This window comes from Equus przewalskii, chromosome 14 (assembly GCF_037783145.1).
Source record: "Equus przewalskii isolate Varuska chromosome 14, EquPr2, whole genome shotgun sequence".
Taxonomy (NCBI): Eukaryota; Metazoa; Chordata; class Mammalia; order Perissodactyla; family Equidae; genus Equus; species Equus przewalskii.
The window spans coordinates 69,505,366-69,639,896 of record NC_091844.1 but is presented as its reverse complement, the minus strand read 5'-3'; the positions used below and the strand labels follow the sequence as shown (position 1 = coordinate 69,639,896).

The 134,531-nt window shown below is 40.6% G+C and overlaps 1 protein-coding gene and 1 long non-coding RNA gene across 2 annotated transcripts; one reads left to right on the top strand and one right to left on the bottom strand.

Moving 5' to 3' along the window:
* Positions 1–3,643: 3,643 nt before the first annotated feature.
* Positions 3,644–5,578, bottom strand: LOC139075638 (uncharacterized). The gene is made up of 2 exons (XR_011526246.1): positions 4,838–5,578; positions 3,644–4,408 (listed from the first exon to the last, which is right to left on the bottom strand). It is a non-coding gene; the product is annotated as an uncharacterized lncRNA (long non-coding RNA).
* A 38,906-nt stretch (positions 5,579–44,484) lies between these two features.
* RAB10 (RAB10, member RAS oncogene family) lies at positions 44,485–118,954 on the top strand. Its single transcript, XM_008513056.2, has 6 exons — positions 44,485–45,346; positions 93,873–93,933; positions 107,576–107,714; positions 112,518–112,607; positions 113,250–113,351; positions 116,447–118,954. The coding sequence occupies exons 1-6, from the start codon at positions 45,220–45,222 to the stop codon at positions 116,528–116,530; spliced, it is 603 nt and encodes a 200-aa protein (XP_008511278.1). The 5' UTR covers positions 44,485–45,219; the 3' UTR covers positions 116,531–118,954.
* The last annotated feature ends 15,577 nt before the right edge of the window (positions 118,955–134,531 follow it).

Sequence of the window (134,531 nt, the reverse complement as noted above, 5' to 3'; positions counted from 1 at the left end):
CCTTGCCCCAGCCTTAGTTTTCTCATCTGTTTAAAAAAAAATTGGAGAGAGGAGGAGAAATAATACCCACTTCAAGGAGTAGTTGTGAGACTCAAGTGAAACAATGACTCATGAAGTATTGTACCAATGAGAAGACTTATTTTTAAGCGAGCCCTTAATAATGCGCACAGCCTGGCTTGGATGGCCTGATGGCTGCTGCTTCCTTGAGTATTCTGGATAGGCCAGGTCTGTGCGAAGTTGGGGGCCAGCTTGCTTTAACTGTGCTGAGTTAGTTCTCTGTTTGCAAAAGTAGTTAGATAATGCATTACTAAAGCCCACCCTAGAGAGAACATCTCTGACACTCTGGTCACCATAGTAATGGGTGCTTGAGTTTTTCAGGAATTGAGAGTCTACTCCTTGTCCACTTCACGCCGGTTGAGACCACCAACTCATCAACTGGGCCTGCATGGATAGATAACTGATAGGAGACCCTTTGAGGTCAAGGAGCTGAAAACTCCACCCTCAGATCATGACAATGCTGCCATTTTGTGAACATGTGTCCTGTGAAGAGCCATGAAGCTTGACTACGCTTGCGCGGATTATCAATTACCTTACTTCTCCTTACCCTCAATCATCTATTCCCACACTGCAGACCACCCCGCCCCTTTATCTCATGAATATCCCTAATCCCCATTTTCCAGGTGGCAGATTTGAGATTTGTACTCCCATCTCCTCACTTGGCTGCCTTGTTAACAAACCTTTTCTCTACTGCAAACTTGTCGTCTGGGTGATTGGCGTAATCGTACAGCGGGCAAAATGAACCTCGTTTGGTAACATGTATTTGATGTTCCTCTTTGGGGTCTTATATTTTTTCTTTAGGATACAAATTAAGTGTAATTTCTCAAGTCCAAGGACCAAGCCAGTGTCCTATCCATGTTCCGCTCTACAGAGGGGAGTGGAATCTGTGGGCTGAGCCCCAGTTGTCCTTACTCTCCGTATGAGGGCCAGATCAAGGAGGTGCTATTATCTGAAACCTCAAGGCCCTTCTTCATAGGGGCACCAGAAGAATCTTTCCACAAAACATTTTCAATCATGTTTTTCTCTAGAGGGCCCAATCCTGCAGTTCTTCAGCTCTGCAGAACCTACCTCCTCCCCGCTTCCCCATCTTCAAGTCCCCAGGACCTGAACGCCAGCTCAACTGGAAGTTTGAGGCTTAGCTGGTGGCTTACCCCCTTCTAGAGTTACCTGGCCTTCCTCAGCCCCCTCTTTGATCAAGCTCAACTACTTGTGAGTAACTTGGCTTTTGGACTAATTACTGGGTCAGGTTTTGGTTTTGTGGACTAGCCTCTCTTGGCTCTGGCAACCTGACTTCTGGATGGAACATTTGGCTCTGGAACTATTTTCTTGCTGCACTTGGCTTTGGTTTTTGGAATACCCTTTTTCTGCTTTGGCTAACCCTCCTGACACTACAGCGCCAGATGAAAGGGATCCCAACCATGTTCTCCTCACCCGATGTCACTACCTGGTAAGGCACTTGCCCAGATCCTCCTGTATGTGAGGGAGACTGGAATCCCATTGCTTACAAGATGTGTGACCCTGAATAAGTTATGCAAACTTCTCTGAATGGCTATTTTCTCATTGGGAGAAGTGAGGATAGGAATGCTTACCTTACTCACAGGGTTTAGATAAGGATTAAGTGAGATAATATATGTAAAAACTCCCAGAGCATAGAAGCCATTCAAGAAATAGTAGCTTTCCTTCCTTTTGTCCTTTGCATTCAAGGTTGTTCATATTCTGTCTCCCTCTGCAGCATTGTCTTCAGCCATTTTTCTTCCCCTCGCAATCTTATACACTCAAGCCCCTGGATATTCTGGTTTGTTTAAGATTCTCCAAACACACTAGTTTTTTGTGTCTCTCTGCCTTTGCTCATGCTGCTCCTGTGCCTGAAAAGTCCTCCTAACTTTGTCTGTCCCTGTCTACACAGCCTCACTTTCTATTCATTCCACCTCTCAATCTTATATGGCTTCTACTCCTACTGCTCAGTAGAGATTTCTCTGACCAAGGACATCAGTGAACTCCATGGTCAATTCTAGTAGGCCCTTTTCAGCAGGAGCACTTGACATAATCCATTTCTCCCTTCTTTATCCAACTCTCACTGCCCATGGTTTCCATGACTCTGCAGTTTTCTGGTTTTCCTCCTCCAGCTCCTGGGAGCTCTGCTTGCTCATTTTCAGTCTCCTTAACTGGTGGATCTCACTCAACCCCAACATTAAATGTTGGAGTTCACTAAGGCTCGGTCCTAAGCCTTCTTTTTCTTCCAACGCCAACCTCTAATAATGATCACGACAATTTATGGCTTCAATTATTGTCTAAATTTGTATCTTCAGTCCAGACTTCTCCTCTGAGCTCTAAATCTATATATCCAATTCTCTAATGGACAGCGCCATTTGGATGGCTCCCATGCACCTGAAATTCACTTGTTTACCCTGGACTCATCATCCTCCCCACCAAACATGGTCCTCCAAAAATGGCCCCAACTCTGTACACAGCTCTTTCCCCACCCTCAATATATCTATTCAAATACTCAACTTCCTAAATATTTCTCAGATCTATCAACTTCTTCTCCACTCCCATGGCCAATATCATGACCCAAGCCGTCATCTTCTCTGGCCTGGCCTTTCACGATAGCCACCAATCTGGTTTCCATAGGTCTGCTCTTGCCTCCAGCCACCCATTCTCTACAAAGTAATCTTTTAAAACTCGTCTGATCATGTCACCCCATGCTTAAAACCTTTCAATGTTTCTCACTGCTCTTATGGTAAATTATAAATCATTAACATAGCCCCCAAGGCCCTATACAATCTGGTACCTGCCCATATCTCTTGTCACATCTCATGCCACTCTCCACCTTGCTCCCTGGGCTCTAGTGACGATGGCTTTCTTCCGCTGCCTTCCAGCTTCCTACCACAGGACCCTTACACATTCTGTTTCTGCTGCATAGAACATTTTTGCTCACCACCTTTACCTAGATACCTGCTCTCATCCTTCAGCTCTCAGCTTAAATGCCATTTCCTAAAGGTACGTTTCTTGACTTACCCACCTACTTTATGTCCCTTCGTGATATGTTCTCATTGTTCCCTGTACTTTCCTTCATAGAACTTAGCATCATTGTAATTAAATAATTATTTGTCTACGTCTCCTGTTGTTCTGTGAAGACATAACATGTCTGTTTTGTTCATTTTTGTATCCACAGTGAGTAGTCCAGTTCCTGACACATTGTATGTGCTCAATAAATATTTTTATAAATAAGTGAAAGCCCTGTATGAATATCACCTTTTCTGGAAAGCCTTCTTTGCCTCCTCTGATTCTATCTTCTAATTAATCTTTCCTTTCCTCGTGATTCTATAGCTCACTGTTTAACTAGTCTTAGAGTACCCATCATGGTCTGACTTATACTGTGGATAACTGAGTCAGTCTCCCTCCCTCCCTACCATAATGTGTGCCCCTCTGAAGATGGGAGCTGTGATTTTTATCTTTGTGTCTCCTTCCCCTGTGCCTAGAACGGGACTCTATACACTCAAGTCATCAAAATGGGTTGCCTCAGCAAATTAATGAATGTTCCAAGACCTTCAAGGCAAGAAAATGGAGAGGCAAGACAAAGAAATGACAGTAATAAACCCTTACATTTGTAGAATGATTTACAGTTAATACAGTATTATCACATATATTACTCACTTGATCCGCACATCAACCCCAAGAAAGGGGAAAATATTAATATCCCCATATTGTAAGGAGGACTCCAAGCTTCAGGCTGATTAAGTGACTAGAGAGGGAAACCCAGCCATTAAATGGCATAGTCTGTCTTCAGACGCCAAACCTGCAACCCTGGTGGTCTTTCCCCTCTGCCGGGGAGAGCTTGCCATGGAAATGGCAGAACAGTTGCTTTGCAGTCCTGATTTGAATGACAGTCTCATAAGGGGCCAGGGCCATCCACTGTTGGCTTGGTGAGAGGAAGAAGCTCCCTTTGCTGCATTTTCTTCAACAATGAAAGTTCTGCTCTCCCAGGGGATTCCCATACCAGCATCTTCTTCCAGTATGGTCCCAGTAACAGTCAGGTTGAGATTATACCAAGAAGACACAGTTAGCTCTTTAGTCATCCCCGAGCCGGCAAATTTTCCAAAGCAGGTAATTCAGGATTTGAGTTTACACTGCAAAACCAGGTTCTGCCAGCAGAGGGAGTCATGATCGTGTGACAGAATCACTGGATGAGGTCCAAGCTTCTGGGCTGTCAGTGGCTGTGAGATTAACCCAAAAGACCTCCAATTGTGTCCAAGTAGAGATTACTAATAGCTCCTCTTTTCTCAATAGCTTATTTTCTCCTTTCTCTGCTGTAATTTCTGGCGAATGGGATTTGAGTCAACTCCCCAACCTCTCCCCAAAAAGAAAAGAAAAATATGAAAATTTTTAAAAATCTGAATATTAAAAAGGCACCATCCTTAGTAGCTACCCTTCATTGAGCACCTAATAGGTGGGTTACAGATGTTTTCTCGAACCTTCACATTAACCCAGGTAGTAAATGGCACTACTGGGACTTGAGCCTAATTTCTCCAACGCCAAAGCCAACGCTCTTTCTACAACCCTGTGCTGGCCCCGGCCCCCCCTCCCCCCCGGACTAACTCCACCTTCTTTCAACACCCATTTCAACTCCTGCCTCCTCAGTAAAGGCTTTCCTACCCCTCCCACCCTCCCCTTCCACCCCTTCCCCGTCCCCCGCGACCCTCCCTTTCTCCCCCCGCCCCCCCCCACGCCCCGCCCCCTCCACCCTGGCCTTGGGAGGGGGGTCTCTTCCTTTCCTTACCTCCTGTGGCCATTTGTACTATGTGCAATTAGCATCTGCTTTTTTTTATGGTCTTATCCATCCATCTAAGAAAATATTCTGTCTCCTCAACTGGATTTCTTCTTTTGCTATACTTACGTTTCTCATTATTTAAAAAAAAAAAGTAATCTAAGACTGTTTTGACCATACTATCTATAGAATTGCGTATCCTAACTTTTTTTTAATATTACACACATTGTTGACTCTTCTTCCTCTTGCTCTACATGCAATCCATCAACAAATCCTCTCCAGGTTCAAGCTACAAAATCTGTCAATCCCGACTCCAAAACACTGTGCGCCATGACCACGGCCACCCTAGTCCGTGCCACCTACATTGCTTGCCTGGACACTGCGGTAGCATTTTAACAGGAATCCCTGCTTCCACCCTGACTCTCCTCCTCTCCCCCCTCCACAGAACAGCCAGAGTCTGCCTTCTAAACTGTAAATCAAATCATACCACTTCCTGCTCTCAACCTTCCAACGGCCTCTCGTCACTCAGAATAAAATCCAAAGTCCCTTGCCAGGCGCGTAGGCCTTCCGTGATCCGGACCTGGTCACTCCTCCCGTTTCATGTCTTCATACTCTCCCCTTCCCTCACTCTGATCCAACAACACTGGCCTCCTTGTTCTCCGTCCTGCCAAGCGCATTCCGGTCATAGGGCCTGTGGCTGGCTCCTTCCTCTGCTGCGGGCTTTCTCCCACGGCCGCACATGGCTTCTCTGCCTCACTTCATTCAGCTGTGTTTTCAAATGTCATCTCCTCAGAGGAGCCTTTTTGGCCACGCTTCCTAAAATATCTCTTCCTCACTCTCTAACTCTTACTATCCTCACTCAGCTTTCTTTTTCTTCAGAGCTCTTACCACAATATGTCATTCTAGATGTTTCTATATCTGTTTAGGGATTATCTTCCCATGAGAATGTGAGCCCCATGATAGAATTTTGTTCTGTATCCCAGTGCCTAGAAATATGCCTGGTTCATAAGAATCGACTAGAAAATATTTGTTTAGTGAAGAAATGACTGAATGAAGTTATTAATAGAATTCACAGTCATCTCTTTTTAAAATTATTTTACTGGGGTCATATTTACTTACAACACTGTGTAAATCTCAGGTGTACATCGCTATATTTCAGTTCCTATATAGGCTGCATTGTGTTCATCACCAACAGTCCAGTTTTTATCCGTCACCATATATATGTGCCCCTTTACTCCTTTCACCATCCCCCACCCCCTCTCCTCTGGTAACCGCTAACCTGTTCTCCCTATCTTTGTGTTTGTTTGTTTATCTTCCACATATGAGTAAAATCATATGATCTCTATCTCTGTTTAACTTATTTCACTTAGCACAATACCCACAAGATCCATGCATGTTGTCGCAGGTGGCACGATTATGACTTTTTTATGGCTGGGTAGTATTCCATTGTATGTATATAGACCACATCTTCTTTATCCATTCGTCCATTGAAGGGCACTTGGGTTGCTTCCACATCTTGGCTACACAATAATCATTTTGAATGGCTGCTTAACTTAGTGTAAATTATTTTTTATTGTGAAATATTAGAAATATGAAATTACTATTTTATAGGTTAAAAATGGTTGAATGTTGACAATTTCACATAGTTCGGCTGAACAAAATACACACTCAGAAAGTTGCATTACATAAATATACCGCTTAAAGAATTGTTATAAAACAACATCTCTCTACCGACCACTCAGGCCAAAAATAGGACATTGCCGGCCTCCCAGAAATCCCCTGCAGGACCTTTCTCAGTCACAATTCCCTCCTTCCTCTCTAAGGTAACCACCCTCCTGGCTTTTATGATAATCCCTTGCTGGCTTCTCTTTGTTCTTTTACCACCTAAAGAATACAGTTTTGTTTTGCTCATTTTTGAGCTTTATATGAACTCATACAGTATGTATTCTTTTGTATCTGTTTTTTTCTCATTTCTTTTATTTGAGAGATTCACCCATGTTGCTGTGGCCGTTGTGTGTCGTCTTACTGCTACATAATGTTTCTTTGTATGACTGTAACACCTCTCGATGGACACGTGGGTTGTTTCCAGATTGGGGTTATTACAAGTGATGCTGCTGTGAGCCTCCTTGTTCATCTCTCCTATGCACATTGAACACATCTCTGTTGCATATATACCTGGGAGTGAAATTACTGGGTCATGGGGAATGCATACTCTCAATTTCAGTTGACCTCAAACTGTTTTCCAAAGTGGATGTAACAATTTGCACCACTAGCAGTGTAGGAGATTTCCAGTGGCTTTACACCAGAAACACAGTTAATACTGGCATTCTTAGTTTTAGATATTAAGTATCACGTTTTGGTTTTAATTTGATTTCCCTGATGATGAATAAAGTTGAGCACCTTTTCATATGCTTATAGACATTTCAATGTCTTCTTTTGTGAATTGCCCATTCAAGTTGCTTGCTCATTTTTCTATCGAGCTGCCTGTCTTTTTCTTATTGCTTTATAGAATTATTTTATACTTTGGCTTTGAGCCTTTTGTTGCTTATACACATTGCAAGCATCTTCTCTGCATGGTGCCTTTTTTATAACCAAGATTCCTTATTTTATTTTATTTTATTTTTTTGGTGAGGAAGATTGGTCCTGAGCAAACATCTGTTCCGATCTTCCTCTATTTTGTTTGTGGGATGCTGCCACAGCATAGCTTGATGAGCAGTGTGTAGGGATCTGAACCCACAATCCCTGGGCCACCGAAGTAGAGTGCTGCAAACTTAACCACTATGCCACCGGGCCAAGCCCAAGATTCCTTAATTTTAATGTAGACATATTATCAATTTTGTTTTTTGATTGGCACTTTGTTTTTTTTTTTCTGGGGAAGATTCACCCTGAGCTAACATCTATTTCCAATCTTCCTCTTTTTTTCCCCCTCCCCAAAGCCCCAGTACATAGTTGTATGTTCTAGTTGTAAGTCCTAGTTCTTCTATGTGAGCTGCCAGCACAGCATAGCTACTGACGGACGAGCGGTGTGGTTCTGTGCCCAGGAACAGGGCCCAGGCGGAGCACACAGAACTTAACTGTTAGGCCATCAGTGCAGGCTCCGATTGAAAGTTTTTTTTTTCCTCCCCAAATCCCCCGAGTACATAGTTGTATATTCTTAGTTGTGGGTCCTTCTAGTTGTGTCATGTGGGATGCAGCCTCAGCATGGCTTGATGAGCGGTGCCATGTCCGTGGCCAGGATTCGAACCGGCAAAACCCTGGGCTGCTGAAGCTGAGTGCACGAACATAACCACTCGGCCACAGGGCCAGCCCTCTGATTGACACTTGTTGTGTTTTGCTTAAAAATTCTTCCTCTACCCCAAAGTCACAAAAATATTCTATACTATTTTCTAAAAGCTGTGTTGTTTTGAATGGCTGCTTGACTTTATACAGTGATTTATTTCAGATCGTTCTCCTTATTGTTGCACATTTAGGCTATCTCTGATTTTTTTTTTTTAACTGTTATAAATGTTGTGGGACCAACTCCCATCACTGTTTCCAGTCTCATTCAGCCCCTCTGGGACTCAGGAAAAGGAAGTGGAGGGTGAGGTAGGGTGGGAGGTATTGCCAACCTGGCCCGCTAACGTTCCAGCCTTGCTCTCTTTCTTGGATTCCAGACTGGTTCTCCCACTCCCCGCCCGGCCTTCCCTCTGGAATGCTCGCCATCATCAGGACTGGAGGGGAGGCTTCTACGCTGGTGTAAAGTCAAGACACTTGGGTTGAGGCCAAACTCCGGCCACCCGGGCATTTGACCTTGACAGGAAAAACGCCTGAATCTCTCTGCCTCATCTGGCTGTCTGCAGATGAAGGCCAAGTCCAGCAGCTCCAGACTGCCCGTCTGGTGCCCTTTCCCCTGACTCACACCACGGATCGACAGTCAGACCGAGGTCCTGGCTTTGCATCCTGGAATGTTGCAGGGGCGGTTTCCTGGTGTGATTCACCAACAGCAAGAATGTTTCAGGCTGACATGGAGACCGACTTGGGGGCGGGGGGCGCGGGTGTCCTCAGCCAGAAAGCTTTCTCAGAGCTTCCCAGTCCCCAGAGATCTCTGCCTTTCTGAGTACACGATGTCTCTTGTCCTGGAGGGTCATGGTGTCCCCCCTTGAGAGGGCTCCCGCCATCCTCTTTGCTGTTATTCTCCAGCTGTGAGCAGCTGCAGGCCTGGGAGCATGCATGTATTTTTCTCTGCCTCTCCCTAACTCAGTGGTTGGACACGGGTAACACTCTCTAGTTGTGAGTGTAAACTATCAGATGGTGTTTGTGGAGGACTTAGGCATTAGCACACTTGTGTTTAGAATCATACCTGGAGGAAGGATTCCAGAATGGTCCAAAATGCACACCTCTGGCCTGACTGTTGGCTGACCACTGTCACAGAGGAGTGACAAAGGAACCTGGGCAAACTCTCACGGGCCTGGGGGGAGTAGATTTTCAAAACCCAAGCTGGTCTCACTGGCAGAGGCTCAAGTGTCGTCTGAAATCGCCCCACCCAAAGGCCATGCTAACATCGATGAGGAAATTAATCCCCTAAGAAGATCCTGTCTGTGCCCTCTGAAGGTTTTGAATCTAAAGAGGACGACAGCTGATCCGTGCTGGGAGCAGAGTGGCTCCAGGAGCTGGGGGCAGGCCTGAGCTGGAGTCGGGAAACCTGAGCTCAGGCCTGGCTCGGTCACAATGCGCCCCGTGACACTGGGCCACCTGGGGACTTCCCCTCTCTGAGCCTGTGCCCTTACACGCCCAGCAAGGTGCAGCGCTGCCCAGCCACTGCACAGAGATGGTGTCAGAGCAAATGACGCAATATATATATAAGCACTTTTTGAAAAGCTTCAAGTGTTATAATGACATGAAGAGCCATTAGAAAGAAAAGCCCTGCAGGATGAAAGGGGAAGGCCACTGACACTTCTCAAGGTAATTTACTCAGTAGTAGGAACAATCCCTTCTTTGTTGAATACTTGATAATTCACAAAGGGTTTCTAGGTTCATTATCTCACCTGGGTTTCACAATAACCCAGCCGTGCAGGCAGGCCAAGGATTATTCTCCTTGAGCACTAAACAGGTGAAGAAAAGGAGGCTTAGAGACCATGATTTTCCCATGGTCCTATAGTCACAGACCTAGGACTAAAACCCCCTTTTGTAGCTCTCTATGCTCCTTACGAGGGCTCCATTATGATGCTGCCTCTGTTTCAGTTGCTGCAACCCCATGGGGCAATTTCCCACGAGACCTGTGTGAACACCTCCTGGCAGGCCCCAGAACACCCATATGGCTGGAAGGGGTGGGGAGGGAGGGGGAGAAGAGGGGAGAAGGGGTGCGGTTATCTAACAAGCAATGGGAAGTTATTAAAAGCAGAGAAATATTATGATCAGGGCTTTGCTTTTTTAAAAAAATGCTTTCCTTCTCTACCTCCTCCTTCCTTTCCTACTTCCTCTTTTCTCCCTCCCCTCTCTTCTTTCTCCTTCTCCTCTTTATCCTTCACTTACTTTGTATAATTCTCTAGGAAGAGAAAGAAAGGAAAATTCTGGGACCTTCCATCACCAGAACCCTTGGACGTTCAGCCAGCTGGAGCCCTGATGGGCTGGCTCCTTGCATTTATAGGATGCCAGCGTCCTGCCCAGAACTCAGGGGTCTTGCCCAAGACTCCCCTCTCCACGGGGGAAGTGGGGGCAGTTCTAGAAGCTTCATCCTCCAGGAGAAAGGCCAGGATTCAGTAAAGGAGTACAATGTAGCAGGCATGTGTCACGGACTTCTTGCCTCCCAGAAGGGCTAGAATCAGGCCCCTGAAACCCTCCCCAGCCCTCTGGGAAGGGTCTTGCCTCAAGAACTGCCTGAAGTGGCCCCGAACCTAAGACCCTGGCAGTGGGTGCTTCTCCACTGGGTGCTCGCCATTCAGAATTACACACTCCCCAGGCCACTTGCAAAAGGCCAGGGGACAGATGAGTACCTCCTGGGCTGCCCCCTCCAGGCTCTCTGCCTCCTCTCGCTCCCCAGCTTCCTTGGGCTACTGACCTAACTTCCTCCCATTTATCTGTGTCCCAAGTCAGAGGCTTCCGGGAAGATGTAAACAGACAAAGTGAGTGCATTTGCTTGCCTGTGTGTGTGTGTGTGTGTGCGTGCGTGTGCACGCATGCATGAGTGTGTGGTGTCCTGGGAGGAAGACAGTACACTGTCTTTATAGAGAGCCTCTGCCTAATTGATCTTGCTCAATATCATATCCCCAGCACTGGGCAAGTAGTTGGCACCTAATGAATATTCTTTGAATAAATGATGAATGAACAATGAATGAATGAAACAAGATGAGAACTGAAGAGCATCTGTTGCCTGGATATGGTAACAGGGAGGTCCTTGGAGACCTTGCTAGGACATTTCTAAGGCTTGCCAGCAGGGCAGCCCGGTGCCGAGGGTGGAGGAGTGCGGAGGAGGTGAGAAAGGGGGCTTTGGCAGCTTTGAAGGAGTCTGGAGGGAAGGAAAGGAGGCCACAGAGGAGCAGGAGCAGGTGGGGATGGAGAGCCTGTTTGGGTTGAGAGGAAGAGTCCTGGAGAGAATGCCACTCACTACCAGGCTTCTCACACCCTCCTCGTGGGCACTGCCTGGTCTCACATCTTGACCTTGCTGCTTCCACTTCCCAGACTAAAATCTGTCTCTCTTTTCTCTTGCTTCCCTGGAACCCAGATCTTACACCTTACCCACACCAGGACCTGTTTGTCACCCAGTTGGTTGCTTCCAGTCATTTTTGACAGCCTTTCCAGCTGGTGCCCCTGCCCAGCTGCTTTAATAATGGCCTTTCTGCAGGGTCCCCAGGGCACCCCAGCTTCTGCCAGGTGTGCCCGCTCCTCTGAGAAAGCAGAAGAACCTGGTCTGCAGACACAGAGAAGAGCAGAGGAAAGACCACATGCACCCCAGAGATACGGAGGGAGGAGCCCCCTTTCTGACTTTCCAGTTCCCAACCTGAGCATGCTCGAGGAGGGTTCTGCTCCTTCCAACCAAATGATACTACAGACCTACGGCTTGGACATTCCCACCTGAGCAAATTCAAAATGTAACCTCATCCCCTCCCCCCCAACTAGGTCCTTCACTTTCAACTACCCTGTCTCTGTCATCACTACCACTATTTGGGATTACATTTTACTCACGTCCTCATTCATGCATGAAGTGCCTCTTAGCCCTGTTCCCCCTGTTCCACTCCAAACCTTCCTTACCCGAAGCCTCCATCTCAGCACCAGCTTCCTTCCTGTGTCTCTGATTCCAGGGTCTCTCTTCATCCCATTCTGTAGGCCACTGCCACCACATTTATTTTCTTTTTCATTTTAAAAAATTATGCATTCTATCACGTATTTATTCAGAAGAACTTACAAAACCTATATGCACAATTTAGAGTGAATGTGTATGGATCATAACCATCCCCCACGTTAAGAAACAGAACACTGCCTGGATCATTATTTTCTTTAAATGCCTCTTTTAAATTGTCCAAGAACCTTCTGAGGCTCCCTATTCCTTGTCTAGCTTCCCCAGCATGTCTTTTAGTTGGGTCCCATAGGCTGGCCCCACTGTGCTTAATAACCCTCTCCCACACCACCCTCACTCTAATCATTACCCTTCATCTAAGAGCACAGGATCGGAAACATAAAACCCGTATTCTAGCCCCTCTCTGTCATTCATTAGCTGTATGAATTTAAATATATTGTCTAAGTTTTCTGAATTAGTCAGGACTCTTGTAGTAGCAAGTAAGAGAAACCAAATTCAAACTGGTGTAAATCAAGAAGGAGATATAGTGGCTCACCTTTCTGAAAAATCCTTGGATAAGTCTGGCTTAAGGCGCAGCTGGATCTAAGGACCCAAACAACGTCACCAGAAAATGGTTTCTGGACTCTGCTTTCTTCTGTGTTGGCTTTATTCTTTTTCCCAGTTGTTCCGGCGAAGGTTCTGGATGTGAGTCTCATTGGCCTGCTTGGGTCCCATGCCCATCCCTGAACTCCTGTGGCCCGTGGTGGGCCAGGTCTGGGTAGACCCACCCTGGATTCAGGGGTGGAGTCAGAACCCTAGTTGATCTGAGAGTGAAGAGCAATGCTTTCCCAAGGAAAACCAGGATCCTACTTGCAGAAGATGAGAGAGAGGGATGCTGAGCAAATAAAATCAACAGACACTCTCTACTTCTCGCTTTCCTTGTGAGTGGGAATTTCCATTCTGCCAAATGCTCAAGACTGCTGGGAAGATCAAAAAAAGCTCGGGATTATGAAGGTTCTTTGAGATCTTTAAAACTCAATAGAAATGGGAGTGATTTTGAAGGTGATGATTTCTTTGCGTTTTCCCCACACTGTTCTCCTGACCAGAAAGCCCCTTGTTTGTTTAACCAAAGCCTCCTCTTCCTTCAGCCCCCCACCACGTGACAACTGGACCTTCTCCAGCGCCTGGAGCCGCTTGGGTGCCTGTGGACCCCCTCAGCCCACATAGTTTAGCATTTGATTAGATATGGTCTTTCATCATCTTGTTTATTTGGTTTTTAGGAATATTACAGTATATTTGATAGTTCACACAGGGATCATCAACACTCATGGATGAACTGGAAACAATTTTGAGGCCCAGGATAGCTCCTCCTCTCCTCCTGGGACCCATAACACTCTCAGTGTTGCCCAGCTGGTGTCTGCTCAGGGAGTTCATGCTAATTTCAATTTTGGCTTAAAATAGAAACAAAAAATCATATCAGTTGTCCTGTTCCTTAGGAGTTTCACAGCCTTGTTCTCCTCTCCCTGGTTACTTAGTAGCCTCCTTGAGGGGGGAACCTGTATCTCTTGTTCTCTACTCCTCATAAGGCCCAAACCACAGTGAACACACTTTAAGTGTGCTGTATGTCCTGTTGACTGATTTAAAAGTTACCCTTGTGAAAAAGCAGAAAAATAAGCCAAAACCCTAAGTTGGAAAGGTTTCTACTCATAACATAATTAACTTAGTCCCAGGGCCCGCAAATGTCCAGTTGACATCTGGTCTCATGATATATGCTCCAGTCTCAGCATCCTGGTGCAATGACGGGTTGCGCCTTTCCCAAGTCCTTGTCCTGGCTCCTGCCTCCTCTTTGGGGAGGTGCCATCTTACTACTTACTTCTCCAGAACTGCTCCCTTTGTAGACAGAGCCAAGAGAGTCTCGCTCTGCCATTCTCTGGAACCCTTCCATCAGTTCCGTTTTCTACTTTAAGGAATACGCTTTTATCCAAGTACCTGGAAGGAAGGCAGAGCTTGGACATGAACCTCACATTGCAGAAGACACCCTGCCCTCTCTGACAGACCGTGGATCATTCCTTCTGGCCCAACCTCAACAAAGAAACAAAGAGTGTCAACCCAGGGAGTCTCTTTCAGAGGGACACCCACCACTGTGGCAGGCCATGGGGAAGATACGTGGGGATCCTGGGATTTTCCTTTCGCTTTCTTGTGCCGTCAGAAACCACCCCTGGTGACTCAGTAACATGAACATAAGGGTTAGGAAGTTGGGGCAGAGATCCCATCCCAGGTTTATCCAGTTTTCCCTGGGAGTGTGCTGAGGCTACAGGCAAGTGAGGAAGCCCAAGATAGAGGAAGGACGGGGTGTTGGTTCCTCAACTTGTTGAGACCAGAGTGGTGTAGCAAGACAAGCTGGAGCGTGCTCAGCATTTCTCCTTCCTGGCTTGGGTTTCCCCTCAGCCCCAGTTCGGTGGCAGCCCTGTTGGCTCAGAGGGCTGAGGGATTCAAGAGGAGGAAGCTTCTACAATCCTTCATCTAGTAGGGGTGGGGGTGGGGTGGAGCTTTAAAGTAAGCCTCTGACAAAATCTGAGTCAGTTGTATTGCTCCACTCTGGATCCAGCTTCTCCTGCTTCTCTGCCCTACTCGCCCTGCCCTCCAGTTGTACCAAATTTCTTGTTATCCCTGACCGTCATGGGACCGGCCGACAGGCTCGGCTGCTGTGTACAGCTTTGTGGGTTCTGCCCTGCACAGTTCCTGGAGGTGCCATTCCCATAGACAAAGGAATGAATAGCAACTCGAAGAATCATGCATACTTGTACCAGGCAGCCCTGAGCCAGGTCCTTTTATGACTTCCTTTCCATGCATTGCTTCCTCTGCCGAGAACGCCCTTGTTTGCCTTCCCTCCCACTATATCTTCACCTGGTGAATCATCTAACACTTAGCTTTCAAATTCTGTTCAAATAATATTGAACAACACATATGTGACAACTGAATGCTTTTGGAAATGCTCAAAGCCATTGGGGAGAAATACTTTACGCACAGGAGTCTAAAACTGGCACACTTACGTCATTCCACATGGTAGTTTTATTATGCCTGTGGGGTGTTCTGAAAGGCAGTGTAAGTAAAATCCATCAGAATGGCTAAAATGAAAAAGACATAATAGCAAGTGTTGGTGAGACTATGGAGCAACTGGAACTCTCATACAATGCTAGTAGCAATGTAAATTGGGACAAGTACTTTGGAAAACTATTTGGTTTTATGTAGTAAAGTAGAAGAGATGCCCAGCCTATGACTCAGGAGTTCTACTCCTAGAAATACAAACATACGTAAACAAAAAAATGTGCAAACATGATCATAGCAGCACTATTCTTCATAGCCCCAAACCAGAGGTAACTCAAATGCCTATCAACAGTAGAATAGATGAATAATGTGGTATATTCATAAAATGGAATGTTACACAGCAAAGGAAATGAATTACTTATTGCTTCACCTAAAAACACGGATGAATCTGACAGACATAATGTCGAATGAAAGAAAGCAGACATAAAAGAGTACGTTCTATATGATTTCATTTATACAAAGTTCAAAAACTGGCGCTGTGGTGCTAGAAACTAGAATTGTGGTTACCCTGGGGGGCAGGCAATGATTGGAAAGGGACATGAAGTATCTGGGATGATAGTGATGTTCTATTTATTAATATGGGAGATTACACAGGTGTGTTTACTTTGTGAAAGTTTATTGAGCTGTACATTTAGGATTTGCACACTTTTATGTGTGTATGCTATGCTTCAATAAAAAAGATTACTTAGGGGGCTGGCCCCGTGGTTGAGTGGTTAGGTTTGTGCGCTCCACTTCGGCAGCCCAGGGTTTCGCTAGTTCGGATCCAGGGCACAGACATGGCACCGCTCATCAAGCCATGCTGAGGCAGCGTCCCACATGCCACAACTAGAAGGACCCACAATTAAAAATCTACAACTATGTACCAGGGGCTTTGGGGAGAAAAAGGAAAAAAAAAGATTACTTAGAAGAATAAAAGCCATGTCTACTTTTGGCCATGATGAAGTAACAGGATCTAGATTTATCATGTGACTTAATCAATTACAAAATTGAACAAAAGATATGAAATGATGGTTTTAAGACATTGGACAACCAGAAGCTCAGGACAGTGATCCCTGAGAGAAGGGAAACACATGAGATGAGTCCAACAAGTGTCCCAGATCACTGTGTGGAGAGTTTCCAGACTGCAGCACAGAGAGAGAGAACTCTTGGAGATCTGCAGAGGAGTCACCTTGAATTTTTGCCTGGGCACCGATCACTACATGTGTGTGCAGAAGTGACCGACACTGGGGAAAGAAGCACTGTAAAGGAGGAGGAGATGGAGCAGTCAGCAGAGCTTACACAGGCTGGGAAGAGTCAGTGTTCTCACTAGCCAGAGTAGAAAGATCTCCCAACACCCTGGGCAGACAGCCCTCAGAAGGAATTTGCCTCAATAGCCAGGCCAAATGAGCCAGTCTGAGTTGTTCTGGACCCACCTCACAAAGCTTAAAAGCAAGTCTTGAAAGAATCAAACTGTTCCCAAGTAGTTTAATTGCATCCCATACTAAAATCTCCAAATATTTCAAAAATAAAAAAAACCTCTAGTACTCAACAACATAAAATTCAAAATATCTGGCTTGCAATAAACAAATTACCTATCATTCAAAGAAGCAGAAGAAAATCAATCAATAGAAAGAGATCCAGAAATTATACAGCTAAGAGTAGATAAGGACATTAAAGCAGCTGTCATAAATATATTCCGTATGTTCAAGAAGGTAGAGGAGAGCATGAACATCATGAGGAGTGAAATAGAAGATATAAAAGAGACCCAAATAAAAATTCCAGAGATGAAAAATCCATTGGGATTAATGGGATTAATAGCAGATCAGATATTAAATAAGAAAAGATTATTAACTATGAAAACATAGCAATAGAAATAATCCAAAATAAAATACGGATAGAAAAAGAGACTGATTTAAAAAAATGAACAGAGCATCAGTGAGTTGATGCAGCATTAAGCAGTCTTAGATACACATAACTAGAGTCCTAGAAAGAGAGGGTAGAGTGAAGAAGACAAAAAAAAATTTGAAGAAATAATGTTTGAAAAATTTCCAAACTTGAGGAAAACTATAAACCCACAAATCAAAGAAACTCAACAAACCTGAAGCAGAGAAAACATGAAGAAAACCACATGAAGGCACATCATTGCTAAAAAGCAATGATAAGGAGAAAATGCTAAAAGTAGCCAGAGGGAAAAACCCGATTACATGCAGAGGAACAAAGATAAGGATGGTGACAGACATCTTGTTGGACACATTGCAAACCAGAAGACAGCAGAGAGACACCTTCAAAGTACTGAAAGAAACAATTGCCAACCAAGAACAAAACTATTTTTCAAAAGTGAAGGTGAAACAGACTTTTTCAGAAATACAAAAGCTGAGATGGCTTCTGAGTGTGATAGATTAAGACTCTACCACCTGAATCTTCCTTGCAGAAAACAATGATAAAACCTGGGCTTAATACAAAAAGGAGGAACCTAAAGATACTGGGAAAAGTACAGAATCAGACAGAGTCTCTACCTATCTCTCCAACCCATCCCAGTGACTCAAGAATGCAGCAGATGCAAAGCAGCCCAGCCAAAGGCAAACTGAAGTGAGCTGGAGCTGGTGCCCTGCAGGCAGTGGAGAGTGAACAGAAACAGACAGACTGAGCTATACAAAGAAGCTCTCGTCTTTGAGACTTGTAGCCCAGGGCTAAGTACATCCCATGTTGCACACAAAGGATGCATGGAGTAATGAGGAAAAACACACAGTCCTTATGGCCTGGGAAACCAGAAAAAAGAAGCCAGGAAAACAGTGAAGACTGAAGAGAGTGGAACCTCAGAAAGAAAAGAATTAGAGAGGAGATCTCCACACTCTGTCTACCCATATCTCTGACTGATGCTTGAATGATACACATGTGGAATAGACTCAAGGGACTTCATTTAAATACAATTCATATGAACAGAGAATGAAGATGCTGCACCTGTTACCAAACTAGGCTTGTTTTGCCCATCACATGGTATGCCAATCACTGAGACTATGAGTTTGCAGCAGAGAAAGGGTTTATTCACAAGGCAGCCAAGCGAGAAGACAGGAGAACAAGTCTCAAATCTGCCTCTCCAAAAATGGGGATTAGGGATCTTTATGGGATAAAGGAGCAGTGTGGCCTGAAGTGTGGGGATAGATGATTGAAGGTAAGGAGAAGTGAGGTAATCAAGGATCTGTGCAAGTATAGTCCAGCATCATGGCTCTTCATGGGATGCATGTTCACAGAATGGTGGCGTTAGCATGATCTAAGTGTGGAGTTTTCGGCCTCCTGATGTCAAAGGGTCACCTATCGGGCATTTTCACAGTTGCTGAGTTGATGAGCATCTTAACCCACCTGAACTGGACGAGGAGTCAACTCTCAGCTCCTGAAAAACAACTTAAGCCCCTGTTACCACAGTGACCCAAATGCAGAGATGTTATCTATACAGTGGGCTTCAGTAATGCATTATCTAACTACTTTTGCAAACAGACAACTGAATATAGTTACAGCAAGCTGGCCCCTAGTTTCACGCCAGAGACAGGATTTGCCATTCCAGCCTAGTCAAGAAAATTACCCACTAAAACAAAGAAAATAATACTCATTGGTAAAAAATAGCTATAGTAGTCAGGGTTCTTCAGAGAAACAGAACCGACTCTGCGTGTGGTGTGAGGGGGAGAGCAAGTGAGAGAGATTTATTTTAAGGAATTGGTTCATGTAAGTGTGGAGGCTTGGGAAGTCCAGAGTCTGCAGGGTAGGCTGGCAGGCTGGAGATCCAGGGAAGAATTGCATTTTGAGTCTCAAGGCAGTGTGCTGGCAGAATTCCTTTTTGCTCAGAGGAGTCAGTCTTTGTTCTATTAAGGCCTTCAATTGATTGGGTAAAGCCCACCCTTACAATGGAGAGTAATCTGCTTTACTCAAAGTGCACCAATTTAAATGTTAACCATATCCAGAAAATACCTTCACAGAAACATCTAGAATAATGCTTGGGCAAATATCTAGACACTGTGACCCAGCCAAGCTGACACATAAAAGTCACCATCACAATAACAGTATCCAGAATCTCCACAAATTAACATTCACAACACTCATAAAATGAACTATCCACAATTACCTGCAAATGAAAGACCAAGAAAATAAAACATATTCTCAAGATAAAGACCAATCAAGTACAACCTAGAGATGAACCAGATGTTGGAAATAACAGACGAGGATTTTAAAGCAGCTATTATAACTATCTTCAATAAAGTAAAACAAGTTTGTTTTCAATGCATGCACAATTTCAGCAGAGAAACTGGAAGTCTCATCAGAGAAATAGAAACAATAAGAAAGAACCAAGTAGAAACCCTAGAGCTGTATATAAATCTTATTTAACTTACAGTGGGGTTACATCCCAATAAGCCTATTGTGAGTTGAAAATACAGTAAGTTGAAAATGCATTTAATACACCTACCTATCAAACACCATAGCTTAGCCTAGCCTACCTTAAACATGCTCAGATCACTTATGTTAGCCTACAGTTGAGCAAAATCATCTAACACAAAGCCTATTTTATAATAAAGTGTTGAATATCCCATGTAATTTATTGAATACTATACTGAAAGTGAAAAGCAGAATGGTTGTAAGTGTATTGGTGGTTCACTCTCATGATTGCATGGCTGACTGGGAGCTGAGGCTCTCTGCCACTCCCTAGAATCATGAGACAGTATCATATCACATATGACTATCCAGAAAAACATCAACATTCAAAATTCAAAGTAGGTTTCTGCTGAATATGTATCGCTTTTGCACCATCATAAAGTCGAAAAATCGTAAGTTGAGACATTGTAAGTCAGGAATTGTTTGTAATACAATTTCTGAAATAAAAAATTCCCTGGAGGGACTTAGCAGCTGGACAGACATGAGAGAAGAGTCAGTGAACTTGAAGATAGATCAATCAAAATTATCCAAGGTGAATAACAAAGAGAAAAATACTGAAAAAAAAGAGTCACAGGGATCTCTTAGATGATCTCTCCTGGCCAAAGGTATATGTAGTTGGAACCAGAAGTAAAAGAAAGAGAGAACGGGAAAGAAAAATATTAGAAGAAATAATGGTAAAAAATTTCCCAATTTTGGGGGCTGACCCTATGGCCGAGTGTTTGAGTTTGCGCACTCTGCCTTGGGGCCCAGGGTTTCACCGGTTCAGGTCCTGGGTGTGGACATGGCACCACTCATCAAATCACACTGAGGTGGCGTCCCACATGCCACAACTGGAAGGACCCACAACTAAAAACACACAACTATGTACTGGGGGGCTTTGGGGAGAAAAAGGGAAAAATAAAATCTTTAAAAAAAAATTTCCCAGTTTTTACAGAAAACAGAAATATATAGATAAAATGACAAACACTGAGCAAAATAAGCACAAAGAAGCCCATGCCAGGGTACATCATAGTCAAACTATTGAAAACCAAAGAAAAAAGTAAGACTTGAGAGCAACAGGAGAAAAATGACAATGATCTGCTTAAAGGCTGACTTCTTATCAGAAACCATGAAGGCTAAAAGAAAGTGAGACAATATCATTAAAATGTTGAAAGAAAAAACTGTCAACCAGAATTTTATATCCAGTGAAAATATCACTCAAGAATGGAGGACAAATAAAGACATTTTCTGGAAAAAAAGGAAACTGAAAGACTTTGTTGCCAACATACCCTCCATGCATGTAATGCTAAAGGAAATTCTTCAGATCAAAGAGAAATGATCTCAGATGGAAAATTGGATTGGTGGAAAAGGAAAAGAACTTCAAAAATGGAAGATACCTGAGTAAATGCAAAAACCCCATTTTTTAAAGTCTTTTTCTCCTTAATTTCTTTATAAACCATATATAACTAAAAGTAAAATTATAGCATTATCTTCTGGGGTTTATTATATGTGTGGATATATTGAATATAATAACTATTACATGAGGAATGAAGGGTTATAGACCTATAAGTTTGTAAGACTTCCATGTTTTATGTGAGGTAGTAAATTATTAAGTAGTAAATCATTAAACTGTGAAAAGTTAAAAATATATGTTTTAGTTACTAGGGCAACTTTATAACAAAATGCTAAAGTAAATAGCTAAAAAGCAAACAGGAAAACTAAAATGGAATTCTAAAATATATTAAAACCATCTTTTTAAGAATGGAAGAAAAGAACAGAGAAATAAAAAACAAAAGAGACTGTTAGAAAACAAAAAATAAAATAGAAATGTTAGGCTCAAATCCAGCTATATTGATGATTACATTGAAAGTTAGCGCACTAGATACTCCAATTAAAAGGCAAAGATTGTCAGAATGGGTAAAAACAAAACAGAAAAGTAGTCTTCCCTATGCTGCCTATAAAAACCACACTTTAAATGTAAAAGTAAAGATAAATTGAAAGTAAATTAATGGGAAAAGATATTCCGTGCAAAGAGTCAGCATACAAGACTAAATTGGCTATATTAATATCAGACGAAATAGATTTCAAAACAAAACATATTACAAGAGATAAAGAGGCACACTTCAAAATTGCAGAAGGGACAATTCAACAGAAAGATACAACAATCATACATTGTAGGTGCCAAATAACAGAGCTTCAAAATACTTGAAGAGAAATTGACAAACTTAAAGGGTGAAATACACAATTCCATAATCATAGTTGGAAGTTTAAACTCTCCCTTCTTGATAATTGATAAAACAGCTGGATGATAAAAATAGGAAGCTTGAATAGTTCTATATTTGGTAAAACTGTCTTTATTTGTAGACAACACTGCCATGTTTGAAAAAAACACTTAAGAATCTATCAAAAAGAACTTTCTAGAATTAATAAATGAATTAAGCCAGTTTACATGGTACACAGTCAATATACAAAAAATCAGTGGTATTTCTACAAACCAACAACAAACAGCTAGAAAATAAAAATTTTAAAAATCAACTGCATTCATAAAAGCACTAAAAAAAACAGGAGTAAATTTTGCAAAAAGTTATGCAAGCTCTGTACATTGAAAACAACATTGCAGAGTGAAATTAAAGAACAGATAGATAAATAGAGAATATCATGTTACAGTTTGGAAGACTCGATATTGTTGTGATAGCTACCCTCCTCAGGTCTTTAGATTTAATGCAGTCCCAATCAAAATCTAAATAGTCCCTTTGAAGACGTTGACAAGCTGGTTTTAAACTAATATGGAAAGGCAAAGGACTTAGAATAGCTAAACTATTTTGAAAAAGACAAACAAAGCTGGAGGACTTACGCGATCTGACTTCAAGATTGACTGTAAAGCTTCAGTAATTAGAGTGTGGTACTGCCATAGGATAGACATATAGATCAGAGGTCAGCAAACTTTGTCTTTAAAGGGCCTGATAGTAAATTTTAGGTTTTGCAGGCCATATGGTCTCTGTCACAACTACTGACAAATAAAAATGGCAAGCAATAGGATATATTGGAGAATATGAGGAAGACATTTGGTGTAAACCTAATTCGGCCTGACGTTGTCTTTCCGAAAGGGCCTGACCGAGGCCGTTGAGCATGCACTGTATACCTGCTTTAGATATTCCCTATGGCAAGAACAAAGGCCCTTGAGATAAAGGTGCAACTTCCCTCCCTCTCCCAACGTTGGCATTTCCTTAAGGATTAAGCATCTTTCCTTAGGCTAGGAACTGATTGCTGCGCTCACCTGTGACCACCCAGCTCAAGACAATAGACTTGCCTCCTGCTGTGTCCATCAAGCGCTGTGCCGACAGGACAATCTTGTGACTATTGTGGGAGGGACATTTCAATCATATGTGAAACACCCTGTTTGGGGGTATATAACCGCTCTGTACACCCCACTTCTTCAGTGCCCTTTCTTCCTTTGGGAAGAAAGGCCCAGGGCCATGGTCCTCAGATTTCAGCTCAGAATAAACTCTCCCAAATTTTCATTTATAGATTGGTTATGGATTATTTTCATCGACACTACTCGACTCTGCCATTGTAGCATGAAAGCAGCCATAGACGACAGACAAACGGATGACCATGGCTGTGTTATAATAAAACTTTATTTGCAAAAACAAGGGTAGGGAGTACTCGTTGACCCTGATATAGATCAAAAGAATGGAACAGAGAGACCAGAAATAGACTCTCACTCATAAGATCAATTGATTTGTGACAAAAGTGCTAATGTAATTCAGTTACGTTGAGAGGATAATCTTTTTAACATATGGTGCTGTAATGACAGGATATCTGTTTGGAAACAAAAGAACCTTGATACATACCTCACACCACACACAAAACTTAACTCAAAATGATCATGGACCTAAAACTATTAAACTTCTGGAAGACTATATAGGAGAAAAATTTTGTAATATTTGATTAGGCAAAGAGCATGACACCAGAATCACAAATTATAAAATAAAAATTCAATAAATGGACTTCATAGAGATTAAAAATGTTTACCCTTCAAGAGATATGGTTAAGAAAATAAAAAGGCAAACCATGGACTGTGAGAAAATTTTTAAAGCACGTATATTCAACAAAGGGCTTGAATATAGAATATATAAAGAATTCCTAAAACTCAATTATGGGAAAACAAACAGTCCAAAATAAATGGGCAAGAGATTTGAACAGACACTTCCCAAAAGACGTTATAGGAATCACCAACAAGCACATAAAAAGATTCTCACTGTCATTAGTCGTTAGGGAAATGTAAATTAAAACCACAATGAGATACCATGACACACCCACTAGAGATGCAAAAAAAAAAAAAAAACCAGTAACAATACCAAGCGTTGTCAGGAATGTGGAGCAAGTCTCAGTTTTTGCTTCTGGAAATGCAAAAATTGTACAGCCACTTTGGAAAACAGTTTTGGGGTTTCCTATAAAATTAAACACACATTTACCCAAGAGAAAAGGAAAAATGTGTCTTACAGAAATATGTACACAAAGGTTTGTAGGAAGTTTATTCACAATAGCCAAAAACCAGAAACAATCCAAAATGTCCATCAATTGATGAATGGATAAACAATCATGGTACGCCCACTCAACGGAATACTACTTAGCAATTGAAAGGAACAGGCTGCTGATACATTTCCAACGTAAATGAATCTTCAAAGCATTATGCTAAGAGAAAGAAGCCAGACACAGAAGGCTGCATAATGTATGGTTTCTACTCATATGAAATTCTGGAAAAAGTAAAACAGTAGTCAGTTGTTGCTAGGAGCCAGAAGCTGGAGGGAGAGGATTGACTCGTAAGGGCCACGAGGGGACTTTTTGGGTAATAGAAATATTCTACATCTCATTGTTGTGGTAGTTGCCATATCTGTGCACAATTATCAAAACTCGTTGAACTATACACTTAAGTTTTGTAATTTTATCGCAGGTAAACTGCACCTTGATAAAACTGACCAAAAAATTAAAAGAAATAAAAGGCTCACTTTACACATGTAGGTTAATTGCTTGCCTCCTCTCACCTCCAGCATGCATGGGAGTTTGCAATCCCTGACTAGTATTTTATATTCTCAAAGCTCTTTCGTATTCTTTATTTAATGCGTTCTGCTAGCTGAAATTTGGAAACATGAGAATTTGCTTTTCAGAACTTGTCTTCTTGGAACCCAAGAGGGAGCAGAAATTATACAACCTGTCAAGGTGTAAAAAGAGGGGAGGGGAAATGCAGGGCAAGGCCAGGGCTGCCACTAGCTTCTGCAATTAGGAAAAATCTCATTCCTCCAGGGAAAAACATTTTAAGTTAGTATATTTTTGCACCACCTGTACAGTGGCATGTGGTGGCTCAGCCCTGTGGCTTGGCCCAGGCAGGCTTCCAGGGTCCTAGCATGGAGCATTCTTGCCTGGGTGCAGGCATACTCACACCCTCCCTCTCTCACACATAGCCCAGCACGGCTCTGAGCCTGCCACAACTTCACCCTTCCCCCAGCCTCCAAGGTTGAACTGAGTGCGTCAAGTTTAGAGTGGGAGGAGGGGTGGGTGTTAAAAGTTGGGCCTCTGAGGGCTGCAAGTGGTAAGAAAAGAGACGTCACGCACAACCACAGTGCATTCGAGACAAATAAGGCTGGGCACTGGCTGTGTGCTGGTGTGTGCAAGCATTTGCTCTCAAGTGTGTGCATGGCTGTGTCTGTAGTGCAGATTTATAAAGATGGGGACTGTTCTAGACAGGAGGCCTAGAACATCTACAACTGCTTGCCTGTTCTCATTCAGTTTGGTATATTTATGGCCATGAATGTTGCCTCCTTCATTGTGGTGCCTTTGTGCAGTGCGCAATCTGAACCACTGGACCTGGTGGCCCTGGGTAAGAATCCTTAGAACCTCTCCTTCTTCCTGAGGAGAGACCTCTCCTAGTCACTTGAGAAGAAGTAGGAGGTGGGGGTGTCAAATTTCTTTTCTTCCCACACTTTCTCAAATGCCAATTATATCCTAAATGACTCAAGGTGTCCATGCCAACTTTTCCACACAGTACCAGGAGGAGCTGTGGGGGGGAGATGAACATCCTTTATTGGCTGCCTCCATCTCTGGAGCCCAGGTCACTTCATACAACAGGCGGAGCCTCCTCTGGCCCTCACACCTGACCACCCAGAAGCCTCCTTCGTCCCTCTGACACCTTCCATCCCAGAACAGCATGAACATCCATCTCTGGAGTTCACGCCAGTGCCAACAAATGACAGGGGACCTTGGTCTTGCATGCCCCTTCCCGGGACACTCTCTTTTCAATCTTGCAGATGTTGGGCTTCAAAGCAGGAATTGCATTCTTATGTTTTAATATTCAAAGGCTCATTTTTTCCCATTACATCTTGTTCCTTTTTTTATTTTAACTAACAAATGTATGTTGAGTAACTACTAGATGCCAGAGATCCTTTAGTGAACAAAACAAATACATATATTCATGTCTTTATCTATTACAACCGGTGTTTAAAGACAAACCAGATACCTAAAGACAGTTGTCTTAACCAAATACTTTCTCCTCCCTGCCTGCACTGTCAGGTAAACCTTTGCCCTTCAAAACTAAGCTCAAATAGTGGGTCTTAAGTCTAGTCATTGAAACACAACCTCTCAGGGTCCAGGTCAGATGAGGGGGGAAATTTGATGCTGAATCCTCGGAGATGGGGCTTCCTGGTGCGGGTGAGAGGGGGAGGGTTGCAGAACATGGGGTACCGCTGAGCCTGTTGAAGGAATTCAGTAACGCTAGGGATGGAGTCTCACAGTTTGAAATTATCTATTGATTGTTTGCTTTTCTGTTACATGTCACCCCTCATTAAGCATGTACACTCCATGAGGATAAGGATCTTATCTGACTTGTATCACAAGGGCTCGGACCAATGCCTGGCACTCGATAAATATTTGTTGAATTAATGTTGAATGAGTAAACTCACTCTAAACCAAACCCACGAGAGAGGCCAGATGCAGCATTATTCATTCAATCTGTAGAACATAATTGACAATAGGCCTGAAGAACCCCAGTCAGCATATTCTTTACTCTGTGGGAACGTGTACTTCAGAAGCCAAAAGTAGATCCGAGAGGTGCTTGATAAATACAGAGTTGGACTAAAGGGACTTGGAAGATCTTAAGAGACTGTGTCACTGAGCTGTGGCACCCTGGTGAGTCATGCTCTCCCACACCGGGACAGACGTCCCTTGTGAAACAGGATCCTGCCTTGCCCAACGCTGCCGTCTCTTTCCTGTTACTGAGGGAGAAGCATTGACAGTCTGCCCTCACCCAGTCCCCCTCTGAGCGCTCCTTATTAGTCCTAATGCTTCAGTCCTTAGGCTTGACCTCGCATTGCAGTGTCCAGGATTACGCAGTGTCACTTACTGGTTACATTTTCCACTGTGGCTTTACAATGAGATTTTGGCCACAATTTCACATACTCCGCTAAAGAGAAACAATGCTATACCCTCAGATCAAGATCTTCCATTATCTCAGTTGATAATTCACTCTGTCACTGTCCCTCAATTTCCCTATCTTTAGAAAATGAAATAATAACACCTTTTCCGTGTATCCCACAGGGCTGTTAAGCAAAAGAAACTGAAGATGACGAATATGTGTGGCTCAGACATTGTGCTTTGACCCTTATAATTAAAGTTCTATATTAGATTTGCCACTACATGAGCTACATGACATTAAGTAAGTCATTTTGTGAGATGGTGTCTTGTTCTTAATAAGCCTTCAGGAAATATTTATTATTGATATGGCTCTAAGCCCACAGAATGAACTGACACACCTGCCCACTTTCCAAAGGAGCATTGGTTGCTCTTCAGCTAACTATTGTGGTTGAATGTGGTATATAAACTTGAGACCACAGCTGAATGGTTTGGAAAAAAAAGAGGGAACTTCAGAAGTTATGTAGTAGGAGGAATAAAGAGAAGAGACTGGCAAAGGAGAGAGTTTTGGAGGAAGAACAGGCCTAGCTAGGCAAATGGAGGGATCTAATTAAGTTTTCCTTTGGTGTGTGATGTAATCCTCTTCTCCATCCTCCCATGAAGCCTTCAGTAAAATCTCATTAGTCATAAATACCATTGAATTTGAACGTATTGGGGAGATGCAAACAAAGTGTTCAGTCTGGCCTTGACGTGTACACGGAAGGAGAGGAAAAGCCAGTCATCTTCTGGTTATATTATCAATTTAAAAACGAAGAGGAGAATTATGTGACCCTATGGATTCTTCCAGCTCCAATGTTCTGTGATTCTACATATGGAAGAGGCAGAATGTTGCTAGGAAATTCTGATGTAGCAGGTTGGGGTGGGGCTTGGGAATTCCAATAAAAAAATTTTCCCCAGATGACTACGATGCACATCAACATTTGGATACCATTGTGCACACACTCATCATGTTCTATAGTCAAATCTTTAATTACTCACAGAAAAATCGCTCTCCTCCCCAATCTCCAGCATGCAACATTGCTGACAAAGGCAGCTGGGGTGTGCTCAGAGAATGCAAACTCACTTTAACATTGTTCTAAATAAAACATGTTTACAAAAATAATGTTGCATCGATGGGGAAAGAATACAACAAATGGTGCTGGGAAAGCTGGATAGCCACATGCAAAAGAATGAAGGTGGATCTCTCCTTCATACCATGTTAAAAAATATCTAACTCAAGATGGATTATAGACCTAAATGTAGGAGCTAAAACTGTAAAACTCTTAAAAGACAACCTAGGAGTAAATCTTCTTGACCTTGTATTAGGCAATGGTTTCTTACACGTGACACCAAAAGCATAAGTGAGAAAAAAAAAAGATAAATGGGACTCTGCCAAAATTTAAAATTTTTGTGCTTCAGTGGACACCATGAAGAAAGTGAAAAGAAAACCCACAGGATGGGAAAAAATATTTGCAAATCATATATCTGATAACAGACTTGTATCCAGAATATGTAAATTACTCTTACAAATTAAAAACACAGCCAATTCAAAACCAGGCAAAGGATTTGAAGACACATTTCTCCCAAGAAGATATACAAATGGTAACAAGCACATGAAAAGATTCTCAACGTGATTAGTCATTAGGGAAGTGCAAATCAAATCCATAATGAGATACCACTTCCCCCAACACAAGGACAGTTAAAATAAAAAAAGACAGACAATAACATGTGTTGCTGAGGATATGGAGAAACAAGACCCATTATACATTGCTAGTAGGAATTTAAAATGGTGCAGCTACTTTGGAAAATAGTTTGGCAGTTCCTCAAAAAGTTAAACATGAAGTTACCATATGGCTCAGCAATTCCATCCCTAGGTATTACCCAAGAGAATTGAAACATAAGTCTACACAAAAACTTGTACGTGATGTTCATAGCAGCATAAGTCGTAATAACCAAAGGGTAGAAACAAGACAAAGGTACATCAACGAAGAATGTATAAACAAAATAGGGTAAATCCATAGAATGAAATAATATTCATCTGTAAAAGGAATGAAGTATGATTCATGCTAAAACATGAACTTTGAAAACATTATGCTAAGTGAAAGAAGCCAGTCACAAAAGGCCCTGTATTGTATGATTCCGTTTATATGAAATGTCCAGAACAGGCAAATTCATAGAGACAGAAAGGATATTAGTGGTTGCTAGAGATTAAAGGAAGGTGGGGGGATGGGACTGAAGTGATAGCTAATGGATACAATTTCTTTTAGGGGGCAATGAAAATGTTCTAACGTAAGATGCTGGTAATAGTTGCACAATTCTGTGACTATAGTAAAAACCACTGGATTGGATACTTTAATAGGTGAATTTTATGGTGTGTGAATTATATCTCAATAAACTTGTTATAAAAATAATGTTGATGGGGCTAGCCCCATGGCTGAGTGGTTAAGTTTGTGCGCTCCGCTCCGGCGGCCCAGGGTTTCGCAGGTTCAGATCCTGGGTGTGGACATGGTACCGCTCATCAGGCCGTGCTGAGGCGGCATCTGACGTGCCCACGGCTAGAAGGACCCACAACTAAAAATATACAACTATGTACCAGGGGACTTTGGGGAGAAAAAGGAAAAGTAAAATCTTTAAAAAATAATAATAATAATGTGGAATACACAGTATGATCATACAAAAATTCTTATACAAAATAGAACATTTTAGATTACGCATTCCATTGCTCAACCAACACATACGCTGTATTAGTGAGGACTTCTTTTACAAGCGACAGAAATCCAGCACGCTGGCTTAAGAAAAGAATAGAATGCATTGGCTCACATAGCCGAAAATTATAGGGGTTGTTGGCTTTAAGCATAGCTAAATCTAGAGCTCAAATGATGTAATCCAAGAATCCCTTCCTTTCCATCTCTCAGCTCTGCTTTCCTTTGTGTTGGCGTCATTCTCAGGCCGACTCTCCCCAAGTGCTGGCAAGATGGCCACCAGTGTCTTACAGAGTTACAACCTTCCAATTTAGCATAGAAAGAAAATGCCTTTCCCCCCAAAAACCAGGATTAGACTTTGACTGTCATGGCCTGGTCATGTGTGTGGCCAGGGCGTGAGGATGGGGGTCCAGGGTGATGGGCCTGAGGTTACGGTGGGAATCAAATATAGGGCATTATTGTTGATGCTCCATGTTTCAAAATCAGATTATTTAAAACAAGTGACCTTTGGGTGTTTTAGAAGAGGAAGATGGATATCTGGAACCAACATTAATTCACTTAGAACAAATGGATCAAAACTCTTAATTAAAAAAAACAGATTGCAAAAGTAGCAGATCGAGGTAATGCTTGGAATTTTGCCTTCTGATTTTTGCAAGGCACTAGACAGGTCTTTCACGATATCCTTGTAAATGAAGACTGGATAATTGTTTACGTGGAATCATGGCTCACTGATCAGCCATTTCCAAAAAGGTCTGACTAATGGGTCAACCTAGTGGATCTCGGTAGGCCACAGAGATGTGCTCTTAATCCTGACCTGGTTGACTTGTTTATTAACTATTTAGATATAGATACAGAAATCATGCTTATTAGATGGAGGAAGGGCACAGGGCTAAGAGTAATTAATATGTTGAAGGACAGAGGCAAGATCCAAAATAGTCCTCTTTTAATTTTTATTTTGGATAATTTCAAATGTTCATGAATGTAGACATTGTAGTATAGTAAACTCCATGTTCCAATCATCCAGCTTCAACAATTTTCCACTCATGGCCGATCTTGTTTCTCCTAAACCCCCACCAACTTCCTCTCCTTCATTTTATTTTGAAGCAAGTTAGTTTTTAAGAACAAAATTCTATTATCACACCTAAACAGAAACCTCAGTAATTCCTTATCATTATCAAATACCCATTGTTCAAATTTCCAATAGTCTCATAAACATACATTTTTTTAGTTTATTTGTTTAAATCAGGATTCAAACAAAGCTGATACATTGCAATTGGTTGATATACCATTGTCTCTTTTATTCTACAAGTTGCTCCTGTGCCACTCCACTTTTTCCTTGCAATTTATTTGTTAAAGAACCAAAATAATCTTGATAACAAGATGATATTTAATGAAGATAAGTAGATGTAATACTAAAGTCCGATCTTATAAAATCAGCTGTAAAAATACAAAACGTGGGAGACCTACCTACAGTTTGTGAAAAAAGGTCTAGGATTTTCAGTTGGTCACAAACCTAAGAGTCAGCACTATGCCACAGTTGCCAAAGTCCTAATATCTACTTAGGTTGCATTAACCCCAGTGCCTACTGCACGCCGTAAGATGTGGTGGTCCCTCCCACCATCCCAGGTCAGACCATGCTGGGGTATGGTCCTGACTGCGGCTCCCAATCCAATTTTTCAGAGGGACTGAAAACCTGGCATGCTTAGACAGAGCCCTGATCCTGGTAAGACAGCTGTAACACCCCTCCCCTGGCCAGGGAGCGGCGAGGGGAGAAGGGAGTTGGGGAGCTGGCTGTTTATTCGGGTGTGGAGACTCAACACAGTAGGTCCTTAGACAGAGGGTGTGTACAGCAGATGGCACTGGGAGAAGGAGCTCTGGAATATTCACATTCGGGAGTTTTGAAGCTAAAGAAAGGGAAGAAGAAGCTACTGGGTTAGTGAGAGAATACACAGAAATAATCAGGTGTGACTATGTGGTGATAGCCAAGGGGACAAATGACGTTGTGTAGAATCAAGGAGTCAGGATAGTGGTCAGGAGTGGTCTGGGCTGGCAGATGATCAGAAAACGACCGGCCCAGATGGGAATCGTATGAGTGCCCAGGATCAAGACATAAGAGCCGGAGCAGCCCTTGGATTCAGGCTTGAAGCTTTGGTATCAGTCCAATTTGAGCAGCAGCCAACCCCAAGTCGAAGTGAAGGAAACTGTTGAGTGTTGTGCACCTACTGAATGTTATACATACTCCACTTTATCCGACCCTTACAACAAACCTGCAAGCTAGGTATTTTATTCCTACTTTACAGATGACAAAAACTGAGGCTCATGGAGGTTAGTTACTAGCCCAAGGTCATGCGTGCCTAAGTGGCAGGGCCAGGATTCAGAGCCCGCTGGCCTGGAGGCCTGAGGAATGGAGCTGGCATCAAGAAAGCTAACCTTAGTGACTTAGCAATGGGGTCAGTGTCTGTACCCTCCAGTCACAGTGCCAGGCCCAGTGTGCACCAGCCCCTGGGGAATATGTCCTGTCAGCTCTTTCTGTAGCTTCACCTCTAGACCAAGAAAACGGTGTGATGAGAGGACCTATGAGAGCTTCTCCACAGAAACAAAGACCAAGAATTTGGTCTCCATATTGCCCCAGCCCTGGCCTCCCCTGGGCTTGAGACTAGAGGTAGAATCCTCCTCTATAGGAGAGGACGGTGTCTTTATATTTTCTGCTGCTTTTCTCCTAAAGCAGATCCCAGACTCATCCAGAGAAGGAGGAGTTTCCTTGGCAGATGGTAGGAGATGCTGGTGCCCAGCTCATCCTTTCTACCCAGGGACAGATTCCAGAGCCCTGTTCATGTCTCCCACAGCTTGGAGGTGGTCTTTTAGCTCCCTTCAGAGCTAAAGTTTCAGGCATGAGGTTGCTACTCTGGATGACACGTGCAGTGCAAGGGCGGGAAGCCCAGGTGAGAGTAAGGGAGCAAGAAGCCACCCCCTGAGGAGGATGCTGGGACAGGGTAGGGCTGGGGTGGCCCAACCGGTTCAGCCCAGCCAGGAAAGGGCAAGTCAGATCTGGCTCAGCAGGGGGGGATGGGTGGAGGAGTGGTGCTGACTCAGGGCCTGGCAAGTCATGCGACAGAGCAAGGACAGCTGTTGCCGGGGTGTTTTTAGAAAACTTTGGCTGCCAAAGAGTCTCTCACGGGCTGCTTCTGCACCTACTCAGAAGCGGGCAGAGAAAGCAAGGGCATCTTCTCTATAATCAGCTCCAGGAGTGGGGAATTAGTACCCAGTCATACTCTGTTGATCCTTGCTGTAACGTACCTGGGGGAAAACAGGAGTAGAAATTTGTCAAGAGGCCTCTGCATCCCCTTTGAATCCTCTGAAAATCACTAATGTTTTCCTCTTAGTTCCTTTTAGGTACATTGCCAGGAATCCAGTGTAGAGGTTAAGACAGCAGGCCTGAAGTGAAGAGGGCCTGGGGTCAAAACCTAACTTTATCACTTATTAATTGTATGACTTCGATCAAGTTTCTTAACTGGAACCAAAAACGTACTTTTAATTACGGAAATTTTCAAATATATGCAAATTAGACACAATACCATAAAGAATTTTCATATACCTATTATCCAGCTTGAACAATTATCAAACAATGGCCAATCTTGTTTCATTTACATCCCATTCATCCCCTATCTCTCCAGTTATTTTGAAGGAGACCCCAGGCATCATCTCGTTCCATCTCTCTTAACTTCTTTAAACTCATTTCCTCATCTGAAAATGGGGATTATAATAGTCCCTACCTCAATGTGTTAACGTGAGGTCATGTATATAAACGGTCAATAAAATGCAGGAACTCAGTAAATGACAACTTGTATCACTAGATAAAACAGAAAAATAGGAAAATCTCTGCTACTCTCCCATCTCTCTGCCTGTGCCCCTCCTTCCTCCTGGTGACCCCTCCTTCTAGCATCTAAGGAATCTCTCCTCTGTCAGCACCAGGCCCAGTGCTGACATCACGACAGGGTTAGGATGACCGCCCAGCTGTCCAGGCCTCAGGACAGGCTAGGAGCACAGGGTGCCTGAGCCCAACGGAGGGGGCTAGAGGGAGCCAGTGGAGACATGAGAAAGGGGGATCAAATGTCCAGCGGCCTTTGGAGAGAGACTGGCAGACAAGGACCAAGTTTGAGCAGAGGTAGGGCAGGTCCAAGTGGCAAGGTCAACAAAAGATGAGAAAGAGAAAGTGGACATGATGGGAATGTCAGGCAAAGTTGGAGTCACCCTATGAATTCTATCAGAAGTAAGTGTGTTAGTCAGGGAATTTTGTTTGCAAAACAAACTGATTTTGGCAAATAGAAGCAGAAAATAAATTTATTGAAATGCTATTGGGAAACTCTCAGAATTACTACGAAGGCTGGAGAACCAGGCTAAGGAATTGGGGGGCAGAAACAGGCCATACACGCAGTCTATTGAGGCCAGACAATGAGGCCATGGCTGCACCCACTGGGCACCAAAGAAATTCTGCAGCCTGCAACACAACTGTGGCCAGCACTGGACCTGGGATACCATCTGGCTCTGGGGCACAAAGATGCCCTGGAAACCAACCACTGCTACACCCTACTGCCTTCTCACTACATACCCCACTGTGCCTGCTTCTTTATGTCATTGGCCCCTGTGTCAAGGTTTTAGGCTGGTGCTTCAGATTAGGAGAGCCCAGCTTATGTCCCCATAGCATAGACGTGTGTTTGGTGGTGCAGCGTGGGGGCGAGTGCTGGGGAAGGGAGTATAGTGAGAGGAGGGCTCTGCATACTGAAAACTCGCAGTGGAGCGTTTCCTAGTCAAAGGAAGCGGGGTCAGTGCTGGGCAGCCAAAGACCTGACAAACGTCCTTTACACAAGGAAGTGAGTGCGAATATGGGTGAAGGGTGAGGGATGGGCACTGGTATGAACAAGGCAAAGAACCAGCTTCTCCACCAGGCTGTCAGCGACACTAGTGCGCTGAGGCCGGGCAAAAGATAGTGGGAGGCTGGATGCACAAGCTACATGGGCAAGGGCCTGCCTTCCTCTTGGAGGTATTTTGGACAATGGAGATAGCTGTGCTCGCATATTGTCTTGGCAGTGTCCAACTCAATTGGTATCTATCGTGAGGGCTTTGATACCCTGTGTTTCTACCTCTCTCTGGCTCCAGGAAAGAGGTGGGCCAGCCCGCAAATAACTGGGTGCTTAGTCTGAACAGCTGGAACTAGACCAGGCTGGGCAAGGGCTGACAGGTGACAGCTGAGAGCTGAGCACCAAGCGTCGTGAATAAAAAATTCCGTGGAGTCTGAGCTTCCATGATCAAATAAATCTGTCACAAATTAAAAAATTTGCATAACTATTGTTATGTTATGTGGCAATTAGGCATAAAAGCAAACAGCCAGAATCTGTACTCTTTTTACCAAACTAAACATTTCGTTTTTTTTTCTCACTTTGCTATTATTCCAATATCTATAAGGAGTATCAATATCGATTTCTTCTATCTCCACGTACAACTTAATCCCCTCCTCAATTTTGTTTTATTTAACAATTTAGATCTGGCAGGCAGACAACTGAGTTAATCATCTTCCTTCTCAGCACCCTGACCTCTGACATCTTTAGTGCAGGCAAGGTCCCTCCCATTTTATTTCATTTCATATTTTTCCCTTCTTCCCTTCTCTTTGCTATCCCTCTCTACAGGTTTATTCTCTAATGTGTTTGATGTATGTTGCTAAATATGTATGAAAACTCACAAAATAGAGTTTTGCGCATTTTTAATTTACAACAATGGCATTGTACTATAAATCATTTTCTCTTTCCTTTGTTTTGATTCTCTATGTTGCTGAATGTGCAGCTAGTTAGCAGCATAATATTGCTCTCCAGTGTTCTATAGCATGCAGGCTGGGCCATGGGCAGGCCTGCTATAGGCCTAATAGCACAACAGGAATTTCCTTACATGGTACATGGTAGACCCAGAATGCTGACCCAACCCCTCCCCCAGCCTAATCTTATAGAAACTTAGTCCTGACTCCAAACTCATTAGACCCCATTTCTCCCTCTGAATGGCCTGCAGTGATCGCCAGAATTTGAAGATGTTTCTATGAGGAGCTAGGAAGGCATTGTTCTTTGCTTTGCTTGTTTACTAGTTTATTAGTAAACTGAAGTGATAAACAACATCGACTTGGGTCTGAGTTGTCACATTAGCCACTTTCCAAACCCAAGCCAACCCTTTATTATCTGGACTAATGCAATATGCATCCACCACATTTTATTTACTCATTCTCCTAGTAACAGATGCTTAGATCGATCCCGACATCCAGCTTCCACAAGCAAAGCTGTGGTGAACTTATATGAGAATCTCTCTTGGACATACCCAAGAGCGGCATGGTTGGGTCCCAGGCATGCACATCATTTATTAAATATTGTCTGATTGCTTCCCAGAATGGCTGGACCAGATTGTACTTCCATCAGCTATGCATGAGAGGTCTTGTCTCTCCATATCCTCACCAACACTTGGTATTATCCATCTTTCTAATTTTTGCCATCCTTATGGGCAGAAAACTTTATCTTGCTGTTTTAATTTGAATTTCTCTGATTACCAGTAAATTTGAGCCTTTTTTTCATATATTCAGCTTATACTTCTGTGAATTGCCTGTTCCTCCTCTTTGTCTATTTTAATTTGTATAATGTAAGATGTAATTTTTATGATAATTTATCGAATAGCCTTAGTAACCTAAAGAATGGTTACAATGTGAGGTTGATCTGGAAGGTGGTTTATTTTCAATCAGATACTAAATGACTTCAGTCTTAGAGAGTATCCCAACTGACTCTTCCTTCTATAACCTGCTATGGTCTCCTGATCTGGGCATTTCCATAGAGTCATATCCTCAACTTAAGTCCAGTGTTCAATTATGGGTGCCACATATGCAAACCAGAATGGTGGTGCTAATGGTTAACTGAGAGTCATCTTATATGAAGTGTTAGCTTGGAGCAGCTTAGAAGAAAATACCAATGCTATCTTCAAATAGTTGAAGAGCTGTCATGTGAATGTGGGGAAAGGTTTATTCTACGTTGCTCCAGAGGACAGAATTAAAAACAAATGAATGATGTTACAGGGAAGCACGCTTGGACTCAGTATGTGGCACACTCTTCTGTCAGAAATACCCAGCCCTGCCATCAGCCCTCTTGGCATGAGCAAGCTAACTGGCAGTGTTCACACAGACGCTGGACAGGCCATCGGTTGGTTAGGGCATTTCTGTAGGGAGCAGAAAACCAGTTCAGGTGACTTCCAAGATTTCTTCTAATACAGATGCAAGTCAATCTAATTAATATTTATGGATCCTCTGTTGCATGCAAGACACTGGATTAGGTATTATAGGAGACAGAAGAGTGGTTCCTTAGGTGGTTTATATCTCATAGGGGAAAGAGAATCAATATTTAATGAACTGCTTGTCCTCCTGCCAGATTCTTTGCATAGATTATTTTAATCTTCACAAGAGCTTGATTTGGTAGCTACTGATAACCACACTTTCCAGATAAGGAAACTGAAGTTCAGAACAATATGTAATTGTCTACAGATGACCCAGCTAAAATGAGACGAAACAGGGATTCAGGACCAGATCACTGTGACTCCGTTAATATCATGCCGTGAGTCTATGAATTTGTAAGTCATAAAGGTAGCTTCATATTTCTTGGCTTGGCACAGGGTTAAAGCATTCCCCTCTTGTCATTGTCTTTTTAAGTCTGATGGATTTCTCCAGGTCTTGACACTTGAGGATACAGTTTCCTGGAGATATAGTTAAGGTTGAATTTGCTTCTGTTCCCTCGGGTTCCAAGTCTCTCCCCAAGCACTGTGCGAGGGCTCCCCTGGGTTCTGCCTTTAGGAAGTGCCTTTTCTCTCCAGCACTATTCTGTCCTTTTAGGTGCTTCTATGATTTTCTCCCAATCCTCTCATACAAGTCAAGTTGCCATACCCTGTGCTCTCTGCTCCTCTCTCTCTCTCAGTTTATGTGAAGCCTTCTTTGCTCTTCAGAGCTCTGACCCCTGCTGCCGCAAACATCCCAGTTCTTCTGATGGACAAAGTGTGACTTAGAGTCCTGTTTTGCATTGATCCATCAGGGGGTTTACTATGCACAACGTCATGTTAAAAGAGAACCACTATGTTTGTTTATTTCCAGCTGTTCTCCATTTTCTAAGTAACATGAATTGAACTTTAATATATAATGGAATAGCTAATTATTAGAAAATTGATAATCATCCTTTGTCTTGGATGATTCTTTTGTTTTCTTTTAGATATTAGAAAAAAGAGGTTAACTTACCTGTTTACATTTTGGCATGTAAATACGCTGTCCCTCACCTGGCTAGGGTTCCTCCTTGATCCATAATCACTTTTAGAAGAGGCATAAAGTTGCAAAGATGGATTTAGGGAAAATCTTTTCTCTTCTAGGATATCCCCACGGATTAATAGAATGCATTTCACGTCTCAAAATGTGTGATTTGCTTTTTAATTATGTCCCTCTAGATTTGCTTTTTTCAACAAGCCAATAATCCTTAAATGGAAAAGTTTTCTCAGTTATTGTGGTGGTAATAACATTTCTGAACATTAACTAAAGGCCAAACACTGTGTCACATTTAGTCCTCACTCAACTCTATGGTAGTTTCTATGTTGTTCCCGCTTTACAGATGAGGAAACAGGTTTAGAGAGGTTAGGTAACTTACTCAAGGTCTCTTTTTAACAAAGTGACAGATATAGAACCTTAGGTCTAGCCATTTCGAGGCCCCCCCCTTTTTTTTTGAGGAAGATCAGCCCTGAGCTAACATCTGCTGCCAATCCTCCTTTTTTTGCTGAGGAAGACTGGCCCTGAGCTAACATCCGTGCCCATCTTCCTCTACTTTATATGTGGGACACCTACCACAGCATGGCTTGACAAGCAGTGCCATGTCCCCACCTGGGATCCGAACCGGCGAATCCTGGGCCGCCAAAGTGGAACGTGCAAACTCAACCGCTGCGCCACCGGGCCAGCCCCGAGGCCCATCTTTTTAACCACTGTGCTGGACCAATTGTTCCAACACGGGTGAGTCGGGATTCACCTGCTGGAGTGGATGGTATGAAGTTTTTGTGGGGAGGGGACAGTGTGCCGCCTTCTGCCTTTGAATTTCTTTCTTTTGGTCTCATTACTCCTTTTGATGATACCATTAAATCTTTGCAACTCAAGTCAGTTTCAATTCTTGCTTCTCCCAGTTTTAGTCTTTCATTTCTCCTTCTGACCGCTTCTTGTTCTGAGTTCAACTTCCTTTGGTATCGTTTTTCTTCCAGGATGGCTTGTTGCTTTGATCATTTATTGGTATTCTAACTTTACTTGTAAATTTTCTGCTTTCTTTTTCCTTATGGTGCAATTTATTCTTCTTAACTCATAACAATAATAGTAATCACTTATATTTGTATAATGTTTTATGCTATATAAGGTACATTTACTTGCATTATCTTACTTAGTTTTTAATATGATCTTATGAAGTACTATATTCTTTTGATATATGAGGAAAATAGGCTTTCTTAGTGAGGTTAAACGATCACCATTGTCCCAAAGCTAGTCAGAGTAGAGATGATTCTTTTTTTTTTTGGTGAAGAAGATTGGCCCTGAGCTAACATCTGTTGCCAATCTTCCTCTATTTTGTAAGTGGGATGCTGTCACAGCATGGGTTGATGAGCAATGTGTAGGTCTGCACCCAGGATCTGAACCTGCAAACCCCAGGCCACCGAAGTGGAGTGCACGAACTTAACCACTACACCACCAGGCCAGCCCTGAGAGCTAGTTCTTGAGTCCACATTATCTGACTCCTAGTTTAACGTTCATTCTATTATATCACAGTGGCTCTACTAGCCTTAACAGTATTTCTTGTTCACAGAAAGAAACCCTATAACGGAGTTAGGTGAGTTCTTCACACATTTTCTTAAATTAATAAAATATTTCTTCAAAGATATTATCTTCCCATTTACTTCTTTTGAATTTTCAATTTTTTCCCAACACTTTGAAAATTTCTCCAAATTAGTATTGCTTGCCAAAAAAAAAAAAACCAAAAAAACCCTGACTCTCTCTGAGTTTCCTTTGCTTTTTCCTTCAATAAATATGTTTTGACTTTCTGAGATATTCAAGGCAAAGTGATGTACAACAACAGTCACAGCCCTCAAGGGGATTCCAATTTGAGAAAATAAGATACGTACATAAATATTTTTAATCAAATGTAGAAAATGAGTTATAAGAAATTCTAAATTGGGGCTGGCCCTGTGGCCAAGTGGTTAAGTTCATGCTCTCCGCTTTGGCAGCCCAGAGTTTGCCAGTTCGGATCCTGGGTGCAGACCTACACATCACATCAAGCCTTGCTGAGGCAACATCCCACACGCAAGAACTAAAAGGACTTACAACTGGGATATACAACAATGTTTGGGGCTTTGGGGAGAAAAAAAGAAAAGAGATTCTGAATTAAGAGCTACGAGAAGAGGAATATCCACACGGCTACTCACCAAAATGCTGATAGGGGTTATCTCTGGGAGCAGAATTTTTAACAATCAAAATTTTTCGTTTTGCTTCTGTAAGTTCTAAGTTCTAAAAATAAATATGTATTATTTGATAAATAAATAGGGGGAAACAAGTGGTTTTTAAAAATGTTATGGGAATTTAAAGGAGAAACAAGTTCCTTCTGGCAAAAGTGTTGGGGAAGACAGACTATGGTGAGAACACTTAAGCCAAAGTCTGAAGGGAGGTAGGTGGGGTGATGAGAGGGTGCATTTCGCATGGAAAGAAGCACATTAAACTAAGCATGAAATCAAGAAGACGTTACCGAACCAGGTTTTTTTCCTGTTGCCCAGAAAGACAATCACTGAGACAATGAGATTGCAGCAGACAGAGGGTTTGAATCACAAGGCAGCCAAGTCAGGAAGGGGGAGAACGAGTCTCAGATCCACCTCCTGGAAAATGGGGACTCAGGGATCTTTATGGGGTAGGGGCAAGGCGGTCTGAAGTGTGGAGATGATGATTGGAGGTGAAGAGAGGTGAGGCAATTGATGATCTGTGCAGTGTAGTCAAAACTTCACGCCTCTTCATAGGACACGTTCACAAAATGGCCACGTTAGCACAATCTGAGGATGGAGTTTTTAGCGTCTTAACATCAAAAGGTCACTTATTGGGCACCTGCGCAGGCCCAGTTGATGGGTTGGTGGTCTCAACTGTCCTAAACTGCACAAGGGGGTCCTAATTCCTGAAAAGCAGCTCAAACATCCATTACCATGGTGACCCAGGCACCAGGGAGAAGTTATCTAAAGGAACCTAGTGGGAGTCAGATAGTATGTTGCCTGGGCAGTACGGTTAACAATGGATGAGTGAACAACTAAAACCTATACTTAGTAATTGCAGAAAAAACTTTTGTTACTAGCTACCTAATCATCAATGGCTACCTGTTTACTGGTTTCAAAGATACATAGTAACTGTGGGAAAGATGACTAGTTCAGCTGGAGACTAGTCTGTGGAAGCTAGGATAGGAAATAAAGCCCTTTGGCTAGGGCCTGGTGCCCCTTAAGTGCCAACTGAGGAGGCCAGCATTTCAGAACTGAGGTATCCCTGGAGAAGACTGGAACAAACACATCCAATGGGCTGGAGAAGGCTCCTGAGATAGCAGTGAGTCAAGACATGCAGGCAGAGGGGAATATTGGCAGGCTATGGTGATAAGAACAGTTGTAGCCTCTGGGCAATCAGTACTCAGCATCAGGAAGGTCTAACAAAGACCTTCCTCATGGAAGTGCCTGAGGGAGATTGGAGTGTGAACACAGGAATAGGCAGTAGCTAATAGGCAAAGTCCCTGAGACTGGAGGGGTAGGTTTCAGAGCACCGTGATGACATAGCAGTGGGGCAGACATTCAAGGGAAGATTCCATTCTTGAGAAGAACAGAGAGGGCAAGGGGAGGCGGGATTAAAGAGGAAGAAATCAGGTACAAAAACTGGAAGGTATATGCAGGAAAAGGGATAAAAATGATCCTGAGCCCTGCGTCAATATCTTTTTTTTTTTTTTTGCTGCAAAGGATTCGCTCTGAGCTAACATCTGTTGCTAGTCTTGTCTTTTTTTTTTTTTTTTCCTCCCCCAAAGCCCCAGTACATAGCTGTATATTCTAGCTGTAAATCCTTCTAGTTCTATGTGAGCCACCACCACAGCATGGCTACTAACAGATGAGTGGCGTGGTTCCATGCCCAGAACCCGACTGGGCCGCCAAATTTTAACTGCTAGACCATCAGGGCTGGTTCTGAGTCAATATCTTTTGAGGCAGGGATTTTTCATAAGCTGTAGAGGCACAGCCTGAAAGTTGTAGCTGAAGACTGGAACCATGAGCTAGTCAGCTGTGCATTTTCTAGAAAATATAGAAATAATACTTAATTAGTAGTATAAACATAAATATATCTACTTTCTTTCTGGGCTTTGCAAATATTAGAACTAGATTCTTTATAGAGCAATTTTAAAAGCATACTCCCTAAGCTAGTACTAAATTGGCTTTTTCTTCACTAATTTTCAACTTTCATCAAATATTACTTCACAACTCTAGGTTTACCTTTTAGGCCTACATAGACCCCCATTTTATTCTTTTTTTCTAGACTCAGAGATCTTCCCTGACTTGATCACACCAGGCACCTTCAGTGGCAGATATGGCTTGATGCTTAGGCCTCACTCTGGCAAAACCTTTAATTAACTGTAGGGAAGCCCAATATTAAGTAATTGAGCCTCCCAACTCTCACCTTCACGCGATATGATGTCCTGTGGAGATTTTTTCCCTTTTCCCCTGCCCATATGCTCTGCCAATAAGTGTGATGCCTGGGGCAAGTCCCTAACCTCTCTGAGCCTCAGGCATCTGTAAATTATGTGCAGCAGTTGAATTATGATTTAAAAGATACGACAGCTCTAAAATTCTACGATCCAGACCCAATAACAAATAAAATTTCTCAATGAGTGTAATAACTCCTAAAGTTTCAGAACATGGAGTCCATGGAGAAAAGGCTTTAATTGATAAAACCGTTGGAAACAACCAGGATAAAGGATGAAGTTTTTAAAAAAATTTATTTTTCATTTTTAGCTGCCCATTATCCCCAAAATTCATGTAGTGGAATTAATTAGGCTTTCTACATTTAAAAATCATGACATTTCTAAAATGCTTTACAACATTGGGGCTTGAGTTAATCTAACTTTTTGTGTGTGTGTGTGAGCTCAGGACATCTGCTACCTACCTTCCTCTATTTTGCATGTGGGAGGCTGCCACAGCATGGCTTGATGAGCAGTATGCGGGTCTGCACCAGGGATCAGGACCCCTGAACACCTGGCGGCAGAAGCAGAACATGTGAGCTTAAGCACTAGGCCACCTGGCTAGACCCCTGCTCTAACTTATTTTGAAAGAAAAAAATTAAGCTAACACTGAAGATTTTCCTGAGGTGCTCAGTGTTATGCCTCTAAATTGATGACAAACCTGTGAAGCACTGACCATAGCCCATTTTGTGACTTGCATAGCTAGCCTATTTTAGAATTGTTGGTATTATCATAAGACATTCCCAACTGAACAAAGAATGATTCACGGAGCATAAGGTTGAAGAGACAAGAGCAATCACAGAAACAAAGGGAAAAGCGAGATGTATTGGAGGCGACAAGCATCTTCAGTGATGAAGCTTTAGGAGTGGTTGGGAAGGGCGAATGTAAGACAAGTACTTGAAGGATGGAGACTGAAATATGATTACGCTAACTGCCTGAAAGACTAATTTTAATTACATATTAAATACACAAACATTTGGTGGTGACGGTGGGTGTAAAAACGTAGTTTTACTTGTCTCTCGATCCCTGTTTCTTGCTTTCCAGATGTCTCAGGGTTTTCTCCTGTATCTGGTTGAAGCAGCCCACCGGGTTCAACTACTCTGCCATCACATCCTAGGTGTGCTTTGGAGCGATGAAGCACACTGAGAATGACAGGGCAGGACTAAGTACGAATATTTAAACTACAGAAAGGAAGAAGAGGAAGAGGGACGTATAAATGAGACTGATGGGGAGAGAGGGAAGGTAGGTTGTAAGACGTACGAAAAGAAAGTGCAAGGAAGAGAGCCTCAGGTTGGGATTGGCTTCACTATCCTTCAATTTGGACCCCGGTGGTTCCATTTAGGGGACGGGGAGGGGCCCTGCCTCCTCTGTATAGCGCTCTTGGGCTCCCCCGTGTTCCAAAAGGACGGCCAAGGCCTGGAGCGCGGTCTCTGCTTAGAGCACAGCACCGAAGGTTTCACTTCGCGGGGAGGTTCTCCCTGCGCCCAGGTGTTCCTGAGCCCTCCTCTTCTTGCCCTGGAAAGCAGATTACATCATCTCAACCTGAGCAGCGTGGCCAGTTTTCCCATTTCAAACGTCTGCTCTCTTGAACGCCAACTCTTAAGTAAACCGGGATAGAGCCCTAATGTATCCTCTGTCACGACTAGCCACGAGGGAGGGAACTCCAGGATGCATCTCATTTTAGCAAAGAGGCTATTAAATGACTCAGGGCGCGACTTTTTCTCGCTTTAACGCGTTACACAGGAATACACGGCTACCCAAGCCCGTCACTGCGCCAAGACCCTCAGCTAGACACAAACGACATACACGACCAAAAGCATCCGCAGCGCAGGCGGGAAAACGACCCCCAGGAGGGAAAAGGGGTCAAGGGCTACTCCAGCGTGCCGCGCCTGCGCAGTCACTAGGCAGCGCCTCCTCGCGGGGCGTGCTCGTAACGCCGCGCACCCTATCAGGCGGCCACAGGGAGCGCGCCCGCGGCCTCACCCTCTCTCGCCCCGCCCCTCTCTCTTCTCCGCCGGGCCTTAGGCAGAGACTCGGAGACGCAAGAGCTCCGCCCTTCGCCCCCGCGTGCCCCCACACCCTCTGGCGCGCGTGCGCAGAGGCGGGCCGCAGGGGGAGGGCGCGAGGGGAGGGCCGGCGTACGTCCTTGCGTGCGTCTCAGGCAGCGCGCACGCCGGCGTGAGAGGGCACGGGGAAAAGGTGGCTCTGGCCGGGCGGCTCGGCTTCCTGTGGCTATGTAGCTGAGCTCGTCGGCTGTGGGCCCTCCTCCGCTGCCATCGCCGCGTCCTAGCGCGGACTTTCTGCTCAGGAGACAGACTGTCCTCACGCCCACCGCGCTCCCTCCACGGCAGAGCTTGCTCGCTCGCCCGTGGGAGCGTCCCGGCCGAGCAGCCCTGAAGGGGGAGGGGAGGCCATTTTGTCCCGACCGACTCCCCGGAACCGGGCGGAGCGGCTGGGAGAGGCTGCGGAGCTGCGGTCGCCGCCCTCGGAGGCACCGGACGCCGCACCGTCGGGGCTGCCTCGGCGAGGCCGTTCTTAGGTCGCCCGCGCCCTCTCGAGCACCCCTTTTCCCACGCTTTCCCGGTCCTCCGGCCTGAGAACGCCCGAGCGAGGAGTTGGCAGTAGTGAGAGGGACCGATCCCTTGGGGCCGCCGGCGGCGAGAGCCTGGGCCGCTCCTCCCAATGGCGAAGAAGACGTACGACCTGCTTTTCAAGCTGCTCCTGATCGGGGACTCGGGAGTGGGGAAGACCTGCGTCCTTTTTCGCTTTTCGGATGATGCCTTCAATACCACCTTTATTTCCACTATAGGTAAGACCTGTGGGAGGATGGTGGACGGTCTCTGTAGCTGCAAACCGTTTTCTTTCACTCCAGACATCTTGCTTCCCGTAACATACGCCTTTGTTTCAGCGATTGCGATTCCAAGCGACAGACCCAAGTTACTGTTTGAATCGGCATCGAGCTGGCTGGGGCGGGGTCTTCCCATGCTTTCCATCCGGTGTTTCGCTCTCAAGTCTCCCACTCTGCTCTGTGCCTGCTGTTGCAAAATATGCAGCACTAGCAGCGTTCCAGAATCGTGTTTCTTTAAGCGACTAGACTGGCTTTTTCCGTATTTATGTGGCGTTACTAGATGTACGATGTATGTAAGGGATTTGTTTTAGTGGTTGGGATTGAAGCGGTAGTAGTCACTTGGTAAGGGCCTGAATTTATACTTCACGGCAAAGAGAGAATTCCGTGTGGCTCTAAGTTGGAGTAAACTTGAGGATTTGTAAATGGAATAATTAAAGCAAATTAGAGGGGAAAAGTGAGTTGCCCCGCGTTGACTAATCCATTGATGTGTCAAACAATCGGAGGCTCTTCGTGCTTGGAGTGCGACTCTGTGGCCTCTTCACCTCTCGGTGCTTTTCGAGACATCCACAGAAACAGTATTCTAAGAGAGACGATCAGTTTCTGTCCTCAAACCCGAAAGAATGAAGTTCTCCCTTTACGCTGGAATTTACAGGAAAGTGTTCAGCGAGCCACAGCCCTAGGACTTCTAATGTACTTTCACCTTATGTTTCAGAATTACTTAGTGTGGAAGTAAGAGCTAAAGGTTGACCTTTTTAATCCGTTTCCCGTTTAGGAAAAGAAAAGGGAAGGCTCTAGGAAAGTCCCTTTCGATTCTGGTTAGAAAATTTAGTGGCATTAACATGAATTGTGTTAAATGAATTGTATGTGAAACTCATCTTTTCCCCCCACGCAGTATATCTCTTAAAGGACGCTTGGTTGCCTCTGTCACTTGGAGCTCACAGTCAGCATTGGGGCAGTGCAAGGAAACCCATTTGAACCCATTTTAAGTGTAACTAGGTCTATGTTGAGACAGTTTTAAAAAGCAACTGCAGTCTGCTTTGAACTTTGGGAAATTGTCAAAGTTAAATTAATTTTAAAAATTAAAACTGATTTCACATAATCTGTAACATTACTGGAATCATTCATTTGGATTTCTTATGACAGATATTTATCAGCTGCTTAATTGGTTCTCATAAAACAAATTGTACTGAAATTAAATTGGGCAAGTGATCGTTTTAAAGTGAATTTGATTTTACTCCCTTTTTTGGGGAGGAGGGATGTCATGGTAATCATAATCTTTATTTCCTGATGATTGTACTCTTCTCTTGGCTTGTTATGAATTTCATGAAACTTAGAATTTGTTCTCTGCCTGTGGGTTAGCACTTCCTACCACTAAGTTTGCTTTTAATATTCCACTTTTACCTGTAGCTGGGTGGGTCAGGTGGTGAGATAGTTCAGCAAATATTTATTGAGCACCTAATGCTAGGCTTGGTTTTAGGCACCGGGAATAAGTGGTGAAGCCAGTACCCGCCTCGAGGAGCAATCTAGTGAGGACAATCACAGTAGACTGTGGGAAGTGCTACAACAGAGGTAGGCATAGGGAGGAGGGGTGACTAACTTAAATCGTGGGGAGTTTGGGTAGGCTTGCATGGAGATGATGGCTAAATGAAGCCTGAAGGACAAATAGGATTTGGACCAGAGGGATGGGATAGGGTCTTCCTGGGAAAGGGAGCGTAGAGGAGACCTGTAGTAAAATCAAGGATTTAATTCAGGCGGTCAACTTTAATCGTTGAGAAGGGTGGGGATGGAGGGTAGGAAGCAAAGCATTAACTCCAAGTGCTTGTGTTTTTGTAACAGTACCATACCCACCACTAAATGCAATCCTGTAATAGAATGACTTAATCTGCTTACTCCTTGTACTAGGGAAAATTTGTGGTGGTTTTGGATTAAGCCTGCCGGGTTGGAATCCTAGTTCTACAGGTTTCTGGTTGTGGGACTTTGGCAAGTTGCTTAACCTCTGCTTCTGTTTGTTCTTTAAATAGTGTTAATAATAGTATCTACAAGTACGGTGTTTGTGAGGGTTTTGTGGGTGTGTGAGAGTAGAGCGTTGTGCCAGGCACACTGTAGGAGCACAGTGCTTATTAGCCATGTAGAGGTTGTGTGACTTGTGCTGCTGAAGTGCGGCAGAACAAGTTACTGTAGGGATTGAATGCCCTGCAGACAGTGGTCATCCAAATACTTGTTAGTTCTCTGCTAAACAGTTTCACTTTAGACTCTGAAACTTTCATGTGTTGATATAAAAATGTCTGATATGGTTGATATTTTGATATAGAAGATATGCTGAAGAGTGTAAGTTGAGAAATGAATAAATATGTAAATATAAAATTCTCAGTACTGTACAGCTCCAGCACATTGCATATGTCAGCTTTGTGTAGGTTTAGAAGTCTACTGTTGTCTTAAATCTGTGCTGTCCACCAGAAATAAAATGTGAGCCACAGGGATATTTTTTAGTAACCACATTAAAAAAAGTAAAAGAAGTTAATATATTTTAACTCATTTTTATCCAAAATGTTATCATTTTATTATGTAATCAAGATTAAAAAATTGTTGAGATCTTTTCCATTCTTTTTCTCCAGTATGTGTGTGTTATACTTACAGCTCATTTCAATTTAGATTTCAAGTGCTTGATAGTCACATGTGGCTAGTGGCTGTCATATCATATTGGACAGTTCATGTCTAAACAGTCTAAACTAGCCAGTGGGCTAATGTGCAGATATCTAGAAATACTTTGAATGTATACTACTTTTAGGACATTTTAATTTTTGTCACTTGACTGGAGTTGTTTCTGTTTCTGTTTTGTTTTGCTTTTTTCAAATCTAGAGCATTCTCTAGTTATGAATGATAGTGAAATTTGAGATGTCACTTGATTGTTAAAACCTCCTGAGGTTTGAAGAAGTAGTTAGCCTTGCAGATGTTTGGAAGGGCCCAACTGCCAATATAAGGGAGGCCCTCATTATTTCAGGCACAATCATTTTACTTATTGGTTATTGATTCTTGGAAGAATTTTTATAGGGTTATGGTGCTTACTTGTAGTACTCACAAAGACTTCTGTATTTAAATTTTTCTGTATACTTTCAGTCCCCACACATCTATATCCAAAATTATGTATGATATTTATGGTCAGATTTATTGCAGACAGAGTTGCAAAAACGTATTACTGGTATGTTCCACACTCACCAACCTCAAAGTGACTCCAGGGACACAAGAATATAAGCTGGACAAGGGCAGAGATCTTTGTCTTTTTGTTTTGCTGATATATGGTAAGCACCTAGAAGAGTCCATGCATTTAATGGGTGCGTGATAATGAAGGCACACAGGCAGGCTGTACAATCAGGATCCTCTAACATAGAATTGGGACCAGTTTTATTTTAATATTTTCCTTTCTACCTACTTTCTGAGCATTAGATATGTGAAGTGGATTGAGATCAGATTTTACTTAAGAATATTAGCTCTTTGGCTAATATAGTAATTTTAGGATAAAACTGGTCTTGGAAATTCAAAGATTGTTTGAAAAGTATTTGCTAAAGAGAGTTACTGGTTTTGGATGAGCAGATTTCAGTGGTTGATTTGACCATAACCCTCTTGGCAGTATGAGCTCAGGAAAGCATTGCACTTTAGTGTTGTGGTAGTTTCATGGACTTGTCCCAAAGCAGAAACTTTCAGCGGGCTGTTTTACTGAATGCTCCCTTTTGGTGTTGTTAATCCTCCCTCCACCCCTAGACTTCTCATTACTTTTTCCATAGGGATTATTTTTCATTGGGGAATAGAGTCTCTGGGCTCCATGCAAGAAATTGGTAAAGGCTCTTGCTTCTGTGAGAGGTAGAATGTATGCATCCTTTTTGTTGTCTTTCTGAGTGTTTTTGCTGAGCTTTGGAAGAGTATGATGGTTCCATTAACCTGAGTTTAAACTGGTTGATGGGCTGGCCCCGTGGCTGAGTGGTTAAATTCGCGCGCTCTGCTTCAGCGGCCCAGGGTTTCACCAGTTTGAATCCTGTATGTGGACATGGCACCGCTCATCAAGCCATGCTGAGGCGACATCCTACATGCCACAACCAGAAGGACCTACAACTAAAAATGCACGGCTATGTACCGGGGGTCTTTGGGGAGAAAAAGGAAAAAAGTAAAATCTTAAAAAAAAAAAAAAGGAACTGGTTAATTAAGTTGAGCTGAGCCCATTTTATATGGAGAGCCTGCTTTTTAGAGAAATGAGCAAGACTTCTGTCATATTAATTCTGTCTGGACTTTGCCATGATACTGAGGCAGCCAGCGGCTCATGGTGCAGGAATGCCAGAGGTCCTAATGAATTTCTTTCATTTGAACAGATATTTTTAGGATTGGTTAAAAACTTCCCAAATGTTTTCTCAAAGATATACAAATTGCCAATAAGCGCATGAAAACCTGTTCAACATCATTAATCATTAGGGAAATGCAAATAAAAACCCCTATGAGACGTCACTTCACACCCCTTAGGATGACTGACATCAAAAATGAACTTTGCAGTATAATTATCTGTTCAAGTCCCTGCTTTCAATTCTTTTGAATATATACCTAGAAGTGGAATTGCTGGATCGTATGGTAATTGTATTTTTAATTTTTTGGGAAACCACCATGTTGTTTTCCACAGTGACTATTTTACATTCCCACAAGCTCTGCTCCAAGCTTCCAGTTTCTCCACATCCTTCACCAACGCTCATTATTGTCTGTTTAGCAGCATTATTCACAATAGCCAAAAGGTAGAAACAACCCAGATGTCCATCGAGGGAGGAATGGATGCACAAAATGTAGTATATACATACAGTGAAGTATTCAGCCTTAACAAAGAGTGAAATTCTGATACATGCTACAATATGGATGAACCTTGAAAACACTGTGCTAAGTGAAACAAGCCAGACACAAAAGGACAAGTATTGTATGGAATTACTTATGAGGGACCTAGAATAGGCACATTCATAAACAGGGTAGAATAGTGGTTGGAGACTGGGTGATGGGGAGTTAGTGCTTAATCGGTACAGAGTTTCAGTCATTGGGGGATTATTGCTTAATGGGTGCAGAGTTTCACTTTGGGAAGATGAAAAAGTTGTGGAAATGGATAGTGGAGATGGTTGTATAACACTGTGAATATGTTTAATACCACTGAATTGTACACTTTTAAGTGGTTAAAATGCACAAAAAGACAAATACTGTATATTCTACTTATATGAGATGTCTAAAGCTGTCAAGTTCATAGAAACAGAAAGTAGAATGGCGGAGCTAGAATGATAGTCCCCTGGGCACTGGGGGGAGGGGGAAATAGGGAGTTGTTCGGTTCTTTTGTTTTTTTGAGGAAGATTAGTGCTGAGCTCACTGCTGCCACTCCTCCTCTTTTTGCTGAGGAATGCTGGCCCTGAGCTAACATCCATGCCCATCTTCCTCTGCTTTACATGTAGGATGCCTACCATAGCATGGCTTGCTGAGGGGTGCCATGTCCGCACCCGGGATCCGAACTGGTGAACCCCAGGCCCAAAGTAGAACATGCACACTTAACCGCTGCGCCACCAGGCGGCCCCAGGGAGTTGTTTAGTGGGTATAGAGTTTCAGTTTTGTAGGATGAAAAGGTTCTGGAGATATGTTGTCTAACAATATGAATATACTTAACGCTCCTGCACTATCCACTAAAACTGGTAAAGATGATAAGTTTTATGTTACGTGTTTTTTTTACCACAATTCAAAAAATGATTTGGGGGCCGGCCCCATGGCCGAGTGGTCAAGTTCGCCTGCTCCGCTGCAGGCAGCCCAGTGTTTCCTCGGTTCGAATCCTGGGCACGAACATGGCACCACTCAGCAAGCCATGCTGAGGCGGTGGCATCCCACATGCTACAACTAGAAGGACCCACAACTAAAATATACAACTATGTACTGGGGGCTTTGGGGAGAAAAAGGAAAAAAATAAAATCTTAAAAAAATGACTTAAATGATAAATTTTATATTTTACTACAACCTCCCCCCCCCAAAAACCTGCAAATAACCCAAAAACTATCCTACACTTGACCCAGCTCTCTAAAAGAGCATGTAATCACAGATGGCTCCTCATTGTTCCAAGTGATAGCTACTGTTAACCAGTAGTCATTAAGTCAAGAGGATCCTTTATGGTACTCTTCCATGCTTTAGTATCATTGGTCTAGACTTTTAGATATTGAAGACAGGTTTGTCTTTTTGTGTGTATCTATCTAGAACTCCTTGGAATGTTAGAATCATGGAATAAAAATGCAGGAAAGAGCCCTGCAATGAATTTTAATAGTCAGGAAACTGAGACTGGTGAGGTGAAGTAACTTCCAAAAGATTATGTGGCTACTTAGTGAAAGAGTTTTGACTGGAATCCAGATCCAGTCCTGTTTGTGACCATGTTTCTCATTCTGAGAATTTCATTTTGTTTAAAAAACAATTAATGATAAGATAATTCTCCTACTCATCAATTTCAATTTGAAAAGTGGAGTTGCAGGTGTTTTTGTTGTTGTTTTGGACAGGAGTGGGGAAGTAACAAGTCTTAGCACCAGATATCAAGGGGTTTGTTCAGGGTACTTGCCCTTTGTAAACTTAGAGCGTAACAGAGCAGACCTGAGCTGATAATGTTAGGGATATTTATTTTCTTTTCAAGAATTATGGTGTATAATGGTGTACAAGATGTGGCAAAAGAAATAGTGACATTCCAGTTTGGTTTGTAAAAGGGAAAGAATGATAGGAGAAATAGTGGCACTCTCTTTCAACTTTTAATGGTACCAGGTTGCCCAGTCAGTGCTGTGGTAGCAGTGTGATTAACAGAGGAGTAGGGGCTTGTTGAGTGTTGATTTACAAATAAGAGATGTTTATTTAGCACCAAATATAAATTGTCTGATTGCTAACGAGATCTGCCTGGGAAAACTGCTTATGGAGATGCTTCTGTCATAAAGGAAGAGTTTAAAGGAACTACGGAGAGTGTTCAGGTTAATAGAACATTGTCTGAACCCGTAAGACTGATGAAAGTCTAAAAAAGGTCAGGAGTGTGCTTCCTTCAGATAGATGAAGGTTGGGGTTAATGAATAAGTTCTGTAAATTTGAATTATAAGCAAAAGAATTTGAAAAGATGGCTAGAAAAATTCACCTGAAGGGAAGTCTGAAATGAGAAAAAAAGTTTTCTTTGAAGACAGTGCCATATGTTTTGGGTTACAAGCAAAAGTGATTGCTTGATGTTTGTCCTTCTTTCCAGAGATGAAAAATAATATGTTTTTGAGGAAAACAGCAACTGGTGATGGAACACTGTTTCCAGTATGACCCAGAAACAACATCCAAGGTTGTAAAACATAAGAAAATGGAAAAACCGTTATTGTGGAGACCGAAAAAGTACAATGTATCAAAATCAGAACAGAGAACAGTGTTGATTTGTTTCTTTCATATCAATAGCAGTGCTTATGCAGACTTTTTTTAACTGAAATTTTATTAAGGCAATTGTAGATTCACATGCACTTGTAAAAAATAATACAGAGGCATCACTTGTACATTTTGTCCAGTTTCTGTCAATGGTAATTTTGTGAAACTATAGTATAATATCACAATCAGAATATTAACATCTGATGCAGTACACCAGTCTTATTCAAGTTTCCCAAGTTTTACTTGTACAGTCATGCGTTGCCTAATGACGGGGATGTGTTCTGAGAAATGTGCTGTTAGGCGATTTCATCATTGTGCGTAACAGAGTGTACCTCCACAAACCTAGATGATGTAGCCTAGCACACATGTAGGCTGTATGGTATAGCCTGTTGCTCCTAGGCTACAAACCTATACAGAATGTTACTGTGCTGCATACTGTGGGCACTTGTAACACAGTGGTATTTGTGTATCTAAACTTATCTAATCATAGAAAAGGTACAGTAAAAATACAATATGGAAGATAAAAAATTGCTACACCTGTAAGGGGCGCTTACCATAAATGGAGCTTGTAGGACTGAAAGTTGCTCTGGGTGAGTCAGTGAGTGGTGAGTGAATGCGAAGGCCTAGGACATTACTGTCCACTACTGTAGACTTTATGAACACTCTACACTTTGGCTGCACTCAATTGATAAAAAATATTTTTCTTTCTTCAACGGGAAATTAACCTTAGCTAACTGTAACTTTTTACTTTAAAATATCAATAAAAATATAGTAAATACATAAACAATTAACAGTCATTTATCATTATTATCAAGTATTATGTACTATACATAATTGTGTGTGCTATACTTTTATACAACTGACAGCGCAGGTTTGTTTACATCAGGCTCACCACAAACATATGGAGAATGCGTTGTGTTACGATATTACAAGGGTACTAGGCTGATAGGCGTTTTTGGCCCCAGTATAATCTTAGGGGACCATTGTTGTGTGTAGGGTGTGTCTTTGACTGAAACGTCGTTATGTCATGCATGACTGTACGGGCACACCTTGGAGATGTTGCAGGTTTGATTCCAGACCACTGCAATAAAGCAAATATCACAATAAAATGAATCACATGGATTTTTTGGTTTTCCAGTGCATATAAAAGTTATGTTTACACTATACTGTAGTCCATTAAATGTGCAATAGTGTTATGTCTAGAAAACAATGTACATACCTTAATTAAAAAATACTTTATTGCTAAAAAATGCTAACCATCATCTGAGTCTTCAGAGAGTTGTAATCTTTTTGCTGGTGGAAGGTCTTGTAAAAAACACAGTATCTCTGAAGTGCAGTAAAGCAAACTGCAGTAGAACGAGGTATGCCTGTACTTGTGTGTGTCTGTGTGTGTATTAAATTCTCTACAGTTTTGTTACTTTGAACATTCGTGTAGCTACCACCACAGTCAAGATACTGAACTTCCAAGGGATAAGGATCCTCCGTGTGTTTTTTTAACTACACCTCTTTCCTCTGGTCTCTCCCATTTCTCCCCTCCCAAAATTTGTCCTCCATTTATAAAATGTTGTCATTGCACAAATGTTATATAAATGGCATCATATGAGATCTAATCTTTTGGGGTTGGCTTTTATTCACTCAGTATAATTCCCTGGAGGTTCATCCAAGTTGTTGTGTGCATCAGTTCTTTTTTGTTGCTGAGTAGTGTTCCATGGTATGCATTCACCACAGTTTGTTTAACCCTTCACCTGTTGAGGAACATCTGGGCTGATTGCAGTGTTGGGCTGTTATAAATAAAGCTGCTATGAATATCTGTGTATAGGTTTTTGTATGATCGTAAGTTTTTATCTGATATAAATAGTACAATTTACTGTGTCACATGGTAATCACATGTTTAGTTTTATAAGAAATTACCAGTTTTCAGAGTGGCTGTACCATTTTACATTCCCACCAGCAGGAGTGATCCAGTTTCTCTTGCATCCTCACCATCATTGGGTGGTGTTACTATTTTGTATTTTGGCCATTCTGGTAAGTGTGTAGTGGTAATCTCATTGTGGTTTTAATTTGCATTCCTTTGATGGCCAGAGGTGTTGCAAAATCTTTTTACATCCTTATTTGCCATCTGTATATCCTCTGGCAAAATGTCTGTTCATGTCACTTGCCCATTTTCTAATTGGATTGTTTGGGGGTTTTTTTTTACTGTTGAGTTTTGAGAGTTCTTTATACATTTTAGATACTAGTCCTTTGTTGGATATGGGGTTTCCAAATATTTTCTCCCAGTCTACAGCTTGTCTTGTCTTCTTCACATGGCCTTTCACAGAATGAAAATTTTTAATTTTTTTATATCTTTTAATTTTAATTCTTTTAATTGAGGTAACATTGGTTTATAACATGTAAATTTCAGATGCTGTACATCATATTTCAGTTTCTTTGTAGACTGCATCATGTTCACTGCCCGAGCACTAATTACCATTCATCACCATACTCGTGTGCCCTGGCATCCCTTTTGCCCTCCTTCCTCCCCCTTTCCCCTCTGGTAATCAATCACTAGTCTAATCTCTGTCTCTGTGTGTGTGTTTGTTGTAGTTATCTTCTACTTAGGAGTGAGATCATATGGTATTTGATTTTCTCCATCTTAATTATTTCACTTAGCATAATAGCCTCAAAGTCCATCTATGTTGTCACAAATGGCAAGATTTCATCTTTTTAAATTTTTTTTATTGAGGTCATAATAGTTTATAACATTGTGAAGTTTCGATTGTACATTAGTATGTCAGTCACCATGTAAATGTGCCTCTTCACCCCTTCTGCCCACCCCCAACCTCCTTCCCCCTGGTAACCACTAAACTGTTGTCTTTGTGTGTTTGTTTATCTTCCTCATATGAGTGAAATCATATGGTGTTTGTCTTTCTCTGTCTGGCTTATTTCACTTAACATAATATCCTCAAGGTCCATCCACGTTGTTGCAAATGGGACGATTTTGTCTTTTTTTGTGGCTGAGTAGTATTCCATTGTATATATATACCACATCTTTATGTAATCATCAGTTGGTGGGCACTTGGGTTGCTTCCACGTCTTGGCTATTGTAAATAATGCTGCAATGAACATAGGGGTACGTAAGTCTCTTTGTATTGTTGATTTTAAGTTCTTTGGCTAGATACCCACTAACAGGATAGCTGGGTCATATGGTATTTCTATTTTTAAGTTTTTGAGAAATCTCCATACCATTTTCCGTTGTGGCTGCACCAGTTTGCATTCCTACCAGCAGTGTGTGAGGTTCCCTTTTCTCCACAACCTCTCCAACACTTGTTATTTTTTGTCTTGGTGATTATAGCCATTCTAACTGGTGTAAGGTGATATCTCAGTGTAATTTTTTTTTTTTTGAGGAAGATTAGCCCTGAACTAACATCTGTTGCCAGTCCTCCTCTTTTTTGCTGAGGAAGACTGGCCTTGAGCTAACATCTACTTTATATGTGGGACACTTGCCACAGCATGGCTTGATACGTGGTACATAGGTCCACACCCAGGATCTGAACCAGTGAACTCCAGGCCACCGAAGTGGAGTGTGCAAACTTAACTGCTATACCACAGGACCAGCCCCCTAAGTGTAGTTTTGATTTGCATTTCCCTGATGATTAGTGATGTTGAACATCTTTTCATATGCCTATTGGCCATCTGTATATCTTTTTTGAAAAAAATCTCTTTTCATATTCTCTGCCCATTTTTTGATTGGGTCTTTTTGTTGTTCAGTTGTGTGAGTTCATTATATGTGATGGAGATTAACCCCTTGTCAAATACATGATTTGCAAATATTTTTCATCTTTTTTTATAGTTGAGTAGTATTCCATTGTACATATATGCCACATCATCTTTATCCACTTATACCTTCATGGGCTCTTAGGTTGTTTCCAAGTCTTGGCTATTATGAATAATGCTGCAGTGAACACAGAGGTGCATATATCTTCACGTATTTGTGTTTTCATGTTCTTTGGATAAATACCCATCAGTGGAATAGCTGGATCATATGGTCCTTCTCTTCTTAATTTTTTGAGGAATCTCTATACCGTTTTCCATAGTGGCTGCACCAGTTTACATTCCCACAAGCAGTGTATGAGAGTTGCCTTTTCTCCACATCCTCTCCAAAGCTTGTTATTTCTTGTCTTGTTAATTATAGCCATTCTGATGGACATGAGGTGATATCTCATTGTAGTTTTGATTTGCATTTCCCTGATAATTAGGGATATTGAGCATCTTTTCATGTGCCTGTTGGCCATCTGTATATCTTCTTTGGAAAAATATCTGTTCAGATCTTTTGCCCATTTTTTCATTGGGTGGGTTGTTCCTTTGTTGTTGATGTATGAGTTCTTCATATAGTTTGGATATTAACCCCTTATCAGATATATGGTTTGCTAATATCTTCTCTCAATTGTTAGGTTGTCTTTTCATTTTGTTGAAGGTTAAAAAAATTTTTAATTTTGATGGAGTTTAATTTATTAATTTTTTTATGGATCATGCTTTTGGTGTCTAAGAACTCTGTCTAGTCCTAGATCCTGAAGATTTTCTTCTGTTTTTCCCTAAAAGTTGTATAGTTTTACGTTTACATGTGAGCCTATGATGTATTTTGATCCTATTTTTATTTTTATGTTTGGTCTATGGATTGGATATCCAGTTCAAGTACCATTTATTGAATGTGCAGTCTCTTTTTTTTTTAATATCATGTAGTCAGTCAGATGATGTAGATGTTCTGAAGGTTTCAGAGATTCCATTTGACCCTCTAGGAGTGAAAATTAGTGATTTACTCTTTTATAATAATTTATACTGTTTTTAAAGTTAATTTTTATCAGTGATATATACACATATTTGAAATAAAATAATCCTGAAAGATTTATAGTAACAAAAAAAGCAGTCTCTTGTCACATCCCTTCTCCATCCCCAGTCCTGCTCTTCAGAGGCATCCTCTAGCTCTTGTGTTTTATACCTCTGTATTTTCAAATGATACGCTTATACAGCCATCTCTTGAGTCATTGATTTAATATTAGATGAGAATTTTAACCTTTTATAATCTCATCCCACTTAGCTCAATTTTTTGTTAACTTGATATCCAGTGGTTACCTTAATATGCCCAGGTAAATATTTCTTGTCAAGCCAAATAGGCCATTTTGACTATTTCTTTCTTCTGAAGTTAAAAAGTTCTTTATTTGGTTAATTTCCTTTATCCATTGTCACGTCTTCCTGCATCCTCCAACTACTTCTCAAAATGATTTTCTGTACAGTCAAACCATCAGAGAGAGCATTTCCCCCTCCCCCCCCAGATCTTTTCTCCTTCCTGCTTCACTAATGGATTGGTTATTAACTAGGCCTGTTGCAGTTACTGCCTTGGGAATTTCCTTTGCCTCTATCTTGTGTGTAATAGCATAATTGGTTTACTGCTTTGGATCATAGCATCTTCTAGTGGCTTCTTGCAAAAAGGTGCATGGCAAAGGAAATTTTTTGAGGCTTTCCATGCTTTACGATGTCTTAATTCTTGCCTTTCACTCAACTGAATGTTTGACAGGACGTAGGAGTCTAGGGTGAAAACAGTTTTCCTTTAGGATTTTGAAAGCGTTACTCTGTTGTATTCTAGCTTCTGATGTTGCAGGCAAGTCCAATACCATTCTGCTTCTTTATCCATTATTTGTGGCCTAGTTTGTCCCTGGAAGTTTTTAGATCTTTAAATATTTTGAATTCTTGGTAACATTTCACATTGATGTACCCTAGTGGGTAGGCCTTTTTAAATAAATCCATTGTTCTGAGTACTTGGTGGGCCTTTTCAGATCCTTCACTTCTTGACGTTTTTCTTGTGTTTTTTCCCCTTATAACTTTTTCCCTTTATTTTCTGTTTTTAATTGAATGTTGGATTTCCTGGATTGATTGTGTAATTTCCTATTTTTCAGGTTTGTTAATTTGTTCTACTTTCTGGGAGATTTCATCAACTTTATCTTCTAACTTTTCTATTGAAGGTTTTATTTCAAATGGCATACTTTTAAAGATTTTATTTTTTTTCCCTTTTCTCCCCAAAGCCCCCTGGTATATAGTTGTATATTCTTTGTTGTGGGTCCTTCTGGTTGTGGCATGTGGGACGCTGCCTCAGCATGGTTTGATGAGCAGTGCCATGTCCGCGCTCGGGATTTGAACCAACGAAACATTGGGCTGCCTGCAGCGAAGCGCACAAACTTAACCACTCGACCATGGGGCCAGCCCCTCAAATGTTGTATTTTTTAATTTTTAGTTGCTTTGTATTGTTTATTCCTTAAAATTTGTTTTTTAAAGCATTCTGTTCTCGTTTCATGAATACAGTATCTTTTCTTGAAAGATAACTTGTTTGACATTTTCTTCTATTTCTTGGTTGTCTCTTTCCTTCAAGTTTTCTGTGTCTCCCCCCTAACCCCTACCCCAAGCTGTTTTACTCTGTATTTTATTTTAGAGCCTTTCCTCAAATGATTGGTGATTTCTGGGTATACATTCATAATTAAGAATGGGTCATTAAAAAAGGATGTTTGCAAGCTCTGTAAGCCTGGGTGAGGCTTTTTAATCTCCCTGTGTTTAGTCTTGTCCCCACATTCTGTTGAGTCACTTATTCACCTAAATTCAGTGTGTGTCTGTTTCAGGTTTTCCAGAGAATAAACCTTTAGACTCCTACTAAGTCTTGGGGAGTGATAATATCTGCCTATGTGAGATGGAGGCTAGGTCCTGGGGTGTCCTTATATAAGCCTTTAATCAGGCCCTCACTTTCTGCTCGGTACCTGATACCTCCTATTGCTAAACTTTTCCAGGGTTCTGAGACAGGAATTGGCTTGTTCCTCATTGGTATCTTCTTCAGTGGGCTGTGAGGTCATAAGCTTGTCTTCGTCTGTTGTGGTTAGAGTTACGATGTCTATTCATTGAAATTAAGGTGGAATTTATATTTCCTGTTTTCCTTTTTGTTTTGCTGTGTCTTTGGAGAGAAGGAGTTAGAAAGAGCTTTCTCCACTATCTTAACTGGAATTTGAAGTAATTTTTGACTCCAGATGATTTTTGACTCCTTTTTTAACTCATTAACATCCAATAGAGTTAGGGATGAATGATATTTGCTATTCTTTTTGTAAATATCCAGTCCATCCTCAAAATACTGATATTTTTGTTATGTAAGATAGTGAACTAAATGTGGAAAATTACAGTAGTTCCACTACTATTCAGAACAGTGTAATTTAAAGGAAACAGCTTTGATTTAGATGTATAATTCTTGGCTGATTTATTTGTGGGGGGAAAGGAGTATTTTTGTTTTTTGGATGAAGAATGACTATAGTCTTAAATTTCAGTCTTCTGCTTTTGATGTATACTATTTTGTAGGCTACTGAACAACAAATGATTCAGCAAATTCGTAATCTACCAGAGGATTTCAGTGTGTCCCATGTATTAGAGCACTTGGCATTGAATGATAAGGTTTCTCACTCTTGATTTTTGCTGGTTTGAAACCTCCTAGTAAACATTTGTCCTTAGGAAGTGTGAGTATTGAGTTATTCTACTTCTTTATATATTCTTAGTCTTATAAAAAATGCCTTTGCCTTCCTTAAATTAGATATTAATGGATAAAGGTGAATTTAAAAAAAATCCAATAGTGTCTTTTTGCATATTTTTATATGTGGGATATATACTTAGCATAATAAATGGGTGCAAGAGCGCTTTGGAAGGTAAATATATCAAAATAATTTTTCATACGTTAGCTCTTTGCCTAAGTGAATGAGTTCTAAAAACTTTTTTTTTCTTTTGAAAATCTTCAAACCTACAGAAAAGTTAAGGTGCTTATTACAATGAATGCCCTTCTGAGCTTCTGCTAGATTCAATGGCCAATATTTTGCTACATTTGCTTTTTATGTCTTGAGAGTTTATTTTGTGTAAGATGTGGTGTCTGATTCAAAATAAAGATGTGTATTTCAAGGGGAACTTAGTCATTAAAAAAAATAAACTAGAAAGTTTATCTATAAACCCTTGTGTTTGCTGTTTATTAAAAAGAAAAAAATTGGGGCCGGCCCCGTGGCCGAGTAGTTAAGTTCACGTGCTCTGCTTTGGCGGCCCAGGGTTTTCTCTGGGTCGGATCCTGGGTGCGGACATGGCATCGCTCATCAGGCCATGCTGAGGTGGCATCCCACATGTCACAACTAGAAGGACCCACAACTAAAAATATACAACTATGTGCCGGGGGACTATGGGGAGAAAAAGGAAAAATAAAATCTTAGGAAGAAAGAAGTTGAGGTTTGACAATGTGTCAGGTCCCCTGTATGACACCAGGGATACAGCGGTGAGTAATACAGTCTTGGCGCCTGCTCTTGTGGAGTTTCAGCTCTAGTGGGGCATTTTGAAGTGTACCACTGCTTTCTCAGCACCTGAAGTTAGAATCTGATTCTCAATACCTTTGCTGCTCTTCTAAGACATTTCATATTGTGGGAAATACAAGCTTCATGCTTTTTAAGAAATCTTATTTTTCTGTTTTTTCTTATCTTACATAGTTATGGTTGCTATACTTCAAGAAAGATGTAGAATTTTTTTTTTAAGATAGAAAATTTTAACCAACCAGTGAATAACACTACGTTTATCTAGAGACTAGTCTTACATCAATCTCTGAATATAATCTAGACCAAAACAAATCATATATTCACAAATCCCCTAAATTAAAGCCACATACAATACTTGGTGTTTTCTTAGTGCCTTACTGACTTTGATTTTAACCCCATTTTATTAAACCCAAAGCAATTGAGAAGCAGCAGACTTTTGTTGGTATGCAGGTAACATGTTCAGCCACCGGAAATGAGACCAGATAGACATTTAGGGAGGAGACCTGAAAACGAAAATGAAGATTAACGATTATATTACTATACATACAGATAGAGATTTGTGAATTGGTGATTATGATCAATGAGAAGAAATTCTTATGTTTTTAATAGTCTCTGTCAGGGTAGAAAGTTTGATGTATTTTGGAGACATAATAAAAAATGACTAAGTTTTAGTGTATTATGTATAATCAGTTTAACTTTTGTGAAATATTTTTTCCCCAAGATGTTGGATAAATGATTTACTATAAAATAATAAAAATAATTTCTCATATTCAGAAGGATTTTTAAAAATTGGGATACGTTGATGGAAAAGTGAAGCCTGAGGGTGAATATAATCCAAAGAGAAAATTATGAGCCTTGGGAACGTAAATTTAAGACTTATTTACCAATTCTCATGTACTAGAATTGTTGGAGGGTTATCCTTTGAAAAGTGAGTTTTGGGGATAAATAGAAAGATTTTTCCATAGTGAATGATAGATTTAAAGAAGTAATTTCTCTTTTAAATGAAAAGAGGGTCTGCACAGATGTGTGAATGTCCGAACCATAAATAGCATCTTAGTGAAACTGGCTTATACTTAACCTTTAAGATAGACTTTGCGGGGGTCAGCCATGCATTTAACTTAGTATGCCTCCCTCAAGAATAGTGAGCTTTTTGGATCATAAGTCAGACAGAGTTTGGCAGTTTGTGTTTCTCTGTACAATAAAATATTCTAATAAAAATATTAAATAGTAATATATAACACAGATAAATATAAATTATGCAGCATGTGGACTGTTTACTTTGTTGGGCTATTTGTGATTAATGGTTAATGTGTGCTTAAGGGAAAAAAAATAATTTCATTGTCAACCTGATAAACACCAGTGTAACTAATGTTTACACTATAATATGACTTCTCCGCTTTAATTTTTCTTCAATTTCTCTTCTGGAAAATTTTCTTTATTAAGATGTTTTTATATATAGAGGCCACAAATCGCAGGACATTTTTTTTTTAAATACAAGGCATTTTAAACGTTCTTCTTTAGCCCTCAACACACATTTTCTTGAGCTGATTTTGATTTTTTTCTAGATTATGCTTTTTAGCAGGCACTGTTTATTTAGGTCATTGGTGATGAGGCAGTCTAAGTATATGAATGCTCTTACCCTTTTCCCTAGGTTGTGGTCTTCCTGTTTAATGATGATTTCCAACTCCGGTGGTGATTTAGTTAAACACAGTTTGCCCTTTCAACACTTTCTCCAGTCTCGGGTAACATCTCCATCTTTGACGTTCTGTCTGTCCTTGGAATACTTTGCTTTAGCCTCATAAAAATGTTCGTGTCAAATGGTCTGTTTCTTAAGTCATTTTGCCTTTTTTCCTGATCTTCTATCGAATTTTAGTAGATTTACTGAGTTTAAAATTGCTCAGTTGAGGGAGAATTTTTTAGGGAACTGTATTCTCAAGTACAGATTGTTTTATCGTCTGCTGTTAGGTAAATTTACTTATTGATTAATGGGAACGAGTAGCTGGAAAAGGAGAATTGGAAGTCTTAAACATTAATTTTAAGGAAAGCATTGTAGCTAACTTAATTTCAAGAGTAAATAATTTAAAATTTTGTTAATTTGTTCTTGACTCTTCTACTGTAAAACATATCTTCCTGAAAGCAATGGTGTCATGTGCCTGCTTAGTATTGCATGTTTGTATGTTGTTTTGTAGATTTTGAAATGCACCATAGGGTAGTATTACAGCTTGACTGATTTTCCTTGCTATTTGTCAGTTAAATTTTCTCACATAAGTGCCATGGTCTGCTTCAGTGGATGATTTGCTTTTAGGCAGTATTTGGCCTTCCTCAACCATTTTGAATTTGGATAGTCTGTGGTGGGTTGATTTTCTTTAAAGATGATAAAGAATGACAGAGAATGCAGTGGCTCTGAAGACGGTGGTTCCAAAGCATGGATCTCTTAGCAGCACCAGGAAACTGGCTGGAAATGCAAGTTCTTGTGTTCTACCTCTGATCTATTGAAGCAGCAACTCCTGGGGTAGGGCTCAGCTATCTGTTTTGAGAGCCCTCCAGATGATTTAGATACAAGCTAAAGTTTGAGAACCAAGGTGGTTCTGTTAAATAAATACATCACAGAAATAGGTGTATTTTATTCTTTTTCTTTCTTCCTCTGGAATGTATCTTGGAGATCATTCCTCATCAGTGTTAAATAGTTTTTTCTTCTTCTTTTTTCTTTTTTTTGCTGCTGCATAGTGTTCCATTAGATATATCACAATTTAGTCAACCAGTCTCCTATTTATCGACATTTTGAGTCTGGAATGTCAGGTGGTTAGAAACTGTGTGGTGCAAACTGTGAAGGGCCTTGTATGATCTGGCAATAAGCTTGTATTTCATCCTGTAGAAGGGATAGTAAGTGGCAGGATTAGATCCATGCCACATATTTCTTATGCTGGCACTGGCTGAGTGGATTGGTGCCATTAACTTAGGGAATATGCAAATAGGAGAAAGTCTCAGAGGCATGATAAGGAGTTTTTGAGCTGAGATATGTGCCTTTAGGATATCTAGGTCAATATGTCCAGTAGACATCTGTATGTCATGTCTGGGAGGTAAGGAGTAGAATCTAGCCTGGAGAAATAAAAGCAGTTGAAGTCTAGGTGGCTTCAGTGAATATGGAGTGAGAAGAGAAGACCTCTAAAAATTGTAAGGAATACCAGTGTTTAAGTGTAGACAGGATAGGAATCCAGCAAGAAAATTAAGAAGTACTGGCCAGAATGATAAGGTGGGGATGGTATAGTGAAAAGAACAAGGATTTATTGATGTCTGTGTTGCTGCTGTTTAACTTCAGGCAGGTTTTTTTTTTTTTTTTTTTTTACGTCTTCCTCCTGCCATTGAGATATAATTAACAGATAACATTGTATTTGTGTTAGGTCTGTATATCTATCTGTCTATCTATGTGCTTTTTATGTTTTTTTTATTTTTTAAATTTTTTATTGAGTTAATGGTAGGTTACAATCTTGTGAAATTTCAGTTGTACATTGTTGTCTGTCAGTCGTGTTGTAGGTGCACCTCTTTCACCCTTTGTGCCCACCCCCCACCCCACCTTTCCCCTGGTAGCCACCAATCTGTTCTCTTTGTCCTCATGTATAAATTCCTCATATGAGTGGAGTCATACAGAGATTGTCCTTCTCTGTCTGGCTTACTTCACTTAACATAATTCCCTCAAGGTCCATCCATGTTGTTGCAAATGGGATGATTTTGTTCTTTTTTGTGACTGAGTAGTATTCCATTGTATATATATACCACATCTTCTTTATCCAATCATGTGTTGATGGGCACTTAGGTTGCTTCCACGTCTTGGCTATTGTGAATAATGCTGCAGTGAACATTGGGGTGCATGGGACTTTTGGAATTGCTGACTTCAAGCTCTTTGGATAGATAGCCAGTAGTGGGATAGCTGGATCGTATGGTATCAGGCAGGTTTTTAAATCTTTCTGAATCTCTCTTTAGACAGGGGCTTATGCCTACATGGCAAAATTGATTGGATTAAACGTTGGAATTACCCTTGATGCCTCTCTCATATCCCACATTAGCAGGTTCTTTTGGCCCTACTTTCTCAATCTCCCCACTTCTTACTACAGTCATGTGCTGCATAATAACCTTTTGGTTAACGATGGACTGCATATTTGATGGTCCCATAAGATTAGTACCATATAGCCTAGATGTGTAGTAGGCTATACCATCTAAGTGTGTGTAAGTACACTCTATGATGTTTACACAACGATGAAACTGCAACAGTGCATTTCTCAGAACATCCCCGTTGTTAAGCAACACATGGCTGTATCTCTACTGCTCCCATCCTGGTGCATGACATCATCATGTTGCCTGGATTATTGTAGACACTTCTTAACTGGTTTCTCTGCTTCCTTTCTTTTCCTCTATAGTCTCTTCATGACAAGACACTTACAGTGACTCATTTAACATTTAATTGATATCTTGTCAGTCTTCTACTCAGAACCTTCCAGTGACTTTCATCTCAGTGCATATGAGACTCAATGTCCTTGGATCTCCTGATACCTCTTTGCTCTCATCGTCTATTCCTAACTCATGTAGCTTTGTTCGCTCTCCAATATTTCACCTGTCTTGCTGTTCTTTGAACTTGCCAAGCATACTCCTGCCTCAGGCCCTTTGCATTTGTTCTGTCTTCAGCCACTTTCCTTAAATACTTGCATGGCTTATTCCCTCAGTTCTTTCTCAAGTGCTCAAATATTTTATCAGTGACGTCTTCCCTGTCTACCTTATCTGCTTACCTGACTTCTCCATACTATTTAATACCATTTTTGATACACTGTATATTTACTTGTTTTGTTAATTGACCGTCTCACACCTCTAGAATGTGATCTGCATGAAGGTAGGGATGTCTGTTCACTTCTGTATCTCTAGCACCTAGAATAATTCCTGTAAATTCTCAGATATTTGAAAGAACAAAATAGTCATTCAATTTGTGTTTTTAGTGTATCTCCAAATCATAGACCACATCTGTAACACAGTTTTGTGTACATCTAATACAGTTCCTTGCACATAGTAGGTAGGTGCTTTCTAAAAGTTGGTTGATGTTGCAACATGAAGCACTAATTGGTAATTCTTTGCTTTACCAATTCGAAATTGCCAATTGAAAACCTATACTTCCTGGTCATTAACCATGCACTATTTATTTAGGATCCCCAACAAACTTGAAATTAGAGAAGCAATATATTTTTGTTTGTTTTATTAATGCATTCTTTCATTCATTCAGCAAATGCTTGAGTTCCCACTGTGTGCTAGATGTTGGGAATATGGCAGTGAACCAAATGAATCTCGTATGGAATTTATGTTCTAATGGGGGAGATGGACTTAGAAAATAAACAAATACACCTAAGCATACACAATATACTAGAATATAACTCACTTCTAACATTTAGTAGCATAAACAAAGTACACATAGAATAACCTTTAGTTTTAGGGATTTTTTTTTTTTTTTTTAACCAACATGCAAAATTTGCGAAGTACATGGTAAATATCCCAAGGGTTTATTGGGACAAAAATTGTGAGTACTTTGGGATTAAGATTGCCATAACTACCCAAAAAATTAGAACTAGAACTACCATATGATCCAGCAATCCCACTTCTGGGTATATATCACAAAGGATTGAAAACAGAGTTTTGAAGAGATGTTTGTACAGCTGTGTTCATAGCAGCACTGCTGACAATAGCCAGGAGATGGAATGAACCCAGGTGTCCATTGGTGGTTATCAGGAACTGGGGGGAGGGGGCAAAGGAGAGTTGTTTAATGCATATAGAGTTTCAGTTCTGCAAGGTGAAAATGTTCTGGAGATCTGTTGCATGACAGTGTGAATATACTTAACACTACTGAATTGTACACTTAAAAATGGTTAAGATGGTAAATTTTATGATAGGGGTTTTTTACCACAATTGAAAAAAGGATGATCACAACTGGGTTGGGATTGGTAGCATACATAGTTCAGGCCATGCCACTGTGGTCATGTCCTGAGCTCACTTAATAGTTAGAATGGGAGGTAGGAACAGATAACTGACAGTGACGATATTTTCCAAAATCTTCCTTATTGGCAAGAGTTTGGAGAAGCTTATTTGGATTCAGAGTTTTTAAGTACATATGAATGCAATGAATGCTCTAATTTGGAGGGAGAAAGAGAAGGAAATGAACTGTTGAGCACTTGTGTGCCTGTCACTGTGTGAAGTGCTTTTATATTCATTATTTCACTTCATTCTCACAGTAATCCTCTGAGGAAAGTTAGATATCTCCATTTTGCTAATGAGAAACTTGAGGATTAGGAATATTAGATAATTGAGCCAAGAAGGTCACACAGCGACTAAGTGGTGAAACCAGAATTGTTAATCCATGTCTGTCAGACTCCGAAGCCAATATTCTTTCCAGTACATTGTACCAGAGAATCTAGAAATATGGATGTTTAAAAAGTGAAGTCACTAAAAGAAAACAACGCTGGCCAAACCGGAAATACTGGTGCAAGGGCTACAGGGCTACCATTTCATGACTCAGACTTTATTGAAAAATATCTTTTACTTGAGTGATTTCTTTGGATACATAATTTTGGGGTTGTTATAAACAGACTAGATGTAGTTTCTTTATAGACAAAGAACTTGATTTGCAATTCAAAGAGCTAATATTTAGCTGTTTTTTTCATAGAGCTTTTCTGTTGATAATTTTAAGCAGCCATCTTTCTTCTCCAGATCAACCATTATACGCCTATTTAAATGGAACCCACTGAAACCTCAAAATTTCTAACCACAAAGAGTTTGTGGTTCTAGGAGCTTTCAGAAAAGGGGTGGAGTTGGGGTTTCTGTATATGACATTTTCTTTGGTTTAGAATATTTTTATCCTGTGGTAAATTGCTATAGTAAGCCCTTACCCCTGGGTCAGGAAAGTGATTTCCAGTAACAGGTGCAGTTGTTTTTATTTGAATTAGGTTTATTTAAAATTTAATTTTTAAAAGTAATGCCTATCAGTTTAAAAACTTAGTGTTAGAATTTATAACTTAGAAGGGATAAGTACTGTGATGTCCCTCTTCTTTGCTGCCTATCCTTTACTCCATATCCTCAATGTAATTTTGGTGGCAGTACATACTTCTTTCTAATACATTTATGCATTAGGAAATGACAGCCTCTCCTCTCCCCCCAAAACACCCCAAACTGGCTTAGACACCAACAAAAAGTTTGAAGATGTGTCACTTCTAGAGTTAGTTTATTAAGTGGCTTAGCAACCTCACCAAGAACCGAAGTTGACTTTCTATCCTGCCACTCAGTCAGTTGGCCGGCAGGCTAGGTTTCCTTATGGTATGGAGATAGCTGCAGAAAATTTAGGCTCCAGACATATTGAGACATAAAATCATCTGGAAGAAAAGGGACCATTTCTTCCTTTTGTCACTTGTTTTCCTTTCTAACTTTTTATTTTGAGAACTTTCAAACCTACTGAAAATTTGGGAGAATAGTGCAACTATATTCACATATATACCCTTCAGGTAGATTTTCTAACTGTTAACATTTTGCTGCATTTGTGCACACACATGCTGTGTTGTTTGCATTTCTTTACTAGACCATTTGAAAATTTGAAAGTAAGCTGCAGATAGTATCTTAGCACTTCATCTCTAAATACTCTAGTATGTATCTCCACAAAAGGAGAACATTTTCTTACATAAATACAGTATCACAATTATACTTAAGAAATTTAGTGTTAGTCAAAAATATTATCTGCTTTATAGTCTTTATTCAAACTTACTCAACTATTTTGCCTTTTTTGGGGGGTGGTTGGTGATGGAGGTGTCCAGAGTACAATTTAGGATTATGAATTGAATTTAGCTGTCCTCTCTCTTTACTTTCCTTAAGCTAGAGTAAATCAGATCATCACTGACGTTTTTGAATGAGTCTAAATATTTTATTATTAGAATGTCCCACATCTTGGATTTGTTTCCTCATAATTAGATTCAAATTAAACAGTTTGGCAAAAATACTACTTAGGTGATATGTCTTTCTCAATGTGTCACATCAGGAGGTGTGTAATGTCATTTTGTCCTGTTATTAGAAATAGTAAGTTTGAGTCCTTGGGTTAGGATATAGTCTGCCAGATTTCTCCACTGAAGATACTTTTCCCTTTTGTAATTAATAAGTGGTAGGTAGGGTGATGCTTTGAGACTGTGTGACTACGTTATTCTCCAGTAACATTTTACCCAGCAGTTTGATCTGTGAGTGCATCAGTTATTACATTTTGGGTTGCAAAGATGTTTATCTTTCTCTGATTCTTTTTTATCTTCTTTTAAGAGCTAACAACTCTGACCAGAAGCCCTTTGGCCAGCTTACTTTCACATTTCAGTAGCCAGTATTGTGTTAACATAGACATGATTAAGTGAGCATTTTCCTGACTTTTCTTTTTTCAACTTCATACATGGCCATAATAGGCTTCCTTGACGTATTCTCTCCAGCCTTTTCTTACTTTAAACAAATTTCAATATTTTTTTCCCCTGAGGAAGATTAGCCCCGAGCTAACATCTGTTGCCAATCTTCCCATTTTTTTTGCTTGAGGAAGATTAGCCCTGAGGTAACATCTCTGCCAGTCTTCCTTCGCTTTGTATGTGGGTCACCACCAGAGCATGGCTGACGAGTGGTATAGGTTGTGTTTTTTTTTTTTAACAAATTTCCTGCAGTCTTCTAAGGTATATTTTAGGGTTGATGTATTGGAAATTGTTCACTCTTTGATTTGGCACTTTCCTGTTTGCAAGCTTTTATTTTCAATAACTGCAATTTGCCAAGACTTCAAAACCTGAAGATGTTTTTGGCATTTCAATTCATTGAATAGTCTGATTAAATACTCCCAAATAATTAAAAAAATGCAATCAAAATTTAGAAGACTTATAGAAAAATATATAGATTAGTTGTAGATATACACTGTATAACAAATTATAAAATCACTGTAGCAAAAGCATTTATACTCTTTTTATGCTGTGTGAAAGGACTGGTCTTGCACATTTTCACATATACATATTATTTTCCATGTTTCCCATTTATCCCAACTGGCTGGTTGCCTGATGACTTCTCTTGTCTTGTTGAGGCAGCAACCTCAAACATTCTCCTTCTAGCATCTGTTAAGACCAGGAGTTGCCTGCCTTTTACTGCATTTGATATCAGCTTGCTGTGCTGGAAGGGGAAGTGTCAGTTGTTTTGCATTTGTAAAGGGTTGGGGAAGAGCCACAGGTTATTACTGGTTATCTTTGAGATTTAACTGTGTGTTAAAAAGTGATAACTGGGGTCCGGCTGGGGTCAAGTGGTTAAGTTCGTGCGCTCCGCTGCGGCGGCCCAGTGTTTCGCTGGGTTGAATCCTGGGCATGGACATGGTACCGCTTGTCGGGCCATGCTGAGGTGGCATCCCACATGCCACAACCAGAAGGACCCACAACTAAAAATCCACAGCTATGTATGAGGGGGCTTTGGGAAGAAAACGGAAAAAGTAAAATCTTTAAAAAAAAAAAAAAGTTATAACTGTTTACACTGCGTGTTTGTCTCACATAACAAGGTAGACCTTGGCAGAAGTTAGTAGTGCCAGTTCAAGATCTACCAAACCCTCTCCACTTACTTTAATGGAACATTGTTAAAAATATAAAATCTGAGACGCATAGTAAATTTGGACAGGACATTGGAAAATATAAATATGAAGACTGCTCTGGTCATACAGACTTAATGATCACCGTATTTGCAGCAGGTTGGTGGGGGTGATACATATTCATCAAACAAACAGAAACACCAGACCAGTATAATTCTCTAGTTAGATAATTGCTCTGAGTAGAAAATACATTGTAAAATCAGAGTAAACAGAAATTCTATTCTTAATCTATTTTAGGGCATAGGGAGGTGGTCAGGGAATGCTGTCCTGAGGAATTGACGTTTCTGCTGATAACTCAGACATTATTAGAAGTTAGGAGAGGAGAGGAGGAAGAACATTCCACTCAGAGGAAATAGTCCCGAAAAGGTCCTTGGTGAGTAAAGCAGCTTATAGAGTCCAAAGAACCAAAGGAAAGTCTGTGTTCCAGGTGTGAGTCAGGTAGGAAGAGCAGAAGCAGTAGATACTGAAGAAGCAGGTGTTGGCCAGATCATGCACAGCCTGCTAGTCCATGCTAAGGATTTGAATTCCTCTGAAGGTTTCAGCCAGGGATGTGACATGGTTAAATTCCAATTTTGAAAAGATGGCTGGCCCAGACAATGTGTAGAATGGGTTGGAGTTGGAATTTTCTAGTTTAAAGACTTATAAAAAATGCATTTAAAGTCTTATTTGTATATTAAGTGATTTTAAGGATCATGAGGGACTGTATGTGAAAGTGCCTATCAGTGATTGTGACCATATAAGCCTTTACTTTTTTTTGAAAATGTTCTTTTAGTGCCAAGTATATTAGACAGAATATTGAACCAAGAGACAGGATTCTAATCTAGTCCTAGATTAACTAACTAGAACCCTAACTAGACAGGGTTCTAGTTAATTTGCTTTGTGAGCCTGAGCAAGTCATTTAACCCCTAAGCCTCTTTCTTTATCTGTAAATTGGGCATGTTAGAGAAATGTGTATTTAACTTAATTGTATTAATTGCTTAACTCTAGTTAACATGGGCTGAGTCTTGCTGAGTCATTTTCTCAGACTGTGTAGGCAAGGCTTAATTAAAGCCAGCTACGCATACCTCTTCTGTAGAAATCAGAGGAAAGAAAGAATTGCTTTACTTACTGTTTTCTAATAAAAGTTTTTTTTGCAGAGCAGTTAGTGTATAAGTTCATGGAGATTCTTCATTGCGGAGAGAATACAGTACATTATAGCTAGGAGTCAGAACTGCTGAGGCACCTCCTTGCGTTTCAGTGGCAGTTTGAATTTAAGAATTCCTGATTCACCTTATGCCTCTATATAATCTCATATTTTTAAAAAAAAACCTTCAGCTGATAATACATTCTTAGTGTCCCTCTTGTTCCTCTACACGGCATTAAGATGCTTTGGAATTTTTCTGCCCCCAGTGTTGGCTTTAATAGAGGTGGTCTTTCTGCAACAGAACCATGGCTGAAGGTAGCGGTCCTGTCACCAGTAGCAGGCACCTGCCTAGTTGCGTCAGTAAAACTGCATCTTTGCCTCTGTATTTAAAAAAGATAATCCTGGGGCCGGCCCCATGGCTGAGTAGTTAAGTTCATGTGCTCTGCTTCAGCGGCCCAGGGTTTCGCCAGTTTGAATCTTGGGTGCGGACATGGCACCGCTCATCAAGCCATCCTGAGGTGACGTCCCACATGCCACAACTAGAAGGACCCACAACTAAGAATATACAACTGTGTACCAGGGGGCTTTGGGGAGAAAAAGGAAAAAAAATAAAATCTTAAAAAAAAAATAATAATCCTAACTGTCCCAGGAATAATGGCAGATTGCAGTGTTCTTCAGGACTTAACAGATTTGTTTTTCCATAATCTCAGTTTTCTGAGGCATATCTTGAAGATATTAGTGCCTTAAATAGCAAAGTATTTAAAAAACTTTAACTGCCCAGATAGTTTTGATGGTAACAGTGGTGTTTGGGGGGCACTGTACTTCTGTGTGTGTCTGTCTCTACTTTATTGACAATGTAATGGATGCATGGCTCCAAGTATTCTGCTAGAGCTCTGTGGTTTTAGGGATCAGGCTCCTTGGACTGGAAGTTATGCATCTTGCTTTACCACAGGAGTTGGCCTTCTTGGCCTCAAGGTTCTTTTTTTTCTGGGTTTGGCTTCCTGGCTTTTCCCCAAAGAGTAGAGGACTTGCATTTGGCTCTTCTGGGAAGTTCACAAATTAGGGCTTGCTCCAGAGTGATAGGCTGAAGAGCTCAAAAGGAAATGGTGAGAAAGACTAGATTAAATCAAGAAATTGTGATTTGATCAAAAACAGTATTAAATCTGGTTTTATCTGTTTTTTACTTGTTTTAAAACAGGTGTAAAGTGACTATGGTTTTTGAACCTTAAGGATTATTTTTTCTTCTTAGAATTGAGTTTTGTTTGTTTCATAATACTTAATATAGTTTAGGAAAAATTTTAGACTACTACTTCTTTTCTTCACAATGCCTTGAAGACGGCAAGGTAGGTAACTATTATCGTTTCACAAGTAAGGAAGTGGAGTTTAATGACCTGTCCTTGATAATACGTCAAATACATCAAAGCCAGTTCTTAAAACTTTGGAATTAGAAACATTTGGGTTTGTTTTTTGGCTCCACCTAAATTTCCTCATTAGTTTAAAAAAACATCTTTCAAGATTGTTGCAAGGAACAAATGAGATACAAAATGGAAGCATCCAACACATTTTATGGCATGTAAATTCTCAACAAATATTAGTGTACCTCTGTGGTTCTCAAAATTTGGATCTTCACAGACCCCACCTGGGGATCCGTTTTGACCAGAAAGTCAAAACTATTTTCATAGTAGTTCTAAGATGTTATTTGCCATCTTTCACCATGTTGGCAGTTAAACTGATGGTGCAGAAGCAGTGGTGTATAGAATTGCTGGCCTCAGCATGAATTAAGATAATGACATGAAGCTGGACTGGTCATTGTATTCTTCACCACTGTGGACTCACAGGAAAAAAAGCTTAATTTCACCTAAGAATGTCCTTGATGAAGCAGAAAGAAATTTTAATTTTATTTTGACTCTTGAGCATACACCTTTTTTCTGTGGGACGGAATGGGAAGTAAATATAAAACACTTCTGCCTCATTCTGAGACGGTGGTGGTTGTCTCAAGGAACATCATTTGTGAAATTGAATTTGCCTCCCTTTTTCATGGAACACCGTTTATCCTGGAAAGAACAACTGACACGCTGTGGTTCTTCAAGCTTGAGTGTTTGGCAGATACTTTCTTAGATGAATGAAATGATAGTATTTGTTTCCAATGAGATGATTCATACTTTTAAATGAAAATTAGAATTTTGGACAACTTGTGTCTGCCTTCATAAGCTTGACAGCTTTCCACTACTTAGGAGATTCTCCTGATGAGGTCCACGGTGATATTAACAAACATGGTTTTTTCATATTGTGTAATGAGATATGTCAACATTTGGAAAAACCGTGTAGTTTAGTGAACCAGTATTTTCCAAATGACCAATACGTGATGTTATAAAATCATGCGTGGATAAAAAGATTCACTCACAGTGTAAAGAAACTGATGGATTTAATGTAATAGAATATGAAAAGTTAATTGATAGGGTTTCAGATTTCACATTGCAACTAGTCCTTAAAAATTACCACTTGTTGAATTTTGTAGTATCAAAGAAGAATATTTAGAATTATCTGAATAGGCTCTTAAAATACTCCTTCCTTTTCCAATTACATATCTGTACACAACTAGACTTTATTTGTATACTTCATGTTCTTCATATCTGTCAACCAAAACAGCTTATTGCAACGGACTGAATGCACAAGCAGACAGATGAGAATCTCATTGCTGTCTGTTAAGCTGGGCATTAAAATTAACAAAACTGTGAGATCATGCCACTCTTCTAAGTTTATTTTTGTTTTGGAAAATACAGTTATTTTCATTAAATTTCATTTCATTAAACATTTCATTTCATTATGAAATTTCATTTCATTTTGTTAATGAAATTTCATTTCATTAAAATGTTATTTATGGGTTTATTCTTGTTTTAAAATATATTAATATTTAAACATTTTTCTTAGTTTTAATTTCTAATATGGTAAATTTAAGTGGACATAACCCACTAAACAGAAACTTGTTCGGATCCTCAGTGATTTTAGGAGTGTAAAGGGGTCCTCGGAACAAAAGGTTTGAAAACCAGTGGTGTACCTCTTGCATTGCTTCTGTGGTCCCTACTAACTCAGTTTATAATCTAGTAGGAGAAACCGACACAAATTGTAAAGTGAAATGATAGGGTAACATATGAAACAATGCTACTGAGAAAAGTCACTTAAAGGGAATCCATTCAAAACAGTAAACAAATTTTCCTAGCCAATAATGGAAAACAAACAAAAATATTGGGAACTTGTTGAAATGAAAATTTATGAAATTCAGTTTATCTTATATTTGACAAAATTTAGATTATAATTTTAATTCTTGGTTACTGTTTAGCACCGAGAGAAGGAATTTAGTGTTGGAAGGGTTGGCATACTTTTTCGGACAAAATTGTATAAATAAGATCCTTTAGGGGCTGGCCCCGTGGCTGAGTGGTTGGGTTCGCACACTCCGCTTCAGCAGCCCAGGGTTTCGCCAGTTCAGATCATGGGCGCGGACCTGGCACCACTCGTCAAGCCATGCTGAGGCAGTGTCCCGTGTGCCACAACTAAAATATACAACTTATGTACTGGGGGGCTTTGGGGAGAAGGAAAAATAAAAAATAAAATAGTTAAAAAAAATCCTTTAATCTTACTTTTCACTTTCACAGTATGAACTTAAAGAGTCATTGAAAATATACTTAAAAGTCTTATTGTTTCTTCAAGGTGACTCTCTTAATCCTTTGTTCGTATAATTGTAATTGTAAGCCGACTTGTGCTGTCATCCTCATCTGTTCCTGTTCATCTGTTAACTATCCATTCCTCGATTGTCAATGGCTTAGCAGTTCTCCCCTATCATTTTTCACCGCATGTTTTACAGGATTTGCAGTCTCACTTTGTAGTTAAGTTTATACTGTGTTATTGGAACATCTTATGAGAGACATACCAGCAGTGTCCATGTGATAGGTGAGGATTAGATGCTAGGAAAGTGTCTGTTTATTAGGTATTCTCAATTTGTTAAAACTTTTGCTGCTTTTGTGACCTTGTGAGTTGAAGTCTAGATAAGGAAGACCTCCTCTAAGGATGCTGTGGTATCACTCAGCAGAAGCATCTAGCCTAATGTGACGTGGGGAGTGTTTCAGGAATGTAAGTGGGAAATGAGGGTACTCCTTTCAGCCTATCTGGAATTAATGCTTTCTATATTGTTATTGCAATTGTTCATTTGTTTGATATAGGAATAGAGTTAGTTATACAAGTTTGTAAGTACAATGCTTTGTTTGTTTTTAGCAGTCTAGGACCTCTCAACTGGAAAAACAATTCCTTATCTCCTCTAGGTTTGCAATGAAAGATAACCAGTTAATAGGAGGTTGATATAAACCAATGTGAGTTAGAAATGGGCCTGAATTTAGATTTGTGCCTTCCCTCTTCATTCTATAGCACAAAGAGTAGAAGGAGAGAGAGCACTTGGTGAAAATTCTGGAATGGAGAGATTGAGAGTTGAGTGACTGAATCAGTTATTGGATTTTTAAACTAATTCCAGAGGCTATAAACTAGAATACTTTCTTTTTTTGTTCTGGACTGTAGTACTCTTTTGGTAGTGTAAGTAGTAGGCGGGATCTTGTATTGGAGAGAGAAAACTAGCTTTATTAACAATAAATTTAAAAAAATAGTCAAGGGACTGGCCCCATGGCCAAGTGGTTAGGTTCGTGTGTTCCGCTTCGGTGGCCCAGGATTTCACCGGTTCAAATCCTGGGCACAGACATGGCACCGCTCATCAGGCCATGCTGAGGCAGCATCCCACATGCCACAACTAGAAGGACCCACAACTAAAAATACACAACTATGTACGAGGGGGCTTTGGGGAGAAAAAGGAAAAATAAAATCTTTAAAAATAATAATAGTCAAATGACTTCATCTCTTGGCTTTTGTTTACTCTTCATAATAAAAATAACATGGTCTAACACTTAATACAATTCCCGGCATGTAGTTAGCCTAAGTGGTTTATATAGATTGTCTTTGTACTTCCTATATTAGCATGGTTTGAGAAATGGTTTTAGAGTTCTACGTATGGAGAAATAGCGGTGTACCAGCAGTAAGGCCTTTGGGAGTGAATAAAGGAACATTTCTTTAAGAGATTGGGGAGAAGAGTGACTTAAATGATAAGCAAAATAACTTACATACTACTCTGGGGCTTTAGAAGGGAACAATAAAGTGAAAGGTTGTGGTGGCACTGGTGATGTTATATTGGATCCTGAGTACTCTTTGCCCCTTTAAGTCTTTTCTCTTCTTTTCCTCATGTAACGTCTCTGGATACAACCTAAGGTTGATCTTATAAAAGAGGGAGAACTGTTTGCTCTAATTTCTTGTACAGGCATTCTATAAGATACAGGTTTTATTTTATTTTATTTATTTTTTAAGCCTATTTGTTTGTTTGGTGAGGAAGATTTGCTCTGAGCTAACATCTGTTGCCCATCTTCCTCTATTTTTATATGGGTTGCCGCCAGAGCATGGTTTGACAAATGGTGTAGGTCTGTGTCTAGGATCTGAACCTGCGAATCCAGGCTGCCAAAGTAGCGTGTACCAGACTTAACCACTACGCCAGGGGGCCGGCCCCACGTTTTATTTTTTTAAGGTTAAAAAAGGGAGCGGTAGCATTCATAGTTAAGAGCATGGACTTGAGAGTCAAACTGATGGAGTTAAAATGCCAGTCCTGCCACTTAGTAGCCACGTGCCTTTGGGTAAATTACTTACCCTTCTTGTGTTTTAGTTTTTCCCATCCACAAAACCCTACTACTATGAGAATTAAATGAGTTAATGTTTGTAAAATGCTTGGAACATGTCTGGACATAGTAAGCATTATATAAATGTTTGTTAAATAAAACAAAAACAGTAACAAACACCAAGGATCTCTGGGAGGGATAAGAAGTTAGGAGGGGAAAGGCACAGGTTCTTCTCCCACATTTGTTGGGAGTAGAGACAGATTAATTTTGACCTCTTGAAGAGACAGCAGACCTAGTTCTAAATTTCAGAGCAGCTAGATGCAGCAGTATGACAGTACAGGCTTCCTGGAAAGTAGAAGAAAAAAGATGCCAAGATGAGATAATTAAAGATAGAATATTGATAAGGAATTAGAAAACATTATGCTCAAATTTTTTTTTTTTTAAGGATTGGCACCTGGGCTAACAACTGTTGCCAATCTTTTTTTTTTTTTCTGCTTTATCTCCCATAACCCCCCCCCCCCCCCCCCCCCCGCCCCCGGACACAGCTGTATATCTTAGTTGCAGGTCCTTCTAGTTGTGGGATGTGGGACGCCGCCTCAGCGTGGCCTGACGAGCGGTGCCGTGTCCGCACACAGGATCCTAACTCTGGGCTGCCACAGCGGAGCACGCGAACTTAACCACTTGGCCACGGAGCCGGCCCCTATGCTCAAATTTTGTTAGTACCTCGCCTTTTCCCACACCAAACGTTCTTAACAAGCCATTGTCCCCTAAATTCTTCAGTGCCAAAAGTAGAACTGTCTTTCATTTTCCAGGACGGAAAACAGTCCTCATCTCTCCTCCATCATTAAGTCCTTTATTGCCTGTTGCTATTTGAAGATCCTCCCACTTCTCTGTTGGAATGAAATGGTTTTGTGCTTTGGCAGGTGGTATCATGAATGGATCGGCGCAGATTTAACTTGTTTAAGCAGATGTTTTGTCTCTCTGGTAAATAAGCTCAGTAGAGGTTGCTTGAAAGGTGTTCTTTTGTTTGTTTTTGAGACCAAAAAAAATTAGCAGGAATTTAAAATAGCTATGTTTTATCTAATACAGAGTAAACAAGTACCATTGCAAAGTATTGTTCTGATGTGAAAGTATCATGACCAAAGGACAAGTTGTCATGGTATCGTGTGGATTGTAATTATACTTGAATAAATTTGAAAGAGTTAATCAACAGGTACTCGATTCTGAAGATGTGGTGGCCTTTAGAGATAGTATATGAACTCATAACGATTTATAAAAACTTTTAATAAGTGAAAAGTTGTAAATTTCCATAAAAGTGAGCAAGTTCTGGGAAAATGGAGAAAAAAGGTGCTGACCTGAGAGGCATGCCGCTGCCTGGGAGACAGTTTGGGCTGGATCACGGAGGCGGATCAGGAGAATGAGATAAGGGCAGGCCAAAAAGAGGGTAGGCAGTTCGACTCACTAGCGGCAAAACATTAGCCTGGAAGAAGGCTGAAATTGAGTAGATACGAGTAGTATTTAGAACCAATTTAATAGCTTACTTGAGGTTTTTTTTATGTATCCTCCTCAGCTTTCTACACATCTCATTTAATCCCCACAACATATTGGAGATGGAAATTATAATTCTTACTGTAGATGGGGGGGGAACAGAAGTCTAGAGAAGTTGAAGTTGCGCCGAGTGCAACACAGCTAGTGTGTGGCAGAGCCAGAGACCATGTTTGTCTGCATCCTCTTAATCACTGTTCTCCATACTGCCTTTCTGTAATTGCTAAGGTGAATTCGCTGTCAACACTGTACTTGTATTAGCTTATTGATGTGTAGTTTATAACCTAACAGATCATCAAAATGTGATTGGAGTAGCTTTGTAGTTATTTGAGGCAGGTTACTCTCGATGGTGTGGAACCAAGTAAGAATATAAGAAGATAGTGCCATATTCTGGAGAACACCACCCCCCTGGAAGGTGCCCCCAAAGTTTTGGGTTAGTGGAAGTGACAGCAAAAGCAGCAAAGTGATGTTGCATCACAGAATCGCTTACTCAGTTCTTTGACATGAAAAAGGTTCTCCATCCTTTTTAAGAAAAGTGTCAAAGGAGCAGATAAAGAGAGCTCAGGAATAAAGGAAATAGAAGAAATTCATTAGGGACTCAGGGAATTAACTACACAGGCCAGATTTAAAAGTATCTCTGGAAAAATATGACTCTAATGAAATAAATCTTATGACTTCTGTGAAACAAAGCAAAACTCATTAATTTATGCTACATTAATTTTGAATTCAAAATAATTAAGTGTGACTGTGTTTTACTTTTTCAGAGATTTTGATTTTTAGAAATCTTGTGAAATAAATATAAATTGGTTATTTTTTTTCACTGTTACTAAATTGGGTAGGTGGGAAAAGGCAAATGCCAATTAAATACTTAGAATGCTACATGGATATTACAACTACAGGTCTGAAAGGAAATTTTAAGTTTTCAAATAAAAAAATTTAACTTACTCTTGCAGGGCGAGAAAAGGCATACATTTTTTGTACATAGAGAAACGTTAATTTTCTGTTTTTGTGGTATTGCATCTCTTGCTTTTTTATACTATTGTGTATTAACTGGTATTGTGGAATTCATCGGATTTCCAAGCCATCTTCTCTAGCGACATTACTTCCAAGAACCTCAATGACATTATGAATTAGAGGAGTCTCTAAAGTTAGGGCATAACAAATAAGACTTCCTTATCCTGACTTTTACCTATAGATTCAGCAGTTCTTGGGCTTTGTTATATATATTGACTTCTTTTGTTTACTTGGATGAAATTATTTTTTGTTAGAATGACTTTTGTTGTCATTGATCATATAATTTTAAGGTACAAGTACTTCAGAGTAGAATAACTACTTTGCTTTTTAAAAGTCTGCAAATGGAATACAATAGCAATATACAGAAATTAAATGTCTTTCTGTACACCAGCAATGAAACATCCAAAAGTGAAATTGAGAAAATAATTCCATTTACAGTAGCATCAAAAAGAATCAGTATTTAGGAATAAATTTAACAAAAGAAGTGTAAGACTTGCACACTGAAAACACTGTTGAAAGAGATTAAAGAAGGTCTAAGTAAATGGAAAGATGCCCAATGTTGGTGGATCAGAAGACAATATTAAGATGGCACGACTACCCAAATGTATCTATAGGTTCAATGCAGTTTCTACCAAAATCCTCTCTGGCTTGTGTGCAGAAGTTGACAAGTGGCTCTTAAGATTCATATGGAAATGCAGAAGACCCAAAATAGCCAAAATAATCTTGAAAAAGAAGCTGAAAGTTGGAAGAGACACTACCTGGTTGCAAAGCTACAATAATCAAGACAGTGAGGTAATAGCTTAAAGAGAGACCTACGGATCACTGGAATAGAATTTAGAGTCCAGAAATAAACCCTTCCATTCTGGTCAGTTGATTTTTGATAATTAAATATCAAGCACCCTAAAAGGCTTTCCTTTCCTATTTACCCTTCTGTCTCTATCCTCTCAACTTCCTTCCATTGCTTAAATCAACAGATATTTATTGCTGAGTACATAGGACTAGGTTTAGGATTTCTGAGGTGATATTTATTTGCATACCTCTGGCTTAACAGAGCTGGCTTGTGCTCCAAGAACTAGTAACCTAGGGGAATGCCGTTTTTAACAGCAGTTAGAGAATAATGAATAGGTATATATATATATGAAATATATATATGTGTAATTCAATATCAGTATTGTTGCTGGTGGCTAGATCTTGGATATAAAAGAAAATAATTTGCTTTTTAGTAATTATGTAATGAAAGAAAGTTAATTAGGAAATGGGGCACAAAATCCAGATTATTAGGGCTTTGTTTCTTCAGTCTGTAGTATCAAACTGCCAGTATATCATCATGAAGATATGTGAGAAATGTTATCTGCCACATGTGGAGATAGAATAATAGCTGGATTTTTTTTTTTTTAAACTTCCTTGGATCAAATACTTTAATTCCAGCCTTAGCAAGTTTTCAGTAAACAAAAATTGGCCCTAAAACCTTGAAAGAGTGATAGTGTAGTACACCAGTTGTATAAATCACAACCCTCTGGGATAGTAGAAGGCAGGGGATCTGGGGCAGAGGCTGTGAACTCCCTGAAATTCTACTCCAAATTTTGTGTGTATACACCTTGGTGTAAGGGCATGGGCAGAGAATCCATGATTTTCATTAAGTTGTCAAATGTTTTGAAACATATTCCAAAAAAGATTATGGATTGTTTAAGCTTTAAAAGACAATAAAGCTGTTAAGAACTTCCACTTCTGGAAACTACAAAGTAACTGGTACGAGACCAGCCCTCTGGCCATAAATAGCTGGGAAACTGGACAAAACATATGAAACAACTGTTTTTAGAGATTTGGTAACAGGCAGGGTAGAGCTGCAGTTCCTGAGAGAAGGAAAACAAATAAATTGAGCCCTTCGATCTCCCTGGCTTTCTGTCTGAAACTGGATTCCAGTGCAGGATCTAAGTAGGGCAAGGCAGTCTTTCTGGGCCAAGGAGATAGATATAGGAGTATAGAGAGACTGGGGAGGCTGGAATTTGCAGGGTGATTACCATAGAAGATGGAGTGATGTAGATACTAAGATCCAGAAATCTGCAGAGGAGTCTCTTTGAGTCTTCGGATGGACACTGAGTTGAGTGGGGATCCCTGAACTGGGCAAAGAACAACTACCAGAGAGCTGGTAGAACTATTGGAACTTACAGTGGGTTGGGAAACATTCTAGTTCTGACCAGCCAGAGTGGAGAGACCTTGTTGAATATCAGGGCCATTTGCAAGAGACCTCAGAAATGGTGCTCCTTAGGAGTAGGGCTAAAGTAACTCTAGAGAAAAGGCTACTCTAGCCCCACCTTAAATCTGTGCTGAAAAACAGGTCTCAAAAGGATTAAGCTGATTCTCAACTAATTTAGCTGCCCACCTGAACAAAACTCAACGTTTAAAAAACCCATACATTAACAAAATAACAAAATATTCATCTAATCCAAAATTAGTAGACATACAAAGAAATAGGGAATATAACCCTTAACCAGGAGAAAAATCAATTGATGGAAACAGATCCAGAAATGACAGAGACGATGGATTTAGAAGACAGAGGTACGTTGAAGCATTTAAAGAAAAGCATGAACATGAGAGAAATGTGAGATCTAAGAAGACCCATTGGAACTTCTAGAACTGAAAAATACAGTATCTGAAATGAAAAATTCTGCTGATGGGCGTAACAGCAGGTTAGACACTGCAGAAAAAAAGATCAGTGATAGGGTAATAGAAACTATCCAGAATGGAGCACGGGGGGGAAAAGGCTGTAGGGGATGGGGGAGGAGCCTCAGTGATGTATGAGATATTATCAAGTAGTCTAATATACATGCATTTGGAGCCCAGGATGGGCGAGGGGGTGGCTGCAGTTGCAGAAATATTTGAAGAAATAATGACTGAAAAATTTCCAGTTACATTGAAAGCTATAATCCTATGGACCTAATGAACCTACATAGGACAAACACAAAGAAAATCACACTGAGGCATATCCTAATCCAATTGCTGAAAACCAGTTATAAAGAGAAATCTTAAGCTGGAGGAAAAAAAGACCATGTTATATATAGAGAGGGACAAAGATAAGAACAGCTGTTGGCTTTTCATGAGAAACAATGTAAGTCAACCAGTGAACCTAACTCTATTAAAAATGAAGATCATAACCACAATGAGGAGGAAGAAAAGAATAATGAAATTAACTTTAGAAAACAGTATTTTGACTAGATACTGTTAAGACTAAAGATAAAAGAAATGTATACAAGTATTCTAGTTAGTAAATCTGGTGTGTCATAAGGGTATGGGTTAACAAGTCTGAAACTACTTTATGTTTGTACTAGAGTTGAACATAAAGTAAATAAATTTTAGATAATGAGAGCCAAGTTTCTGATTGTTAAAGAAGTTGCAAGTAAGGAAAAGAAGGTGGCTAGAACGAACTCTCTCGTGTTGGATTGGAATCAGAGGAATCAGTATAAACTCATGGTTTTACATATTATACATACAGGTAGACAGTGATGGAACTATAAGTGCGTGTACGCGCATAGGTTAGTGTACCCAAATATATTTGCTCACTTTGTCCTCTGGGAAAGCCTAGAAGCAATGACGTTCCAGTAGCAGTGAGCATATGTAGTGCCCAGATCTTGGACTCGACATACAGTTCTTCAGTAAAAGGAACCAGGGCTCTCTTAAGAACTGATTGATTCCAGAGCTGTGGTGCGAGAAATACAAGATGATCCTGGAACATCTTCGATGCCAAAGAAGTGCTTTAAAAAGGATGGGACTTGTCAAAAGGACATAAGAGCCAACCTGAAAGAGCCAAAGCTGGAATAAAAAAATTACACTGTTGCATTATAACCAATAGAATAAAATATACATGAGCCTGTATTGGTGAAAATAAAAAATTGAGTAAATAAATGAATGAGTAGAAGGGACAAATCATAAAAGAAGAATTCCAGTTAAGTGTAAAGCAATGAGTGAAACACAGAATCACCATTTGGCAAATATTATGGTAATAATTGTCACAGGCATAATCCACTGATGGAAGATAAAATCAGTGAGTAAAGATATGATGAGAAACAAAGTATCTGCATAGTCTCAAAGTATTTTCTCCAAGAAATGTATTGATTACAAAAGGAAAATCAGTAAATTTACAGTGGAGGGGAACTGTAGATACCACTTTAACCAAGTTATCAAGGTTAATATCACAATTTCATATGGCTAATTTCAAGGTTCTTATTACAAAATATGTGTGAATAATGCATATTTACAATATATACTCCCTGATATAAAGAACTAAGAAAGACAAAACATTACATCTGTGGTGTTCATCATATTCTTGCCAAAAAATGCAAAACTTTATTCTATTTATGAGAAGACATCCGACAAACCTAAATTAAGGGAGATTCCATGAAACACCTGACCAGTATTCTTCAAAAGTATCAAGGTTCATGAAAGACAAGACTGAGTAACTGTCACACATCGGAGGAGACTTAAGGAGACATGACAAACAAATGCAGTGTGGGAACCTAGACTGGATCTCGAAACAGAAAAAGATATTAGTGAAAAAACTGGATTTTTTTTCTATTTAAGTTATTTGCAAGGTACCAGTGTTACTTTGTTGTTTCTGATAAATGTACTATGGTTATGTAAGTGTTAAGATTAGGAGAAGCCAGATGAAAGGTATTTGAACTCTGTGCTATTTTTGCAACTTTTCTGTAAAATCATTAAAAAAAAAAAAAAAAGGTTTCTTAAATCTACATTTCTCCCAAAGGGAGAGGGAGGAAAAAAGAAACAATATGAGCCAGAAGACAATGGAATAACGTATTTAGAGTTCTGAAAGGAAAAAAACTATCAAGTTAGAATTCAATCCTAACAGAAATATCTTTCAAAATGAAGGCAAAGTAAAGACATTTTTCAGACAAACGAAAACAGAATTTCTTGTCAGTATCTTGTGATATTAAAAATGTTAAAGGACAGGCCAGCCCGGTGGCTGAGTGGTTAAGTTCATGTGCTCCGCTTTGGCGGCCCAGGATTTCACCGGTTCAGATCTTGGGCATGGACATGGCACTGCTCATCAGGCCACGATGAGGCCGCATCCCACATGCCACAACTAGAAGGACCCACAACTAAAATATATGACTATGTACCAGGGGACTTTGGGGAGAAAAAGAAAAATAAAATCTAAAAAAGTTGGCAAAAAAAATGTTAAGGGAAGTTTTTCAGGCTGAAGAAAGTTATTCTAGAGGGATACTCAGATCTACACAAAGGAATGAAGAGGATAGGAAATGGTAAATACGTGGGGAAATATAAAATACTTTTTTCTCAATTTTAATTTCCAAGACAGTTGACTGTTTAAAGCAAAAATTTTAATGTTTTATAGGGTTTATAATATTTAGATGTAAAATTTAGAAGTAAAAAAGGTAAAAGTATACTGTGCTAAGGTTCTTCTATTAATGTGAGAAGTGATCTAATCCTGTTTGAAGGTAGACTGTACTAAGTTAAAGGTGTATATTATAAACCGTGGTGTAACTGCCAAAACAAAATTAGGTACACTTAATAAGCTACGAATCATAAAAGAGCTCAAGTGGCTGTTTTAATGTTACACAAAAGTAGATTTCAGAGCAAGGGATATATTTCCAGTAATAAAGTCTTTTCATTATGATAAAGATGTCAATTTATCCTATTTAGATACGTAATAACAGAGTTTCAAAACACTTGAAGCAAAAACTGACAGAATTAGGAGAAACAGGCTATCCACAATTATGTAGTTGGATGTTCCAACATTTCTCTTTAAGCAATTGATGGCGTAAGTAAGCACATATTAAAGAAATTGAATCTTAATTTGAATTTTCCCGAAAGAAACATCAAGGCCTAGGTGGTTTCACTGATGAATTTTATCAGACATTTGAGGAAGAAAATCCCAATCTTAAACTATTTCAATAAATAAAGGAGGAGGGCACACTTTGAAATCATTTATGGGTCCAGCCTTATCTTGGATACTAAAACCAGACAAAGATATGACTTATCCCTAATGAACGTTGATATCTCCTTCATGAACATGTACATAAGAATCCTTATCTAAATAATTGCAAATCAATTTCAAGAACTTATGAAAGAATATATATCATGACCAAATGGGCTTTATTTCAGGAATCCAAGGTTGATTTCACTTTCAAAATCAATTTTAATTAACTGCCTTAATGGAGTAAAGAAGAAGAATCATGCTCATCTTAATAGGTATAGAAAAAGCATCTGGCAAAATGCAACCTCATTTTGTATCATGATACCTCAGCAAACAAGGAATAGAAGGATATTTCCTCAACCTGCTAAATGATGTACAGTGAACACGATACTTTAATGGTGAAGCTTTCAGCCCAGGCTTTCTCTCTTAAGGATTTAAGTACAAAACAGCATTGTATTAGAGGTCTTAGCTAGTACAATAAGGCAAGAGAAAGAAATAAGTCATAGAGGTTCAACAGGAAGATGGTATAGAAGTGCCTTTTTGCAGACAATCTGATTATATACATAGAAAACTCTAAGCAACCCCCAGTGCCCCCCAGAAAAGAGCACCTAGAATTTTAGTAAGTGAATGTGGCAAGGTTACAGGATACAAGATCAATATACAAAAATAAATTGTATTTTAGGGGCTGGCCTGGTAGCGCAGTGATTAAGTGTGCACATTCTGCTTTGGTGGCCCAGGGTTCGCTGGTTCCGATCCTGGGTGTGGACATGGCCCCGCTTGGCAGGTCATGCTGTGGCAGGTGTCCCACATATAAAGTAGAGGAAGATGGGCAGGGATCTTAGCTCAGGGCCAGTGTTCCTCAGCAAAAAGAGGAGGATTGGCAGCAGATGTTAGCTCAGGGTTAATCTTCCTCAAAAAAAGAAAAAAAGAAAGAAAAGTAAAGTATCATTTACAATAGGATTCAAAAAATGAAAATGAAGTAGGGATAAATTTAACAAAATAATTGCAAGACGAAAACTACAAAATACTGCTGAGAGAACTTAAAGGAGACCCAAATAAACAGAGAACTCTACCATGTTAATGGAATAGAAGGCTCCTGTCACTGTACTCAAAACCCTACATATGTTTCTTGAACATGCCAAACATATTTCCACTTCACACCCTTTGCACTTGCTGTTTCCTCTGCCTGAAACAGTATCCCCAGATAGCTCGTTCCCAGACCTCCTTGAGCTTTGCTCAGAGGTCTTTCAGGGAGGCATTTCCATATAAAATAGCTCTTCCTTCCATTGTTGTTTATAGCATTTAATTTAAAAATTAAATTATTTATCGCCTTAAAGATTTTACTTATTTTTTTGTTTCCTCTCTCTGGAAGGTAAATTCCCTCAACTGAAGGACTTTGTCTACATTATTCAGTGCTAACTATATAGTAAGTGTGGTCTATTCTGCTGAAATGCACATTACTATAATGTGAACTAGCTCATAGACAGTACGTATATAGACATATATGTTACATTGCACTAGAAATGCCTGCTTTATTTCTCTATTATATTTTAGGATGTAATTGGAAAAAGTTGAATTTAGCTTTGGTTCTGTCAATAACTTTTCAATTCCCAGGAACTTCTCCTATCATGCATTTCAAAAATTAAAATCCATGGAGTTATGGCATGCAACAAAAGAAAAAACAGATAAATTTAATTGGACTTCATCAAAATTAAAAACTTTGGTGCATCAAAGGAAATTAAAAGACAGCCTACACAATGGAGGAAATATTTGCAAAGTATATATCTGGTATTCAGAACATAAAGAGAACTCTTACAACTCACAACAAAAAGACAAACAGCTTGATTAAAAAATGAGCAAAGGAGTTGAATAGACATTTCTCCGAAGAAGATTTACAAATGGCCAAGAAGCACGTGAATTAATGCTCAACATCACTAGCTGTTATGGAAATACAGATCAAAACCACGATGAAATACTACTTCTTACCCACCCACTAGGCTGGCTGAAAATTAACAAAAAGGGAAATAATAAGCATCAGTGAGGATGTAGAACAATTGAACCCTCATACTTTGCTAATGATAAAGTGAAATCGTGCAGCTGCTGTGGAAAACAGTGGGTCCTCAGCGAGTTCAACATAAAATTACCACATGACCCAGCAGTTCTCCTCCTTGTGTATACCCAGAAGAATGGAAGATAGATACTCAAATAAAACAGCAGGTTCATGGCAACACCATTCACAGAAGCCAAAAGGTGGAAACAGCCCTAATGTCCACCAGCAGCTGAGTGGATAAACAAAGTTGCAGTGTCTATACATGTGATGGAATATTATTCAGTCGTTAATAGGAATGAAGTACTGATAACTACTACAATGTGGGTGGATCTTGGAAAATATTATTCTAAGTGGAAGAAGCTAGAGACAAAAGGTCACACGTTGTATGCTTCTATTTATATGAAATATCCAGAATAGGTAAGTCTGTAGAGACAGAAATGAAGACAAACTTGTGGTTTCCAGGGATTCACAGGAGGGGATAAAGGAAAGCAACTAACTGCTTAATGGGTATGGAATTTCCTTTTGAGATGATGAAAACGTTTTGAAACTAGGTAGAAGTGATGGTTGCACAACATTGTGAATGTACTGAATTGTTCACTTTAAAATGGTAAATTTTATATTATGTGACTTTCGCCTCAATAGAAAATAAATAAAAATGGAATTATTGAACTTAATCTAGGTTAAGAGCATGCGTGGTCTGAAATCAGACACACATGGAATTGAATCCTAGTTCCTGCCATCTCTTACCTCTGTGACTTTGAGTAAGTTACCTTAAATTTTCTCTTCTGTAAAATAGGCATGTTAGTACTTTTCTCAGAGGATTTTTGTGAATATTAAATGGGATCTGTGAAATGCTTAGTTTACTGCCTTTTTGCTGCTGCTATTGGTTTTTATTTTATTCTTCATTTGTAGAGTGGAAATAATAGTATGGGCTAGGATTATTCTGACGATTTAATGAGTTAATCCATGTAAAGGGTTTAAAACTGTGCCTGGCACATTGTAAATTTTCAAAATGTTTACTAAGTTATTACTACTATATGAAAAAATCCTTAGAGGGAACGTTTTTGCATTTTGCTTTTTCACATCTGCATCTAAATAAGGAAACTAATTTCCGTATTGGAAAATGGCCTTTTCAAAATTTGTACTGTCAATGACAAACAGCTAGGAATAGAGCCTGGTCTTTCAAATTCCACTACTACTACGTTCAAAGGATTGTAGATATGTGATTCTTATTTCCTCTCCAGGTGTGGTGAAAACACTTGATTTTTACTTGTTAAAAAACATAGATGTTGGGGCCAGCCCTGTGGCGCAGCAGTTAAGTTTGCACGTTCCGCTCTGGCAGCCCGGGTTTTGCTGGTTCGGATCCCAGGTGTGGACATGGCTCCACTTGGCAAGCCATGCTGTAGTAGGCGTCCCACATATAAACTAGAGGAACATGGGCACGGATGTTAGCTCAGGGCCAGTCTTCCTCAGCAAAAAGAGGAGGATTGGCAGCAGATGTTGGCTCAGGGCTAATCTTCCTTAAAAAGAAAAAAGAAAGATATTGATCATTTAGCTATAAGTTGTTAAACTTTGGTTGTCTAGAGTTTATTATATAGGTTGTTTCTGCCTGCATTAATTACTATTTACTGGTGTGTCATCAGAAGCCAAGCTTTGGAAAACTAATATTATAGTGTCTCGAGGTTGCAGTTAATCCTCTTGCCACTGGATGGTGCTTCTGCCACATCGTTAAGGCAAATTGTTTGGCTGATATTGTTTCTCCCTTTCCTGAGCAGCTGAAAATTGATAAATGAGTTAGACTGTGGTGAATTGAAATACTCTCTTGAGCTGGGTCCCAGGAATCTGTATGATGTGGGGATTTTCTTTAGTGTGTTTTTACATGAGCAAAACCTGAAAAAGATCACTGGTTGGCTCAAACCCTGTGATTGCTCTAGTCTGTGGTAATTTAGCAAATGATAGTGTGGCGGGAGACTCTGCTCTTCCTCCTGGCAGAATCTTAAAGGGTGATAGGTTTTGCTAGCTTCTCTTGGCAGCTGAGCTATTGATTTTGTTCTAATCCCTAAATTTTATCAAAAATTTTTCTACTCTAAAGTGTGAGTTTTTCCATATTTAGGTATGTGTATGTTTGGGAGTATGGAAAGTGCCTGCTGGAGCGACAAAGGTGGTTTTTGGAAACAGTGTACAGTGGTAGAAGTTGTGCTTGAGTATGACTACAGGAGGAAGCTGGAGGGAATGCGGCTGCAGGGGTGGCCTGGGGCCCTGCTAGAAATACTACGAGCAAGTTGAACTGTTTAAGTAGTGAAGAGAAATGTATTTGTAAACATACCTCCTTCTCTATTAACCTAGTTTTTATTTCTACCAGTGTGACAGGTATAGAATATTAGAAGTCAGTAGTACTTCAAGGTCTATGACAACAGCAGCAACAACAAATCCTTGCCCCATGCCCACCTGTGTGTTGTTACTTTCCCCAAAGGTTTTTTGGCTTTTTCTTAAGTTATTCAACCCCATATTCCCTACTTATATGCTTTCAACTTTAAAAAAAACTAATTTTAGAAAGTCTCTCTTGTTATGGAAAGTGAAAATCGAATACTCTTCTCCCTGGCGCCTCTTCCTTCATCTTCTCAAATAGTTAGATCACATGTTTTTGTTCACTGTTAAACCAAGTAGTGTACTATAATTGCATTTCCTTTCCTGGACAACTTTTTGTTTTTACTGTAGTTTACAGTTCCTTCATTGTTACATTTGCTGAGATTCAGGCCGCTATCCATACTTTATCCCAAACTCTCCAACAGAATTGCCAAACCCTCTGAATTCTGCTTTCATACATAGTCCAGTAACACCATTTCTTGTGCTTCCCTTCTTAGGAAGCATACTTCTTGGAACATTTTTCTCATTTTATTCTGTCTTCATTCTCTGTGAACTGGTTGCTCTCTAGGCCGATTCCAACTGCCTTTTACCTCACTCTTTGCTGGATTTCTTTTCTTCCTATTCTTGGTAAAGCAGTCTCTCCTAGTAGGTGTCTTAAAAAAATGTGTGGTTGCTGCATAGGTTGAGATCTTTCATGTCTGGAGATGCCTTTATTCTACTCTCTCATTTGATTTTGGCTGCATATAGGTTGAAAATGCTTTTTAAAGACATTATCTTTTTGTAGTATTCTGGATTCTAGTGTTGCTATTGAGAAATCTGAGAAGTTCAGAGTTGTCATTCTTGATTGTTTAATATGACCTGGTTTGTTTCTCTGCAGAAGCTTTTATAATACTATATTCCTGGTGTCCTGAAATTTTATGAGGATGTTACTTGGTGTAGATCTTATTTTATTCATTACACTAGGCACTTTTTTGGTGGGTCTTTCAGTCTAAAATAGATTCATTTTGTTCTGTTAAGTTTTCTTGCATAATTTTTTAATTATTATTTTCTGTATGTCATTTTCTGTGTTCTTCCTCGAACTTCTATTAATTAGATGTCAGACCTCCTGGTTTGATCTTACATTAACTTGTCATATCTCACATATATTCTATGCTTTGTCATTAAGTTTTATTTTCTGGGAGATCTCAATTTTCTCTTAGAGCTCTTCTGTTGAATATATTATTTCTGTCTTTTATTTATTTTTTTCAATTTCCAGGAGTTTTCTGAGTCAGGTTTCTTTTTCTTCCTTCCTCCCCACCGGCCCCCCCCCCCCCCCCCCCCCCCGTGTTTTTCATCTTATTCTGAGAAGATAAAGGAACTGTTTTTTTCCTGTGCATTGCCCCTGTTTCCTTCAGGTTCTCCTTTTTTGTTTTGTTTGTTTGTTTGTTTTGGTATCTCATTGGAACCTTTGTCCTTCATGTTTTGGCCTGAGAGGCTCTAAAAAGCTGATTGGAAGCTAAGTGGACAAGTGTGGAGCTTGTCAAGTGGTGAGTTTCACCTTAAGGGTGAAGTTTCTGTCTTTTCTCAGGGACTCTTCCTTTCTCTAGAAAACATCATTTATCTTTTTATTCAACAAATATGTTTTGAATGCCTACTTTATATCTCAGGCATAGCTCTTGGTGCTGGGAAGTTAACTGAATTAAATAGATAAAAGTCCCTGCCCTTGTCGATCTTGAATATATTTTGGCAAAGGGAGGGAGACAGTAAATACCAGGAATAAGTAAATGTGGTATATTTGAAGAATGTTAAAGATAAAAAGTAAGGAAGAGGGATAGGGAGACAATGGACATGGGGAAACGTTGCAGCTTAGGATAGGGTGGTAGCTAGGGAAGGGAGCCGTGATGGAGATTATTCCAGGTTGGAAAAACAGTGTATGCAAAGGCCTGGAGGTGGGAATCTGCCTCACCTGTGTGTGGAACAAGGCGGCCAATACAGTTAGCTCGATCAGAATAAGGTGATAGAGAAAATGATGTCAGGGTTGAAAGGGGAAAGTGGGTAGAATGGATAGGGCCTTAGGACTATTTTAAGGACTTTTGCTTTTAGTGTTTGTGAAAGATGGGATTTGGAGACAGCCAATAAGCATTTGGGTATCATAAGTTTGGAGTTCAGGGCAGAGGTCTGGGCTATGATATAAATTTGAGAGTTATCAGTGTGTATGTGGAATTTAGAGCCTTGAAATTAGGGAAAATCACCAAGAGAATGAGAGATAATAGAAAAGAGAAGTTCACTCCAATTTTTAGAAAAGCTCAGAGAGATGAGGAGAAACCAGTAATGAAGACTGAAGAGTGGCCAGAGAGGTAGGGAAACCAGGAGAGTTTTTGTGCGGAAAAGAATGAAGAACTCATTCAGCTTCTGCTAATTAGTTTGCGGAAACACAGCGTAAGATTGAGAGGGAAACTCCAGGAGTCTAGGATGAGATTTCTATCTTGAATAATTAGATCGGTGGCTTAAAACAGCCTGAATTGTTAGGAGCTTTCCAGTTGTACCTGATTTCCATCCTAAATGGTTTAGAACTTTCAGACTGTGTCCTAATTTCACCTCTCTTCGGGAAAGTTTTCTGAAATAGTATTGGTTGTCAGGTTTGTCATTAAGATTATTTAACAAATTGTATGCCTAACTGGAATTGTTAGTCTTGTTCAGAGTTGGTCTTGACAACCAGGTCATTTAGAAAACTTTTCTCAATAATTCCTAGAGAAAAAAAAAATACAGGCTGAGGGTTACAAATGCTAAGCAAATGGCCCTTTTTCCTTTGCTTGAGTATGGAAAACAGTGAAGCCAAGCTGAAAACTTTGGTTGGTTAAAGAGCAGACAGATCTCGGAAGGTCTGCAGTGCTTTTACTTCGTATAGCTGGAAGCTCTCGACTAGTAGATGCATCAACGTTTGTATTTTCATGCCTTCTTAATGGATTGACCCTGTTTAGCCCTGGTAGTATTCTTTTGTTCTGTAAGCTAGTGAAGACTGTATATTTTTTTCCTACTAGGAAACATCTTTTTATTCTTTTGCATTAAAATATTAGATATTTTAAAGTTTCCTTTTTTATTTCCTAATTGTAAAAACTTGCTATTTCTTCTACCATCTTGGATCCTGTATGTATCACTCAAGTTTAAGATTGAACACATTTGGTCAGAATTGCATACTTAGTGAATATCCAGAGCTAAACAAACACACATTTTTAAAAGTGTAAGTGTTTTTACTCCAATTAATTTTACTATAGCCAAGTTCAGAGTCATAGATACAATTTACCTCTTTTTTCTCTATGTTATAGGAATAGACTTTAAGATCAAAACAGTTGAGTTACAAGGAAAGAAGATCAAGCTACAGATATGGTAAGTGATGGCTAATTTACTCACTTTATATAGTAGAATGCCAAGTTCCTGAAGGTTTGGCAGTGAAATCCTTCCTTGTTACCGGTTTAGATTCTGTGAGACTTCCCTTTCTAAAGCCAGCAATCGGTGACCTCCTTTCAGTGAAGTAAAAAAATTGTTGCCATGGACTTTGGAGTCCATGAGATCGGGCTGTTTTACTTTTTCCACTAACTGTATGAACTTGGGCAAGTTACATACTCACTGTGAGGCTCTTATATCTTCTTAATGTAAATTGGAGATAATACCACCTATCTCAAAAGATTGTTATAAGGATTACATGAAATATCTCTGTAAAGCCTTTAGCACAATACTTTGCTCACAAACACTCAGTAAAAAAAAGTGAATTGGGGCTACCTCAGTGGTGTAGTGTTTAATTCAGGCACCTCACTTTGGCAGCCCAGGGTTTGCAGGTTCGGATCCCAGGTGCAGACCTACACACTGCTCATTAAGCCAAGCTGTGGTGGCATCCCATGTACAAAATAGAGGAAGATTGGCACAGATATTAGCTCAGGGACAGTCTTCCTCACCCAAAAAAAAAAAAAAGAAAAGTCATAATCCTTTTGTTGCTTTGAGTTTTAAGCTATAAAACATTTATTTTCTTTAATGTGTTTATAACTTTTTATAAGCATTATTAGTTTGTATAGGGTTTGCCCCCATAGAAGTATAATAAAATTCTTTAAATTTGTATTCAAGTATGAATCATAGACTTTAAAATTATAATAGCAGTATTTTTCAGTGAATATTAAGTGTTTTGCATATATTATGTGTATTAACCCATTAAATACTCACAATGACCCTGTGAGATATGTGTTATTCCTTTTTAACAGCTTTGTTGAGGTATAACTGACATAATAGTAAACTACACATATTTAAGGTGTACAATTTGGTAAGTTTTGTCATATGTGTAAACCTGTGAAACCATCACCACAATCAAGATAATAAACATATCCATCACCTCAAAAGTTTCCTCAAGCCTCTTTATAATCTCTCCTTCCTCCCTCCCTGGTCATTCCTAGGCAACCACTCTTCTGCTTTCTGTCACTATAGACTAGTTTTCAATTTCTAGTACTATTTATAAATGCAGTCATCTAGCATGTTCTTTTTTTTTTCATATTCTGGGTATGTGTGAGGAGTCTTGCTTTTATTCAGCATAATTATTTTGAAAATTATCGATAATTTTATGTGTATCAATAAGTTCATTACTTTTTATTGCTGAGTAGTATTCCATTGTTAAGATATATCACAGCTTACTTATTCATCATAAAGCTGCTACAGATCTTTGTATAGCAGGCGTATGCTTTCTTTTCCCTTGGAGTATCCCTATTTTACAGATAATGAAACAGAGGCATTTTGAAATAATTTAACCAAGGTCTTACAGCATGTAAATAGCAGAGCTGGGATGCATTACATGCTCAGAATGTAGAGTCGAGAGTGGCATTCTTAATTGCTGTACTGCCTCCTATAAATAGTGCAGTTTGTCAATTGCTTTTGCTGCTCTATCCAGTTACTATCATTTTTTTTCTTCATTGCCAGTCAACAATTGTGTTTAATTTGAATTCATGTTATCTTGAGTTTTACTGTAACAGGACCTATCATAGAATGGTTATGAGGATGAGTGATACATCTAAAGCACTTAGAGCAATGTCTGATGCATAATTAATGTTCAGTAAATCATAGCTGTTATTATTTGGGGATCTCCCACTATGAAGATAGAACCCTAAGAATAGTATGAACAGAGAAGGAAGTTAGCAAAGGAGATTGCAAAGCCATGTTTGGAGAGTTAGAAGAAGAATTAGGAGAGAAGAATGAATTCAAAAGACAGTTTCAAAAAGTTAGATATACTCTTTTCAAGGAAGCTGATAATTAGAAGAAGTAGGATATGTTTAACCAGAATGTCTTCATTACCTGACCGTGTAATAGAATTATAATCTTTATAACATCTTTAAAATTGAATACAATTTAAATAAAATTTAGACATTTTAAAGCATTTCCTAAATTTAATGATTCTCTTTGAAGCACAATCCACTTGATGATCATTGATTTTTCCCTACTTTACCTTGGAAGTAACTCAGCAAGTGATCTATGCCTCATATTCTGTTTGGTTGTAATTAAAGCTGATCTCAAAGGAAGGGACGTCAGTTATTTATTCTGAATTTCAGCCAGCTCCCCTCTCCTTTTTTAGTTTTCTTTTTTAGCCCCACACCCTATCCTTGGCCCTACATGGTGGTCTGTGTTCCAGGTCACTCATAGGCTCTGCCATACTGACTTGCTCTCTTCTCAACTGCATCCCCTCTGTACACACTTTAAGCCAATAATTTTCAGGCTTTTTTTGACAGGAGGAGGTACGTTTTACATTGTGACTAAATGTACATGTACGTGTGTGTATGTGTGTGTTTATAACAAAAACAAAAGCACGCAAAACTTTTTTTAGATATATTTTTCTTTATATAATATGTAAAACCTTTCCTACTATCATACTAAATCTGTCCTGTTCCTCCTCCTATACTCTGTCTTCCACAGACTTTCCCTTCTTCTGTTCCTTGACCTTATGGCTTTAAACTTTTTCCCCTCCATTTATCATTTTAGTCTCTAGTTTTTAGAAGTAAACAGTAAGAGCTAACGCTTGTTTTTAGAAAGAGAGCCTTCCTCAGAAGATGCTTGTTTGGAACAGTAAGTCTTCAAGATTGATCTAGAAAAGATTAATGGCCTTCAAGATTAATCTAGAAAATATTTCTGTTGTGCCTATAAAGCTCAAGAATAGCACAGAAATAACATTTCAAAGTTAGAGTTGTTTAATTTTTAGACATTTTTACTAGAGCCTCTCTCAGGTAAAACGTTTCAGAAGGAAAATTTGATTTAGTCTAGGTTTTCATGTATACAGTTGACTGCTTTTAATTTGAAATAATTCATTTTCCTATAAAGATTAGGAATAAGTGACTGGTTAAAAGTTACAATTAATAGTTTTTAAGAGGTTAGCGTGATGCCAAATGATTTTGTGTCTTTGCTTGAGATGACGTTGCTAACATTCCAGGAAGAAGCCGTGTAGCTCCAGGTGAAGAGATCTGGGATTGCTACAGTAATTCAAGAAGGCTTTTAGCATGAGAAACCCATTACTCATAATTTACAATCTATCCTCAACTTTAATGCTTTGCTTCCACTAGCTACTAAAAAGCACAGTGATTTTTATCTCTTTCTAGTTTGAATGGATAGATTCAGATTCTTGTTTCAACATGAAAAATTCTTGTTCTGTGATTGAATATTAGTTTTGGAAACTTTGGTCAGTCTGTGCTAGAGCTTTGTTTTATTTTTCTTTACTCGAATGATCTTCACTTCTTGCTTTCTTTCCAGGAATCTTTTAGTCTATTTGTTGCATAAGGGTGGAGATTGGTCTCACCCTGGCCAAGACATGTGTGTAGGCCTAAAATTAGCTCGTTTGGCTGATGGAGAAGCAGCTGTGGGTTTTTAAATCCCAGATTTCTAGAAAGTTGCCATCACAGTATTTTTTGCTATCTGCATTTTCCATAGAGTAGCGGGACCTGCCAGGAAAACAGCCATAGTGGGTTACTTCCAGTCTGTCTTTTCTTTTTTTCCTTTTGTGTTTTTTGAAGGGGAGGGGGTTCAGAAATGTTTGTCACTGTCAGCATCTGTATCTTGTACCAGCAGCAAATTTGACATCAACACGGTCGCTAGAAACCAGTAGTGTCACATTGTAGAAGAATCTGCCTACCTAAGGTGCCAGGCAGTTGGGAGTCATCTTTGATCCTTTCCATTCCCTTAACTCCACCAACGAATTTAGCCAGGCCTGCTGATTCTGTCTCCAGAGTGTGTCCGCGATCCGTGCACAACTCCCCGTCTCCACTGTTTCCCTCCTAGTCCAAACCACCACTGCCTCTTTGAACTAGTGCAGCAGGCTCTTGATGTCCTAACAGCCCTTTCTTCCCCTTTTGCCTTCTTCCAGTACTTCTTCCACGTGACAGCCAGAGTAAACCTCTTTCAAATACAAATCTGCTCATGGTTGTCATTCCTTTCCCTGTCTGTAACCATTTTGATTTTACATTGCATTTCAAACAAAAGTTCAAATTCCGAATCCAAATCCCTTACCACAGTTTACAGAGATTGGCCTCTGCCCACCTTTCTGACCTCATTTTTCTGCTCACTTCTGTATACTCTCTACCCCCAGCTGATCTCCTTTCAATTCCGTGAACATGGCAAGCTCTTTTCCAATTTAGGACCTTTGTACATGCCCTGAGAACCTCTCTCAACCCCTCAGCACTCCCCCTAAACCCCCCATAGCTAGACTGAGCATTCTGAAGTACCACTCCGTTCCAGAGGCTTCCCATTTTAACAGAAATAAAGTGTGAAAACTCCAGGTTCTAGTTACCGCCCCTTCTGACTTCGTCTCTCACCAGCTTTGCTCCAGCCACTATGGCCATTTTTTCCTCCCTTGAGCATGCCAAGCATGTTCCCATCTCAGGGCCTTGTACTTCAACTGTTCCTTCTGCTTGGAATGCCCTTTTTTTTTTTTTTTTTTTTTGAGGAAGATTAGCTCTGAGCTAACAGCTGCTGCCAATCCTCCTCTTTTTGCTGAGGAACGCTGGCCCTGAGCTAATATCTGTGCCCATCTTCCTCCACTTTATATGTGGGACACATACCACCGCATGGCTTGACAAGTGGTGCCATGTCCCCACCCGGGACCCGAACCTGTGAACCCCGGCCACCGAAGCGGAACATGGGAACTTTGCTGCGCCACCGGGCCCAGACCCTCCTTGAATGCTTGCTGCCTTCTCTCCTTCAGATCTCAGTTCAGTGTTAGCCTCTGAGAGAGGCCTTGCGTGGTGACTGGCTAAAGCAGTCCAGGCCTCCAGGCACGAGCACGTTTATCCTAGTTTACCTTGGTCAGAATATTTTTTAGTATCTAAACTTAGCGTATTTTTTAAATGTGTTCATTATTGTCCCCCCATTAGAATGTAAGCTTTTTGAGGGTGAGGATTCCATCTGGGTGATTTATGGTTATATAACCACCACCTCAAACAGAGCCTGGCATCCAGATGCTCAGTAACTGTTTGTTGATTGAATGACTTTGGTTGATTTCTGTTCGTACTTCACTTCTCACTCACCTTAAGCATCACGTCTGTGGAGAGGACCTCCTGAGTCATTCTATCTAGATTACTTCTTCCCTCCCCCTTGCCCCATTCTTGCCACTCCACTCTGTTTACCTCGTTAGCATTTATCATAGTTGGGATTATATATTTATTTATTTGTGTGTTCCTGTCCCCACTGGAATGTAAGCTCTGTGAGGGCAGGCTTTTTACTTTTCACTTTATTTATTTATTGGATGCAGATAAGCATAATTTAAACTCATGGTATTTTGGATGTCGAGAAATCACATGTCTATGAGGAATTCCAAGTTTTGTTAAAATAAAACTCAATGTGAGAAATTTCACATCCTAATTTATAAAGTAAGGAATAACTTCATTATGTTACGCAAAATATAAAGTTAGGAAATTTGGGGTCTCTGCCTTGCACAGCAGATTGATGTTGTCTCTGGCCTGTTCCGGTGCTGTCAGTGCCCAGACTAAAAATAACTGTCATAATAGCAGCCGGAGTACACAGCTTCCCTGACCCTGTGTGTGGGACTAATAATTAAGAAAATAAGGTGTTTTAGTTGCTAGGAACGTATCACTCCTTTTATAATATATCAGTGGGAAAAAATAGGATTTCACCACATTCTCTCAGCTATGTATCTATTATTTTATGTAAGGAAAATTCTGTTGTCAGTGGTTTATAATTTCAGAAACCTGATTATACTACGTGGGCTGCAAAGAAAAAAATTTTAGTAGGAGAAGAAAATGAAGTTATTGGTTTTGGAAACAGGCTTTAAAACTATGGTGACATAAAAAGATATTGTGAACATATACATTGTTTAATTGCTCTTCAGATATTTAACACCTGCTTTTGTTTCTTGGCCTCAGTCTGCTTAGACTCGGGTGTATGTGTATGCAGGACTAAAAATAATGCGACCAATGAATAAGCAGCTGTGGTTATTTTTAGCCCTAGGTAAAGGGCTAGAAGTAGCAAGGCAAGGACTCTGTTCCTGGTTTGAAATGAATTGTTGATTGCCTTAACAATTGGTAAGGGCTGATGTAATGAACATCCAGAAAGGACCCAGGAAAAGGATAATGTGAGATCAAGGAGTCAAGGAGCCAGATCATCTTGTGGGGCAGATGCAGTCATGTTGAAAAGTGTAAACGTATGAAATGTGTAAATGAAAATGGGACATAGAAAGCTTTAAAAAACTTAGCAGGGAAAGCATATAAAAAGAGGGAAGATATTTGTGTGTAAGAGATTTTGGAAGATGGAGGAGACAAAATCAAAGAACACGGAGTTGTATGCTATGGATCAAAACAGAAGCTGACTTTGAACCTAGTAGTAATATCCTTTCTTTTCAGAGGGGTCGTTAATATTTCAATATGTTTTATATTGGTATTTCATAACTAACCCAGCATTATAACATAAAACTTGCTCTCGAGGTGCTGTTGATTTAGATATAGCTAAGTAGTTTCTTTGCTGTGTGCTCTTTTTTGGTGGAGAATTTAGTCATAGTTTTGACACTGAAATGTGTATATAATTTGCTGATTGTGTAATGTGAATGAATGGGGAGGAAGAAAGCATATAATAGCTAGACAGTGTTGGGAGTGGTGTTCATAGTAGAGTGCTGTGGAAGATCGTCTCCCTACGTTGTTATTACTTATGACAAAATTGAAATGAAAGTTTTGTCCCCCTCCTACACAATAGCTGTTAGGCGCTGCTGGAAGCCTAGGTCCTGTCTGCTCTGTCTTGGATAAGTATGTTTCCAGCCTGAGTTCTAGGTAGGAAACTTTAACCCCTCTCTAAGAGGATAGAATTATTAGTTAATTTACACTTCTTTTTTTACCAGTTCAGAAAAGAACTAAACTATTTCTACTGTGATGAGATAAATTTTTTATTGTTTTTTCATGAAAGCATTTATAATTATACCGATTTAAGTCACCTGTGACTAAATAGACAAGATTAATGAAAGATAAAACAAGAATTTGGAATTGAGAAAAATGGAAGATGTAGATATACTCTCTCTAAAGGACAACTCATTTCCTATGCTTAATTTGTAAGATTTACCTATAAACTTCTTGGCAGGCAAGGCAAAAAAGGGGGTAGTGAGGGAGGGCTTCCCACAATAAATTACATTATTCTTTTCAGAAATAATAGCGGAAAAAACCAGATCACGACAAATACAGAATAAGCTTTCATAAAGCTACTTCTTGTAATGATTCTTAATAAGTTAACATAATATTAAAGGTAATGGAGGGGGGCGGGCCTGGTGGCACAGCAGTTAAGTTCGCACATTCCGCTTTGGCAGCCCAGGGTTGGCCAGTTCCGATCCTGGGTGCACACATGGCACTGCTTAGCAAGCCATGCTGTGGTAGGCGTCGCACATATAAAGTGAAGGAAGATGGGCACGGATGTTAGCTCAGGGCCAGTCTTCCTCAGTAAATAGAGCAGGATTGGCAGCAGATGTTAGCTCAGGGCTAATCTTCCTCAAAAAAAAAAAAAAAAGGTAGTGGAGGGGCCTGCCCCATGGCCAAGTGGTTAAGTTTGTGCGCTGTGCTGTGGTGGCCCAGGGTTTCGCTGGTTCGGATCCTGGGTGCGGACATGGCACTGCTGGTCAGGCCACGTTGAGGCGGTGTCCCACATGCCGCAACTAGAAGGACCCACAACTAGAATATGCAACTATGTACTGGGGGGAATTGGGGAGAAAAAGCAGGGGAAAAAATTTAAAAAAAAACAAAGGTAATGGGGATAAAAATTGTGGTCTAAGGATGTAAATAAATATATAAATACAAACACGAGTGCCTGTGTGTGTAACCTCTTATTGATCTAACCTGATTTAAGGATACAACCTAGAAGAATTGACAGTAGCGTGTCTCTCAGATGGTTTTTCTTAAATGATATTTCTTTTGGCAGTTTTTTGGATTAATTATTGCATTATGTCCTAATTCTGTTTCTGCATACATACCCATTTTCAACACAGTAGACAGAATGATTCCTTTTAAACCCAGGTTAAGTTACTTTTCGCAAAATCCTCCAGCAGACTTCCCATCTCACGTAGAGGGAAAGCTGAAGTCCTTGCAGAGCAGAGGCCTGTAAGATCCTATACAATCTCCACTGCCAGCCCCTACCTCTCTGATCTCGTACTAATCTACTTCACTTGCTCCACTCCAACCGCACTTACCTCCTTACTGTTCCTCAGCCCTGCCTCAGGACTTTATATCACATCCTTATTCCCTCTGCCTTCTCATCGAGGCCTTCCCTCCCCACCCTGTTCAAAATTTCACTTGCTTGCAGCATCCCCAACATGAACCCCTAGTCTCTTTACTTTTTGTCTTCTTGGCACTTTTCACCCTCTGAAAATGTGTAATTCCAGAAATTGTGTTTTTTTATTTGTTGTCTACCCCTCAGATAAGAATACAAACTCCACTAGGGGAGGAATTTTTGTTCTGTTTACAGCTTTTTCTCCAGTGCATAGAGTAGTGTCTGGCATACAGTATTTGTTCAGCAAATACCTGCAGTATGAATACATGGGATTTTGAGTTATTTTAAAGGGAAGATCCATATACTTTGAGATCAGATTAGCAAGTGCTAGAGCTGAGATTCTCTTAAGAAGATTGAAAAGTCCAGCCAGGTCTCTTTAACTCTGCTAAGTCAAAAACCATTTTATTTTACCTTTATGCAGAAATAGGCTGCAGGCAAAGCCAAGGTTTTCCTGATGAAGCAGGGTTTTTGTTTTGTTTTTTTGGTGAGGAAGATTGGCCTGAGCTAACATCCATTGCCAAGCTCCCTTTTTGCTTGAGGAAGATTGTCCCTGAGCTAACACCTGTGGCAGTCTTCCTCTATTTTGTATGTAGGACGCCACCACAACATGACTTGATGAACAGTGTGTAGATCCATGCCCAGGATCTGAACCAGCAAACCCCAGGCTGCCAAAGCAGAGTGCACAAACTTAACCACTACACCACTGGGCCAGCCCCTGAAGCAGCTTTCAGTACAGCTTAAACACAGACAGATATTAACTTGAGAGAGCTCTGAATACCCTAGAGCATCTACAAAGAAGGTTTTGATTTAGAACATCTTAAAAAAACAGTTTTTCAGTTACACACAATGATATTATTACATCTTTGCATGTTTTTATAGTCCTGGTTGCTTTGGAGATATCTATAACAAATACAAATAAGTTATAGAATTTTACTTTAGTTATCCCTCCAAGTTGTTTGTGAATGAAAAAATACCTTCAAGGTCACCCAGCTGGAAAGATTCCAATCCTTCCAGTGAGTTTATCCTTCGAGGGTAAACTCAAATCTGACTCAAACCCATGGTTCTGTCTGCGTTTTTGCATAATGCCTAGTACATGGTGGACGCTCAGTACATGTATGAATTGATGGATAAATGGATAGAAGGCAGATATATGAACATGTTAATTGCATACCAGGATTGAATGTAAGGAATATTGAGGTAGTGGTAGTTCTGTTATATTCCTCGCTACTCATATTTTTAGGTATATAAGCTTTATTTTTAAAATATGTATGTTTTTAAGGGTCATTTAACTGACTGGGAGTGCCTTGATTCTAAAATTTAATAGGGAACCTGCAAGGTGAAATTCTGAAATACTGACTGATTAATAAACATGGTGCTCATTCACTATGTAGGTAAATGTGGATTCTGCTGTGAACAAGACAGACAAATCTCTGATGGAACTAGCTTTTAGAGGGCATGGGAGACAAACAGTACATAAACAAATCTGTAATAAGTGCTATGCAGAGAAGTAAAGTAAGGAGATTCAGAGAGACATTGGATGGCTATTTAAATTGGATGGTCAGAGAAGGCTTCGCTGATAAGGTGATGCTTAAAATGTGAAGATGAGGAGGAGCCAATCATGTCCGCCATCCTAGTGCGTCTCAAGTGGTATTTCAGTGCAGCTTTGATTTGCAATTCCCTAATGACTAATGATGGTGAGCATCCTCTCAAATGCTTACTGGCCTTTTGTGTATCTTTGGAGAAATATCTATTCAGATCCTTTGCTAAGTTTTAAATTGGGTCATTTATCCTTTATTGTTGAGTCGTAAGAGTTCTTTATATAGTCTGAATACACAAGTTTCTTATCAAATAAATGATTTGCAAATATTTTCTTCCATTCTGTGGGGGTTTTTTTCACTTTCTTGATAGTGTCTGTTGAAGTACAGAACTTTTTAGTTTTGATGAAGCCCAATTTATCTATTTTTTCTTTGGTTGCATGTGCTTTTGGTGATGTATCAAAGAAACAGTTGCCAGATTCAGATAGGTGTTGCCCTATGTCTTCTTCTAAGAGTTTTAGTTCTTCCATTTGGGTCTTAGATTTGTTTTGAATTAATTTTTATATGTGATGTGAAGTAAGGGTCCAAGTTCATTCTTTTGCATGGAGATAGCCAGTTGTTTCAGCACCATTTGTTGGAAAGCCTATTGTTTCCTCATTGAAGCTGTTGGAAATTATAAGCAGAAAAATGATATATGATCAAATGTATGTTTAAAGAAGATCTCTCTGGCTGCTGTGTAGAGAGTGTCACCTTCTATACATCTTAATGTTAGAATGTCATCAAAGGATACTGAGAATGAGCAGCCAGTGCCATAGAACATAGAAACATGTGATGTCCAAAAAGTCATGAGAATAAAATATTTCAAGAAGAGAAGGTGGTCACCTATGGAATCTTGCTGTGAATGGTTAAGATACAGTCATGCGTTGCTTAATGAGGGGAATACGTTCTGAGAAATGCATCGTTAAGCGATTTCGTCATTGTGTAAACATAGAGTGCACTTACACAAACCTAGGTAGTATAGCCTACTACACATCTAGGCTGTATAATATTAATCTTATGGGACTGCCGTCATGTATGTGGTCCATGGTTGACCAAACCATCATTATGTGGTACCTGACTGTATGTAAAAAGGAACTAAATATTGGATTTGTCAGTCAGAAGGTTATTGGAGACCTTTTGAAGGAGAACAGTCTTTGTAGAGTAGCAATAACAGTCAGATTAGAATTGGTTGAGGGATGAATTTGGGGAGACAGAAACTAGAGATAACTCTTTTAAGAAGTTTACTGGGAGGGGCCGGCCCTGTGGCTGCGTGGTTAAGTTCGCACGCTCTGCTTTGGCTGCCCAGGGTTTCACCAGTTTGAATCCTGGGTGCAGACATGGCACCGCTCATCAAGCCATGCTGAGGTGGCATCCCACATGCCACAACTGGAAGGACCCACAACTAAAAATACACAACTATGTACCAGGGGGTTTTGGGAGAAAAAGGAAAAATAAAATCTAAAAGAAAAGAAAAAAAAAGAAAAACAACCACCACCATAAGACTTTCAGAAGAAAACAGAGGAGAAAATCTTTGGGACCTATGACTAGGTGGAATTCTTAGATATAAACTAAAGCTATGATCTATGCAGATTGAAGCCCAATTTATTGATTTTTCTTCAACAAAATTAAAAACTTTACCTCTACAAAAGACCTGTCAGGGAATGAAAAATCTAGTCACAGACTTGGAGAAAATACTTTTAAACCACATATCTGACAAAGGACTTGTATGTAAGAAGAATTCTCAACAGTTAAAAAACAGAAAAAGCAAACAGTCCGATTAGAAAATGGGCAAAAGACATAAACAGACATTTCGCCAGAGGATATATGGATGGCAAAAATGTTCAACATCATTAGCCATAGAGTAATAGAAATTAAAACGATGATGAGATATCACTACATGTCCGATTAGAACAACTGAAATAAAAATAGTGACAACACCAAATGTTGAGGAGGATACAGAGAAACCGGATCTCTCATACATTGCAAGTAGAAATATAAAGTGGCATAGCCACTCTAGAAAAGTTTGGCAGTTTCTTATAAAGTTAAACACCTACTTATCATATAGCTCAGCAGTAATATTGCTGGGTATTCATCTCAGAGAAGTGAAGACTTATGTTAACATGGAAACCTACACATGAATATTTGTAGCAAGTTTATTTGTAATAGCCCCAAACTGGAAACAACCCAAGTGTCCTTCCATAGGTGAGTAATTAAACAAATTGTGATACAGCTATACATCCAAGTACATCGCAGCAATAAAGTGGAACAGATTAGTATTACGGCAACAACTTGGATGGGTCTCAAGGGCATTATGGTGAAAAATGACCGTTTTGAAAGGTTGCATACCACATGATTCCACTTTATAACATTCTGGAAATGATAAAATTATAGAAATGGAAAACAGATTATTGGCCAGGGTGTAGGGGCTTTAGAGGTGGAGGAGTGATGCAACAGTTCTATCTTGTTTGTGGTGATGATTACACATATCCGTACATGTGATAAAATTGCAGAGAACTATCATACATGTGCCCACAGAAGTGCATGTAAACAAAGGTGAACTCTAAATAAGGTCTGTAGATGGTGGAATGTCAATTTCCTGGTGTAGCTTTTATAATATGATGTAAAATGTTACCATTGTTCCCCAGTGGCTGGGTGAAGGGTACATGTGACTTATTTGTACTGTTTCTGGAACTTCCTGTTGGGGCTATAATTTTTTTTTTTAATGAAACTTTAAAAAGTTTGCTGAAGGCCAGCCCTGGTGGCCTAGTGGTTGAGTTCGGTACACTCCACTTCCGCGGCCCAGGTTCCCTTCCCGGGCATAGATCTACACCACTCGTCTGCCAGTGGCCATGCTGAGGTGGCAGCTCACATACCAAAAGAGGAAGATTGACAGAAGATGTTAGCTCAGGATGAATCTTCCTCGGCAAAAAAAAAAAGTTTGCTGGGAATGGGAACAAAGAAATGGGATGTTGGTGGGATGTGGGGCTTTTTGTTTTATTTTTACTCTTTTAGAAAAGATAGGGGATACTAAAACATGTATATATGCCAATGAGAATGATCCATAAAAGGAAGAAATTAGTGATGCAAACGAGGAGAAAATTACAGGAGCAAAATATATATCTTAAATCTTTGGCTTGAAGACATTGAAAAATACTACTGTTTACGTATTTCTGTCTTGTCATTTAGAAATGAAGTTTATCTTTACAACTTTTTGTAAATGATTCTAAAGGTAAATGTGGCTGTACGATGTAGTTCTTTAATGTTGTAAAAAATTGTTCATGCTTTTGTATTACATTATGGAAACTAGATCACTAAATAAAATGGAATTCCAAGAGTTTTTATCACATTTGCTGGTATTCATTTTTAAATAACTTCAAGAGTTTTATCTGTTGCTTTCTGCTGTTTTCCCTTCCAGATTTTCATTCAGTATAGATAGGTCATTAATTTCCTTTGATTAAAAAGGACATTAACATATATAAAAAGGTATATATATGCTTATGAATAACCATAATTGTTTAATATTTAAGAATTAAGTGACTGGTGGTTCTGTTTTGCTTTGTGGTGTATTATAGTGGATTTTAATCTCTGTCTATCTTGCCAAACTATTCTACTGTTTTGCCTTTTATCTAGAATGTAGTAATATCAAAATGCTTAATATGAATTATTGCTATTTATTTCAGGGATACGGCAGGCCAGGAACGATTTCACACCATCACAACCTCCTACTACAGAGGAGCAATGGGTATCATGCTAGTATATGACATCACCAATGGTAAAAGTTTTGAAAACATCAGCAAATGGCTTAGAAACATAGATGAGGTAAGACCTAGAGATTGCATAAACCCTTCAAAACACATATTTGTGTGCTTGGTTGAGAAGAATAAGTATTCTAATTGATATTTAGGATATAATCTTCTTTCATTATTGAAGTCATTGAGTATTTCTACTTTTTAAAGATTAATGTTATTTTTTGCCTACTTTTTTCTTAAATTTTTGGGCAGGTCTGTTTAGAACTCCACCCAAGGCAGTTATTAAATTACTCTACAGCTGTACAGCCGTGTTGTAAGATGGCCCGACTAGAAGCCACCAGTGATTTAACACACCTCTTCTAAATGAGTTCTCTCTCGGTGAACTTTATGGAATGAATCAACTCTATTTTCAATAGTAATTTTAAAACTTATTTTTGGTTATGGAAGTGTCATATTGTTTGTTGACATTTTGAAAGATACAGAGTACTAATGCGGTAAAAACCTAACCAAGAAAATAGTACCATATCATTGCATGTAAGGACGTCAGTTTTTATAAGGTAAAGTTATGTGTCAAAGCGTGTCTGTTTCTGTGCTACAGCGTAAGTAGCCTCTTGTTGGAATTATTTTTCATGTCTCATTGCTGCCTTCTAGGCTTTGAATTGCTTTAAAACCAACTCTTTAAAGCAAGTTTTGACTGGATACATGAAGACCAAATCTTAAGCCAAAATTAGACCCAAGATGATATCTTCAACGGTAGCAATCGTAAAGGCTCATTACTAACTTTTCCATTGCCACAATAAATTTTCAAAGAGAAGCCTCTTAGTTTTTTTTTTAAGATTTTATTTTTTTCCTTTTTCTCCCCAAAGCCCCCCAGTACATAGTTATATATTCTTCGTTGTGGGTCCTTCTAGTTGTGGCATGTTGGATGCTGCGTCACCGTGGTTTGATGAGCAGTGCCATGTCCGCGCCCAGGATTCGAACCAACGAAACACTGGGCCGCCTGCAGTGGAGCGCGCGAACTTAACCACTCAGCCACGGGGCCAGCCCCCAGCCTCTTAGTTTTTAATAATTAGTTAATGATATGCATATTTTGAAACAAAAAAGCCTCCATTTTGGATTTCCTTAGCCTTTATTTTATAGTTTGTCCAAGTAGCATGTGTAATAAGAGCAGTTCATATAGAGACTATTCAGTGTTGTTCCAGCTACAACTCGTTTCCTTTTCTGTCACATCAACCGGGTATTCTACAGTTCAGTCCTATTCTGACACTAACTACCCAGCCTTAGTGTCAGATTCCCCAGGTTTAAGGACTCAGTCCCACAAGACTACCCTTTCTTCAGATACAAGTCTTGGGTTCCCCAGCCTACCTGCATTTCTGTCTGACTTGGCTACAAATTTGAGGGTTCCCGTGACCAACTTTCAGGTACAGTAGTTTGCTAGAATGACTCACAAAGCTCAGGAAAGCACTGTATTACAATTACAATTTTATTATGAAGGATACAACTCAGGAACAACTAAATGAAAGCTATGCATAGGCAAGGTATGGAGGTTGGGGAACACAGAGCTTCCATACCGTCTCTGGACCTGTCATCCTCTCAGCACCTTGATGTGTTCACCAACCTGGAAGATCCTCTGACTTTACTGTTGCAGTTTTAACTGAGGTTTCCTTACATGGACATGGTTAATTAAATCATTGGTCTCTGGTGGTTAAACTTAATCTCCGTTCCCCTTTGCCTCATGGGAAGTGGGGGTTGGGCAAAAGTTCCAACCCTTTAATCATGCTATTTGGTTCCTCTGGTGACCAGCCTCCATTATGAAGCTCTGTAGAGGCCCTCCATGAGTCCTTCCTTAGCTTAAACTTAGATAAATAGAAAGGGGCCTGTTATGATTAAGGAAAGACAGTCTTAGCTCTCAGGAAGTTAGGAGTACTGTGCCAGGAATGGGGACAAAGACCAAATGCATGTTTTTATTATACCACAGACGTATACACTTAACTTGGTAGGCTGGATGGCTTAAGTTTCCCAGCATGAGAACTAAGATACATAAAATCCAGCCATTAAAAAGAAAATCTGTTTTTCTGACATGTAAGAGATTGGCTTTGACTAATTTTCACTTTGTTGTAGAAGCTAAAACTTTAAATGAAAAGAAGCTGAATTGATTCAGCACCACTTTAAAAAAGATTATATATCACGATCAAGAGGAATTTACGTAGGAATGCAAAGGTGGTTCAACGTATGAAATCAATCAATGTAATACACTATATTAATAAAAGATAAAAACCATATGATCATGTCAACAGGCACAAAAAATCATTTGACAAAATTCAACACTCTTTCATGATAAAAGGACTCAACAAACTAGAAATAGAAGAGAATTTCTTTAGCCTAATAAAGAACATGTATGAAAATTCCACAGCCAACATCATACTTGCCCCATGCAATCAAGAACATGATAAGAATGCCCGCTGTGGCCACACTGTTCAGCCTTGTACTTGAGGTTCTAGCCAGGACAATTGGGCGCCAAAAAAAGGTCATCCAGCTTGGAAAGTGTAGCTATATTTGTAAATGATACGATCTTGTATATAGAAAATCCTAAGGAGTTCACACAACTATTAGAACTAATAAATAAGTTCAGTAAGGTTCTAGGAAGCAAGATCAGTATACAAAAATCAGTTGTACTTCTGTTAACTAGCAATGAGTAATCTGAAATGAAATTAAGAATGTATTCCATTTAAAATAGCATCGAAAAGAAAAAACTACTTAGATGAAAAACCTAACCAAAGAGGTCTAAGACTTGTGCACTGGAAATCATAAAATATTGTCCAAAGAAATTAAAGAAGATCTAAAAAAGTGGAAAGACATTCCACTTTCATGAATTGAAAGACTTCATACTGTGAAGATAGCATCTACTTAAAGTGATTTGGTGCAGTCGTTATCAAAATCCCAGCTGCTGCCATTTTTTTGGTGGAAATTGACAAGCTGATCCTAACATTCATATGAAAATGCAACAGACCCAGAATGGCCAAGCAATCTTGAAATGAGGAATGGCATTTAAGCTGAGACCCAAAAAGATGAGTAGAAGTTACCCAGAAAAGAATGGGGCGGGTGGGAAGAGTGTGATGGATTCAAATTTAAGACAAATTCAATCTCATAAGTTACTTTTGTTACTCAGGGAACGTGACTACCTTGGCTGTAGGATGTTCAGGGAAAGGTGCATTGGACCAAAGATAAATGATTTGTAAATAAATTCCCCATTCCATGGGTTGCCTTTTCACTCTGTTGATAGTGACCTTTGACACACAGAAGTTTTTAATTTTAATGAAGTAGAATTTATCTATTCTTTCTTTTGTTGCCTATGCTTTTGGTTTCATATCCAAGAAGTCATTGCCAAATTTAGTGGCATACAACTTTTCCCCTATGTTTTCTTCTAAGTTTTATAGTTTTAGGTCTTATGTTTAGGTCTTTGATCAATTTTGGGTTCATTTTTTATAGATGTAAGTTAAGGGTCCAACTTCATTCTTCTTTGCATGTTGATATCTTGTATTCCCAACACCATTTGTTGCGAAGACTGTCGTATCCCCGTTAAATGATCTTGGTACTCCTGTCGAAAATCATTTGACCTTGTATTCGAGGGTTTATTTCTGGGCTCTCTGTTCTATTTGTTTATATATCTGTCTTTATGCCAGTAGCACACTGCTTTGATTACTGTAGCTTTGTAGTAAGTTTTGAAATCAGAAAGTGTGAATCTTCCAACTTTGTACTTCTTTTTGAAGAGATCATTTTGGTTGTTCAGGGTCCCTTGAGATTTCATATGAATTTTAGGGATAGATTTTTCTATTTGTGCAAAAGATGTCTTTAGAATTTGGATGGAGCAAATGTTTCTTTTTAACTGATTTTTCTGCATAGAGTCAATCTCCTTGTGCCCTACTACTGTAGTTTTTTGAGACTTTAAGGGCTCTATAGAACTTTTTTCTTTCTTTCTTCTTCTTTTTTTTTTTTCTTTGCTGAGTAAGATTCTCCCTGAGCCAACATGTTTTTGTCAATCTTTCTCTTTTGGTATGTGAACTGCTGCAACAGCATGGCCACGGACAAACAAGTGGTGTAAATCCGCACCCCAGAGCCAAACCCGGGCCACCAAAGCAGACTGCACTGAACTTAACCGCTAGGCAACCAGGGCTGGACCTAGAGTTTTTTAATTAAGGCTTCTACACATTATGTAACATCATGATCCATTGATTATCTAAATCTTTTTAGATCATTATCCAAAATCTTGAATTTAGATTATGCAGAAGAGATTCCAGTTTCAGATCTTTTGCCTTTAAATATGTAGACAGTATATCTCTCTTGTGATGAGAACATATCTAGAAAATAGACAGTCTCCTGTAGAGGGGAGAACATTATTTGACAGGGATATATCTTAGGAATTGTGGGGTTTTTCCTAGGTAATTGAAGAGTTTGTGTTGGCTTTTAGCATGGTGTGGTTTCAGGATAACTGCTTTGAACTTTTAGTCTATAGAAATGACACCTAAAATTGAGAAAAATAAAGTCATTTTTAGGGGCCAGCCCCATGGCCAAGTGGTTGAGTTCGTGTGCTCTGCTTCAGCGGCCCAGGGTTTCGCCAGTTTGGATCCTGGGCGCAGACATGGCACCATTCATCAGGCCATGCTGAGGTGGCGTCCCACATGCCACAACTAGAAGGACCCACAACCAAAAATATACAACTATGTATTAGGGGGATTTGGGGAGAAAAATCGGGGTGGGGGAAGATTGGCAACAGTTGTTAGCTCAGGTGCCAATCTTAAAAAAAGGTCATTTTTAGAGAATATTAAACCATAATTTATGGTAGTGTGTAAATTAAATTTTTATTCTATTTTAGCATGCCAATGAAGATGTGGAAAGAATGTTACTAGGAAACAAGTGTGATATGGATGATAAAAGAGTTGTACCTAAAGGAAAAGGAGAACAGGTAAAAGCCTGAATGAAACTAACGTGCTGTCCTTTGTGCAGAGGCTGCGCTTCCTTGTTACGGTAGTGGTCAGGGAGGGGGCTGCGCTCATCATGCTTTAGAAATGCTGTCGGAAACAATAGCTTATCATTTGAGTGAATTTTTTCAGTGTATATCCAGTAGGTATGGGAGAATCAAATCGGTGGCAGTAGTATTTTTAGTCTTATTTAAATATAAAGAGGGGAAAATAAAATCAGTGCTTCTCGATTTTTTAACTTGAGACTTTAAAGAAATGTATCAGTTACTCTGATTCCATAGTTTGAGAATCAGTCGCCTGTGACACACCACTTTAGATATTGCTGAGTCACTTTGAACTTCTCCTACGTTTGCCCCTAAGTAAATGCCTCATTTTGAATATCTGAAGTAAACTCTTGGAGTGAGGAGAGGATTCTTTTATTACTTTGCTTTATTTATTTATGTATGTATTTTTGAAAGAGCTTGACACTTTGAATCTTGACCCACTTAAAAAGTAATCTGTTTGCTTTATATAATCTAGTTGAGAGTGCTGCCTTTAGCAGAATATTACTCTTTCCTCTGAGACGCTAAAGTCATCACTTGGCAACCTGTACTTCATAATTTTGTGATGTTTTGCTTCTATTTTAGATTGCAAGGGAGCATGGTATTAGATTTTTTGAGACTAGTGCAAAAGCAAATATAAACATCGAAAAGGCGTTCCTCACATTAGCTGAAGATATCCTTCGAAAGGTAAGTTCCTGTTTTGACTTACTGCTAAGGTGCCCAGTGGCACAGTTGAACACTTAGTCTTTTCTGAAGTACTGGATTTACATACAAAAACTGAGCTTGGGTGGTATTGTTCCTAAATGTTTGCCCATCACGAATATCTAATCCTCCAAAGTGAAGTAAGGAACTGAGGGGAACAGAAAGCTATCTAGAAATCTGTAGGATCTAGTCCTTGCTAACAGTATTCTGAGCTTCCACACTCACTCTCTGGCCCCCTGTTTTGTACCCCTTTTTCTAGCTTTTTGTCTGGTCCATTGTGTTGTGGCTCTTCTGTTTACTTTTGTCTTCATTTCTCTTACACATCTTTTGCATTCCCGTAGGTTGTTTGTTTGTTTGTTTGTTTGGTGAGGAAGATTGGCCCTGAGCTAATATCTGCTGCCAATCTCCCTCCTTTTGCTTGAGGTAGATTGTCGCTGAGCTAACACCTGTGCCAATCTTCCTCTATTTTTTGTGGGATGCCGCCACAGCATGGCTTGATGTGTGGTGCTAGGTCCATGCCCGGGATCTGAACCTGCGAACCCCGGGCCACTGAAGCGGAGTGCACAAACTTAACCACTCTGCCATGGGGCTGGCCCCTGGCTTTTTTCTTCTTCTTGGTGAGGAACCAGCTTAAAGTCGTATTTAATAAACTTGATTAATACTCTGGTTCTAAAACATTTTAGTCTGCATGAGATAATTCTGAGAGAGTCTCTTTCAAGGATCTGAGTTAAATTGTAAAAGGATGGACTCTGAGTAAGGTGCTAAGTGAGTAAGTGCTAAGTTGCCCCCTTGGTTACAAGCACCATATAGCTTTAACTGGCCCACACCTGGAAGTTTCCAAGAGAGGGAGTATTTCCTGTGCAACCGTATTCTATCCTTGCTGTGGGCTGCGTGCCAAGCTCCCTCTTTCTCTTGTGTACATTTTTCTTAAAGATGTGTTTTAGGAGCGAAGTTAGTTGTTCAGGAAAACTCACAGACATCTTTTTGATGTGAAGCTTGATCTTTACCATATGGTGAAGAGAGGAATCCCAGAAGGCAGTGAGAGTAGGGAGGTGAGCTCAGAGTGCAGGTAGAGAGTTAAGCAGGCTTCTCTTGGGTTAAACAAGGTTTTTAAATATGTTAACTTTTTTTCCATTGGGCTACTTTTGTTTTTTCTTTTTAAGATTTTATTTTTCCTTTCTCTTCCCCAAAGCACCCCGGTACCTATTTGTGTGTTTTAGTTGTGGGTCCTTCTAGTTGTGGCATGTGGGACGTCACCTCAGGCATGGCCTGTTGAGCCGTGCTGTGTCTGCCCCCAGGACCCGAACCAGCAAAACCCGGGGCCACTGAAGCAGAGCAAGTAAACTTAACCACTAGGCCATGGGGCCAGCCCCGCCTTGGGCTGCTTTCGCTTTATATTGTTTCCATGAGAGAATAAGTTCTCAGTTACATCCTAGCTTTTAAAGTTTAATTTGTGATGAACTGCTGTTGCACACAACAGCGTGGCTAAATCCTACAGACCGATACCGAGTGAGAGAAGTCAGACACACAGAATACACAACAGCGTGGCTAAATCCTACAGACCGATACCGAGTGAGAGAAGTCAGACACACAGAATACACAACAGCGTGGCTAAATCCTACAGACCGATACCGAGTGAGAGAAGTCAGACACACAGAATACACAACAGCATGGCTAAATCCTACAGACCGATACCGAGTGAGAGAAGTCAGACACACAGAATACACAACAGCGTGGCTAAATCCTACAGACCGATACCGAGTGAAAGAAGTCAGACACACAAGAGTACACAACAGCATGGCTAAATCCTACAGACCGATACCGAGTGAAAGAAGTCAGACACACAAGAATACACAACAGCATGGCTAAATCCTACAGACCGATACCGAGTGAAAGAAGTCAGACACACAAGAATACATAACGTATGGTTCCATGTATGTGAAGGCCATCAACAGAAAAAAATGAATCTATGGTGATAGGACCCAGAGTATTGCTGATCTTCTGGAGGCAGGTATGGACTGAAAAGCGGCCTAAGGGAGCCTTCTGGGGGTATTATGTTCTATGTTTTGATCTGATGGTTCCACAGTATGTGTCTGAAATCTATCAAGTACAGTTAAGATACATATACTCTACAGTACGTAAGCTGTCTCTAAAACACAATTTTCCTTTCATACATAGAGTAAAGGTTATCCATTTAAAATAGTGTATATCTGATGGGATAGTGGTTAAGTTTGTGTGCTCTGCTTCGTTGGCCTGGGCTTTGCAGGTTCAGATCCTGGGCACCGACCTAGTAACGCTCATCTAGCCGTGCTGTGGCACCATCCCACATAAAATAGAGGAAGATTGGCACAGGTGTTAGCTCGGCGCCAATCTTCCTCACCAAAACAAGTATATTCTTCCGATTTTAAAAGTAATATTTAGGGTGTTGGGGGGAATAGAGGATTATACAGAGAAGATAATAAAATCTCTTACAAACCCACCACCTACAGGTTACTACTGGTAACATTTTGGTGTCTCTCCTTTTGACTTTTTCTGTATCCGTTTTTAACATTAATTACACAACTTTGCATTCTGCCCCACCCTTTTTCCTTCACTTAGTGTCACTATATCATGGTTGAGATGACCTTTTGGAAGCTCTGGTACGTAATACAAGCTTCAGTCTCAAAAAGCAAGTAACTAAGCAGAAGAGGGCCGTTCCAGTTCCCTGAAGTTAGACCCGACCCAGCATTGGTTTCATACAGATGTTTGATAATGCTTTGTAAGTACTGAGTACTCAGGGCTCAGGGCTAGGAGATAATAAACGTCTGTTCCAAAGAGTTAGGGCAGAGAGAGTTCAGAAGCTTTTATAAAGGGACGCCAGGAGGCCTCTAGACGTTTCACAGCTTGGAGAAAATAGGCAAAATGAAGATCAAAAACAAAGCTTCCAAATCTTTGCTTCGCACGGGGGAGAAAACCTATCTCTTGTACTGTAATTGCATTTTGTTACTTAAATTAACGTTTAAGAGAATCTCTCTGTTGAATCTTGGTTAATCCATGGCAATGTGTTTTCATGGGTCGCTTTTCTTGTGTGTTTGTTCCAGACCCCTGTAAAAGAGCCCAACAGTGAAAATGTAGATATCAGCAGTGGAGGCGGCGTGACAGGCTGGAAGAGCAAATGTTGCTGAGCGCTCTCCTGTTCCATCAGTTGCCATCCACCCTGTTTTCTCTTCTTGCTGCAAAATAAACCACTCTGTCCATTTTTAACTCTAAACAGATATTTTTGTTCCTCATCTTAACTATCCAATTCACCTGTTTTATTTGTTCTTTCATCTCTGCTTGCTGACTTTATAATTTTCTTCAAAGAAAAAAATGTATAGAAAAATCATGTCTGTGACTTCATTTTTAATGTACTTGCTCAGCTCACCACTGCATTTCAGTTGTATTATAGTCCAGTTCTTCTTATCAACATTAAAACCTATAGCAATCATTTCAACTCTATTCTGCAAATTGTATAAGAATAAAAGTTAGAATTAACAATTTTATTTTGTACAACAGTGGAATTTTCTGTCATGGATAATGTGCTTGAGTCCCTATAATCTATAGACATGTGATAGCAAAAGAAACAAAAGCCAGGAAAACACTCATTTCCGCCTTGAATATGTAAATGGGGTTAATTTTGTCCTGTGCCTTATGTGGAAAGGAACTTTTTTGGTTTTTCCTTTTTTGTTTGGTGGAAGCATGTGCAGGAGACATATCATCCAAACATAAACCATTAACATGTTTGTGGTTTGCTTGGCTGTAATTTTCAAAGTAGTTAACTGAGGATGAAGGGTAATGCAGAAATGATAGCTTTGGTTTGCTGAGTCTCATTTTAAGTGGCCTTGATATTTCAAACTGCTCCTGCCGCCATTTCTTCTCCTCGGCCACTTTCTCCTTGTGTCTGTCTTCTGCATGCTGCTTTATTTGCTTCTCCCTCCCCCCACCCCATGTTATGAGTTATTTAAAAACAAAAGGGACAAACTGGTAGGTTTGTCAAGTTTAACATAAAGCACTGATTTAACTTGCTAAGTAAACTGAAAGATGAGTCCTAACTGCCTACTATCAAATAGTCAATTGTGTCTCCCCTCCTTTTCTCTCCCCTGGATCTTCTGTCCCAGACCCCTTCCTTGGCTGTTTGACTTCGTGTTCCTCCTCTCCTCCCCTCTTTGTTCCCTTCCTGTCTAGCCATTGAGTTTATGAAATGGAAGAGTTAATTGCATGCACTAGTGTTTGGAGGGTGTTGTGGTTTGTCTTTCTAAGTAGGTGTATTGCCTATTCACTTTCCTAGAATAAATCTCTTACCCTAAATTTGAGTAGTCTCCATTCTGGCAACTCCTCTAGCAGTTTGGTAGCCCAGTAAGGTCGTTTCAAGCGAGGTGGGAAGGAGGAGTGACATTGATTAACAGGTTTGCCAAATATATTGAAATTTGGCCTTTGAAGAACACTTTTTCAGTGTTAAGTTGTCTTTACCTTAAGATTTAGAAATGTTTTTGACTATTATTAATTTTAAGTTCTGTCTTCACATCTCTTTGGAAAACTTGTATTACCATGGATTTGGAAAAAAGACAACAAAGGCTTTTCATGTAAAGCTAAGACCTCTAGCTATGTCTAACCCTGTCCTTTTTCACTTTGTTTTTCTAGTTTTGCTTCATTCCTTATCATTAGGATAGGGTGAGTTAAGTTTGCTACGCTGCTAGCATCCTAAGATGATACCTTTGTTGAAATAATTGTGAATAGCATGATTCATTTCTAGCAGAGGCTGAGTTTAGGACAGCAGCTTCCATTGAAAAGTCTTTCTGTGTCGTGGATAGCATTTTAATGCCCTCTTGGCTCACATAAACAAACAACATAGGGACGAATCTGCTATGAACATCCATGAATTTTTCAGATAGTGCCCTAAAAATGATTTTATATGCCTCACTGGTGGTTGTTCTTAGGTTTTTCCCTCACTTGACTTTATCATTGTTTACTACTAGTAAAAGCAGCATTGCCAAATAATCCCTAATTTTCCACTAAAAATAATAATGAAATGATGTTAAGCTTCTCGAAAAGTTTTAGGTTAAACCTACTGTTGTTAGATTAATTTTACTGTCTTGTTGCTTTCCTTCATCTGGAATGTGGCAGTAGCTTTTTTATTTTTAAACCTCTTTAATCCTTATTCAATTCAGTGACTTAAGGTTTGAGAGCTAAACACTGGGATTTTGGGTAACAGACAGTTTTGTTGTTTGCATAATTATAATCGGCATTGTACATAGAAAGGATATGGCTACCTTTTGTTAAATCTGCACTTTCTGAATATCAAAAAAAAGGGAAATGGAGTATAAATCAATTTTTGTATAACCTGTTTGAAACATGAGTTTTATTTGCTTAATATTAGGGCCTTGCCCCTTTTTCTGTAAGTCTCTTGGGATCCTGTGTAGAAGCTGTTCTCATTAAACACCAAACAGTTAAGTCCATTCTCTGGTACTAGCTACAAATTCGGTTTCATATTCTACTTAACAATTTAAATAAACTGAAATATTTCTAGATGGTCTACTTCTGTTCATATAAAAACAAAACTTGATTTGCAACTGTGTGGCTTGGTTTTCATTTATTTATAGGGTTGAAGACGGAGGAGTGCTTCTGAAAATAATGCAGAGTAGCAAACTGAGTATGAGAGGGTCAGAACTAAAAGGGAGATACCCTCTCAACCTCGGGAAAACTGGGGAGGCAATTTCAAGAACTCTCTTTGGTAAGAAACTACATAGAAAAATAGAATTATCTCTAGGACACCAAAGCAGAATCGTTCTCGTGTCAAAAGAGCACGATCCTAGTCACTCCCCAGCTAACAATACTAGAATGTGCCAAAGGCCAACTACAACTGGAGTCAGCTGATTACCCAGGGGCACCAAGGTGGGCCAGCCATACTGGAGGATGACTCCTGATTTTAGCAGTGACTGTCCTATTATCTGAAAAATGTCAAGTTATTTCCTACTTTTTTGTGAACCGTAAGTAACAGCTTTGGTTTTATGTGTAGTATGGTGAAAAAAATGTTCAATCCCATATTAAGGCTGTATTAGTCAATAAATAAAGATTTGTTGACAGGATTATCTCTGCTGGAGAGAGATGTAGAGGTTTTCTCACACTGTGGTGTTTATAGGAATCACCTGGAGTGTTTTTAATGCCTCCCCATTCCCTCCCCTCCAACATGTTTCTGTTTTGTGTGTCTAGAATGGGGCCTTTGATTCTGCTTTTGAGATCAGTGTAGGAAAATAGACCATGTTCTCTCCCCGTGGATTTATGGTCTAGTTTAGAAAGCAAAAAAGCCATTAATAATCAACTAAACATACACAAGAGACAAATAGTTGTGGTCCAGATTTTAAGTGCTGTGTTAATAAAAGAGGAAGTTGAGTTGGTGAGAAGAGTTGGGGTGGCTTTTTAAGGGAGTGGGGACATGCGTTGGTTCTTAGATACGTAGAGCAGTTGGCCAGGGCTAAGTGGAGGGTAAGAAGGGAGCACGGGCAAATCAGAAACAAGCTTTGCTTGTGTGAGGAATGGCAAGTCCAACTGGACCATGCCGTCGGCAGTGGGGAGTCCTAGCAAGCCCAGCCCTTGAGAGTGGTGAGAGCAGGGTGCTGGAGAAAGCGCAGCCTAGACAGGTTGGAAGAGGAGAAACAAGGGTTGTGGAGATCACCTCAGAAGTTGTTGGCATTAATTTAGATTTGATAGGACCCGACTAAAATGATAGCAAAGGGCAATGGAGATCTAAAGTTCAGGAGAATATGTAAAGGGGAAAGAATATTTCTTGCCTGGTAGGAAGTCTCCTGGGTGCTTGTGGCAGTAGTCTACGTTCTTGATATCAACAACCTGGTGAAGTACTACCCATTTTACCCAGTTTACAAAGTAAACTGTTTCAGATGTAGTAATTTGCTTAAGCTTTCACAGCCACTTGGTGCTGGAGTTGGATTTTGAAACCAAGCTTGAGGCCAGTGCCCATTCATTCTGTTTCCACCTTCACCATGTCAGTTTCTTGGGGTACGTTCGTATGGTTTGGTTATGATGATGATCATGGGGTAATAAACATGTGCCAGAGCCAGTAGGAAGATAGAATGGTAGAGTGTGGTCTTAATCTAGTTAATGTAACCATTTAGCCCAGCCTTGGTACCTTCTAACAAAGAGTAGTGCTCTTGAAAAGTACTTGGCTCGGTTTACTACTTATTTTTGCTAACCTGTATTAACCTCTCACCACCTGCTGATTTTGTGTTTACTCCTGCTTCAGACCATCTTTTGGCTGAAAGTAAACGAGGCTTTTCACAATTTTCTTAATGGGCTTTCTGAGGCTATTTACTTTGAGGCGGACTTTCGTTGCTTATTGATGGCTACAGCAATGAGTAATGGTGGGAGAACTAAAAATATAGGGGAAGGGAAATGCCAACTTAGCAGCTGGATTTGGGACAGTTTATAGTAAATGAGTAGTGCGGTATTGCTTGGTAGGACATCAAGAGCCACATAGGGGACATGATTGCCCCAAGCTGGAGAGTGTTCTGGTGAGACTGAATTTAGGCCTGAGATTTTCAGCACCAAGACGAAAAGAGAGCTGGTGTGTTCCTGTTGTATCTGGTTAAAGAGAACATAACAGTTGCTAAAGAAAATCTCTAGCACAAAATCCAGAAACTTCTATTTAAAGGTCGTTGGACTACAAAGTAAAAATGTCTCCAACGCAAGTTCATAAAATGCATAAATTTGCCTGTACGCCTCTATCTTTTAAAAAAGTTTTAGTAAAATGCAAGAGCAAATGGTAAGTCGATGGTGATGTTTCTACAGGGAGCTTAAGTAATAAAGTCTCGGTTTGTAGCCTTATGGTGATTTGACTTGGCTGTGGACCGTTTAATGCTTCTTAAAGAAAGGCAGCTCACAGTCTCATTAGATTGTGAGGCGGTGTCGCTTGGTCTTTTGACTGAAGCTGGAGAGTAGTCAATCCAAGATGAAGCTCTGGTGAGTGCTTGAAGTGCAGGTTTTTAGTGTGAAATGAAAAAGGTCCGTTTGCTTCAGACGCCAGATGTGCAGGTAGCAGAGCTGATACTGCTTTGGAAATGACAGGGCTCGAAGGAGAGGCCGTTTCACCTGTGCCGCCTCCGAGGTCCCTGAAGTATTCCAGTAAAGCCTCCTAAGTTTCACGGTGTCCATCACAGGAACAACTTAGGTTTGGAAGATTTCAAAGGCAGATGCTGCAGTGAAACCACCTGTGTGATGAAGATGCTAACAGGAGCGCTTCCTCCAGGCGAGCTCACTGGGATGGGGGAGACAGATGTAGGTCATTCTGTAGGGTGCCTGGGGCTGCTGCCCTGTGCCTCTCTGCGTCCTCCACATGCCTGCAGGCTGAGAACACAGCGGGGGCCGTTCACTCCGCCCTCCCCACCAACACTGCCTCCGCTGTTCCTCCTCCTAACGGGCCGCTTAAGTACTGCCTGGGAAATAAATGAGAATTGTTTAAAGAATAACGCCCTAGGATAGGGGTCACTTTTCCAATTTGAAGTCTGGGTCACTCGTGGGAGGTTACATGAACGTTCTTTTACTTACTTATTTTCTAATCACCCAGCTTTGAGACCTCAACTGCTGATGACTCTTCCTCTGGCTATCACCCAGGACTGTTCACTTTTTATACGTTATGTCCTGTCTTCCCTTTACATTCCTGCTGCCCTAGTTTTGGCTCTTGTACCTCTCTTCTAGACCACTGCATTAGTTTGATCAGCTAGTGTCGGTCTCGCTCACACACCCCTAGTCCATCTTGCACAGATGAGAAGGTCCATCTTCTGAATGCTCCACTTCCTGCTCAAGAATCAACAGTGGCCCCATTGCCTACAGCAAGGACCTGTCACAGTTTGAGCATAGCTGGTCACTGTCCAAGCTTCCAGGGAAGTAAAGCAATGCGATGACCTGACCCAACATTTGAAGACCTCCAGGCCCCAGCCCATTGCTACGGCCTTAACTCTCCACTGAAGTGCTGCACAAATCTACTCAGCCATTTGCAGCCCTCGCAACGGGTCAGGCAAAAAAATCGGTGCTTCTGACACCCCTTTGCTGGATTGACACCCCTCTGTATCAGTTTTGGTGCTTAGCTGCAGACAGTAAAAACCAACTTTGGCTAAAGATATTAAAAGATATTAAAGTTGGATTTTTATAAGAAGGTGGCAGTAGTGGCATAATTTTTCATTTTCCACAAATCTCTCCATAAAAACACAGCAACTAGGATAGCAAAACCCATGAGCAACGTGTACAGCAAAATTAGTCGACAAGGTGGCCCCACAAATGCCCAAACACAAGCAGGTAGGGACAAACCTCTAACAGAAACGGGAGCTGCGTGATACCAGCATCTGTGCAGAAGGAAACGGAAGAAATGGGCATCTGATGGATCTGAGACTCTGAAATAACCAGCAGGTACTTGATGGCTCTCCAAGCCAATTAGAGAGCGGCCGAAACCCAAAGGGGTTCGCACACTCCGGTAGCAAGTGCGTGCAGAGGATCCGACATATGCTCCGTGAAGACCAGCAGTTGGGCCCCTAAGAAGTTCCCTTTTCCCACAAAGAAACCAAGGCTTCTTGAAGAAATGGCAGATTCCACGTTTGTGGCTGGAAATGTATAAGAGGAGCCAGAAATATCTTGTCACATTGGACAGAAATTCTCAAAATCTAAGGATGTGTCAATAGGGCTTGGGAGCCAAATCGCAGAGGCCCACTCCGGCCAAAGAGAGGACATGATGAACACATCAAATATGTTTAAATCCACGAGTCCATAATGCCACACACGTGCACTCACATACACACACACCCCAATTGGTCACTATTGGAGGATGCCTGGGAAACCTCTATCTTGACCCCCCTCCACGTAATAAAAAAATCAAGAATTGGCCTTGGCTTCCCTATGCAAACTACACCACTGGGTAACTAAACAGTGAAGCGGGCCAGAATAAGCCACTGTGGCTTAAAAATGATTTTGAGCTGAAGGGGTTTGAGTTCCTGAAATCCCTTATCTGCCTAAAAGCACAGCCTCCCAAAAGAATACGTCATAAAAAACCCCTAGGGAGCAACTCTAATCTCTTCTTGGAGACATTTGTACCACCCTAAAACATTGTCACAAAACTCCATCTTCCATCTATTCTCCCAAGGGTCCACTTATTTTTCCAAAAAGCCATTTGCTTTATGTGTTCTTTCTCTCCCTTCCCTCTTTAAGAAGTCATTTTATTCTCTCACGAGTGCCTCTCTGCCTTTCCCCATCTCCTATGAAGGTGGATATAAGCCCCAAATTCTGGAGACACATTCTTCTTGAATTCCCAGATATATAGTGAATAAAAATTTGTTTTTCTCTTGCTAATCTATGTTTTGTCAGTTTAATTTGCCAGCCTCCAAACACCGCACCTAAGAAAGTGGCAAAAGTTTTAATCCCCAACAATAGTAAATAAATTAAAATTTTTCTATAGAGAAGTATTACAACAAAGAAATAAAGAAGAAATGATAGAATTTTACTGTTTTGCAGCCTCTAGTGAATTAAATGGATCTAGGGATGATCAGTGGCTACTAACATCACAAAGAGAGAGATCTAAGAAAATAGAGACATCCGTTTATGTACCTTCTGACCACGAACACAATACTTGCTATGAGGAGGCCATGCCAAAAAATATCAAACCTCTGTCAGATCAAACCTCTGGTCTAGATCCCACTGCCAATTTATAGGAAATCTGAGGACAGAGGAACATTAAATTAAACTACATTAGTCAACAAAATCCAGGCTGGTATATTTTACAGGACAACTGATCCAGTCTCTTCAACAATTAAATTTCAGTGGGGAGAGACTGTAAATTAACAAAAGACTGAAAGGGAAAAAAAGCAGCCAAAACTGAACCATAAGGTGTTTAGGGAAGTAGAGAGGTAATATACTGTAAAGAAAATTGAAGAAATGACTACCCCAAAAGTCAGGGTAGGGAGATTCTTAGCAGGGAGGGAGGAGCTATAAATGGTGGGAGGCACATGGAGAGTTTCGAGGATAGCGAAATCCTATCTTCAGACTTGGATGTTGTTTACAAAGATGTTTGCCTTATAACAATCGATTATCTACAATTTATCTTATGTAGGTTTTAAAGTGTGTATTCTATTTAACCACAAAGGGCTCTGTGTGTGTGTATAAAATTATATTGGGTAGCTCACAGTCTCCAGGACCACAGAACCAGTTTCAGAGGCTGTGCAGCCAAGACCAGCGCTCGAAATCAGGCTCAGCAGAATTGGTCGCTACCACTGAACACTGTGCCCCAAGAATTGTCACTGCTGCCTCTGGAAGCAATAGAGCCGCCACCAATGAGAAACCTTTGCTCAGATCGATCCTGTGCGGCCTCCACCCCTTTGTTTCAGTAGCTTCTGCTACAAAGTCGGGTGGCAGGTTGGTGGTGAAGCCCCAAGTCCGTGCCCATGCCCCAGAAGCCAGGGAAGCCGGGGAAAGGGAGTCTGTTGTCTTCAGCTTCAATAGTGGGGGTGGGCTCTGGATCTAAGGCGGAGGATTCAGGTGCTGGGTGGACAAAAAAAACAACCAAGCTCCCCCATGCCAGAGATGCTCCAACTCTACTGCGTGTTAGAGTCACCTTGGAAGTGCTTTTAAAAATCCCAGCGCCAAGGTTGCACCCCAGCCCAGTTAACACAGAATCCCTAGGGTAAGACTGGAGTGTTAGTGAGTTTTGGTTTGTTTTTAACTTCCCATGTGATTACCATGTGCAGCCAAGTTCATGAGCCAATGCCTACACCCTTCCCACTCCGAGTGTGGTCTTCAGATGAGCAGCACTGGAGTTCCCTGGAAGCTTGTTAGAAATGCAGAATCTCAGCACACACGCCCCCCCCCCCCCCCCCCCCCCCCCGGCTGAATTAGAATCTTTCTTTAAACAAGAGCACTAGGCGATGCTTATGCACATTCTAATTTGAGATGGGCTCCTCTACACTCTTCTTCCAAGGCCAGCCAAGTCCCACCAGCAAGGAGATGCCCCACTCCTGAGCAAGGAAGCGAGCTCTCCCTTCACACCGAGAAGAGCACTTTTCACCTACATCTCCTGGAGCATTTGTTGCAGACTTCCTTGCTTGTGGTTAATTGTCTTCCGTTGGCTCATCTCCTTACCAGCTTGTAAGCTCTGGTGGGCAGGGACCCTATCTTGTCCCCTTTGTGTCTTCACAGCACTTAGCACACTGCTGCCCACCCGGCAGGAGCTCAGGGGCGTGGTAAGTGAGCCCATGACTTTCCTTCTGCTTTTTTCTCTCCTCCACATTCAGCAGGGGCTGCACTGGCCTCCTTGTTCCCACTTCCACTTTCACGCCCTCACATTTGTATTCCAACTTAAAAACAACTTCAAGTTTAACTTTAAAATTCAAGTCCAGGTCTATTCCTACTGACCCCCTCCAGGTACAGGATAAATTGGTTGACTCCTGTGGATCTCCATTCCCTTGTCTCTAAAAGGAAGTGGACCCGCAAGCCCTCGAAGACTAGTCCAATGTAAATATCCTGGGGTTCTGTGGTTCCCCTCTGCAGGATTAACCAAGACAGCCATACTCTCCCTCTTGTGAACTGGCGGGGGTGGGTGTGGAGAAACTATAAATTACACAGAGTCACTGAGCCACCTTGTGACCATTCCTGGGAACTGCATTTCTTTTTTTTTTTCTCTTAAAGATTGGCACCTCAGCTAACATCCATTGCCAATCTTTCTCCTCCTCTTCCTCCCTCTCTCCCCTCCTTTTTCTTCTTCTTCTCCACAAAGCCCCCCGGTACATAGTTGTATATTCTAGTTGTGGGCCCTTCTAGTTGTAGCATGTGGGACGCTGCCTCAGCATGGCCTGATGAGCAGTGCCAGGTCCACACCCAGGTTCTGAACCAATGAAACACTGGGCTGCCGAAGCGGAGCGCATGAACTTAACCACTCGGGCCCCGGGGTGGCCCCTGCATTTCTTCAGTGTGTCTCAAGAAACTTCCCCAGAGCCCATGAGTCTGAGGGCCATTGTCATGAACTTACAGTAAACAAGCCGCACAAAATTAAATTCTCTCTCCCAACCGCTACTGAAATGGAAGAAGGGAATTTTAAAAAGTATAAGACTGCAGGGGCTGGCCCCGTGGCCGAGTGGTTCAGTTCGCGCGCTCCGCTGCAGGCGGCCCAGTGTTTCGTTGGTTCGAATCCTGGGTGCGGACATGGCACTGCTCATCAAACCACACTGAGGCAGCGTCCCACATGCCACAACTAGAAGGACCCACAACGAAGAATATACAACTATGTACCAGGGGGCTTTGGGGAGAAAAAGGAAAAAAATAAAATCTTTAAAAAAAAAAAGTATAAGACTACAAAGACAAAAAAAAAAAAAGGCGAGACATTTGTGAGAATTAAAATTTTTGTTTTTGCAAATATTGAAGTAAGTCTTTTAAAAATGGGAGATGGCAAACAGAGGTAAGTGTCCTAGAGCAGGAGTTCCGGCCTGAAGCTTTCAAAGGGGGAGGCCAATAAAGAGCGAGCAGACTGTCCCTGAAGCTCAAGGGTCCCAAGATTTGGAGGCACCAAGTGCCCTGGGAAGTCAGGCTTGTGGCAGTAGGGTAAAAATGGGCATGAGTAGAAAGTCTAAGAAATAGCAGGATCTCCAGGTGTCCCTGCCCAACCCTCCTAGAGGTTTATGATCTGCAGAAATGGGACCACACAGCCCCCAGGCTGGGGACCCCGGGCAGAGGGAAGGGTGGAGATGAGCCATAGCATCAAAAACAAGGCGGTCGGTGAACACCTGCATCTTGAGCAGTGGGCTCCTAGACTCTTTCCTCCCGTCTCCCCTCCCGTCCCCAGAATTCTGGCAGCCAGACATATGCACCCAGGCAGAGGATTAGAAACATCTCTGGAAAACCCGGCCCAAGAGAAAAGACTCACAAATACTGTCAGTTGGAGGTTTACCAACTAAAAGGCCAGCTCATTGCAGATTATTCTGTGTCGAAGGTCTCCAATCATCAAGACAGATGAGTACACATGAAGTTTCCAACCTACCTGAACATATATATGAAATCATTCTAACATATAGGGAAGTAAAGAAAAATTAATAAAAATCCACATACCCAACACCCAGGTTTAACACATATTTGCATTCAAGCAGATAGTCAGTTCTTCATGTTAACCAAAAAAGAGAGTAAAACAACGAACAAAAAAACAGAAAAAGGATACCAAAAAAATGCAGAAAACCAAAGAAAAATCCCAAACTCACTTTAATAATCTTGGTTATGACATGATATTGAATCCACAAAGCAAGAATAGGATGCTATAAAAAAGAGAAACAAAGAATCAGATGGAATTCACTAAAATAAAAACTGTCAACTGAAATAAAATACAAAAGTCAAGGAAATCTCCCAGAAAGTGAAACACACAAGCCAACAAGAAAAAGAAAGAGAGGGATGGAAAAGAGGAGGGGATGATAAGAAATTTAGAAGGCCAATCCAAAGGCCAGAATTTGATTAAAGGAGGTGCAGAAAAAGAAACTAGAAGAAAGTAGAAAGGAACATTGTTAGAGAGAGGACAAGCAAGCTTCCAGGACTGAGGGATGTTAGTCTCCAGGTGGAAAGCGCCCAGCACAAAAGAACAAAAACTTACCTGCGCCAAGGAACGTCCTCATGGCATTTCAGAACTCCAAAGATAAAGGATTTAAAAAAGCATCCAGAGGGAAAAAATAGTCATGACAAGAGATTGTCACATATTGAGGTATATGGTAACTATTCGAGTTCAAAACTGATTCAGCTTGAACTAGAAAGCCTGACTTATGGCCTATCATACATTGTACATCTGCTTATCCATTAAAGAATCTGTCTTGAGATAAAGAATGCAGACTTCCCCTCCTATGCCCTATCGGTAACAACACCCTATTGGTAACAACACCCTATTGGTAACGCCCGGATTAGTCCTTTTCCTGCCATCAAGGTCACGTTGATCTGCTAATTTGCAACTGAATACCTCTTTGAAAATATATCCTGGATGTGTCTAATGTATCTTCTTTGTTCTAAAAAGATATAAGACTGTACTGAAACTCATGCTTCTCTGGAACACCTTCTAAGGCCTTCCCAGGTTTTAATCCTCACTTTGGCTCATAATAAACTCACCCCAATTTTGATTTATAGGTTGGTTATGGATTATTTGTGTCGACAGTTACATAAAAAGAATCAAGAATCTGAAAGATGCAAATTTTCTTAAAGTAATGCAGAGCCCTAGAGAACAATGGGCAATATCTTCACAATTCTGAGTGAGAAGGACGTTCTCAGAAGAATTCTACAGTCGTTCAAATTACCTGTCAAATATGAAATGACCTATTCAGACAGGGAAAGAGGTCGATCTTTTCCTTCCATGCTCCCCTCTTCAGGAATCTATTAGAGGACATCCTCTAGCAAAATGGAAACGTGCGCAGAGAAGGAGGGAGGCCTGAGCCCCAGGAAAGCAGCCCAGCAGACCATGCAGCTGGCCCAGGAAGCGCCAACCTCGAGCGGAACCGTAGGCCTGGTCTCCAGGAGGACGAGCAGGAGAAATCATGTCGACAGGTGTGTTACGTAGCTAATGCGCCACGTGAAAATAAGGAGGAAAGCCCTCTTGCCAGCCAGGGAGCAGGCTCTCTGAGAGCAGGGATAAAGTCTGCCTTGTTGACCACTGATGCCCAGTGCCTAACTGGTCCTGGCACACAGTAGGTGCCCAGGACATAATGTTAAATGAGTGAGTGAATGATTGCACGGGCGAGAGCTGATCAAGCTTCAAGTCCCTGCTTTAAGCCCCGCGATAAACAGGTCAGCTCCCCTTCCCCATGTAGACACCTCGAAACGCAGGATAAATATAATTTTAAATGCATAGCTGAGTTCTCAAGAAAGCAAGGACAATCTGAGGGACAGCTAGGTCACTTAGAAATCATATGGCAGGGCTGTGATTTACAGATGCCCAGAGATGCAACATGACATGCTCACGGTCACACGGCTGATAGTGACTGAGCTGGGGGAGCCCAGGTTGCTCGCCTCCGCCCCGGGCTGTTTCCACCGTACCCTGGCGCCTCTCCACTTACATGAGAACCAACGGAACAAAGTCCAGGCATCGTGGTAAACTAGAACCTTTACTTCAGGGCGGCCATACATCCCGCCCTAAATGAGATGCATTAAGCAGGGGTGGAACCGCCCCTTGAGTTTCCCTTTTTAAACCGGCTGCAACAATTACAGAGGAAGTTGTTACTCCAGGCAAATCTTTAGTGTTGGCAAAACTGGATCATTCTGAAAGCAAACGCTTTCTAGAGAAGCGGTTTCAGATCATTTAGAATAGGGGAAATCTCTTTTAAGGGCACAGTGTTTCACACAAGAGCAGGAGAAACAACTTGGAAAATGCTGAAATATCTCTAATACTTACCAAAAATACAAGCCCCCGCCGTTGATGGCAGGCTCCACATCCCCCCTCCAGCTCCCGCCCATTTCTGCCCCCTTTTCCAGCAAAACTTCTGGGAGGGCTCTCTGTGCTCCTCGCCAGGCCTTCTTGCTGCCCTCCCGAATCCACCGGACGCGGGGCTCCGTCCCCACCGCGCACCAGGGGCGCTCTCGTCCGGGTCAGAGTGTCGAGGTGTGGGCTCCCGCGTCTCTCCTTCCTGAGCGCTGTCTTCGCCTGGCTTGCGGCTCCGCTCTCCCTGCCTCCCCAGCCCTCCTCCGTCTCGCTGTCGTCTTCGTCTTCCCGACCTCTAGGTGTTAGCGTGTCCCAGAACCCGGTTCTCAGAGCGCTTCCCCCCCCATATCTACACTCGTGCCCCAGGGAACTTCATGCGAGCTCATGGCTTACACACCACGCGCGGCCCGGGGACTCCGCGGCTCCACGCTCAGCCCGCGCCTGCTCAGCCCCACCCGCTGCCGAGCTGTCCGAAAACTCCTGCTAGCCCGCCCCGCTTCGCACAGCCTCCCCGCGCGGAGAGGGGCAGCGCCATCCTTCCCGTTGCTCTAACCCCGTCCTTCTCTCACCCCTCACGTCCAATCCGTCAGCTAATCCCCTTGGTTGTACCTTCAAAATACACGGAGAACCCGCCCCATCTCACCACCACCACAGCTCTCCCCAGGCGGGCGCCCGTCATTTCCAGAAAAGGCATGACGGCAGAGCCCTAAGGGGTCGGCTTCCTCCCTCGCCCACAGGCTCCTCAACACAGCCGACAGAACGACCTGTGAAAACGTTTAGACCATGTCACGGTTCTTCTGAAAATACTCCAAAGGCTTCCTATCTCACTCAGAATAAAAACTAAAGTCCTTAAAACGTTCCCGTTGCCCCCATTCCCATTCTGATCTCAAAAAGGCCAAGCTCTGCCTCAGGGCTTTTGCCCTTGCTGTTCTTTCTGTTTGACGTACTCATCCACCGTATATCAGGGCAGCTCACACTGTCACTTCCTTGTGATCTCTGCCCAAATGTCCCTTATCATGCAGGCCTTCTCGGGCCACTCTACGTGGGAGGGCAGCAACCCCACCCCAGCCCTGGTCCCCATCCTCCCCTTACTTTCTTTTTGCCTCCGTACTTCTTCCCACCATCTAACATATTAAAACTTACTTGTTCAGTAGTTTGTTGCCTGTCTCCCTGCTGGGATAGAAGCTCCACATGGGCAGGGGCTCTGCCTTAGTCACCGCTGTGTCTCCAGCACCCAGAATGGCACCTGGCACACCGCAGGCACTCAGTAAGTCCTGCTGAGTGAATGAACCTGCTGTCTCCGCCCCTACCTCCTATGGGAAATTCTCCACAAGCAAAGGGGAGAGCAAAGCAGGCTTTCTTGCTGCATTTTCTCAGGGTGATGGAGGAATTCCTAGTGTCCCCAAAGATGCTTGTCTGAGCCCTCACAGGGAAGGGGCAGCACAAAACGCAGCCTAGTCCCCTGCCGTGCCACCCACTTTCACAATCTGACCTCAGCTAATCCTGACTGAAGACGCGCACTCCGTGAGGTAAGTGGTGGTGTCCTCATTTGGCAAATGAATAAACACGAGCTCAGCAAAGTTACCTGACTTGCCAGGACCCCACAGCTGGCGGGAAGGAAAACGCAGGCCCAGTGCCCCATGAGTGTGCTTCCCAGACCCGGGGGCTGCTCTCCCCTGTGGAGTCCAAGCCCTGATGCAGGGCCGCTTTCACTCTGACATTTGCAGTAAAAATGAGGCAGAACTTTAGAAAGTAACCTAAGAAGTGTGTATCCTATGATCTTATCGCTAAGTATGGGACATGCCCTGCACCACACAGGGGCGTATTGTACACACCTGAGTAGAGTTTACAGCTGCTTTTTTCAGAACTGAATGTCTTTATTAATGTTTAATTCCTCATAATATTGTAATAATGTGTTTACATAAAAATGAAATAGAATACCCTTTGCCATTTATAAAAGAGCGTTATATGAAACATGTCTCAGTCAATTTAAAAAGATGGAAATCATAGAAAGCATCTTCTCCAACCACAGTGGACAGAAGAAGTGGAAATTTTACAAATATGTGGAAATTAAACAACCTACTCTTTTTTTTTTCGTTTATTCTTTTTTTAAAATGAGATGTAATTGACATATAACATTATATTCATTTTGGGTATACACCGTAATGATTCGATGTGGGTGCATATTGCAGAATGATCACCACAGGAAGTCTAGTTAACTTCTGTCACCATACATAGTTACACATTTTCTTTTTCTTATGATGAGAACTTTCAAGATTTACTCTCTTAGCAACATTCAAACATACAACTCAGGAGTATTAACTACAGTCCCCATGCCATACATTCTGTGGGGGACTGGAATTGGCCACCCCAAGATATGTCTCTTTGGCTTGAGGATTATTTTAGTCCGGTTACTTTTTTTTTTTTTTAAGATTTTATTTTTTCTCCTTTTTCTCCCCAAAGCCCCCCGGTACATAGTTGTATATTTCGTTGTGGGTCTTTCTAGCTGTGGCATGTGGGATGCTGCCTCAGCGTGGTCTGATGAGCAGTGCCATGTCCGCGCCCAGGATTCGAACCAACGAAACACTGGGCCGCCTGCAGCGGAGCGTGCGAACTTAACCACTCGGCCACGGGGCCAGCCCCTTAGTCCGGTTACTTTTAATAAACTGCAGACAGGAAAGGAGGCTCTGAGGAGTAGAATTTACTTACCCTTTGTTAAGAGACATTTACATTGTAAAGGAGATCTCCATGTGTAAAGTTGCCTCCCTTTCTGTACCAGGAAGAAGGGGGCATGACCTTATCTCTAGAAACTCTTAATCAATGCCAAAGGCAAGGGCTTAAATCTGCATTTTGTTTACTGTACTTGTGTGGTAATCTCCCAAGATCAACTCCTCCTCCACCCCCAGCATCCTCCTTTGTAGTTAGCTGAAGATGATATTTAAGGTGGGGGCTTCAGCCCTTTTGGCGAGTTGCTCAGCTTGCCTGACCTCTCCCATGTATACATGTTATAAAGCTTTGTTTAATTTTCTCCTGCTATTCTGTCTCATGTGAATTTAATTCATTCTCTGGCCAGACGAACCCAGAGAGGGTAGAGGAAATGTCTTCTTCCCCTACAATTCCATCCCCAGGACTTATTTATTTTATAGCTGGAAGTTTGTATCTTTTGACCCCCCCTTTCACCCATTTTGCCTACCCCGCCCCGGCAACCACCAACCTGTTCTCTGTATCTATGAGCTCAGTTTTTTAGGTTCCACATATAAGTGAGAATTCCATGCTGTTTTGATTACTGTAGCATTGTGATATGTTTGAAATCAGGGAGTGTGAGGTCTCCAGCTTTGTCCTTTCTCAAGGTTTTATTTTTTTCTATTCAGAGTCCTTTGATATTCCACATGAATTTTAGGATTTCTTCTTATATTTATGCAAAAAATGCCATTGGAATTTTGATAGGGATTGCATTGAATCTGTAGATTACTTTGGGTACTATGGATATTTTAACAATACTACATCTTCCAACTCATGAATGCATGATGTCTTTTCATTTATTTGTGTCTTCTTTAATTTCTTTCAGCAATGTTTTGTGGTTTTCACTGTACAAGTTTTTTGCCATCCTAGTTAAGTTTATTCCTAAGTATTTTATTCTTTTTTTTTGCTGAAGAAGATTCACTCAGCTTCACTTTTTGTATATGGGCCACCACCACAGCATGGCCACTAACAGACAAGTGGTGTAGGTCCACACCTGGGAACCCAACCTGGGCCATTGAAGCAGAGGGCACCAAACTCAACCGGTAGGCCACTGGGGCTGGCCCTTAATTTCCTTTTTAGATGGCTTATTTTTAGTGTATAGAAATGCAACTGATTTTTGAGTGTTAATTTTATATCTTTACAGAATTTGTTTATTCTTGCAGTTTTGGGTTTTTTTTGTGTGTGGAATCTTTAGTGTTTTCTACATATAAGATCGTGTCATCTGGGAACAGATAATTTCACTTCTTCCTTCCCAATCTGGATGCCTTTCATTTCCTTTTCTTGCCTAATTGCTCTGACTAGAACTTCCAGTACTGTGTCGAATAGAAGCGGCAAGAATGGGCATCTTTGCTTTGTTCCTGATCTTAGAGGAAAAGCTTCCAGTTTTTCGTCATTGAGTATAATGTCATCTATGGGCTTTTCATATATGACCTTTATTATGTTGAAGTAATTTCCTTCTATTCCTCGTTCATTGAGGGTTTTTATCATAGAAGGGCGTTGAATTTTGTCAAATGCTTTCTCTGCATCAACCAAAATGATCATGTGATTTTTGTCCTTCATTCTGTTAATGTGATGTATCACATTGATTGATTTTTTTGTATGTTGAACCATCCTTGCATCCCAGGGATAAATCCCACTTGGTCATAATCTTGGCATATAATCTTTTTGATGTGCTGTTGAATTTGGCTTGCTAGTATTTTGTTGAGGATTTTTGCATCAATATTCTTCTTTAAATGTTTGGTAGAATTCTCCAGTGAAGCCATATGGCCCTGGGCTCCTCTTTGTTGGGAGGCTTTTGATTACTGGTTCAATCTCTTTACTTGTTGCAGGCGTGTTTAGGCTGCTATTTCTTCTTCTTCTTCTTCTCCTCCTCCTCCTCCCCCTCCTCCTCCCCCTCCCCCTTCTCCTCCTCCTCCTCCTTCTTCTTTTCTTCTTCTTCTTCTTCTTCTTCCTCTTCTTCTTCTTCTTCTTTTGTTTTG

What these genes read in the sequence shown, in the direction of transcription:
- RAB10 (XM_008513056.2), top strand. Translation starts at nt 45,220, where the DNA reads ATGGCGAAGAAGACGTACGACCTGCTTTTCAAGCTGCTCCTGATCGGG. An exon ending in CACCTTTATTTCCACTATAG is followed by an intron (nt 45,347 to 93,872) that starts GTAAGACCTGTG and finishes TCTATGTTATAG; the next exon opens with GAATAGACTTTAAGATCAAA. An exon ending in AAGATCAAGCTACAGATATG is followed by an intron (nt 93,934 to 107,575) that starts GTAAGTGATGGC and finishes TATTTATTTCAG; the next exon opens with GGATACGGCAGGCCAGGAAC.